The sequence below is a fragment of the Notamacropus eugenii genome, chromosome 4, assembly GCF_028372415.1.
Source record: "Notamacropus eugenii isolate mMacEug1 chromosome 4, mMacEug1.pri_v2, whole genome shotgun sequence".
Classification (NCBI taxonomy): domain Eukaryota; kingdom Metazoa; phylum Chordata; class Mammalia; order Diprotodontia; family Macropodidae; genus Notamacropus; species Notamacropus eugenii.
The window spans coordinates 71,188,696-71,303,295 of NC_092875.1; the positions used below are offsets into that span (position 1 = coordinate 71,188,696).

At 45.2% G+C, this 114,600-nt stretch overlaps 2 protein-coding genes across 8 annotated transcripts; one reads left to right on the forward strand and one right to left on the reverse strand.

Annotated features, from left to right (window-relative positions):
- Positions 1-2,582: 2,582 nt before the first annotated feature.
- On the forward strand, positions 2,583-53,499 carry PIAS4 (protein inhibitor of activated STAT 4). Of its 2 annotated transcripts, none has more exons than XM_072601794.1 (11): positions 2,583-2,687; positions 7,953-8,376; positions 20,265-20,349; positions 23,672-23,746; positions 24,119-24,209; positions 24,453-24,581; positions 24,662-24,767; positions 33,702-33,775; positions 34,354-34,514; positions 48,990-49,120; positions 50,243-53,499. In XM_072601794.1, exons 1-11 carry the CDS (start codon positions 2,661-2,663, stop codon positions 50,455-50,457), a joined length of 1,518 nt encoding a protein of 505 aa, XP_072457895.1. In that variant the 5' UTR covers positions 2,583-2,660; the 3' UTR covers positions 50,458-53,499. The 2 variants fall into 2 exon arrangements, with proteins under 2 accessions (XP_072457895.1, XP_072457896.1); XM_072601795.1 differs by having other exon boundaries at positions 23,705-23,746.
- A 7,024-nt stretch (positions 53,500-60,523) lies between these two features.
- Positions 60,524-90,100, reverse strand: ZBTB7A (zinc finger and BTB domain containing 7A). Of its 6 annotated transcripts, none has more exons than XM_072601792.1 (3): positions 90,010-90,100; positions 69,946-71,189; positions 60,524-66,138 (listed from the first exon to the last, which is right to left on the reverse strand). In XM_072601792.1, exons 2-3 carry the CDS (start codon positions 71,172-71,174, stop codon positions 65,697-65,699), a joined length of 1,671 nt encoding a protein of 556 aa, XP_072457893.1. In that variant the 5' UTR covers positions 71,175-71,189; positions 90,010-90,100; the 3' UTR covers positions 60,524-65,696. The 6 variants fall into 6 exon arrangements, with proteins under 6 accessions (XP_072457893.1, XP_072457890.1, XP_072457891.1 ...); XM_072601789.1 differs by lacking the exon at positions 90,010-90,100 and adding an exon at positions 89,710-89,759; XM_072601790.1 differs by lacking the exon at positions 90,010-90,100 and adding an exon at positions 89,145-89,430.
- Positions 90,101-114,600: the final 24,500 nt, after the last annotated feature.

Below are 114,600 nucleotides of genomic sequence, written 5' to 3' on the forward strand. Positions count from 1 at the left end.
TCATGTGGTTGTTAATCATTTATAATTCTTCTTTTGAGAACTGTTTGCTTTTATTCTTTAACTGCCAAGCTATTGAATTTTTAAACATTTCTATTATATACATATTGACCATTGATGGAAAAATAATCAAGGAATCAAATCTAACTAAAACTTCTAGTTTTAACAAAGTAGACCTAAACAAATTAATACACAATCATTCATTCTGTGCCCTCTTACAAGTCCATTGGAAGTTTTACTATCTTTGGCTTTACTGTATTCTTAGAAATTAGTTGGAGTCAAGGTGTATATAGCCAGAGTGACAACTAGACATTTTGGCACCTAGGGCAAGTGGAATAAAAAAAAAATCTCCTCAAACAACAAAAAAAATACTGATATATACATTAAATTTTACAATGCACTTTCCATGATCACTTTTGAATTTCACAACAATCTTGTAAACATTATAGGTATTATTAACTTTATATTACAGATGAGGAAGCAGGTTAAAAAAGGTTAAGTGACATTCATAGCATCCACTAGTTGGTACAGTAGATAGAGCACTGGGTCTGGACTCAGCAAGCCCTGAGTTCAAACCTAACTTTACTTATTAGCAGTGTGAATCAAACTGGGATTCAGGAGACCTAAATTTTAGTTCAAAATCTGCTATAACTAGGAGACCTGGAATGAATCATTTTCCCTCTCTGTGCCTCAGTCTCCCCAGCTCAACTCAAGGCAGTTGATTTCATGTCCCTTCTGGCTGCTCTCACTATATGATACCTTTCCGGGCATTGTGCTCAGATTTCCTCTAGGTGTTGTGGCAGTTACAGACTGTAAGACATGATCTCTATCCTCAAGAAACTTACTTAGGTGGGGAGATAAAATTAAAAACAAAAGAAAACACAGGCAGCTAGATAACAGTGGATAGATAATGGAGCGATGGACCTGAAGACAGGAAGAGTTTAATTCAAATTCTGCTTTCAGACCCTAGCTATTATTATGATCGTCTGAATTAGGATACTGTGTGACCTTGGGCTTGTACTTTCCCCTCTCTTGCCTCATTATTTTTCCTCTCACATTTCAGTAGTTTTCACTGTCTGCCCCCCATTAAGTCACCTCTCAATTTATCCTGTACGTAGCCTGTCTGTCCATGGTTGTTTGCATGTTGTCTCTCCCCATTATACAGGAAGCTTCTGGAGAGTAGGGGCTCTTTTATCTAGGTACTTAATACCGGCTGAACGGTTCTAGGTCCGAGCGTTGCCTCCTCTCTGTCTGTCTAGTCTTCCTGCATTTAAAATTTCGCCTTCTCCAAGAAGCCCTTCCTGATGCCCCTTAATGTGAGTGGTTACCCTCGATGGATGCTGTCTACACTTGCTTGTACAGAGGCGACCGCCAGTGGCGTTCCCGACAGCCGGTAAGCTCCTTTCGGGGCAAGGACTCCAAAGAACGAATGGTCGGTGTGCCTTTCTTTGTACCCCCCCGCTGCAGAGTCCCGGGCGCACAGCGCTCGCTCCTCGCCTAGCGTCGAGGACAGAACCTGGATCAGGTAGGGTCTCCTCCGGAGCCAACCACTATCGGACAGACTTTGAAGGACGCCTTTTCTTGGGGAAGGACTGCCGCCCCTCGGCTACCCAGGAGAGCACACGGGCTCGTCGGGCCCGAGGCACTCGGCGCTCCGCAAGCCCCGGCGGCTCGGAGCGGGCCTGGCAAAGTGGGGCCGCGTCGGAGCGTGCAGAGCCGGCTCGGCCGCCCCAGGCGCGGCGTCCCCGGCGGGGCCGGCGGAACAAAAGGCTCTCCCTCCCCGCGGCCCCGCCCCTTCGCCGTCGGGTTTCCTCCCCCTCTTCGGCTCCTCCTCCAGTTTGCTAGGACTGAGTTAAAGGGTGAGTCTCCAAGGAAGCGCTCCCTCCTCCGCGCTCCCTCCCGCCGGCCGTCTCCCCGGCTTTCCCCCGCCCCTTCCTCCGCTCCTCGCTCCCTCCCGCCTCTCCCATTCCCTCGTGGGTTTACGCCGAGCCAAACAACCTCCGGCATCTCGGCGGCATCTCCCTCTAAGTGACAACAAAGGCCACGACGCCGCGGGCCGCAGTCTCTGGGGCTTTCTCCCCGCGTTCTTGCCGGGCAGTATTGGCAGCGGCAGGCGCGGGAGCCCGGGGAGGCAGCGGCGGGCGGTCGCCCGGCGTTACCGATGCCGCGCCGCGCCGCCCCGCCTCGGGAGCTGCTCTCCTCCCCGAGCAGCGTTCCCCCGCCCACCCCGAAGGTGGCCGGCCGGGGCTCGGCTGCAGTGCGGTGCTGTACGCACCGCGTCGAGCCCTGGCAGCTTTTCGGGCTCGCTGGCCCAGGACGGCCCGAGATACATTGTTCCCTAGCCGTAGCCCAGCCACCCGTACTCCCCCTCATCGGGCTCCGGCTCGGTACCCCACCTCGCAGGCTCGGATGCTCCTTTAAGAAACCCAGCCGGGACCGGAGGAGGGCGAGTGGGCGGGGCCCGGAGAGAACTCCGGCTAAGGTGATTGGCTCGAGGGAGGGGCGGAGTTTCAGACCCTGCGAGGCCCAAGGAAGAAAGAGCTAAAACTGGCGTAGGGGGGGCCGGGGCGGCGGGCGCTGATTGGCTGCCGCGACCGCGAGCGGCGGGCAGTCACGTGACGCGACGGCTGGGGCTCCCGGCGCGGGGGACGCTGGTGGCCAAGATGGCGGCGGAGCTGGTGGAGGCCAAAGTAAGTAAGCGAGAGGCTCGGGGGGGGGGGGGGCGGGGGCGGGACGCGGGGCTGCCCGGAGGCAGGCTCGAAAGGGAGGCTGGTCGGGGGGGCGGCGGGGACGGCCGGGCCTCGGTCTCAGACTCTTCCTGAACCTCCTCCGCCCCCGACTCTGGGCGCCGGGGCGGTGGCCTGCCTAGGCCGTCCTGCCGTCTTGGAGCCCAGGACGCCACGACCGCTGACGCCCCCTCTCCCGCCACTGCCGGCTCGCAGCTTCCAGGGGCCGGCCTCGTCCCCTCCAGGGGACTGGGGCCACCCCCTTCCCCCCCACCCCCGCAGTCGCCGGCCCCTATCCCCGCCCTGACCCCAGTTCGCCCCTCCCCCGCCCCGAACAAGAACCCCCCTCCCCCTTCGGGGCTGGCAGCTCCCGCCCCTCCCCCACTCGCCCCTCCCCCACTTGCCCCCCCCAACTGCTACCCTCCCCCCCCACTCGGCTCAACCTCCGACCCGACACCTGCTTCTTCGTCCCTTAGTCGCCCTGATACCCCCAATTGCCCTCTTGGGATAGGTGTTTTTTATGTCCAGAATTTGACACCCCCCATCGTTTTCTGACTTCCCCCTCCCCTTCCACTTGGGGGTCAGAGAACCCTTATTCCCCGACCCGCGCTCTCCTGGGACTGGATGCATCCCATTCTCTAGTCTCCTTTCAATTCTGGTTCTTTCCTGGAAAAGGTTGCATCCCATGGGGGGTTGGGGAGGTTGCTCTTCTCTCCTAGACAGGTTCCCCCATTTCCGGGACTGATTTCTTCCTCTTAGTCCTTCTTTTCTTGGGCACGATGCTGACCATTTCTTGGACTATTTCTTGCAGCCAGTTATTGCAAGGTGTGTGGGGGAGGTTACCTTACCTACTTTCTCTCCCTAGGGCATCATCATTCCTGGTGTACCCCATAACTGCCTTCATCTTTTGGGAGAGAGTTGTTGGGGAAAACTGGGGTTTGATAAATTTTAATGTTCATTGTGAAGTTTAGAAGCTTATGCTTCTGACTCCTTCTCATCTCATCGAGATAATGTGTATTGGGCTTCTCTCACTTTTTACTAGATTATAAACTCTAGGGGGGGGGGCAGAAACTTTTAAATTTATGTTCATATCGCCCTTAGTTTTTGAGTGCTGGTCTACTACCTAGCTATCATTGTATTTCTTTTTTTGTCCCGTGAGTACCTTCAGTTTTATAGATTTGTGAAAACCAGAGCAGAACTGCTGTTATCTAAAATTTAGCAGAGGTGTCAAACAAGCACAAAACTAAAAAGTGTGTCCCTTACCAGACTAAAACATAATTGAGAAAGGTTTAAAAAAATTAATAAAAATAACAGTACAACATCAGTAATGTTAAATAGTGGTTTTCCAAGTCATTTGTAGCCTCCTGGGATACATTTCTATTTGAATTTAACAAAGCTGTCTTAAATATTTAAGAGAGTTTGCCTGAACATTTAGTTGGACCCAGCTCTCCCTATTTCAAAGTTAGCTCCCTATTCACTACACTGTTACTCTCATAGCTCATAATTGTATTGAATATTTTTACAGATCAAGATCAGACTTCTAAATTTTTCTTATATGGAGCACAAAAAATCATGTCATAATATTCAAAGAGGATTCAGGGTTACATTGAACTCCTTTTCTCTCTCCCCACCCTCCTTACCCCCCCTTCCCTCAAAAATAAGCCTAGGAGAGAATGCTTTTTTAAGTTCTGTTGGCCAGTGTGAGACTTGGCTTGCTATTGGACCAGTGGAGGCTGAAATTCAAGCTGTGGGAGGAGTATGTCAAGAAAGATAAACTTCTGATGAGGTAGGGTACTGGATTTTAAGATTTAGCCACTTCCCTGTGGTGCAGTGACAGTGTGCAGTTTTTTGATGCTTTTGCTGTGGACCAGCCAGAGCCAGAAATGGGGATGGAGGTGGGTTTTTTCCTCTTTGCAGGTGTTTTTGTTGTTGTTGGTGGTGGTGGTTATGTTTCTTTCCTCACTTTCTTCCTCCATCTCCCCTCTGTGTGGAGGAAAACTGGGTTGTAATAGCTATTCTGTAAAGAGCATGAAATAATCAACAGTTCAATTCAAGAAGTATTTATTAAGCACCTTCCGCTATATGTCTGGGACTGTCTCCATGCCTGGAACATACTCCTTCTTCAACTACTGCTTTCTTTAAGACTCAGCTCTAGCATTAGTACACTCTCTCTTCTTTCCCAGATACCTTGTATGTACTTATGTGTGTATATGTTGTTTCCCCAATAAAATTAAGCTCCATGAGGACCGCAACTGGCTTAGTTTTTGTATCCTCTGGTGCCTTATTCATTGCTTTGCACATTGTAGGTGGTTGATAAATCCTTGTTGATTGATTGACTGGTACTGTTAGGCAATGGGAATCCAGAAATTTGCTCTTAAGGAGTTTCTATTCTACTGAGAGAAATAAATGAGCACAGGGATAAATAAAGAGATACCAAATTATTTGGTGAAATCAGGAAATTCTTCCTGTGGGCCTTTAGTGGACCTAGGAATTTTAGGAGAGGAAGGTGAGAAGGGGAATGTTCTAGGCATGGAGAAGGGGCACTAATGGGACAGAATGTTGTTAGGAAACAGCAAAAAGGCCAGTTTGGCCGGAATATATAGGGCATAAAGGGGAATAATATGAAATGTCTAAAAAGGTAAATTGGAGGTAGATGGTACAGGCCTATTAAATGTTGAACAGTTGATATTTTATCCTAAAGGCAATGGAGAGCCACTGAGACTTCTTGAGCAAGGGAGATTTAAGATGTTCCAAGATCATCATTGGGAGCTCTTTTATCTTGGTTTAGGTTGACAGGTAGGCCCTTTTGAGAGTGTCTGGACAATATCAATAATAGATTATGTTTATATTATTCTTTAAGGCTTGCAGTTCATATAATTTCATTTGGAATCTTTTTTCATACTCTAAGCAAAGGGCCAATCTCCATTTCTTATTACTCTATCTTCAACATGACATCGCCCTTTCCCTCTAAGAGCTTGGGTCTATTTCAAAAGGCCTGTTCTTGCCTACAAGCAGTCTGGGGAAGGCATAAAGAGTTGAAAACCTTTCTGTTATATTATCCATCTACCCAGTATTATCGATGTTGTATTCTCCATATTCAGATGTGAGTAGCAACATACTTGAGTTGGTCTTTTCTTTGTGGCTACCTCCACAGATAACCACAGGATCGTTATTGCTAGTGGTCAGTTCTGCTTGTCCATAAAAGTGTCCTACCCATTTAAGGGATATGGGATTTCAGGTAACTGGACTGAGTATCTCAGCTGAAAATATGGGCTTTTAACCTTTTGTGTCATGACCTCCTTTGGTAGTCTGGTGAAACCTATGAGCCTTTGGAATAATGTTTAGTATTGTTCTTATTGTTTTTTGTTGGGTTTTGTTTTGGTTTTTTTTGGCGGGGGGGAGGCAAGTTGGTTGAGTTTAAGTCACTTGCCCAAGGTCACATAGCTAATAAGTGTCAAGTCTGAATTCAGATTTGAACTCAGATCCTCCTGACTCCAGGGCCAGTGCTGTATTCACTGCACCACCTAGCTGCCCCTACAATCATTCTTAGAACTGTGTTTTTAAATGTATAAAGTAAAATACATAGGATTACAAAAGAAGCCAGATATATTAAAATACAGTTATCAAAATGTAAAAAAAAAATAAAAAAGAAAAAAGACCACAGATCTCATAGAGAACTAGATCACAAAACCTATTTTTAATTTTCCCTTTTAATTTCACATCCCCAAAACTTCATTTATCTAGTGCTTTTAAGATTTACAAAGTATTTTCCCTCCTCATAACTCTGAAACTGAAGAGCTTTAGGCAATATCTTGAACATATCTTTTTGCATTGGTATTGATACTAGAGCACCATCTATAAGGGGTGGGGAACCTGTGGCTTCAAAGCCACATGTGGTCCTCTAGATCCTCAAGTATGACCCTTTGACTGAATCCAAACTTCACAGAATAAATTCCCTTAGTAAAAGGATTTGCTCTGTAAAACTTCGACTCAGTCAAAAAGCCATACCGAAGGACTTAGAAGACCACATATGGCCTTGAGGCCTCAGGTTCCTCACCCTAAGCCTATACTGTAATTTTAGGCTCTTGACTCCTGGTCCAGTCTTCTTTCTATTAATACTACAAAGCTGTGTATTGAAGGAGATGTAGAAATGTATTAATGCAGGCTTGTGCTTGTCTATTTGAATAGTCAGAAACTGGAAATAAATATTCTGGTGGAATTGACTTTATATGCCTGCGTTCCTAGCAAACCAAAATTGAGTCGGAATGGTAAAGTACGAGTAAAATGATATGTTTCTCTTGAGTTCTTGTGCTCATCTAGCTGAATTCCCACTTTCTTGACCCCTCTACCATGTGTTTTCAGTCTTTCTCTTAATTTCTATCACATTTCATTCCCCATGACTAACTTTGAATATTACAGAATCTTTGACTATCAGTATTTAATAACTCTTCTTAACCCCATTTTACCAAGAACTGGAAGGTGCTTCTGTGACAACATAAATTGTTACAATCTGATATTTATGTGTTTTTTCTTCTTTGAGTGATGTTGCCAGATAAATACAGTGGATAAATACTGTCACAGAGTTGTATATGCATTGTTCATAGCTAAAGATCTTTTCAGAAGGCAGCTACTGTGGTCTAATGAACAGTATTCATTAAGTATCTAGTAGTATCCTCATATGGTGCAGATTACATAAACGTAAGATGTATCTGGGATATAAGACAGTTATACACAAAGACAACTATTATTCGGGGGTGGAGAGAATAAGTGCTATAAGTTCAGAGTGTGTGTGTGGGAGGGAGGGATAGAGAGAGAGGAGAGAAGAGGAAATCACCGGGTGGGGAGGGAGTCAGGGACAGTTTAGTGGAAGATAGGGTTCTTGAGATGGGGCATGGAAGATAGGAAAAGAAATGGGGGATGTACTCAGGGTAGAGAAGATAGTCTGGGCAAAGTTATGGTTGTGGATTAGTGACTGGAGTAAAGGAATAGTAGAACGAAGGATGGAAAGATAGCTATTTGCCTTCTAAACAACTTCCTGTCACAAGTGGAGGGTGAAGACAGGACTAGGTGAGGGTGTCTGATGAATGCAGAAGAGTAGGTGTTGCATTGAGAGTGTTTTTCACTTCAACATTTTGAAACCTGGCCTACCAGATTACAGGAATGTTTTTAGGTTTCACTGGTTGTTCCTAATTTTAAGACTTTTTTCCCTCCATGGTTGCTCTTCTTTAGAATATGGTGATGAGTTTTAGAGTCTCCGATCTCCAGATGCTTCTTGGTTTTGTTGGCCGAAGTAAGAGTGGACTTAAACATGAACTTGTCACCAGGGCACTACAGCTTGTCCAGTTTGACTGCAGCCCTGAAGTCTTCAAGAAAATTAAAGAACTCTATGAGACTCGATATGCCAAGAAGAGCTCTGACTCTGTACAACCTCACCGGCCTTTGGACCCACTCTCCATACATTCTTCCTATGACCGGGGAAGTACTGTCCCCAGGACTTCTATTTCTACTCCCAACATTGACTATCCTGTGCTATATGGGAAATACCTAAATGGACTTGGACGATTACCCTCGAAAGTTGTCAAGCCAGAAGTCCGCCTGGTGAAACTGCCCTTCTTTAATATCTTGGATGAATTGCTGAAGCCAACAGAGTTAGGTGAGTCTTTTGAGTAAGGCAGGCTTTCAGCCTGTGATATGCAGAGAGAAAGAGTGTGTATGTATGTATCTTTGTGTGTCTGTGTTTAAAAACAAACATTAAGAGTTAAACTTTAAGGCCCTTTGTGTTCAAATTACCTTGTCCAGATCCTCTCTGTACTCATGAAGGCATCTTTGCCCTACAGTGAGGTGAAATCAGGGTAACAGCCTTAGATCTTCCTTTTCCAACTTTGGTCCAGAGGTTGGCAACCTTTGGCCCCATGAACCTATTTTCAGTAATATGTGGGTTGATTGCCTACACTATATGAGAACTGCCACTTGCCTGCAGAGTGGGCACAGTAGCAGTTGTTCTCACTTGCCAGATCTTGAGGGAAAAAAAGGGGAAAGGGATATCCAAATTTTGCCACTTCACTTTTTTAAGAAGTTGTCAGAACTACTCACCTTCTATAGTCTCTTCAAAATCAAGAACCTTCTTTTTTGTTGTTGTTCATTTGTTTGGTCTTGTTCGACTCTTCTTTTAGATACTATTTATTTTTGCTAATTTTTCACACTGTCTATATCATACATCGTATCTTATTAAGCACCCAGAAATCTAAAGGTAAAGAAAAAACCTCTAACAGTTGCCCTTGATTAATGTTGCTAGGTTTCCAACTCTTAGTTTCCCAACTACCAGTTGACTACCTGGTCTTTAGAGGCCAGCCTAGTATGTTAGAAATAAAAGGATAAATCATGAACACTTTTTTCTCACAAACTTTTAAGTGAAGAATGGATATTAAACAGAGTCTAGGACTTGGTCACTGAGAAAAATGTGTGTTTCCGTGTCCCCATGTTGGTTTTGAGTGAACGTGGAAGAAGGACATAATTGATTGACAATGGAGTGTTTGCTCTCATAAATGTTGGTGTGGTATGCTATGACGCAGCTGGCCTAAAACAGGTTGGCTTAAAATGCTAGTTTATTAACATAATTTAAACCAAAAGGATTCATCAAACCTTCTTTTTCTTAAGTTTTTCTTCTGCTTTTCATAATTTCTCCCATACTTTCCTAATTTTCAAACACACAGTTGTTGTATTGTAGAAGGCTTTTCCTTAGTAAGGCCTTCCCTGTCTCCCTACCTTATGCAAGGGACAAAATTTTACTTTTAAGAATGATTTGATTCAGAATTTGAGCACTTTCAAATTATAGGAAAGAGGGACTTTATCGTCCCTACTTCCCTTACTCAGTCTCAGGCCGGTGGAATTTGAAAGTAATACATATTTTTTAAAAAGGCTTGAGTTGATGAAAGAGCAAGATAATTTTGAAGGTAGGCTTACAGTAAAGAGAAATGACTAGATTGACTTAAACGTATTGGTGGTAAATTTGAATTTGGTACAGGCAAGGCTATCCAAATAGTACTTGGAAAAATGTTCAGCACCCTAGCACTAGAGCCTTCAAACTTGTGGACTTAGCCTCCTCCAGTGTATCCCTTTTTGCTACCTCTGAAGAGATCCCTACCCCATTATCTTTTGGAAGATAGAGTCTCTGGTCTATAGTAAGAATTACACTTCTGGTTAAAAAAAAAAATTCTTCTCTTCCTAAAATCTACACAACTTTGTTTTAACATTGATCAACAAGCAGGCATTTTTAAGTGCTTCCTATGCGCTAGGCTGTGTGGTGGGGATACAAGTATGAAAAATTAAACAGCTTAAATTCTAATGGAGAAGATAAGTACCTATAAAAGTATATATAGCATAAATGTAAAATGAATAAAAACAAATAAATGATTAAATACAGGGTAGTTCAGGAGGGAGGGCACCAGTGTGAGCAATTGGGGGGATCAGGAAAGGCTTCATACAGAAGATGGTACTTGAGCTACATCTTAAAGGAAGAGAAATCTTTGAGTCACATGTTAGAAAGGAGTGAATTCCAGGCATGGTGGTGAGTGATCAGTGCAGTGGAGATAGTGGCCTGCCATGAGGGCAGAAAAAGCAAGATCACAGTATTCAGGTGGAGGAGTCATGTCCAATGAGGTTGGAAATAATAGGTTTGGGCTGGGATATATAGATGGGGGCTAGGTTATAAAGTGCTTTGAATGCCAAACAGTATTTTGTATTTGATCTTGAAGTCAATAGGGAGCCAGTGGAGTGTATTGAGTAGTGGGGTGACATAGTCAGACTTGCACTTTAGTGACTGAATAGAGGATGGATTGGAGTGGAGACGAGTTGAGGCAGGAAGAGTCACCCAGGCTGTTTATTGTAATAGTCCAGGCATAAGGTGATGAAGGCCTGCACTAGTGGTGGCAGTGTCAAAGGAAAGAAGGGGCTACATTTGAGAGATATTGCAGAGGTGAAATGGACAGACCTTGGTCACAAATTAGATATGAGGGGTGAATAATAGTGAGGATTCCACATTGACTCCTAGGTTACAAACCTGAGGGGTTGGGAGGATGGTTATATACATCTACAGTAATAGGGAGGAGGTAGGATTTAAGGGAAAAGATAATAAATTCCATTTTGGACCTAATTGAGTTTAAGATGTCTAGTAGATAGCCAGTTTACGATATCTGAAAAACCAGTTTGGAGATTCAAGATTGGAATTTGGGGCAAAATAGATAGATTTGAGAATCTTCTTCATAGAGATAGTAAGTAAATCCATGGGAGCTAATAAGATCACCAAGTGAAGTAGTGTAGAAAAGAGATAGGATAAACTCTGAGGGATACCCACAGTTAGTGAGCAAGCTCTGGAAGAGGATCCAGCAAAGGAGACAGAGAAGGAGCAGTCACATGGGTAGGAAGAGAACCAGGAGAGAGGGGTGTCATGAAAACCCAGGGAGAGGAGGGAGGGTGTGATCAGCAGTGTCTGAGGCTGCAGAGAAGTCAGTGAGAACTGAGAAAAGGCCTTTAGATTTGGCAAATAAGAGATTATTAGTAACTTTGGAGAGAGGAGTTTTGCTGGATTGATAAGGTTGGAAGCCAGATTTTAAGAAATTAAGGAGAGAGGAGAGAGTGAGTGGAGGCACCTGCTAAAGAGATATAATTAGCAGGATGGAAGGATCAAGCAGAATTGAAAATTTCATAGGGGGGGAATACTGAGGATGTATTGTGCTAGAGAAGATGGGAAGAGCAATGGGATCACGTGTAGATGTAGAGGGATTGTGTGGAGAAAGCCCACTTCTTGTTTAGAAACTGAAGGAAAGGATTTTGTCTCAGACATCTTAGACCAAAACAGTCTAGAGCAGCAGTTAACTGCTATTCTCAAAGATGAAGTGAAATGAATCTGCCCTTCCAGCAGAGGCATCAGAGAAGGTTGAAGGGGGCTGAGAATTTTGCCTCATAGAATTGAGCTTGAGATGAGTCTTGAAGAGATAAAACCAATAGAAATCCCCTAGGGAGACAGTCAATGAAATGGGCAAGGAATACAGCATAGTATGGTACAGGGGCAGAGCTCAGTTTGGAATCAAGGTTTCATTCCTGTTTCTGCCATGTAATCTTTATCTGTAGAATGAGGGGGTTGGACTAAAATGCAACTGAGTCCTGTGCATTGTTGTGTTTCAAATTTTATTGCTATCTTTTACTTTTATATTATCTTCATGTCAAATATATCCTTCCTCATTCCGTTCTCCACAGAGTTGTATCAAAAAATAAATGGGGAGGGGAGAGAAACAGTTAAGTAGAACTAACAAAGCACATTAACGGAATGACAACGTATGTAGTGTTGGTAAAGGACTTTACCCTCAGCTCTGCCGAAAAAGGGGAAGAAGGTGCAAATACCTCATTTCTTCTACGAGGCTAAGCTTGGTCATTATATTTATACAGGAAGGCTAAGTGTTATTACCATTGGAGAAGAGAAGACATGTACCTTTCCTTTTTCCCTGGTGTAGAAGGTTACATGTGCTCTCAGCTATGATTGCTGAGGTTGATTTTGCTTAATAGTTTTCCTTTGTTACAAGGAAAGGCTCATTAAGTGATGCCTGGAGGGATTATATATGGAAATGACTGAGATTTTTATAAAGAAATCAAAACTTTTAAAAGGGTGGGAGGATATTGAACCTAGATATCTAAGGTCCCTTCCAGCTTTTAATCATAGGACTACCTGACACTCAGGGTACCTGTTTTTCCAAAACTAAAAAGCCATTTTTATCAGACATCTGAATAAGAAGCAGTATCCCTGCATGTCTCCCAGCACCATCTTTTGCCACCAGGTGTTGGAGCCACTATCCTGCATTGTTGGCACCTTATATGAGTTCTTTTGGAATAACAGAGGAGAAGAAGAGGCTTTGCCTTCCATTTGTCTCCTCTGCACTTGCCTGCTGCTAGCAATCTGGTGAAACATCAGTAATCCTGAGTGGTCGTGTTCTTCTGAAGGGCAGGCCGCCATAGATGGATCCCCAATGGAGAATGTCCTGGCAGAGAGGAGACATAAATCAAATAGAATGCAGTGCTTGATGCTGGGGGATGGGGAGACCACAAGAGAGAGATTCAAAAAACATCAGAACTGAAAGGGAACTTGGCTCATCTAGTTCAGCATCCTCCTTTAACTCCTTAAAAAACCGAGGCTTAAAGAAACAAAGGGACTTAACCAAGGTGTTCTAACCTATCAGTGACAAGAGCTCTGACCAGAACCTGGGTTACACAATTCAGTGTTTTCAGCAATACCATAGTGCTTTTAAATACTTAGTTGCTCATCCTTTGCATTTCTCATTGGCCTGCTTCCTTCTCTTCTCTCCCACCCCCCAGCCTCTTAAATTGCTAATCAGATTGAACAGTTTACTCTCAAATATGTGAAAAGAATCACTATTGAAGATAATTCATTTTGATTCATGGTTCTTACTGCCACAGAATAAGCATTTGGCCTGCTAGTTGGTCCCTCTAAATTAGTGCTCCTGTCTTAGCCCTCATCAAATACTCTGGAGAAACTTGTGCATTTCTCTCATTCCCACCCAAAATAGGTTCAGCCAGTTGGGTGGGGCTACAGAGTAAAGGGTATTTTCTTCTTGAGCTCAACATGTATTCAGGGCACATGGAATGCTTTCCAACTTTAGAGCTCCATCTTCTGGAGTCTTCAGTTTCTGACTTTAAAATTTGAACATATCCAACCAGTCTCTCTTCTTCTTAGTACTCCAGTCCCACATCAGAGTTTACATTCTAGTGTTCAGCACCTCTAAGGGCCTGACGTGAGAAAGAGATGCTAAGAGAATGGAGGATCTATGAACAAGATTAGGCCTCTGCAAATAGACCTTTTATTTTGTTTAGACTGAATTACACACATTGTAATTCATTCGTTAATTAAACAATCTTCGAGTAGCCTAAGACTAAGAGAGTTTAACACGTAGCACTCATACAGGGGATTTGAGCCCATATTTCCTTAACTCCTAGTCTATTATGTTCCATTAACTCTTATCAATAGAGTAATAGGAAGAATATTAAGAGACATTCAGTAAAAAGTTAATTATAAGGTGGAATCCTAGGTCTGTGAAGCTAAAGAAATCTGAGGTGAGAAGCCTGCCCTCAGGAAGAACCCTAGTTTAAAGAGAGAATATGTATATTAAGATCAGTTGTTTTTCAGTGGTGTCTGATTCTTTGTGACCCCAATAGGGTATCTCCAGCTCATTTTACAGATGAGGAAACTGAGGCAAACAGGGTTAAGTAATTTGCACAGAATTAGATTTGAATTCAGGAAGATGAGTCTTCAAGCCCAACTCTCTATCCACTGTGCCACCCAGCTGCCCATACATTAAGATAGGATAGTATTTAAAGCTGAACGATACCATAGGTCCCTTGTGTCCTGCTTTCTCATTTTATAAATGAGAACAAACAAAACCCATTTGAGCAGAATGAGAATTTGAGCCCTCTAGCCTTTGACTCTAAATGAAGTTTCCATTCTACTTTATCATGCTGCCTTTCATGTGCTACTCCCCAAGAGCAGTACCAGAAGCTGAAGTTGGAGAGGAGTGTGGTCAGAGAGGACTCCACATAGGCAATGAGACTTGCTGGACTTTGAGAATTCACAAGGTCCAGGTAAGTGAAGGCTAGGAAGACTGTTTAGAGGGAAAAGGAGGTTAAAGCCTTGTCCTTGAAGGCCCAGTTATCAGTTCCAGGAAGCCTCCTCCAGTGTATCCTTCCCCTCAAGTTGCAAGTATCCTCTCACTTTTTTGCTATCCAGGAGCCCTTTATTTTTGTCTTTCTAACACATTTTGAAATTCTACTTTTGTAAAATCTATCTTATCCTCTACTAAGTTCTTGGTCAAAAACTGTGTGCTGTTCTTTATATAGTCAACTCAGTAGATATGTTCAGTTAGGAATATGAGTTTGTATGTTCTCTCCAGACTATTGTAGTTCATCAAAAAATTCCTGGATTTTTAACCAACATTTTGTTAAAGGATCAGAATCTGAATATGAGTTCCAAGATGGGAAACTAGACGTTGATGTTTGCAGGCAAGTAAAAGTTTTGCCTCGTTAAAGTAGTGAGTTTGGGTTTGAGGAAGAGAGGAGGTCAAATAGAACCAAAGGAATAGGCATCTCAAAATTTGATTTCAGGAGTCCAGGGACCTTGTCCAATGGTGAGGAAGCCATAGGTAGTTGGAGGAGGGGATTGAAAAGACTGAAGAAGTATCCCAATAAAAACCTGTTTTAAATTGTATAAAAACGATTTATAGGGAGAGAAGCTGGTGGAGAAATCAGGAAGAAAATCACTGTATAAACAAGAGGTGACTAGGACCCAGCTAAGCATCTTGGCAATAGAAAGGCAGGCAGAATTTAAGACACAGAACCAAAAAAAAAAAAATCATAGGTGATGATCTAGAGTAACAGAATGGAAAAATTACTGATGCCTGGAAAACAGAGTTGGCAAGGACCCCAGAGAGCATCTATGCTGACCTGTGCCTGAGCAGGATCCTCTACAACATGCTCAACAAATCATCATCCAGCTTCTGTGAAAGACTTCCAAGCTTGCATAATTTAATACTTCTGAAGGAACCTGTTGTACTTTTGGACAGTTCTGATCATTAAGAATTGTTATTTAATTGTTACTCCCCTGTAAGAGCAGGGACTGTTTTGTTCATCTTTGTAGCCCTGATACCTAGTACTGTGCCTTGCCTATAGGTAGGTGCTTGATAAATGTTTGTTTAATTGTTAGGAAGTTTTTCTTTACGTGATGCCCAAACTTTCTTCTCTATGACTTCAGCTTATTGTCCGTATTTCTAAGTAGTTGAGCCTAGGGTGTTAATCAAAGGAAACTGAACAACTCTGGCTTTTTCATGCTGAGATCCAGTTAAAAATAGTCCCCCAGAATAGTAAGTATTGGAGGGGTAGAAAGACGGGTACACTAAATTTATTGTTGGTGGAGCTATGAATTGGGCCATCCTGGAAAAGTTTGGGATTATGCAAAGAAAGTGATTAAAGTGTCTATACCCTTTGACTCAGAGTTTTCACTACTAGACATATACCCCAGGGAGGTTAATGACAAAAAGAAACTCCCCACATACACTGAAATTTTTATAGTCTCTTTTTTGTAGTAGCAAAAAAAAAAAAACAAACCTAGAAAAAAATAGGTAATAGATTTTTCTTAAATTATGGTACCTGAATGTAATAGAATATTAGTTTGTTATCAACAACCATATGAAAAAAATACTTCATGTCACTGAGAAATACAAACTAAAACAATTCTGTGATTCTACCTCATACCCAAAATCTGATTGGCAAAAATAAAGGAGCTCTGGAATGATGGACATCCTAATACCTTGTTGAAGAAGCTGAGGATTGACCCAACCATTCAGCCATTTTGGAAAGAACATTGGAACCATATCCCAGAAGTCAATAAACTGTACATACCCTTTTACCCAGTGGTACCACTACAAGGTCTATACTTCCCCTCCTCCCCCCAAGAGAGAAAAGACTTGTAGGTACCAAAATCTTTCTAGCAGCCCTTTTTTGTTACAGCAAAACAGACTAACAAAAAAACAGCCTGGAAGCAGTGGGTATCCATCAGTTGGGGGAATAACTGAACAAATTATGGTATGTCATTGTATTGAAATATTATTACTGTACTGTAAGAAATGACCAAAGGAAAAAATTTGGAGAAAACTGAGAGGACAGAGTAAAATAAGCAGAACCAGGAAAACAATTTATACATTGATTGCAAGAATGTAAATAAAAGAGCATCAGTAGAATAAGAGAAATTTAATACTTTGAAATTAAAATGACCAAAATTGACCCCAGCGAAGAGATACAAGAAGACGTCTCCCTCTCCCTTGCAGTATGGAATACTATATATAATGTCGAAAGTTTTCAGTACATTGATTTGCTGAACTTTTTTTTTTCTTTTCTCCCCTCTCAAAATGGATGATCTCTGGGAAAGAATTAGGGGAAGTATAGGGTGAGAATTGTATATGATATAAAAGTTTAGAAGGATGGGAATGATGCCACTTTAAGCTTCTGCCCATATGGCCCTATTACCAATTTCTAACTCTTAACACCCTTAGCCCTACCCATTTCTGTGACCTGGTAGTGCCATCTCCTTTCCTCCCTTCCCCGTGTCTTCCTGACACCAATACTTTTACTTTTAGCACTGTGTACTGAGGCATCAAAAGCTGGGAAACAGTTTACTCCAGATTTTCAGAATTTGGCCTCCCATAGTTTGACTCTGAGTTACTTCTCTATTGGAGGTAACTGAAGTTTGCCACATTCATTTTTTTAAATAACGTATCATGCCATAACCCTGTTCATTTGTTCATTCAACAAATATTATTGAGCACCAGAAAAGATATGATTGCCTTTGGCCTCAGCAAGTTTATAATAAAAGAGAAGCCAAGTACAGCAAGGTTTGATGTGTAAAAGTATAATCAGAGAAATACAAAGCTCTGTTGGTTCAAGCCTTAACTCTTCACACTGATTTCAAGGCCTTCTGCAGTCTCTACCCTATTTTCCAGGCTTATCTCACACTATTCTGTCATACAACTTTTCTTGCTCTGTCTTTGTTCACCCTATTCTCCCTGCTAGAAATGCTGTCAGGGATAGACTAAATTATTTTTTTGGTCTTTTTCATCCCTAGATCCAGTCTGAGCCTGAACTGTCTTTTTAGGTCTGATGTCCATAATTCAGCTTTTCTTGACCATTCCATTCTGAAGTACTGTCTTCTTTCTCTGAATGCCTGTGATGTTTATTATCTGTACCACACCTTTTGTCAATTATATGATAAATCAAAGATATTCCTTTATGTCTTTGCTTCCATCTCCAAGTAGAATGCATTCCTAGAAACACATTAAAAAAAATTATCGTACCCTTTGTATCTCATCTGTTCCCCTCTTACTATCCCATATAACAAATAAAAAGACCAGGGGGAAGTACATTTTAGGAAGCAAACATTTTTTTAAATGTTCACATATTTGCAACACTGAGAATCCATCCTAGGCTTCTGGTTTCCTGCATGCTTTGTATATATTGGGTACTCTGGTAGTGAATTTATTGAACACTAGATCTAGAAAACAAATCTCCATTGATTTGATAACTAGATGGCAGCAGTATGGCCTGTGCACTTGGGGGATGTTGTGAAAGGCAGCAACAGCTACCTGCAAACCCCATATTTGATTTCTTTATCAATACCCCTTGAAGATCTTAAGGCTTCAGGGAAATACAAGTAGCTTCTTTCCTCAAAGATGTTTGGGATTTCAATCTAAAATAGTATCTATATGAGGTTGGGGACTGTTAGGAGATAAAAACAAATAACTTGGCTTTCTGGAACTTCTCACCTACGTTGTAGAAATTGTAGAAAGGTCATTGGTTTAGCTGCAAGACCTAACATCTGGCTCTTTCTTAGATTCAGAGATCTGCCCCAGACTTGCTGTGTGACTGCTAGCAAAGTCTTTCCACCTTTATTGGCCTTAATGTCATCTGTTATAAAATCAGATTGGTCTCAGGGGTGGGGATCTTAACCTGGGGTCTGTGAGCTGAAAAAGCAAAAAAACAAATTGATGGCTGTATTTCAGTATAATTAATTTCCTTTGTAATTCTACGTATTTTATGCATTTAAAAGTATTGTTTTGAAGAGGGATTGATAAGACTTACTGGACTGCCAGGTAGAAGGTCCATAATACAAAGGTTAAGAACCGCTGGTCTAGACGATGTCTGAGTGCTCTTCTGGCGCTCATGTTTCTTTCATCCTGAGATACCCTGTGAATAGATTTTATAACATCATATTTTACAGGAAATTCAAGGCAGTAGTTAACTCCATAGGTTGATGACACCTTGTTTTGGGGAGACTATAGGACCAGGCCTCAGATGGTGCTTCAGAGGAGTAAATTTCCAGGGAGACTTAGTGATTCAGATCTTTGAGTGGGAATAGCTAGCCATCTTGTTGCTTCCTTACATTCATACCCTTGTAGAAATTAGAAATATGAAATTCATAAACAGTTGCTAGCTGAGTGGGCTTATGGGTGAATGCTAGATATCTTCCCTTCTATTCTCAGCTGTTACCAAGAAACAAGAAGCTTTCAGAGGAGGAAATGAAGTTCCTTTACTCTTCACAATTTTCAGTACCTGACTGGCTTTCTACCCAGCCATTTCTTCTGACGCCATGTGTGCCACCTCCTTTCTTGCTTTCCCCAATGTCTTCCTGATAACCTCTGCAGAAGAAACTCAACTGGTTTTGGCCAGAGAATCACTTCGATCTTATAGTGCTGAAGGAAGATCAGAAGAATCCAAACCTTTGCTGTCCTCTTGTAGATGACTGCCTGATGTCCTACTAGATACAAAACACCTGACCTGCTAAGAATCCCTCTTGCTCCCTTTTAACTTCAAGCCAGTGTTTTTATTGCCTGTATCGTGGGATAATGAAAAAAGTTTAATTTAGAGTTAAAGACCCTTGAGTTCTCCATCTACTTACTGGTTGGGTGACCTTGAACATGTCACAACTTCTTGGCTTCAGTTTCCTCATCTATAAAATGAGGAGATTGGACCAAATGGTCCTTAAAATTCCTTCAAGCTTAAAATCCTGGGTATTTGAAGGAAAGGTTTAGTTGCTGCAGAGAAAGTTTTTTCTTCCCTCACTTGGCTTAGTAGTGCAGGAGTTTGCAATTGACTGAAGGCCAAACCTTGGTTTGGAGGGCGTAAAACCTCCTAGCCATATGTGTGGGTCCAGTGGCAAAATGAGGAGATTGAGAGAATATCAGTAGTCATACTGTCTAACCCCTGAAGCAAGAGGCCCTTGTATCGCAGTCCTGAGAGTTTAGTCATCTAAACTCTGCTTGACCTCTCTCTGCCTCTCCAGGTAGCCCATTGCATTGTTAGCCCTGTGTGTTAAGAAGGTTTCTCTTTTATGTTGACCTGAAATCTCTGGGTCTTCCACTTTGGGGTTCTAATTCAGCCCTTTGTGGGTAGGCAGAACAACAGCCAACAGATGTGTACAGTGCACTGGTAGGCAGGAGTTCCTCTTCTACATGACAGCATTCAGCAGCTCTTCTCCAAGAGAAGTCTCTCCATCTCCTTTCACTGGTTTTCAAGCAGTATGATTCCAAGGCCCACTTCAAAGTCCTGATCACCTTACTCTGCACTCACTACAATTTGTCAGGGTCCTTAAAATGTGACTTGTAGAACTGAGAAATTGTAGCTTTGGTCTAAACAGGCTGGAAATTGGCAGGACAAGCAAATTCTCTTTCTAGCACACCAGATTTCTGTTAATGTAATGAGTACCCATTGGTAAATAACTGTCCATCATGTATCTGGTTTGCCATAAGAAAGTGCTGGGGGGTTTTTTCCCCTTGATTTCTTCCCTGTTAGTCCTGAGAGTCTTCTCCATCTGATTCTCTAGTGCACAGCCTAGTCTGTTTCCTCTTTTAGGATCTAAAAGTTTTAGTACAGAGAAAATTACTTATCAACCTGCTTGCTGTTGAAAAATAAAACCTCTTCCTCTGTCTTCAGTCCCACAGAATAGTGAGAAGCTGCAGGAGAGCCCATGCATTTTTGCGTTGACGCCGAGACAAGTGGAACTGATCAGAAACTCCAGGTACATTTACCTTACTCATCTCTTTCCTGCCTACATTTAGGGTTGTCTTCCTGACTTCTACCTGAGTCTTTTAACTCCATAGGACCATGAGAAGTAAGTTAGAGAAAACTGGACTGTTTTATGTTGTTTCAGGCTTCTGTCTTACCTCCTAATGCAGTGACCTCTAGATGTTATTAAATATGACCCAGAGTGCTAGAGGAACTTCCTAGAGTATCTCTGTCTCATTTCATTACTGTTAGTAAAGCTCTACAGTTGATGTTGGAAAAGGAAAAAGTCATAGGTTTATGAAGCTGGAAGGGATGTCAGAATTAACCTAATCAAATTTCTGCCCATCTACCTTGTCCCACCCCCATACACATAATATTACAGAAGAGGGAACTGAGACCCAGAGAAGGTGAGCAGTTTTTGACAGGGTGGTGAGTAGTAGGGCCAGAAATTCAAGTGAAGTCTAGTGCTCTTTGCCCTGTGTGGTGTTGACCTCCTGGTCACTCTTACAAAAGCACAAGTGACATGTTTATGGCTTTAGCCTATAAGCACTTGCCTTACAGCTATCAGGTTAGTAATACAGGTATTACTATGCTCATTTACAGGTGAGGAAATTAAAACTCACTGTGGAAAAGTTACTTGCCCAGAGTCACAAAACTAGTAAGCCTCAGAGCCAAAACAGAAGCCCAGCTCTTATCTCCAATCCAGCACTCTTCTCTTTAGACTGTAAGAGCTAATTAAAGGGTAATCTTCACATTAGAGCTAATTGTTGTTAGTAGAATTATAGGATTCAAGCTGAAAAGCATGGGGATACTTAGTTCAGTCTTTAACCTATAAAAGAGGAAACTGAGGTCCATAGAAGGGGAAATCACATTGTTACTATAGCAGAGCTAGGATTTTAATCCAGTTTTTCTGATTAAAAATCCAACAGTCTTTTTACTACAACTTACTTCCTCTTGGGACCTAGTCACAAAAAGGATTGACTCTACCTGAGAGACAAGAGAGTAGCTAGATGTAAAGCCCAGAATGGTGAGCTCTTTAGACCCATTCCCAGGAAGATTTGGTATCTGAATGCAGTGTGCTGTAGCCCTAATACTTTTGAACTGCATCCTAAGCCTCACTGTAGCATCTCTCAGTGCTGTCTTTTTTTTTTTTTTTTTTTGACAAAGGTGTATTGACTGAGAAGGTACACCAAAAATAGAAGTACAAACAATTTCCCCCAACACCCAAAGGAACACTCTCCTCACAGTACATTCTAATAACTATCACCCTTCTGCATACTTTGTCTTCACCAAAACATGGCCTGGACTCTAGACTCTCATTTCCAGAACAGTGGTATTTCAGAAGTAAAGCTGAAATGACTGCTTTCATATACTACATATACAGGTTAAATTTTGTAGGCTAGTGTCTGCATTGTAAGCATATGGCTTTTTCTCCTGGACTTCTCCAAATGGTCTGGCCAGCTTCCCTGTGAGGCATGATGCTTTTTGGTATCAGATCAGTGCCCTGGCTGCTGTGCCCTGTGTGGTAAGAACTGGAGCCAGACTCAGGAGATCGTCCTGCTTGCATTGTTTGCTTTATGCTTGCCAAGACAGCTTTTGGGGACAGATTTAGATGGTTCCTTCACTGAATCCAAATTCTTTCCTTATCTCTCCATCCTAAAAGCTACTCATGCTACAGTAGGCTTAGTTTAATTTTTTTCTCTACTCCTGCCTCTGGTACTACATTAAACCCAACAGCGAAGGTTGAAATGGCCAAACAATGGCTGCAGGAAGATGCAGATTAGTCATGGAATGTAGAATTGGAACAGTCTTTAGAAACACCCTAATCTTAACACCATTTTAAAGGGGGGAGGGGAACTTATGTAACAGATATGCTATTTTCCTTGGTTGTCCAGTTGTTTGCCATACCATGTAGCTTTCCCTTGGTCATATGTTCACCCTTTTGGGGGAGTATACCACCTTCTTAGAGTAGGAGGGCCCCTCAGAGACTGACCAAATAGCCTCATGGACCTCATGCTTAAAGATTCTTTTAGCTCTTGCTTCAAATTTGGCCAATGTTGACCTAGGATGTTGTACCTTGAGTGTTTTTGAGAATTTTTCTTGTACAGTTGGAAACACCACCAGGAAAGAAGCAGAAAAACAAATAGACCAGACACTTAATACATTTTGAGTTAAGGGATACCCAGGAATCAGGCTGCAAAATCAAGGAAAGGAAAATAGGGAATTATGGTTTCTCAAGACCAAGATTCCCCAACTCTTAATCTTTGAGGTTGATTTCTCTCGTCTCCTTTTTACTTCTTTCAGGGATTGATAATCAAATCCATGTTTCTTTTGCTGCTTTGAAAGGCATGATAATTTACTGCCTTTTGACTCTACTCTGAATCCCTGTAATTCAAAGCCAAGGGCACTCTAGGCTGAAGCTTGCTTCTGTGACTACCACACTTGATACTCATCTATGTCCTCTCCATCCCTCCAATGTCCCTGCCCTAGTCTTCCCTACCCTTTCATTGGCCCCCCCTTGGAACTCTTCATGTTAATAAACTGTCCTTCCTGTTTGACCTGTTCTCTGCCACCCCACCCTCCCAAAAAATACTTTGTACAGGTTTTCTCTTTACTTATATGCTTACTTGTTTCTCCCCAATAGATTGTTAACTCCTTGAAGGCAGAGACTTTTATTTTGTATTGGGGATTGGACAGACTTGGTCTGGTTATAGCACAAAGAAAGGTTTGTGTGAAAGCCATTCACTAAAAGAGCTCTGTACATTTGACCAGTGAATGAAGGGTGGGATGCTGACCCTCAGTTCCTTCCCTGTTGGCAGTGTCCTGTCTCATTTGGGGGAAGGGAAAAGTAGATGCTGTTTTTGAAAAGATTTGGAGCCCCTGCCCTAGAGGAAGAGCTAGGCAAGAGAGAGCTTGGAGTATACAATTCTACATTGTATCATTATCTGGCTGACAAACTGCTTTACCACTTTGTGCTTTAGTTTCTTTATCTTTAAAATGGCCGTGACAGGCTAGTTGGGAAAGGAACCATGCTGTTACTCTGTGGTACCATTGGTGCTTTCTGACCCAGGTGGGCCAGAGATTTTATGCCCCTCAATAATGACTCCACATATTGTGGGTTTATTTAAACTGTTTACATCCACCTCATAGGTGGATTCTGGCATTGTAATATTGTAGTACGAGTTTTTTCATATTTTGGCTAAAGATTTTGTATCATCACTTTGAACCTTTGGAAGAAGGCTACTACCTAGATTACAAGATAAGATGAAAAGAAAAATAATATTGTCATTGTTGGATATAGTATTGACGTCCTGGAATGTTCTTTACCTTATTAGCTTCTTTCTTTTTCGTTGGATTTACTTTGCCAGGGAGTTGCAGCCTGGAGTGAAATCAGTTCAAGTGGTATTAAGGTAAGTGAGTTCTATGGGTCTGTTGAAGTCCAGAAGGTATACAAAGAGAAGAGAGTCTTAGGGAAATCGAGAAGGAACTTTGCAGCAACCCCAGAAAGTTCTTTTGAAAAGCAGCTCTTGTGCTAAAGCGTTGGAGGAGAGAAAGCTGTTAGCTATCTGCAGTGTGTCTGCATCTTGCCTACTAACAGTACATTACTGACTTGGCTCAGAATAGCTAGGTTTGCCTAAGCCTGTGTTTCAGGGGTAGATGAAGGCTTTGGGAAGTGGGGAGCAGGTAGTGTGTGTTGGATTCTGATCTCAGAACAGAACTGTAAGGGTGGGAGGGTATCTCCAGGGGAGTGAAGCATCACACAGTCCTTCCTTCTGTTGCAGAATCTGTTACACAGACACTAGCTGTCCCCAGGAGGATCAGTACCCTCCTAACATTGCAGTGAAAGTCAACCACAGCTACTGCTCAGTCCCGGTAAGTCAGCCCAGCCTCATAGTATCACTCAGATAGTTTGGTATTTGTTAAGGAGCCAAGCCTACTGCTGGAAAGGACTGTTAATAGAAATGGGCAGGAAGGGAGGGGAAAGAGTGTAGTAAATCTGATATTTAAAATTCATCATAAAATATTCCCAACTGGGTAATGGTTTGGATTTTTACAAAATGAACTACATTTTCTTTCCTTCTCCTGGGCAAAATAAAGAAAAATTTCTGATTTCAGGGCTACTATCCATCAAATAAACCTGGAGTAGAGCCAAAACGGCCCTGTCGTCCCATTAATCTCACGCACCTCATGTACCTATCTTCAGCAACAAACCGAATCACTGTCACCTGGGGGAATTATGGAAAGGTGAGTAATATGACCAGCGGCAAGGTTGGACTGCTGAAGATTTCTCGTTCTATTCACTGACTCCTTGTCTCTCTTTCCAGAGTTACTCAGTAGGTTTATACTTAGTACGGCAGCTGACCTCATCAGAACTGCTGCAAAGGTTGAAAACTATCGGCATCAAACATCCAGAGCTCTGCAAAGCACTTGGTAAGCAATTGAGCTCATTCTTGACAGGGAACTGGGAAGTGAGTGAGAAGTCTGATGTTACACGTGTCATTACATGGCTCCCCTGCATTTTCATTTGGTCTCCTAGCCTGGGAGCTCTAGGACATTCATACCTCCAGAGTCAGTCTTGTTGACGGTGAAACCAAGTAGATGAAGCATTGGAAATAAAATGGAAGAACTCTGGACTTGCAGTCAGGAGACCTTGCATGGGTCTTTCCCCTCTTTGGACCTCAGTTTTCTGATCTGTAAAATGAAGGGGTTAGACTATATTCTCTGCGGTCTTCATCTCCTCTCCCACTGTCCTCAGTGAGTCTAGGATTCTGTCCCCTTTTGCTGTTAGTTCACTGTGCCCATCACGAACAAGCAAGCATGTCTTCTTTGGAAGCTCTTTTTGATGGAGTGAACTAAGCAGTAGCATAGGACACTTGTTGCTGACCCTAGGACTGGAATTCTTTTTGAGTTTAAGTATGTGAACAGAATGAAGAGCCCTGCAGATATGGTTCCTAATCTGATGATTTTAAAATTAAAGTCAGGATTCGTACCTTCAGTTCTCATGAGGATTTCTTTGGAAATTCTTTCACAGACCAGGTCGGGGGAATGTTATAGGGAAAATGAAACTTTGTTACTTTAGAATTGTGGGAGGCTTAGATGACTTCTGAGATTCTTTTTAGCACGTTGAAACTATGAAATTGTGATCATTTTGACCGGGTAGAATTGAAGTTTATCTTTGTGCAATTGGGGGGAGGGGAGGGGAGTGCTGACAGATTTTTTTGTGGAAATAGTGTAAATGAAATTTCATAGTGGCTGTCTTACCTAAGGGGCAGCTAGATGGTGCAGGGGATAAAATGCTAGATCTGGAGTCAGGAAGATTCATCTTCCTGAGTTCAAATCTAGTCTCAGATATTTAATTAGCTATGTGACCCTGAGCAAGTCATTTAACCCTTTTTGCCTCAGTTTCCTCATCTATCAAATGAACTGGAGAAGGAAACTGAGGCAAACAGGGTTAAGTGACACTCTAGTATCTTTGCCAAAGGATCATAAAGAATAATACATGAATGAAAAACGACTGAATAACACATCTTTCCTAAAGAAGAAAATAAACCAGTTAAAGGCACATCAGTAGTATTCATTTGTAAAGAATGTGCTAGTTACACATCATTTTTCATTGAAGCAAACCCTAAGGGCCTCTCCTAGCATCTGTATAATTTAATATATTTACCATAAAATAATAAAACCTCTGTCTCTTCGCTAACATTTTACATAACTCAGGATGGCCCTTGCCATCCCTTCCACATTACTTCCTAGTTAATGAAGACTGTGACTCAATTTGTGAAAGCTTCTTAAGCTCCTTAGGGAGAAAGCACTCCATAAATAGTGGTCTTGGTCACTATGATACTAACCAGCTGTGTGACTTTGGACAAGTCACTTCTGCTCTCCCTCAGCTTCCTCGTTGACCTAAAGGTTTTGGACTAATTAATTGTAATGTCTAAAATTTGGCAATAGTCTTCCTAAAATTGTGCCTACTAAATAATATGGCTTATGGTAAACAAACATGGAACCTGTACATCCAAATGAGAATTGCTTCCAAGGGTGCTACCATTTTTCAGAACTTTGTGGAAACTTACCAGAAGAGTAAATTTAGAACTTGAAATAGAAACATAGAACTTGGCCTTGGCAATTCACTTCACTCAATCGTGGATTAGAGGATTTTAAAGCTGGATGGGATGTTAGAGGTCATTTAATTAACCCTGACGTTTTATAACTGAAGAAACTGAGGTGAAGTGAATTGCCATAGGTCACACAAGTGGCAAATGGCAAAACCAGGTTTAAAACCAGAGTCTCCTAATGCCAGAGCCAGCACTCCTCTGGGACACCTTGCTGCCTTTTGGGTTTGTTTTTTTTTTTTTCAGCTGATCCAGAAACTGAGAGACCTCCCTGAAAGCAGGGTCTGTGTCTCCTAACTTTATAAGCCAAATACATGGCCTGGGACCTTGTATATAGGTGCCTAATGTTTATATTTTGAATGAAGAGAAAGAAATTGAGTCACCGAGGAGCACACAAGTAGTGATAGACCCAAGACTAGAATCCAGGTCTCTTGACTCCTAGTAAAGTATTCTTTCTATTTCCAAAAAATAGCTGAGCAGCAGCAATAAATTCAAGTGAGCAGACCTTTGACCTTTGGATCAGATTGGAAGGCAAGCCAATGCCAAAGCCATCCCATGTCATTAAGGGTCAGTACTGTTCTTGAAGACTTCCTAGAATGGAAATTCCATAGCGTCCACTAAAACATGTCTCCTAAGTTAAACTACACTCATTTAGTACCTAAAACTAAGCTGTCAGCCTAGGGTAATGATCTAGATCTCAGAGGTGGCAGTGACACTCCCATATTTCTCTCTCACCTGTTTGTTTGCTCCCTCTCTTTCCTCTACCCCAAGCACTGACCATTTCTGTCTCAAGACTTGCTTCCACAAGCCCATGTTGTGGTGATGCCAGCACTGTTATGAGTTCTTCAACGTGAGGGAGATTAATCTATGTACTAGCCACAGTTTTGATAGGGCCTTTGTAGTTGGTTTCACATTAAAAAAGGCCTATGGGGGAAAATACATTATCTTCATTTCCCTGGCCTTGAGCATTATGTGATAAGCAGATGGCACAGATTGCTTGCTCTGTGAAATCTGCTATAGTAGTTGTAGGGCTTGGGGAAAGATGAAACCCATGGCTTCTTGAAGAACAGGAGGCAGCGTAATATGTGGAGGGAGGATTGCTGACCTCAGAGCTGCTTAATAATGATAACCCTGGAGTTGTAGCTCTGCCACAATGGTGGGACCTTATACAAGTAACTCCATCTCTGTGAGCCTCCGTTTCTCCATCTTCAACATGAGGAGTTAATCTTCAAGATCCTTTCCAGCTTTAACATGTTATCTCCATAAGCTCTTCCTGATCCGCTTCCTTGCAGCCTACCTCTCCATTCTACCCTGTTAGCAGCAAAGAAAGGGAACTTGCTGCCACCCAAATCAGGTTTTTTCTGCCCAATTAGCATTGGCCAAGAGAGTTAGGAGATACCACTTAGTCTGTCCTGTGGGATAAAAGGTAGACTGGGGAGGGTTCATTGACTCTGTAGTGACAAATGAGCTGAGGAGTTAGCTTGCTATACCCTAGAAAGATGACTACCTTTAGAATAAGGGAGTGTGGGTCTGAACCCCACCTCTTCTATCACTACCCCTATGATCTGGGACAATGCGTCTCACCTCTCAGGGCTTCCATTTCCTTAACTGTGTAAAATAAGAGGGTTGGGCTTTAGTGACCTCTGAATTAGGAAGGTCCTCTTTGGGAACTCAGTACTGCATCTTAAGTTGTAGTATACTAACTGTTACCTAGTAGTTTAAAGTTTACAGAGCTGTGAGGGCTCACAGCACATGCTATGTTATTTACTAGACTGAAGAAATGTAAGGACATTACAGGTTTCCTAAACCTTAATTAATTTCTTTTCACAAACCTCACCAAATTCTTATACCTGAATTCCAGTGTTGTTCCACACTAGCAAGCAGGATTTTTTTTTTCCTTTGGTATAACAGGAATTGTCTGGCCACAGTTACAGTGAATTCAGTTTTCTTATCTGTAAAAATAAGGAAATTAGACTAGACAATCCCTAGCGTCATTTTTAAGTCTCAAGCCTGTAACATGTTTTTCTTTATCTGTCCTTTGTCTTCAACCAGTCTTATATTGGGTGAGCTCAGGGTTACTTAGAAAATACTATCCCCATCTACATCCTCATTATTTACCATTCTTTTAATTTCCAGAGAGCCTTTCATTCCACAGTGAAATATCATCCAGAAAATGCAAATATTCTAGGGTAATGCAGCAAGACTTGAGTTAAATCTCAGTGTAAATTTGCATCAGAGCCCTTCCTGAAAACAGGCTTTGGCAGGGGAATAGAAGACATTGTTAAAACAGGTAAGGACACTAAGTGTCTGGGGAAGGCAGAGGGAGAAAAGCAGAAAGCAATAGTTTGCCCAGAGACCCAGCCTGGGTCTGGCCACAGTATAGTGGACTCCTGACTGAAGCCTAGCAAGTATTTAGTGAAAAATTTGAACTAGGAGGAACATTATAGAGCACACTCTACCCGTACAGGAATCCCTTCTATAGTATCCCTAGCAGGTAAACAGTTACAAAGATAGGTAGCTCATTACCCATCAAACACAGTCCTATTGTTAGACAGCTTTGATTGTTAGAAAGTTTTTGTACAGAGGCATTTTTTTTAAAGCTAAATTTTTTTTTCCACAGTGACCCACTTTCTTTTCCTTTCCCCTATTCCCTCCCTCTTCCCTCCATATTGAGAAAGCAAGAAAAAGAAAGCCCCCAGTTACAAATATGTATAGTCACAGAAAACCCTGCATTGACCAGAAATATATGTCTCCGTCTGCACTCAGTCCATCATCTCTCTTTCTGGAGATGTCTCATCATAAGCTCACTGGAATTGTTGGTCATTGGATTGATCAGAGTTCCTGAGTCTTCCCAAGATATTTGTCTTGATGTGGTTGTTATTGTATAGATTGTCCTCCATGTTCTGTCTCCTTCACCCTCCCATCAGTTCGTGCAAGTCTTTACAGCACAGTAGTATTCCATCATATTCATTCACCATGACTCATTCAGTCGTTACCCATTTGATGGGCACCCCCTCAATTTCCAGTTCTTTGGCCCTGAAAAAAGAGCTACTATAAATATTTTCATAGATATGGGTTCCCTTCTTTCTTTGATCTCTTTGAGGTATAGACTATTAGTGGTATCACTGGGCCAAAGGGTGTGCATAGTTTAATAGTTTTGGGGGCATAGTTCCAAAATTGTTTTCCGGAATGGTTGAACCAGTTCACAGTTTCACCAGTAGTGCATTAATAGACCTGTTTTTCTACAACATTTGTCATTTTCCTTTTTTGTCAGCTTTGATAATCTGAACAGTGTGAGGTGGAAACTCAGAATTGTTCAATTTTACATTTCTCTAATTAGTGATTTAGAGTATTTTTTTCACATATCTGTTGATATCTTGGATTCCTTCCTCTGCCTGTTCATTTCTTTTGACCAGTTGGGGAAAGGCTTTTATTCTTACATGTGAATCAGCTATATAGTTTAGAAATTAGATCTTTATCAGAGAAACTTGCTGCAAGATTTTTCCCCCATTTACCTCTTTCCTAATTTTAGATGCATTGGTTTTATTTTTGCAAAAACTTTTAAATTTTATGTAAGTTACTGTTTTACCTTCTATAGTCCTTTCTATTTCTTGTTTTGTTATGAACTCTTCCCCTATTCAGAGATCTGAAAGGTAATTTCTTCCTTAACTTCCTTACTCCTCTCATTGATTTATGATGTCTTCTGTGTCTAAGTTACATGCCCATTTTGAGCATATCCTGGTATATACCATGTAGGGTTGAGTCTATACCTAGTTTCTGTCAGACTGCTTTCCAGTTTTCCTAATGGTTTTTATCCAGTTTTCCTAAAAGTTTTTGTCATTTAGTGACCTCTTGCCTCAGTAGCTGAGATCTTTGGATTTATCAGACCCTAAAGCTACTGTGCTTATTTGATTCTCCATGTACTATCCCTGAACTTTTCTACTCACAACCAGAGAGGCACATGTGGACTCACTTTCCTCCCACTGATTCTCATTCCACCCTCTGAGATGGCACCGTATAAGTCTGTTTTTTCTTTCATATTGCAACCTTTTAGACAGTAATCATTTCTTGGCTAAATCTTCTCTTCAGGTTCATCTATTTTTGTCAGTATTTCTTATATGGAATTTTCTCATTCAGGAGTTTCAGAACTTAGTTTTTCCTCTATAATTAGTGTTTATGTAATCAACTTTCTAGCCTTCAGACAGCATAAAATGGTATGGCATTCTTCCCCAATTAGCTAAATTTAATACCTCCTCTACCAGGGTGGTATAATGGAAAGAGCATTGAGCTTGAAGTCAGAAGACCTAGGTTTCAGACAACAACTGTAGTAACAACTCACAAGCACCCATATAACACCCTTAGATATGTTACCTGTGAGGTAGGAGCTATTATCTTCATTGTACAGATGAGAAAACTGATACTGAGAGGTTCAGTGATTTGCCCCAGGTCATATAGCTGGTAAATGTCTCAGGATTTGAACTCTGGTACTTGTACCTCCAGGCTCAGCACTCTCATTCATATCTCTAAACTGGGGATAATAGTACTTTACCACCCACCTCACTCTGGTGGTTGTAAGGATTCAGTAAGATAACAGATAACAGAACCATAGCACACTCAGGCTCAGAAGTACGCTTCAGCCCAGTGGCTTGCAAGGTCCCCTTGACCTTGCTATGATTTCTGCAGATTCTGTAAATGGAGGCCTTGCTGAGCTCTGGAATGTTGGAGGTGGGAGGGGTCATGACCCCAAGCTGCCCTCCAGTGGACAGACTCTGAGCAACCCTGGGGTTTTGGTTTTTTTTCAGAATAACAGTAGTTACTGTGTATGTAAACAGTAGTTTACATTTATATGTACTCTTATTTGATTCCCACAACAGCTCTGTGGCCCACATAGCTCAAGAAATGGTGTTCTCATTGTATAGCTGAAGAAGGTGAGGTGATTTGCCAGAGTGCACGTAGCTAATAAGTGAGACAACCCATTTTTGAACTCAGGATTTTGACTCCTGCTGCATAGTACTGAAGTGGCAGGCTGTACAAATTGTGATGTGTTTATTATTAAAGTATACTTAGTACATAAGTCTATGAGCTATAAAATAAGGGTAATTGGTTATCTTACTGTTTGCATCTTATGCAAATAATACTAACGATGATTCTTAAAAATTAATGCTTTTGTCTGGTTGTCCTTTGACAGTCAGAGACAAGCATTTAAATAGTGTGCTGTGATGGAAACTTTGACTGTCTTTTATCATCTACCATTGACTCCTTGATGATCAGACACTTTGAGACTTCAGTCTTTTCTCCTTAATCAGATCTTCTACCAGAATTTCCCCCAAGTCATCTCTCCCTCTACCATCCTCTTCCTTAAGACAAAACAGAAAACAGTGGCACAGCTACCAGCCATTCATTCAGCTATGAGGGAAAACTGAGTAATTAGTTCCCAAAGCTCAGTGAATATACTTTTCTGAGATAAAAATATCAGAAACATAATTGGATCCCTTCCTTATTGTCCCTGCCCTTAAGAAGCTTAAAGTGTTTTATTTGCCTGTGTATTTCCCTTAACATGAAGTACAGTGGGTTGCATATGGTAGAGGCTAAATAATGAATGAATTGTAGCTCAGCTTTTAGAATGCCTCCAGAAATACACAGAATTTTTATAAGGAATTGGTAAGTTCATAAGTAGATGTTAGTTTGTTTCCCAACGATAAAGGTTTTGAAAAAGAAAACAAAAATTATATCAATTGAAAAATTGTTCAGACTCAGAAATGCAAAATGAAATATCCTTGAAGTATTGTCTGCCAATCTGGAATTACACAATGAGTTACAAAAGTCAATAATAGCCTTTGACCCAAACCTTTGACCCTGTCCTAAAGATGTTGGGGGAGGAAGGGAACTAGTCATAAAAATATTCATAACTTCTTTTCTGTATAATGGTAAAATATTATAAACCTCCTGTTTGTCCAACAGTGAACAGATTGTTAATGTTATTGTTATTGCATGACATGTTAAGAAATGAAGTATGAAAAGACTTGCATTGTGTCACAAAACGAAGAGAGTGGAATTAATAGAAAAAATAAACACATTTACTGCTATTAAAAACAACATTAGGAGGGAATACAGAGTTAAAGGGTGATAGTTTGTTTTTATTTTTTTCTATTGTCTTTATTTTTCAGGAAAATTTTTTAATGTATGTCTTTTTTGTTTAGTTACATAATTCAGACCAGTTACCTGAAGTATTCAGATACTTCATGATGTTAAATCTGTTTTTTGCTTAACTTCAGTAAATGTTTTAATTTTCTTCTCTTTTTTTGTGCATGCAAGTAATAAAAATATTTTAAAAGAGTACTTCTAAAAAATTATTTTCTTTTCACCTTAACTTTCCAGGCATTGTAGGCATGTTAGATTTTGACAATACCACAGCTTCTGAATGACTGAAGTATTTTCCTTTCCATATATCCTTTCTTTTCTTCCTACCTTCCACAAAGGTGAGACATCAAAGGCTATAGGAAGCTCACCTTCGCTTCCTCTCCTTAGGTGTTGTCATGTACTCCAGGCCTCTCTTGTGTGTCTTACTCATAATAGAGTTTTTTAAATTCTCATTTATGCTTAATTCTGCTTGGAGATCACCATTTGTATTAGATCTGAGCTGTCCACTGGCCACACTTGTGCCTAGGTATCTCTCAAAAGTCCTATGCAACTTAAGAGACTTGACAGAAGCCATTCTGAGACTTGTCTGAGTCTCACCTGACCTACCAGGTCTTCTGGAACCTGCTGTTTAGCATTTGATGGCATCATGGACTGTGAAGATCTGTCTATCAATAGCCCCTCTCTTTCCCTCCTCACCACCCTTATTTACAGTTTGTGGTCAGGTCATGTACACAGCTGGCCAGCAGCCTAGCCCTGAACTTTGAGACAGAAATGTGAACCCCTTTGACACTATTTTTTCTTGGGCTCTCTGTCTTATCTGGAGATAGTAGGCAGTGGTTGGGCCCTGTTGGAGAGCAAACAAATGGGAAGAGGTTATTAGAAGGTTCTCCTCTTTTTCCCCTACAGTCTTCCAAAGGGACTAGAGAAGGTGACTGCCCACAGTTCTCCATAATTTACATCTTCCATATTTTAAGACTTATAATGAGGGGTTATATGAAGATCACAGGCTAGAGGCATCACATTCTGCTCAGCTCATTTGATTTCCTTGAGTGGGTAAAAGGGGTCAGTGCCTAGCCTTTAAACCTTTGTTGGCCTCTTTTTGTCTCTTCAGTTAAAGAGAAGTTGCGTCTTGATCCTGACAGTGAAATCGCCACCACAGGTGTCCGAGTGTCTCTCATCTGTCCGGTAAGTCAGAGCAAAAACCCGTGTGTTGCTCTTGGCTAGAATCTAGTTTTCCCACCCCAGAGGAAACAAAGGAGGACAGTCTCCTAGTCTTTAGAGCTTCTCTCAGTTTATAGCCTGCCTCTTAGTAGGAACATTCCTAGCAGCCATTTCTGGACTTGTCTCCTAGCTTCAGTGCTGCTCTCATCCTCAGTCATTTGATTAACTCATTGGAATTGATTAAGTGTGAGACACTATAGGGTTTACAAGAAAAGACCTGGACCCTGCCCTCTGAGAACTTACAGTATAGCTGGGGGCAGGGGGTGTTGAGACAACACATGAAAGAAACAACTTGAAACAATTTAAGACTACAGTCAACTGTAAGGCTAGCTCAAGGAGTAAGTTTAGTGTTCAGAGGTTTAGAAGAGTTGGGGAAGAGGTAGGACTGAGGTTAGATACGCCTCCCCTTGAATGGTGCACTGAACCTCTATATGCTTTAGATTTCTACTGTGGTAGGAGAGGACTGGACTTCCATTCCAATTATTTCCTTCCTAACTGGTCCCTCATTTTGGGTATCTCCATGTCTGGTGTCTGGTTTATAGCTAGTAAAGATGCGACTCTCCATGCCTTGCCGGGCTGAGACTTGCGCCCACCTTCAATGCTTCGACGCAGTATTCTACCTCCAGATGAATGAGAAGAAACCTACTTGGATGTGTCCTGTGTGTGACAAACCAGCCCCCTATGACCAGCTGATAATAGATGGGTGAGTTTGGTTGGTGGGGTGTTAATGGCCTTAATTACATTGGGATTTTCTGTATTTGTACTAATAGCGCTAGTAGAGTTCCTCAGTTTTACATTTTAACTATCCTTGTTGGTTTTAGATGTGAAAGGATGTGCCAGGACCAGTTACTTCTTCTTCCTTCTTACCCACGTCACTAAAATCTTAATAGAACTGACCTTATTCCAGCCATATAAATGGTGTGGTGAGAATACATGATTCATGAGTCTAAGGACATCAGTTTGAATACTTAGTTTGATATTTCCAAACTTAACTGACCTTAAGCAAGTTTTACTATCTCCAAATTCCTCCTCCATTAAATAAAAGCTGAATTAGATGGTTGATTCTTTTAGTTCTAAATTCTGTGACCAGCCTTCACTGTGGCATTACAAGGGAACACATGGTCTATGGCCTAGAAACATAAGTTATAGTTCAATTCAGTTTTATGAACATTTATTAAGCACCTAATATGTGCAAGATCCTAGAGCTACAGAGACAAAAAGGAAGTGGTCTCTGTCCTCAAAGAACTAATATTATACTTGTGGAATGTACCCAGACAAGTTAACCCAGAGAGAGAGAGAGAGAAAGAGTGTGTGTGTGTGTGTGTGTGTGTGTGTGTGTGTGTGTGTGTGTGTGAATTTCAAGAGAGAATCAAAACAGGGATGGTGTAAAAGGTGAAGGTAGTATGAGAGCCAGATTTTTCAAGAAGTAAGAGGCCTCTTAAAATGTGAAGAAAAGCATTCCAGACATGGAGGATCACGCACATATTCAAGGGCCTAGTGATGGAAGATGGAAAATTGCAGATGGGAAAAAAGCAACAAAGAGGGAGCTCCTGTAGCTTCTTGAGCAGGGAATGGTGTGGTCAGATGTGCACTTTAGGAGGATTCTTTTGACAGCTCTGTGAAGGATTGATCAGAGATGGGAGAGACTGGAAGCAGATAAATTGAGGATAATGTTGTATTAATTTAGGCAGGAAGTGAAATTCTAAACTAGAGAGCACTGTATAGGAGTGGAGAGAAGTTGTATAGACGTAGAAGTTGTGGAGATAGAATCATAAAGAATTAGCAGGTGATTAAGTATATATGGCAGGGGTAGGACAGCTAGGTGGTGCAGTGGATAGAGCCCCAGTGAAGGAGTCAGGAGGATCTGAGTTCAAAATCTCACCTCAGACACTTGACACTCACTAGCTGCGTAACCTTGGGCAAGTCACTTAATTCTAATTGCCTCATCCTGGGTCATCTCCAGTCATCCTGATGAATATCTGGTCACAGGATTCAGATGGCTCTGGAGGAGAAGTGAGGCTAGTGACCTGCACAGCCCTCTGTCACTCGAAACAAAGTCAAGTGCAAGTCATGTCATAGTTTCTCTGATGGCATGGTCTTCTTCGGCAACGGAGGACAAATGCATGCACACATGCGCACACACATGCACACACATGCAGCGGGAGTGGGGTTAAGAGAAACTTGGATAAATAGAAGGATGGTGGTACCTTTAACAAAAATAAGGAAATTAAGAGGAGGTGTAAGGGCATGGCAGGGAAAGAACAATTTCTTTTTTGGACACATTGAGTTTGAAACTGCCTGCAGGGCATCCATCCAGGTAGAGATTTCCACTAGTCACTTGTTAACTTGGGAAAGTAATTAGGACTTGGTATAAAATTTGGCAATCCCTTGCACTAGAGATGATTGAGTCATGGGTTCTGATGATATTATCAGTAGACAGAGTGGAAAGAGAGGGAATAAGCCTCAGAGTCTATCTCTAAGGCATGCCTTTGTTCAGGGAGCTGAATGGATGGATACTGAGCTAGTACAGGTGATTTAGGAGGGGAGTGGTCAGGCAAATGGGAAGGAAAGCCAAGGAGAGCCTGTTATTCAGGCAGGGGGAGGGGGTTTAGGGGGAAGAGGGAGAAAGTGAGTGAAGGCAAGAAAGCATCCAGGAAGGGACATTGGTCTGACAGAGAGGTCAGATGGGGTGAGGCCTGAAGAAAGGCCATCAGATGTACCATTTGTAAAAACCTTGGAAATAAAAAGCATGGTTTTTGTCACAGGCTGTTGTCAGAAGCCATATTGCATGGGTTTGAGAAATTAATGGTAGAGAAAGAACTGAAGGCTGCCAGTGTAGTTCATTCTTTGTAGGACTTTCAGTGATAAGAGAGTGAAGGGTTAGAGAGACTGATAGGTTGAGGGACTGATGGGGATTGGGAAAAGGTATTTTCCTTTTATCTATTTTCAATATTCAGTGGTTTTTTTGGATCCATGTTCTCTTCCTCCTACCTCCTCCCCCTCTCCCCCTTTGAGAAAATAACAAAAACAAACCCCTGTTATAAATATTGATAGACAGAACACATTCCTACACTGGCCATGTTCCGCCCCTGATAGGTCTTAATCTGCATTCTGAGTCCATCACCTTTGTAATTGGAGTGGGTAGCACATTTCATCACAAGTCCTCTGGAATTGAGGTTAGTTATTGTGTCGTTCAAAGTTCCTAAGTCTTTGAAAGTTGTTTGTTTTTACAATACTGTTGTCATATACATTGCTTTCCTGATTCTACTCACCTCACATTGTATCAGTTCATACAAGTAGGCAAAGGTATTTAAAGGTAAATCGAGTCTTATTTTTAGGTAATAGGGCAAGAATTTATGATTAAGGAGAGATTGAAGATGGAAGAGAGGAGATGGACCCAAGAGCACAAATAAAGGGGTTTGCCTTAGGAGATAGCTAATTTCTCCACTTTTGTGGAGAAGCATCATTTTAACACCTTTTTTGGTGGTAGGAAGGCACAATAAGGGGCGTTTTTCATATTTTCATCTTTAAAACACATGTATTTATATTGCCTGAAAATTTTGTTCTTCATAACTTGACATGTTGTTGTTTCCTTGGTAAATTGTGTGACAATGAACACTCAAAGCCTCTAGACAGAAATGGTAATGATCTGTATATCTGTATCACCTTAAGGTCTATAAAATAGCTTATAACACTTCTGTGAGGTGGCTGCGTCAGGGATTATCCCTTTTGCAGGTGAGGAAACTGAGGTTGAAGGAGGTGAAGTGGCATTCCTGTGGTCACATCGTTACTGAGGTAATATACAAAGTGGCATGACTTTCATTCCTTGTCCTAGGGGACACATGTGCTTCTCTCTGCATACAGTGTGGAATATACAGTAAGTTTGAATAGAAGCTTCAAGAGGAAGGGGAGGCTTCCTAGATTGAGAAATGGAGGGCATCCAGGGCAGGAACCCACCATGAGCAAAAGCAAAAAGATAGGAAAAGTGTAGTTATTATGTGGTGAATGATGGCATTCTGTCTTTGACTCTAGGGAAAAAATGTGAACATGGGCCTGGTTCATACCAGTGTTGAAGAATACAATGATCAAGGCAGATGTCCCAGGACTCAGGAAGACATTGGGGAAAAAAGGTTGGCAATGTAGGCTAGGATCGTAATTATGAAGATTCTTTGAATTTGCACAGTGACTTAAGATCTACCAAACCTTTTTACACAGTAACTCTGCTAATATCATTATCCTCATTTTACAGATGAGGAAACTGAGGCTCAGTTACATAGTCAGTATGTAACTTAATGCATCTTAAAATTTTAAGGTGGGAGGCTCTTTGGAAATCCTAGAGTTCATCCTCTTTATTTTAGAAATAAGGAAGCTGAGATCTGAAGAGGGAAAGTGACTTGCTTCAGTTAACTCAGGGACCCAGAACAGAGGTGGGACTTCAACACAGGGCTTGTGACTCTCTCTACTGTGTGCCAAGTGCACGGAAGCACTTACCATAGAGAAGAAGTATGAGAAGGCAGGCCCTCAGTCAAGTGGAAAAGAGCCAGATGTCATAGGGCATACCTGCCATTACTGGAGGGTGGATTGCTTGAGCTCAGGAGTTCTGAGCTGCCTCAGGGGGAAGAAACTAGAGCAGGTCAGAAGTTTTGTGCCACTTAGTACCTAGGATCAGTCCTAGGAGCAGCTGCTATACTTCTGACTTGGGTGTGATAGGAAGACCATCTCAAAGAAACAAAAGTTGTGAACCATGGTACATAAAACTAAACAATATATGATGAAATGCTGGCTGGTAGAATATATAGGCTGTGATACAGGGGCCTAAGGTGGGAGAGGAGATAATTACATAGGGTGGAGCAGTCAGGTCAAGCTTCACAGAAGAGATGAGCCTTGATCTGAGTCTTGAAGGATAGGCAGAATTTGGGTAGAAAATGGGGGATGGAACACCCTGACTAGAGCTATGAGGATAGGAGCAAACCTGACCTGTGTGAGGATCAATGCTGGGATGTGACTGTTCCTTGCCAGCAAGCCAAGTGAGATGGTTCTTAGAATGAAGGAATTGATGACTGATCTTCCAGGCCACCTTGTTCTTTCTGGTCCAGCTACCATATTACCTTTGACTGTTGGCCATTTAAAGAATGCCACACTTCCTCTCTGCTTTGGCCTTCCCCTAAGGCCAGAATTTTGGACTGGAAGTTAGAAGACCAGGCCTCTGATCTTGTATCACTCTCTGTATGACCCAGAGGCATGTAAGACAATGGAATCTGTATCCAACAGACATTCTTCACAAAGTGGAATCTTCACAGATTCATTTTCTAAACAGATGAAAAATTAACCATGATAAATGTAAAGTCTTACTTTACATTTATCAGAATGTTCAGAAAATCAGCTCTATGAGTACAGGAATGATGACTAGATGTCAGTTCATGTCAAAAAAAAAATAAGAATTGGGGCTTGTGGTAGAGTTGAGATTCAACGTGACCTGGCAACTAAAAAGCTCATGTGATTTAGGCCACATTAATAGAAGTCCAGTGTCAAGGAAAGAAGACATGATCAAAAAGCATTGTCAATTTCTGAGTGCCATATTTTAAGGATATTTTGACCAGCTGGACTGCATCCATAGGAAGGTGGACTTGAAACTAGGCAACAAACTGGGCGTGCCTGGTCTAAACATAAAGACATGGGGTGGGCATGTTGATTTTCTTCAAGTACCTGAGTATTTGAGGCTATTAAGTACAAGGAAGAATTAACTTATTCTGCTCGGTCTCATAAGTCAGAAGTAGGAGCATTGGATGGACATGGCAGCTTTTCTCTCATTCTTAAGGGAAATCCCAGCTGTTGAAAAGTAGAATCAGCCAATCAGTCAGCAATTATGTATTAAGCCCACTTTGTGCCAGGCATTGTATGGAGATACAAATACAGAGTGAAATGGTCCCTGCTTGGGAAGGGCATGTGTCCAAATAGACATGTAAGATATATCTAGTACAAATACATGTAAAAACACATACAGTACAAGTTAACAAATATGCATATATAAAGTAGCCGTTTGGGATGGAGAACGGCAGCAGTTGGGGTTAGGAAAGTCTTTATGCAGAAGGTAGTGTTTGAGTTTCATTTTAATGGAAGAGAAGGATTCTGAAGCAGTGATTTCCCATTGAATGGAAATTTTCCAGTAGAATTTAGATAATGCCCATCAGGGATATTTTTTAAGCCTACCTCAACTACTTATTGTGGTGTGGAGATGACCTATCAACGTGTAAACTCTGGCAGGTTCTTTTCATGCTAGAAGTGCTTCAAGTCTATCATTCTAATGACCCACTGTTGAACCAGTCTAGCTAAGTACAGAAGGTTCATGACTAGTAAACCGGCCCTCAAATGATGAATTACTGGGCTCTGTCAGTACACAAACCAAAAATATGAAATGGCCCTTTGGCATTGTGACAGTGCTAGAGAGACAGCAAAGTGAACAAAGCTTGCTAAGATTTGAAGCTTTCATGAATTTAACTATTTTAAATGCAGTGTCCTTACCCAAGTAAGTCAACATACCATCAGAGGAACCAGATGAACTCAACCTCAATAGTCTTGCTACTAATAAAACCGGAAGGCAGGGTGTTTAGGGATTTTAGCTAAATGGAGGTACTACTTATGTATAGTATTCCTTAGAAAGGCAAATGAAGAATTTTACAAAGTTAATTTTATCTTGTGTCCAAAAGTAACAAGAAACATCATTTCATAGCTCATTTTGCAATGTTGATAATGAGGAAAAGCAGAAAGAAAATCTGTAGATTTTTGTGATAGATTTTTTTCTGTGTGTGATAGTTTGTGTGCCAGCATCTGTTGTAAAAGATGAAGAGATTGAGAAAATGTACAGAGAACACTGCAAAACTCTCCTGCCCTTCCTCAAAGTCAACTTATATTTTAATGTTCCAACATCAGTGCAAAAGTTAGCATAGGGGAAGATGGATGAAAAATAGGTTGTAGATCTCAGCAAAGAATTAGGAAAAAAAGGTAGGTACTCATCAACTAGGCAATAGTTACATTTCCTACATAAAAGTAATGAGTATTACTGCACCATAAAAGACAATGACTATGAAAAATTAAAAAGAAACATGGAAAGACTTAATTGAACTGTTCCAAAGTGAAGTAAGCAGGACCAGGAAAAAAACATATACAGTTATTATAATAAGGTAAATTTAACGAACAGTAAAACAAAATTCAGCATTATGTAATTATGAACAAGCTTTGACCCAGAGAAGAATTGAGAAAATGCAATTCTCTTCCTTTGTTGCTTCGCTGTGACTATGGTTGTGAAATAATGCACATGTTGTCAGATGTTTTGGTCCTTGTGTTGGTTTTGCCGAAGTAAATCATTGTCACAAAGGAGGGCGAGGTAGAAAGGGGAGGAATGTATTAAGAAATGTATGTGATATAAAAACAAAAAGCATAAGTTGAAGAAATTATTCCTCAGAGTTAAGAAATGCAAGAGGTCAAAGATTTGTAGGTAATTCAAACCTTGACTTCATGTCATGAATATAGACTATAGAATATATTGATTTCAAGAAGTCACAAAATACTGGACATGGTAAAGCACCTAGCCTAAATGTCAAAAAATGAAATTGATTGTATTTTAGCAGGAAAAAACTGATCACTGATGTGGAAATTGCTTCTAAAATAGGTATCTCTGTGCAGTCAGACTATTGTTAGAACAGATCAAAATCAATACCAAATTAGAAGGAATAAAGATAAGAAAATATGGCATACAATTAAAAGCTTCACCATGCTCTATTTAAATAAACCTTTAATGCCAAAAAGTAGGAAATAGATAAAAGACTAGGTGTCATTGTGGAGTTATCCCCATTTTCTTTGGTTAGTATTCTGACTGATATAATGCACCTGCCACAACAAGGAGGCCAAAAGAGCCCAGAAACCACCTCAGCCAGGCCCAAGAAAAGTGGGGATCACAGGCAGTGCACTTTTAGAATAAAAACTCATTTCCAAAGTCTTACGGAGGAGTATAGTAGATTTGTGAGAAGTATAATGTCATTGAAAAAGGGGAAGAAGTTTGTAGAAAGTTATCTGAAGAGCACTTAGAGTTGGAACTAGGAGGCCAAACAAATTAAAAATGAAAATCGTTTGTCAAGATTTCTAACTGTTTTTTTCATCAACAACATTGGAGACATAGCATTTGTTCTTTAGTAACCCAACCTCAGTGGTGCTGCTTGAGGAAGTAGAAATTGCCCCAAAGAGGACTAAGCTGAGAAAGAGCAGCTGGGTCAGACCAGAGATACACTGAGTAAGTAGGTCCATTCTGGAGGGGCATTGAAAGATTGATTTTTTGCAGATGTTTAAAAGAAAGATACTGAAGGTTTTCTTTTTTTTAATCTTATGATATTATTGGCAAAAGTGGTTATTGAGAGGACATAAGTAACTACCAGTCCATGTGCTTACTTTTTTTTTTGTGGGGAGAAAGAAAGGTACAGATTTATATTATATTGGTATGGAGCCTATCTCTACCAGTACCTCAGCGTTGCTTTGTAACTTACATTTTTAGAGAATTGCTTGTATTGAGTTGCAGTGATCTGCCTAGTCACATAGCCAGTATGTGTCAGAGGGGAGACTTAAACACAGATCTTGATGCAGAATGACTCTCTATCCACTGTGCTTTTTACTGTTTCTCCTTTACTTTCTTACCTTCACAAAAGTCTTTGATAATAATCAGCACACACACCAAGGGAACAAGTGAGTTTGCATGGATGATATTGTATAGTAGGTATCTTTAGTCACCAAACACTGGATTTAAAAATGCAAAGAATACAAGATGCCAGTGTTTTGGAGGTTTTTTTTAAGCTTTCAAGTCAGAGCAAAATTATCCATGAAAATTTTAATTTTAATCATTACCAACATCAAGGAAGGCAAAGAACAAGAAGATATATTTGCTATCATAATATGGAAGTTTTCTCCTAGTACAGAGTCACAGATTGGATCCCTATTCATAAATGACAGTGTGTTAGTTGTATCTTGTCCTGGAATGCTCCAGAGCCTCCTGAATGAAACTGATAACTCAAGTTCAGCCATACAAGGAAAAACCAAGTGGAAAAAGAATTCCTTTTATTCAGGCCTTCCTGACTCCCAGCTCCATAAGCCTAATGTAATTCTTGCCAGTTTTTTTACATTGCTCCTCATACTTATGGAGTCAAGCAGAACAAATCTCTTTCCAGTAGTTCTTCCAGATTATCATCATAGAGCAAGAACCTGAGATTCTTCACCATCCTGGTTGTCTTCCTCTAGATGACTTTCAGCCTTAAATCTTTTCAAAAATGTGCCTAGAAGTAAACACGTTTCCAGATGTATTATTAATTATTAGCTAGTCAGGATACAATGGAATTATTGCTTCTGTATTCCTAGACACTCTTCTTAATGAAACCAAAGTGGCATAAGCTATCAAGAGACAGAGGACTAGGCAAGGATTCTGTTCCACCTCATTGCAGGATGAGCCGGGGATCCTACATGTTGAACATCTCCTCTCCCTGAGATCCACGGAGAACCTGTTGGGTAGGGCTCTTAACAGAGAATCTAATGACAAGACATGGACAAGAATTGTTCAGAATGATGAATAAATGGATTACAGTCCATGTCATGGGATGGAGTACTGGCATCACTGAGGTCGCAAATCTGTTGTGATATGTTGACAATATGCTGCAGATACTTAAGTTTAGAACATTCTAGTGGGTTAGACTGAAAGCTGCCTCAGCGAGCAGATGCCAAAAGCAGAGACTTGACAGTCAAGGGCTACACCAGAGTTTGTCTTAGTAAGTTACTTTAGTCAGTTGACCATTTATTATGCATTGGAGTTAACAGATGAAAATGAAATAGTCTCTGCCCTGGAAGAGCTCACGTTTCTATTGAGGAGACATGTACAAATGCAAGTCTATACAAAATAAAATGTATTCTTTTGGTTCTGGGGAGGGAAACACTAGCCCCAGAGGACACCTGAGCAATTCCAAGAGTTAGAAGTGAGGAAGGAGAGAATCTTTCTTGCTTTAACACTAAACATATTACATTAGACCAGACAGATCATATATGAGGTCCTTTCCTGTTTTGAAATTATTATTTATGAAATCACGTTCCATATCTGGGGCTCAGGAGTTCAGCCTAAATGATCTCTTAGGGTGCCTTTCAGTCCTGAAATGATATGAGTTTGTGTGGCTCATTTAGTCACCTGGCACTAGGAGTTCAGTGCTTTGTACACATCATCCCCCCATTGCCATGTGTGGGAGACAGATTAGGAAAGCGTTGTTTCCAAAGGCACCCAACAAGCAAAGGGAGGAGCTGAGTTCAGAATACAGATCTCCTGACTTCCAGACTCATGGTCTAACCACAGGGTTTGATTACTTCATCCTGAAGCAGACAGTCTTCAAGTAATAACCTTTTCTAGCAACCAGAGCTTTCTAATAATAAGTATCTACATGGAGTAGTCATCTCTCAGTCACTGAAATTGTTCAGAAGCCGGTTGATCACTTGTCAGTTCTGCCATAGAATTCCTGCCCAGATCAGGAGCTTGGAAAGAGATACTTCTAACTGTGAGAGGACCAAGATCCATGTCATTTAATGTCTGGTTGGGGAATTAGAAATATTTACCCTGCAAAAGTAAGACCTTGGGAAATGCTAGTCTTTTCATATATCTGAAAGGGTATCAGGTGTAGAAGAAATTAGACTGGTTCAGCTTAGCCTCAGAGGGCAGAATGAGGCAAGGATAGTGTCTCAATGTAGGGGAAAACTACCTAACAAGATATAGTGTCCCAAAGTGGGATGAAATTATTCAGGAGAGAGAGTGAGATCCTGTGTTGGGGAGCAGTAGGAGCTGGGATGGCTAGCCAGAGAAGCAGATCACAGAGAGAATAATGGCTAGGCACATGAGTTTGGACTTGACATAGTGGGAAACAGAACTTTGAGAGTCTACCTGAGTTTCCCTTTGAAAAATGACTCCTTGCTTTATGTCCAGAGGCTATGTTGAACCTAGCCATTTCTCCTTATAGGCAAAAATCCTTGAGTAACAAGAAGGATGGGTCTAGCAATTAGCAATTTATTTGTTTTATCTGACAAATGACAAAATCTGAGGCCCAGATGGGACTGTTAGGCCAAGCCTTGGGGAATCCCAATAAAAACTCCCATTTCTTCAGCACTTTCGGTGACCTTCTAAGGGAGGTGGTGCCAGGGTTATTTTCTCTGTTCTACAAATAAGGAGGTCTGGGCAAACAGAAGTCAAGTGGCACTTGCCCAGAGCCATTCAGCCAGTGTGTGCTAGAGTCAGGGCCTTTTCCCACCCACCCTTCCAGACCTCTTAGCCAGGAGGCTTTTGCCCTAGAAGCACTCTGCTGAAGTCCCCTGGAGTTTCTGGGCCCTTGCTCCTGTCACTGCTTCAGACCAGAATTCTGGGCCTGCCCCTTTAGAACCATAACCAGTCTTTGTGGAGGCGGTCTCTGAGCTATGGGGGCTAGCACTGCCGGGCACGTGACATACTCTGAATGCCAGCACTGTGAGGGATGCCTGAGTAGCAGCCCTGGGGCAAGGAATCTCTGACACCCAGCCAGTGTCACTCCCTGGGCAGAAAGCACTTTGTACATATGGACTCCTGGGGCCTAAGGAGGGCTGGGGACAGCCCAGAGGAGAGGATGATGATGATGATGCTAAATTTCATTCCTATCCTCCTTTAATGTTTACAAAAAGTGCTTTTCCTTATAAACAGCCGTGGAGGGTAAGGAGTGGGAGAAGGCAGGAGGGATGTAATTAAAATCAAGAAAAGTAACTTGTTAACAAAGGTTGTTCAACAGTATTAAGATAAAGGGAGAGGTTCCTTTTGAAACTTGCAAGGAAGTTTTACAACTACTAACTTGTTTTCTATTGCTTTAAGATTTACTGAATACTCTTCCTCCATCCCCAAAGGCTTTGAACACAGAAGTGTTAGAGAAACATTTGATGAATCGTTTAAAGTCTTGGGACCCTATTGCTGTAAGGATATAAAAACCAAAAAAAAAAAGAAATTGCTCCTGCCTTCAAGGACCTTACCTTTCCAATAATGACGTTAAGATGTGTTCATAAATAAGCATAATACAAAATAGACTACTAAAGACCTACTGAGAGTACTGTGTGAAAGATGAAGAGGGAGAGTTCCCCTTTGGGCTGGGGCATCAGAGAAAGTTTCCTAGGAGGCTAACCCTGGAAGGAAAGGAATTGGGGGTGAGAGAGACATGGGAATTCTCTAAGTAAGCATGGACGGATGGGCTTCCTGAACTGAGGGCAGCCAGCTATCGGTTTGGCTGTACCACCAAGGACCTGAAGGAATAGAAAGAGTAAGAGTAGAAAATCAGATTTGAGCAAGGTGACAGAAGCCCTTGTATTTTATCTCCTAGGTAATGGGAAGCCATGAGAGTGTTTTGAGCTGGGAAATGATACAGGTTGTGTATTTGGAAGAGTATTTTGGCATGTTAAAGAGAGTAGGTTGAAAAAGGGACATTCTGGAGACAGGGAAATCAGAACCTTGGAAGTGGATGATCCCAGACAAAAGCTTGAACCCATTCCCTGAACCCAAATGGTGGCAGAAAGGGCTGATACAAGGGATGTTGCCAAGGTAGAATCAGCAGGAGAGCTGTACCTTGACCATTCCCTTCTTGGCATGACCAATATATGGTAAGCTTGTTTAGCTGTTCCCATGGTAACCTGATCTTTGGGAAATAGAACTGCCCTCAGGGGGAGGTAGCATCTCCAAATGGTTAAAGCTAGTTTGGGTTGGTAGTTATTGAAAGCTATTTTTAATGACATGTGAAAACTGAATTCATGGTCATAGAAGAGGAGTGGAGCTTTTGGTTAATAATGGTGAGGCAGCTGTGATCTAGTAAAAGAAAGCAGGGAACAGAAAATCCCATCTAACTCATGTAGTTTTGCACAGATCATTTTGTCACATGTAGGTCTCAGTTTATCTGTATTATTACCTAAGTCACAGGTACTGCTTTTGGCTGAAAGCCATTGCTGGATTTAACAAGAGCGCACAAGGCACATGATGAATAACTTTAACATAGGAGGTACAGAGGATACAGATACAAAGCCAGAACTGAAAACACTCCCTGTCAATATGTTTAACGTGATTGTACATGTATAACCTATATCAGATTGCTGTCTTGAGGGAGCGGGGAGCAAGGGAGGGAGAAAAATTTAGAACTCAAAATCTTATAAAAATGAATGTTGAAAACTATCTTTACATGTAATTGGGAAAAAATAAAATACTATTAAGTAAAAAAAAAAAACCCACACTTCCTGCCCTGGAGACACACAGATCTACTGAAGGGATACAAGATGCTTTGAGGAGGGCTAGAGAGAGCATTAATTAGAAAGGGCAGGAAGGGATCCCCTTAGGAGATGTGATTAAGAACTGCAGAGGTGAGGAAGCATTTGGAACACTTGTGGTCTTTGGAGTACGTTAAAGTATTAAGAGTGTCTGAACATTTAAATGTGACACTTTCAAGGTAATTTCCTAAAAGTAATCTCCATGTTGACTTAATTATAATGTCTAAAATAAGTTGATGCACAGACAGCGCCAAAAATGAGAACTAGACAGATTTTCAAAGTCACATTCCATATCTGCTTCAGTAACTAACTTCTCCAGAATTTATTTGGAAAGAATAGATTTTTCTATGGTGCTTTTTGCTCCCAACAGACCTGTGAGATGGGTAATGTAAGAATTGTCATTTTATGGGTTGAGGAAGTTGGAGTATCGAATAGAGCATGATTGTCCAAAGTCAGAGTGATTAAATCTAAGACTGAAATTTGACAATATCACTGCCACAAACACCATGCACTTTGGGCCAAACTTCTCTAAGTTGAAACTATCTTGCAAGGACCGTCTGGCAGAACAACCCAGGGTGATACTGTCTTTTGTTTGAGTCTTTAACAGTTATAGAATTTAAAGGGGATTTCACAAAATAATTAGGCCAGTTATGTGTAAAGAAATAGTACTTTGTTCAGGCAAGACCTGAGGGCTAACCAGAATACTGGAGGGCAGGGTCATGAAGAGAATGAAAGGGACAATGAGGGAAGAGAGGTTTTGTGCAGAAGCTATGCACGTGGGCCTCAGCTGAGCTTCAGAAACTTAAAATACAGTGGTTTTTAGGCCATGGCAGGAAGAGGAAAGGGCTGTTTTGTGATGGCCATTTAAAGAGGCTGCCCTTGGACTTGGCATACTCCTCTCCAGCATGCTCTGTCCCTCTTGATCTGTGTGTGCAGCACTTGACTCCATACAGCTCTGAGACCATGGGGAGCTGATGTAGTGGTGGGTTTCCCATCTCCATCACTGGCAGGGTGATGCTAGGGATTACCTTAGGAAGCTTGGCTCAATCAGAGAAAGCATCCCAGGTCATGGAATCTTCCAGGGAAGAGCAGGAGAAAGGCAGCCTGCTTATCGGTGAGCCCTAGAGCTCCATCCTGTCGTATCTAGCCAGGCAGCTAGGTGGCCCAGCAGAAAGAGCACTGGCCCTGGGGATCAGGAAGACCTGAGTTCAGATCCAGCTTTAGGCCTTTCATAGCTGGCTCATCCTGGGCAAGCCACTCGACATCGGTCTTACCTCATTTGCTCACCTGTAAAATGAGGGGGCACCTACCTCCCAGAGTTGTTGTGAGGACAGAATGAGATGACAGTTGTAAAGCACTGTGTAAGTGCCAGCTATTGTTACCTCCCAGATTAAAATCATTTTGTTAGATGATGTTTGATATAGCGCTCTTGCAGTTATTGCAGTGCTTGTGGTTTCACATCCACACCCTTTGTTACCTTATTGGATGTTCACAACCACCTTAGGAGATAGCATAGATGAGGTCACCGTTTTACCAGATGAGGATGTTGAGGACCTGAGAGTGGGGAAGTGACTTTGCTACAGTCAGCCAGCTTTCCTAAGTGCCAAAGCCAGAGTTTGAACACACATTGCCTGTTCCCAAATCCAGGACTTTTTCTGCTACATGACAAAATTTGAAATATGGATGTGAAAACACTTTTCAAAAGGGTCAGTAACTAGACAAGCAGTCGTCTGTATCCAAAAATTGCAGCCTTTAAGTTCCCATGTTTTGGCACCAATGCAGATAGACTGTGCCTTGTGCCTTTGTGTGGGTCTCACTCCCTCCCCTCCTTTCTGATCTGCAGCCTCCTATCCAAGATCCTAAGTGAGTGCGAGGATGCAGATGAGATCGAGTATCTGGTGGATGGTTCCTGGTGTCCTATCCGAGCTGAGAAGGAGAGGAGCTGCAGCCCCCAGTGCCCAATCCTCGTCCTTGGTGGGTGAAGTGGGAAACATGGTCTGGGAGAAGTTAGAGGGAGCAAAGAGTACTGTGAGTTACTTGACAGGAAAGAGTCAGACCAGTCACCTGGCCTTTTCCATTCCCACATGGGGAAGCTCTTGGCTCTGTATCCCAGCACAGGCTTTGTAGCCTTATGTTGTTGAGGAGAAACAGTTTGTCCATTCACACAGTATGTTTCTAGGGCACCTGTAATAAAAGCTCCTTCTCCCCAGAGAGCAGTGACCGGGGCCCTTGTACCTCCTCAGAAGCCTCCCCTCCTTTCTCAGAAACTGCCTGCTCTGTCCAGCAGTCTGAGGCAGAGTTGTGGAGGGAGGCACAGATGATCTTGTTTCTCTAACACTAGATTGAATGAACTGAGGAGGCCTTAGGGTTTACCTTGAAGTGACTGAGAGGTTGGGAAGAGGATTAGGATGTAAGAGATAGGAGAGGATATTTGGGGGGGGAGGGAGTAACCTAACTGGGGCAAGTCTCTTCTGCAGGTCTCACAAGGTATGATTTGTCTGGCCATCTATTCAAATCTGTATGTTTACTGATTCCTTAGTAACTGGAATGTTTCCTCCAGAAAGGGCAGGTTTTAGTTAACTGAGAAATAATTAGAAAACTTTTGTTTCAATGCTTTATGTGAATACTCTGCTTAAACTACTGTAGGGTTATGTTTCCAGACAGTGTCCTTGATTGTTCCTTTAAGGGGTTTTCATTATGAACATCTGCAGTCACTCTCCAAGCCTGAGAAGGTGCCTCAGGGCCCCATCTATAAAATGGGTGGATTAGATTAAATAATTCTGAAGACCCTTTCCAACTCTGCATTTCTGACTCATATTTGGGGGATACACCAGAACTTTTTAAAATATGAATAAATCCTTCCTATTAGCATACTTTCTTTTTTTTTTTTCCTCCCCCCCAAAAAATCTCATTTAGTTGAAAATTCTGCTTAATTGAAATTTTATAGTAATCATGAACTATGTCTTAATGGGAGGTTGAAGGCATTTGAAGGTTAGCTGGTAGGTAAAGCAAAGGAAAAATTAAGGAACTCAGCTTCTTGGTGCAGTCCTGTAGGTTCTCTTTGACACTTAAAACACCCTGGCTTTTTCTTTTCAGGATCCTCTGATGTGAATGGGCTGTTAGCCACCCCCAATGGGAACAGTGAAAATGGGAAGCCAAGTGCTGATGTAGTGGACCTCACACTGGACAGCTCCTCCTCAGAAGAGGAGGAGGAGGAGGAAGAGGAAGAAGAAGAAGAAGATGATGATGAAGATGGCCCCCAACCCAAACGCCGCTGCACGTATGAAAAGGGTCTAGTCTCCGCCTGCTGACTGCGGCCTGGAGCGAGCATTGTCCTCTGGGGACAGACTTGAATCCTCTGGTGCTTACAAAACTGGGAGGGAGGCAGGTTGGTTGGGGGCGAGGGGTGTGGAGGGAGGAGGGATTTTTTCCCCACCCCCTTACCCCATTCTTCCTCTTCAGTTTCTTTGGACTTTACAAAGCTAACAAAAAACAAGCAAACAAAACATACCACACACACACAAAGCAACAAAATTGAGCTGCTTCCCAGTTGGAAAAAAAATTTTGAGCCTGGAGGAAGGAGTGGGCACCCAGGTTGGTTTATTGGGTCCCATTTGAGTCCACCTTGCAGTCATCATGGGAGGAAGACTCTCAGCCCTGGCCAGCCATCCCTCCCTGCCTCCGAGCCCTCCCCCCCATCCCAATTGACCATGTCTCCATTCCAGACCATCTCCAAAGTTCCATGCATTTCTCTCTTGTTGAATAACCATTCCTGACTGTCTACACGCCTTGCTGGGTCTTTGGATGATTGGGGAGGGATGGGGCGGGGATGGGACTATGGCGGCTGATGGAACCTAGCGAGGTTTGGGGAGGGGCATTTGGTGGGGAGTTTGGGGAGGGCTTGGGGGGGAATGGAATGGGGATGGGGCAGGGAAGATATAGAATTCCTGAGACAAGCTGTTCCTTCTGAGGAACGCCCACGGCTCTGCACCTCATGGAAACAAACACCCATTTTTGAAACCTTTTAATCAAATCTGAAGATGATGTAGAATTTCTTCGTAGTGAATCATTTTAGTTGAGAAGAAGCCATGGTGAGGGGTCGGGGGAGGGAGGTTGGGAAGGGTGGGGGAGGGGAAGGGTTTAAGCCACAGAGCTGTTGTATTTCTGAAAGTGCAATAACTTGGCATTTTGAAGACAGAAGCACGTAGATAAGTTTCCCTTTGGAAGGAAGCTTCCATGGTCAGTGGGAGACTCCAGGGTGTCCCTACCTCTTTGGACCAACCCACTGGGATGGAGGAGAGCAGAGGGGGAGGGGTCAGGTGGGGGGCAAGGTAGGGAAATGAGGCCCTTCAAGAATGCCAGGTGTGGAAATTCTCAGTTTCTAGCCAGCTACCTCGGTAACTCCAATTCAGGTTTATTTCAGTACGAAAACAGTGCAGACACTCACCACCAACTCTGTCCCCATGTTGGTGACAGGACGAAGGGTGGGGATGTCGGGGAGGGAAGTAGCCACAAGTTCCTGGACTTCTCTGTGCATCTCTCTTTCTCTCTTTCTCTCTTGCTCTCACTCTCCCTCTCTCTCTTTCTCTCACTCACTCTTTCATTCTCTCTCTCTCTTTTTCTCTGTCTCTCTCACTCTCTCTCTTCCCCTCCCCCTCTCCCTCCCATTCTCTCTCCTGCTTAGTACTCTGTCCTAAAACAGAAGCCAACGACTTACTGTTGAAGGTGGAGAGAGGAGAAAGGGGGCAGAAGAGGTTTTTCTTAGTTTTTTTGTTTGGTTGGTTTTTTGTTTTTTGTTTTGTTTTGGGTTTTTTTTTGGTGTTTGGGGGGGAAGGTGGGTGGGATTTTGAGTCTACAAGCAGTTACAGGTTTCCCTCATGGTAGGAATGTTGTTGGAAACTCTTCTTGCTGAAATCTGGCTGACTTTGCTTTCCAGACCCTGTCCTGGAGGTGGGACTTTGATGGGGGAAGAAGGGGGGAGAGTCAGAGAGGAGGGAGATCTGGGGCTGCCCAATTCTTCCCTGCTTCTTACCACTCAGGTTGCCTGGAAACCAAATGCCATCAGGTATGGAAGGTTCTTGTCCCAGGCTGGCTTTCTCTGGGCACTCAGCAGCCGAACTCCTCTGTTCCAAGGCAGGCATTCTGCTTTCCAACCCCTGGCATGTTTCCTGAGCTGGAGTAACCAAGTCAGACACTGGTCTAGGGTCTTCCTTGTATGTCTTCCTCCTCTCTTCTCTTTCCCACTGGGAGGTGAGGAGCAGGTCTCCAGATGCCACTCCCCACTCCTCTAAAAACCCAATGCTTAAGTAGCACTTTCAGATGCCTGTGTTAGGAAGTTTAGGGGTGGGGAGAAGGGCAGGAAGGGAAGTGATGTGTCTAAAATGATTCCAGCAACCTAAAGCCATCCATCTACCTCCCCTTTTCCCTTTTCTCCTGCTGGAATCTTCATCAGAGTGGGTACAATGGGAACCCAAGACTGAGGTTCCTGGGGAAGGCCTGTCAGGAGTCCCAGTGCTACCAGAGCCATCCTCTGGCCTGATCTAATCCCATGTGATTGGGGGTGAGGGGAATAGGATTGGATGTGATCCACCCCCACCCACAGGCTGGGTGCTGCCAATAGGAGGGGCCTTTCCTCCCAATCCTCTGATGACTCACCCCGGAAATACAGATGGGGAGGGTAGAGGGGATGTGCTGGTTCCTGTTGGGATTTTACTCACCCCCACCCCCAAAGCTGGGCAGAGATCCCCACCCAGCAGCTGAACTGTCACAAAGGGCACTCTGGGGACCTTTGGAGTGGCACTGAAATGTCCAGGGTTTCCCAAGGTGGGAAGGGAGAGCCTTGGGCTTGATTTCCACCTATGTTCACGGTTTTCTTCATTTCCTTTTACCTCTAATCCTCCCTGCCTTTTTCCAAACCCAGAATAATTTTCCTTTATATAAACAACTCTCCTAGCAAGGAAGCAATATCATTTCAGGTAACAATGGGAAATGTGGTAGAGCTCCAATTAAGTTTTACTGTATAAAATAGGTTGCTCAGCTTGACTCCTCGGGAGCACTGGCAGCTCATGTCCAATTTTTTCTAATATTTGTATCCTAATTTAATTGTTTTTTAAAAATGAAAATAAAAAGGTCTAGGCCAAGCCACTTAGAAACATCATGATTCAGTTCCTGGTTTGGGTTGATTTTTTTGGCCAGCTGTTCTGTACATATGTTTTCTTATATCCTCATTTTGTTTTTGTAAAGAGAAAAAAAAAAAGAAAAAAAAACCCAAAATATTTTTCTTTCCCTTCCGTACACATTCTTCAGAATTCAAAAGTATAGTGTTTTGTTAAATAAAAAGATTTACATTTCGAGGCCTGTGCCCACTGTTTCCGGCTCAGAGGTGTGGGGTGTGTCTTCCACAGCAGGGTAGGGAGGGGACTTCTGGACCTTGCCCAGAAAAGGCTGGGCCACTCTGTTAGCAGTCCAGGTCCAGTGGCTGCAACAAATTGGAAGCTGAGAGGTCAGGAGGGTGGTGGAGCAAACCAGGTTTTGGTCTCCAGGACCTACGGTGGTCTCTGCACACAAACACTCTCTCACACTCCTATGGGTCACCTTAGGCATCAAAGACCAGCATCTGATGCTCCAGGCTTCTGCTCTCTTGCCCTTTTTCTCAGGTAGGAGAATGGAGTAACTGAAAGATAACCAGTCCTGCCTAAAGGCCTCCAGAGGCTTAGCACAGCTCCTTCCCATCAGGCTTGAGGGTCTCCCTTCCTTTGGATTCTGGATTCCTGGGTACCAGTGCTAACTAGCCATGTGTTCTTAGACAAGTCTGATTTCTGGTGTCTCCATAGACTTGTCTCTTGGTTGAACCAGATGTTCTTTTAGTTCTGAAGTTTTATGTTTTAAGGCCCTTTCTAATCTTTTATAGGTCAGATCTATTGGGCTAGACTAGAGGAAAATGTTACCAGTCTTAGGGGAGATTTGGAAAAACCAGATTCTTCAGAGAGCAGAATGCATTTAGCTCCTTTTGCTTCCAATCTCCTGTTCTTCCCATTTTCTCTCCAGAGGCAAGATAGTTCCTTGATTGAATTCCTGAACCTCGAGCTGATTTAATCATTTTACATATTAAGCTTAAGGGTCAGAGCCCCAGTCTAAAGCCAGATAAACACTACTTGGCAAAGACAGCTGGTTTGTCAGAACACAATTAGCAAGCTCTGTCTGTAACTGCACGCTCTATACCATGGGTTTTCCCTCCATCCCCATCTCCATGCGAGCCTTTCTGTGCTCTGGTAGAACTTGCTCTGGGCATCTTCTGTCATTGCCCCCCAACCTATGGACATGGAAGTCAGAAGGGGCAGGAGGCAACTGGGAGTTTCCTTCTTCATTGACCACTTGTTCTCTGACAAGGGGAAGCCATCACAGGTTGTCAACAGAAGGCCCTTCAGTTGGTGTTGGGGCACCTCCAGACTCCTGGACAAACCACAATCTTAAGTAACCTCATCTCTGCTACCATATTGGCTTCCCCGCGGCAAAAACCCTTACCTGATCTGTGTCAATGGATCAAGGACAGTGACCTTTCCTCAGAAAGCTGACCAGTTGTGTATGTCACCAACACCAGGGCTCAACTTGGGGAAGAAGACTGCCTTAGAGGAGTAAAGAAAGCATTTCTCTGTTGAGCTTTAGTTGAGCACCAATGGCCATCCACCAGCCAACAGAGTAGGTAGAGACATAAAGGGCTGTTCAGATATATCCTGTAACTCACCTTCTGCCACTGTCCTTGACTTGTTCATCTTTGGATGAAAAGATGAGGGTCCAAAAGTATCTTGGACCTCTCTCCCTCCAGGTCTAGTGTGGCAGAGTGGAAAGAACTGGGGTCTGAGAGTTGTAGGCCTGATTCTCAGCTCTTAATAGTTGTTTGACTCCTGACAAGTCACTTTTAATCTCTGGTCTTTAGTTTCCCCATTTGCAAAATGGAGACAGTACTTGTCTTCTGGATAAAATATCATTTCCTTTAGGGAAAGGGACTTTTTTTCCTTTGTATTTCCAAGTACCTAATGCAATGCTGGGCACATAGTAAATGCTTAATAAATGCTTGTTGCTTAACTGATTGATACTTGCACTACCTACCTCACAGGGTGGTTGTAAAGAAAGTATTTTGTAAATAGGAACAGGGCTTCCTTGGCTCCTCTCCACCCTTCCCATCCTGGGGAGAAGAGCTGGATGAAGAACATGACACAAGTCCCTAAAGAGGGCTTTTGTCAAGGCTAGAGGAAGCAACAGTGGAAAGGCCACTTCTGTACCATTCACCCTGCCACCCTGGAGGAGCCAAAAGCATCTTCCCAGGTCGGGGCTGGCTCTTTCAAAATAGTTGGATGTTCTTTGCCAACTCACTCTAATCTCAAATCTGAACCTCAGTTCAGAAAAATGAAGAGATTGGAAAAGATCTGTCTCTAAGGTCCTGGCCTAAGAACTGACTTCTCTTTCTAGTGACCTTTCCCTCTTAGCTTGTTTTCTCCTCTGTCAGTTTTGAATAATAATAACAATCCTTTGTTCAGTCGTTTTCAGTCTGATTCTTTGCGACTCCATTTCGAGTTTCTTGGCAGAGATACTGGAGTTTTCCTTCTCGGGCTCATTGTTCAGATGAGGAACTGAGGCAGATAGGGTGAAGTAACTGGCCCAGGGTCATAACCAGTAAGTGTCCGAGGTCAAATTTGAACTCAGGAACATAAGTCTAACCGACTCCAGGCCCAACACTCCACTGCACCACCTAGCTGCCCAGTAATAATCCTTATGCCACCTTAAAGCATGATATAGGTGGGTGGAAACTGGGCTGGGCACAGAAATGAGAGACCAAGCTCCTCAGTGGTTCCTGCCTTAATTCAAAGATGATCCCCCAGGCCAGAGAAACTGCCGAAATAAATTTCCTTAGCACTTAATGGTTTAAAAAACACTTTCTTTACAACAATCAGCGGGGCTGAGAAGCATCTCCATTTTACAGATGAGCCTCCAACAGGATATAGCTTGGACAGTAAATGGCAGAGAGAGGCTCTGAGCTCATCTTGCAACTCCAAGTACAAGATGTTACAATAAAAGTCTTAGTTCAGTTTTAAGATATTAGAGCTTAAAATCACCCCAAGTGCAGTATTCTTTCCACCATGTGAGACCCACTACTAACAAGTCTGTATGCAGTTGGTTAAGTGTGCCCACACTAAGGGAAGGGTCCAACAAGCCAAAACACCTGCCTCTTGCCCAGAAGGAACATTTCCTGGTGCGAACCATAAGGACTTAAAGCATCAGAAACTACTGGAGAATCAGAGCTGCTAGATAGCTGGAACGGCCTTGGATTGGATACACTTGCTGTATCTGTAAATTGAAGAGGTTGAACCGTATGGTCTTAAATCCTAGGAGTTTAGAAGGGCCCCTACATATCCTTTAGTGTACCCCCCTGTAAACTGTGCCATATGCACTGCTGGGGTCACTGGCCCTTCTAACGTGCCTCTAGGGTTGAAATTATCGGCATCACCTAGGCCATTTTCTTCTGTCATCACCTTCATCTTCTGTAGCCCAAAGGGGAACCCCTACCCCCACCTCTGATTCTGCCGGCGGTGTCCATCACCTGGAACTCAACGTGATGAGTGACTGGACTTGCCCTTCTATCCATAATGATTTCAGCTTGTCTATGAATTTTTTTTTTTTTTAGAATGTAGGCCAGTGTCAGAACTCCCATAATTGAGGCATGGGCTGTCATTAAGTGTAGACCCTGCCCTCAGCATGCAGGGCCTTATTCTTGGGGGAGAAGAGGACTGGTCCAGTTAAAAGTACTATGGTTTCATCCACTCCCTTTCCATTCATCTCATCCTATCCCCTTATTTGACCCTGGAGAATGACTAACTGGCAGCGCTAGAGGTTTGGGCAGAACGTTCTGCCCCCAACACTATCAGTCCTTGCAAACCATTATATAGCCTCATTCCTAAGGTGTCTGGGTAGACTTTTTGATCCACAAGAGTGCACATGAAAAAGCAAATGCTCTTAAGAGACAGTTCCCCTTTACGAGCCAAGGCTGCCTGTCTTGGAGAGGGGAAGCCTTGCATTGTTCAAATCAGAAGATTTGGGGCTGATGCATGGCCTGCTGCTTTCTAGTTAGGTGACCTCAGGAGTCCCTTTCTTCTGGGGTTCCTCAGTTTGCATATATGTAAAATAGGGCTGAACTAGATGGTGTACAAAAGTATCTTTGGTCTCTAAATTCTGTCAGTCTCGAGCTAGCCTTAGGCAAGGAATGACTGGCAGGGGCCCCAAGCAGGAGAGTTTTGCCTTATTGTTGTAAGAGATGGCTGTGATATAGGCAGAAGTGTGGAAATGTTAGGGCTGGAAGGTGGTCCACACTATTTTATACATTGATGCATTACAGCAGGTCAGAGGGTTTGGATGCCTCTGGGTTTATTCCCCAATTACACACACACACACACACACACACACACACACACACACACACACACACACACACACACACACACACACACACACACACACACACACACACACACACACACACACACACACACACACACACACACACACACACACACACACACGTTTCACAAAGGCTTTCAGCCTAGTCTCACTCCAATCTCCAGGACAGGCCCCATCACCAATCTTGACCCCTTCCAGAGCTTGGTAGCACAGATGGAAGCCAGGAATCAATGAAGTCAGTCTATAATTTGGAAGAAAGAGGTGAGGTGAAGTCCTCTAACTTCCGGAAGGCCCTATTGGTGGCTGCCAGTTCCTTTTAATCACCTGGCCAGTTCTCCCCTGGGAGTTTCCCAAAAGCCCATGGCCTAGTTTCCTTCTCTGCTAAGTACCGTGATGAAAGAGACAGCTCAGGACTCAGAAGGATGCATTAGGGTCCTCTCTCCCCCACCCAGAAACAACTGATCACCTAAGCTGCTAAGATGAGCCCCCAAATCTCCCTTCGGCCTTAAAAACTAGGAGGCTTATGACACAAGCTAATCTCATCGTGTGGTCCCTGTCCTTGGGAGTCAGGGCAGTTTAGCCAGTGAGGTGTCACCAATTAGCATTAGCTTAGGGAGGGCCTGGAGAGGGTGTTGCCTCCAAGGACCTGACCTTGCTTCCCCGCCTTTGCAGAGGAGCCTATTTGTGAGACTGGAAGAGAGAAACTGATGATAGATGGGCTTTGGGATGTAGATGAAAAAGTTGAGGTTCTAGTTCTATGTGCTCCATCCCCATCCCCAGCCCTCAACTCAGCATATTGTTGGGCAAGTCCCAGGACTCAATGTCCTGTAAGAGAACTTCCACCTTTTACCATTCTTTGACCATTCTTCATCAGCTTTTCCAGCCTTCACCCTCTACACTGACATCCCCTCCTCTATCAAATGGAGCATTTGGACTGGACGCTTTCCAGGATTCCTCTCAGCCCTGATGCTCTGTTTTAGTTTAGTGATTCTATGGAGGGAATTCTTTTATCCTGCTTCCTCTCTGCCCTGCCCCATGACTATTTTTATCCCTTGCTCTGAGGTGCCCACAGTGTGTAGCATTTGAGGACAGCTAGTTGGCATAGTGGCTAGACTGTGGGGTCTGGAGTCAGGAAGAGGAGTTCAAATCCAGTCTCAGATACTTAACTAGCTGTGTGACCCTGGGCAAGTCATGTGACCTGACTGCCTCAGCTTCCTCAACTGTAAAATGGGGATAATAATAGCACCTTTCCTTCCAAGGTTGTGACGATCGAAGTTCCTGGGACGTAATAGATGCCTAATAAATGCTTACTCCTTTCCCCTTTATAAAGTTCCATAGCTTCTGCTTTTTTGGAAAGCAAACTTAAGGTTGGAGAATCAGGGCCTACTGGTGACACTTGCATCCTCTCAAGATCTACCCAGTTTGGCTCTTGCATTATCTGGGCTCTGGAGAGAGGAGAAGAGAAGACTCCATTGTAAACCTGATTTCCACTCTCAGAGGAGGGCTAGGGAGAAATCTTTATTCCTACATCCACTTCCAAGATCAGTAATAGGTTGGGGGGAGAGGGGGAAGATGGGGTTGAGCAGCCAAGTGAAGAGACTGGGACTGAGCCTGGGGGGCCCCTCAGCTATCTTTTGCCCCTCCCCTTGCTCCTGTCCTATCATTTCTCAGGCCAGTGATGGTACCTCATGAGGTGGTGAAGGGTCAGACACAGCAGGATCGCCTTCTGGTGCCAGTGGGTGCCATCCATCTTTTTGAATACCGTTTTCCCCAGGGTCTGGTGAAGGGTCAAGAGGGAAAACTGAGCCCAAGGAACTCTAAAAGACCATCTTGTCTAGCCTCCGTCTTCAGTCATTTATCACCAACCTTAAGGTCAATGATAAAAAAGGTTTGATTCCCGGCTCAATTCAATAAGCATTTATTAATGCCTACTGTGTGCTAGGCAGCATGTTAGGCCTTCGAGATAAAAAGACTCAAGTGCTAGTTGTGACTGAGGAAATCACTTCTTAGCCTGTTTCCTCCTCTATAAAATGGTCATGACAGGAATACTTGCGGGCATGTTGCTAGGATGCCATTCTGTAAATGATAAAGTGGTCAGATAAACATGGGGGGGGCAGGGGCATGACTGAGCCAGAGGCCATCTTTTTCCACCCTCTTGCTCTGATTGTATGGGTCCAGCTCCCATGGTCTCACACAGCCATGTTTACTGAATGAAGGCTGGACAAACTGAGTGAAGCAGATGGGCATGAGGAAGTGGAGCCATCAAGGGAGATGCCCACCTTCCCACCTAGTTGTCCAACAGGACAACACAATATACGTGCTGTTGTTAGTAGAACTGATCCTGCTTTGTTCTCTGAGGCAACAACCAACCCTGCACCAAAGCAGAATAAGTACAATGTGGGGCTCTCCAGGGCCCCCCCACCCACCCACCCACCCACACTCCCAGTCCTCATGGGCTCAGCGCAGCTGTGGATAGACAAGGGAGCCGAGGAGTGGGAGCTGCCACCCCAGTGTTGTCCTGGAGCTGGAAGGAATCTCATGATGGTGGTGGGCCACTGTTCCAGGTTGCTCTCCATTGTACCCTACCACCTCCCCTTCCCAACCCCAGAATGAGTCTTAGCAAATCTGGGAGGGGGGGGGCACTAATGTGGGATTGTTTCAGAGACACAAAGGCCCAGAGAAGTTACCTTCCCGTCCAATAAAGGATCTCTTCCAGCAGATCCAATCCTGGTCCCCAAAACCTTGACCAATTGCCCTGGAATGTGAATGGTTCAGTGAAGAGAAGCAAGTTTTGCGCACTCCCTCCCCCCCCTACTTCCTCCCACAATGTTATAGAGTAGCGGAGTCCCCCGCACTCCAAAGCCATCCCAGTCCCCCCACACCCACAGGATAAAGCAGAATGAGACAAAGGAGGCAACCAACAGGGGTGTTTACAGCTGTTTTTAGTGGTCTTTATATACAAGAAAAATGAATGTTTTGCGTTTCATTTTTGTCCTTTTTTTGGGTTTTTAAAATTATTTTTAAAGCCCCCCTCCCCCAAAAGTGCATTTTAATCCATTTCTTTTTTTTCCCACACGTTATAAACACTCAGATACAGTCCATGGAATGTCTTCTCTGTGCTTGAATCTGCTGGCTGGGAACCCCACCAGACCCCAGGGCTCTGAAACCCATTGACCACCTTGTCAGCCCCGCTTCCTCCACCGTCAAGAGGAAGGGACTGGCTGGCAGCTCTTTTGCGCCTCTGCCCCCTCCACACAGCCACTCCCCCACACGCCCCAATAAAGTTTAAATCTGTATATATAAGATATAGAGAGAGCAAGACTTGGCTCTGGGGACTTGGTTGTCCTGCAGACACTCTGCTCCCCCAAGCTCAAGCCGGACTCAGCCGCACGCTTCCTCTGCTTAAATAACTCTTTAAAATAAACTGCAAATATAAATATCTTCTTTCTTAAAAAATAGTTTTCTATTCTCCAATCCGGCTGCCTGAACAATCTTAACTCCGGAGCTGGGGAGCTCACGGCTGGGCAAGGACATATCTGGCATGGGGGCAGGGAGGGAGGAGGAATGGATTCCCCAGAGTACAAAGACTCCTCCCCCTGCTCCCCACCTCCATCTCTGAGTGCTTCCTTCCTCCTCTCTCTTGCCCTCAAGTCCCTGGGTTGAACCCTTTCCTCCATGCTGACCTCCAGCCTTGGCCATGTGCAACAGAACCACACTCCCTTTGTGGTCAGTGGGTCTGATTAGTGCAAAGATCACCCCCCCAATCCTCAACCCCCCCCCCCCCCCCCCCCCCCACCAAGGTACCTCTGTCCCAGAAGCAGGTCTTTGCGCCCAGCTCTCATCCCACTCTAACCTCTGGGGGTAGAATGTGGGAGGCCCCCCCCAACAAAGGAGGGGAGTGAAAGGGACAGATATAAGAAGCTTGGTTACAAAGGTAATCGAGGGGGTTGGGGGGGGGATTAAGTTTGTGGAATGGCTGTGGGGACCCTAAACATGGAGGCAGGGACAGGTATCCCTGACGGGACCAGGTGTCAGGAAGCTTGTAGGCCTCCTGGGCCTGGCCCTTGGCTGTCCCCCATCCCTGCCCATCCTCAGGCATTCTGGCCCGATGAGGGGACAGCATACTTTGGTACTACTGCCTGACAGCCTGTGGCCTGCCAAGTCAGCCAGTGCAGACCCCCTTCTCTCCATCCTGCTCCTGCCCCTTGTCCATCACATTACATTCACTGGTTCCTGTTTTAAATAGTCTTTTTGCATGGTCTTGGTGAGTTTTTTTCTATTTTTTCATCTCAGAGGGAGAGAGGAGGGGAGAAGCAGCATCAGGAACATGGCCAAGCCCCTACCTCAGCTGTGAGCTCCCCTCTGGCTGACCCTGTCTAGAGACACCAGCAGCAGGGGATCGGGGGAGTTCCTTCGGACAGGGCCTCCTCCGAATCCCACTGAGGTTGGTCCCCTGAGACCCCTGGCTCCTGGGGACAACGTCTGATCCCCTGGGGCCCTCGCCTACATCGAGCCCTGGCCCAGTAGCGGACGCACAAACACGGCTTCACCACGATGGAAGGAAGGAACAATTCTGTCTTGTTGCTGGAGTTTAAAAACAAAACCATGGAACAAATCAATTTTGCTGTTTCTGTTGCCGCGCTGGCATGTTCCCCACCACCGCCACCACACACACACACTTTGCTTTTCTGTTTTTTTTTTCCTGAAATGCAATAATTCTTTGGCAACACTTTATCACAACCTTAATTTAAAAATAAAAATAAAATCAATCCAGGTTTATGTACACTATGTGAATGAGCAGGGAGAGCTGGGCAGCCTGTCTGAGGTCCCATGCACAGGGAAGGAGGTTAAGGCAGAAGGGGCCCAGGGACAGGAGGTTCACGGGAGGCAGCGGGCGGCGGGCGCGCAGGCAGGCAGCAGGAGAAGGGGAGCTGAGTTTTAGTGCAAACCTTTTTGAGGCTTGTGTTAAAGTGTTGCCTACATGTCCTATCCCCCTCCCCCTCTTCTAACTTAATGTTGTCAGCAGATGAAGGGGTGGTATCTGTCTTCCCCAAAGGCAGCTGCCCACCAGGTACTGCCAGGATGAGGCAGGCTTCAGCTGGGAAGTAGCTTTGACTGGTTTTATTGCTGAGGGGCCCCAGGAAGGGAGGAGGGGGAGGTCCTGAGGTCGCACCTGGGGAAATGTTCCCCAGAAATGCCCCCTCTGCTCCCCTCCCCCTTGCTGGGGAGCCTGTCTCTCCTCCCTCCCTGGAGCAGATGGTGATTCCAAAATAGCTCACCCTGTGATTTTTCAGGTGTGAAATAGGCCAGGCTGAGGCTGGGAGGGGCAAGAGTAGTCAGCCAAGGCTGGGCTCCAGCTCCTGCTTGGGGGTAGAAGAATGAAGTGGGGGTCCCTGCCCCACCTGCCCTGTCCCAGGGACCCTGAGACATCAGCGGGCGGGGCCAGGACTTTTTAAAGCCACCTTCTATGAAGACTTCCCTTTTTTATTTTTACTTCTTGAAGGTGTGCAGGGAAAGGGAAGGAGGGAGTCAGGAGATGGGACGCTGGTGGCTGGAGCTAAGGAAACAGATACCACCACTTGGGGGCTTTACCAGAAAGAACTCCAAAGTTGCGTCTATTTACAAGTCCGCACCGGGTTTTTGCATATGTGTGAGGGGGGGCCAGTGCTAAGCAGAGGTACCCTCTAGGAGTATAGGAGTTAAAGTGGCCAGGGATCGGGGTGGAGCAGAGCCAGGAGCCTTGGGGGGCCCCAAAAGCCTCTCCTCCCAGGGAACTGCAGAAGCCCCTGGGAGGGGGTGAATGGGGACCAGGGCGATGCTGACAGGTAAGAACTCAGACAGACCTGTCCATGGAGCCTGGTAAGGTCTGGTCTCTGGAAGATGTTGCCCCCAACACCATTTCCCCATTCTTAGCCTAAATGGGATGGGCATCCCAAGGAGAGGCCCTCATTTGACAGTCAGTGCCTTAGAATAAAAACAAGGGTGTCAGGAGCTCCCTGAAATTGGGGACCTCCCCGATCCTGGGACCCCACTGAATGGGAACAGGCCTTCTGAAATGGCCACTCCAGGCAGACTCACGTCAGCCATGTTTTTAGTCCACCATGTTGGAAGGAAGCCAAAAGGCAAGTCCTGAGGGAGTATGGGCAAGGAGTGGGAAATGAGGCGGAGGGGCCGAGGGCAACGGGTGGCAGGCATTTTAGAAAGACCATTCTGCTTGGCCTAGCTGGTTGTAAGGTACGTGATCTAGCCCTTTCTCAGAACTCCTTTCTCTCAGGAGACCCACTAGGGCCTGAAGCCATATCTCTGGCCAACAATGGCAAGTAAGACATGGAGGAAAATCAAGAGAGAATCAAAGAAGAGAGAACAAAATGGAGGGAAGGAGAAAAAAATGTCATCCCAACACAAAACCCCATATTCCTGCCTGAGATTCAAGCTTTGTTGCAATGGGCAAATGTTCTAGAAGGTTCTAATCCTATTGGAGAACCCCCCCAAGCCCAATTCCTGGTTCTACTGCGGGAAACAGAAGTGGATTCTGCATCAGTGGGTTTTTCTTTTTATTGTTTTTTACAAAAATAAATTGATTTTTTTAAAGGAATTTCTCTGCTTTTTTTCTTTTTTTTGTAATAATCACTTTTTTTGTCTTTTTAATTTTCCATAGAAGTTGGTTGCAACTTGTAAACATGTTTTTAAATTAAGAATTCAGATAAAGTGTAGTACCCGTTCCATCACAAAGTGCTAAGACTTCAAACGTGGTTGGTTTTTTTGTCTTTTTCTACTTTTTTTCTTCCATTTTATAAATTTTTTTTTTACTTATTGCTTTCACTGCATCAAACATCCACTCTCTCTCTCCTCCCCCTCCCCCACCTGCCTGGCCCTGGCCCTGGCACCAGCTGCCCTGACCACCTCAGGGGCAGCTCTCCCTACACCCTCCCTCTGACATTCACCCTGTGCTGCCTCTCTGGAAAGGTGTTTTGAAAATAATCTAAAAAGTGCTTTTTGAGGGAATGGGCTTTTAATCTCTGAACATCTCTTTCCCCAAGGGGGACTGGCAAGGCCACACAGGCTGTTAAGTGGCCCCCCCACCTCCCCTGGCAGGGTGAGATGACGGGGTCCCTGATACGGCTCACCCTGGCCAGGCGGGGGGCGGGTGGGGGTGTAGAGATGGAGAGGAAGCCCACAGAGCAGGGACTCACACTAAGTAGTTAAGTGCAGAGGCAAGAGGGAGGGAGGATCCCCTCAGTGTACCCCACTCTATTTCCCTAGTCCCCCCATCCCTGGGCCTCCTCTTCTCCTTTATTAGCCCAAGAAAATAAATATATTTGGGTTTCAAAGGCCAGGAGAGAGGGGGTCCAAGCAGGCATCTAGGAGCCATGACCCCCATTCTCAGCCTCCCCCACAGCCCAGGAGAGGAAAAGCAGGAGCGGGGGGAGGGAGGAAGGGTGGTTTTGGGGAATAGGAAAGTTGTGCGAGGGAGGGGGTGGGGACAACCCCCAATAAGTGCCCTGAGGAAAGGGGAGGGGTCAGCGGTGTGCAGAGCAAGGTCAAGGAGCAGGGGGGGAAGGGGCTATTTTAACGTCCACTAGCAGTGGACGGACATCTTTTAAGGTCTTGTCTGAAAGACTCAGGAAGAAGGACCCCCACCACTTCCCGCCACCCCTCATGACATTACTTGGGGGCAGGGGGTGTGGGAGGGAACCAACCAACCAGTGAAAAATAAAAACCCAACTGTCAATCACCCCCATCCCACCTTGAACCCTCCAGAGCCCAACCAGGCCCAAATCAAGTCCTGGAGTTGGGGCCTGGAGCCTGCCACCAATGCCACCATGAAAATGGCCTTGGACAGGCCAAAATCCAGATCCCTGGGTCCCCTCCCTGGTGGAGAGGGGGGATGGCAGGCCTTGAAATAGTCTTCTAAAAAATCATGGGGTCCTGGGAGGACAGGGCATTGGAAGAGGGAGGGAGAAAACATCATTAAAGAGAAAATCGGAGGGTAGAACTAACTAGATTTTGTGACGCTTCATATATATATATGTCTCTATATATATATATGTCTATAGAGAGATCTGTATATAGATAGCATTTCTCTGTGTTTTTGGTTTTAGGACAGTCCGGTTGTTAAGTTACCGTCAGCCGACCCTCCTGCTACATTCAGCCGGCCCGGGGCCTCAGGCTGGGGCTGCTCCTCCTCTTCATCCTCTTCCTCTTCCTCCTTAAAGTGCTTCTCGGGCCGCTGGCGCCGGCCGTCCTGGGCCGCTGGGGCAGGGGCTGGGGTGGCCCCCGCCCCCGCGTCGCGCACCCGGGGCTTGCGGCCTCGGCGGGAGGGGATTCCATTACAGCCATCCTTCTTGAGGTGCCTGTGCAAGTGGTCGGAGCGGACGAAAGTCTTGAAGCAGCTCTCACACTGGTAGGGCCGCAGGCCCGTGTGCACCCGCATGTGGTTCTTCAAGTCGTAGTTGTGGGCAAAGGCAGCCCCGCACTGCTGGCACAGATAGGGCTTCTCACCCGTGTGCTTCCGCATGTGAACTTTCAGCTTGTCCTGCCTGCAAGGGGTAACAACAAGGGCTTAGGGGTGCATGACAGCCCCAAACAGGCTCTGACTACAGCTCCTTCCCTGCCCAGAACTGCCTGGGCACCTCCGACCCCGCCTAGGACCCAGGAGGCTCAGGAGGGGAGGGGGCTCCCCCCACAATGGCCCCTTCCCTGCCTGGAGCTGCTCCAAATCTTCTCTCCCTGTTCAGAGCAGGAGATTCAATTCCAGGAGCACAGAGTTAGAGCTGAGACCACCCAGTCATTTTAGAGATAAGGAAATGGAGTCTTTGAACAGAGAAGAGCCTCACCCCGAGGTCACAGATAGTGAGAATAAGCCACTGAGGCAGATGTGAGCCCCGGACTCCACATCCAGGACTCTCTGACCTAAGCTGAGGCTCCAAGAGAGACCCTCCCTGCCCCTCTCTGCCCCTCCCACCCCCTCCAAGGCCTCCCCACAGAGGCAGAGGCTGGGGTTGGCAGTGGGTCAGGATATAGCCAGGCCCACCTGCCAGGACCAAACAATCTCTTCTTTCCTTCATACTACGCAAGGAAGGTCTGGGAAGCTTTTAGGGGTTCACCCCTTGAGCTGTCTGAGTGGAGGGGACTTCCCATCCCCAGCCCCATGAACCAGAAGCACGAGGAGGCCCTAGGATCTCCCCTGCACTGCCCCACTCAGGGCCTTTTTTCCCAGAAGGGCACCATCTGGCTTCTCTCTCTAGTGCCTGGCACCTGGCAGGTGCTCAAGGCCCGCTGACTGACTGACTGATTCTCAGGGATCTCAGCCCTCCTCCAGAGACAAGCAGCAGCAGCAGAGATGACGCTGCTTCTGCACAATCTAAGTAGACCAGTCACTTTCCCATTTATTGTCTCATTTCATCCTCACACCTTTGAGAGGGAAGCTGAGAAGGGACTAATATGATGGGGAAACTGAGGCTGAGACAGACCAAATAACTTGCCCATAGTTACCCCACCAGAACAAAAGTCTCAGGAGGAAGCTCCTGCCTCTCCCAAGTCAGTGGGCAGGTGGGGCCCTGGGTCCTTCCCACAGCTCCTCTCAACCAGAGGCTCCCAGCTGCCTTGCTTGGGAGGGGCAGGGTCTCTTCCTGGCCTCCTGAGTCGCCCTTGGTGAGCTGGAGCTGGAGGTGGGAGGCAGTGGGTTTCCTAACCCCTTGGTGACGACGGTATAATTATGGCCCAGTCTCTGCCACAGGCCCCTGTCTTACTCAATGTGCCTGGTGACTCACTAGGGGCCCCTGCTGACTCCTGGTCCTATGAAAGGGTGGGAAGGAGGGGCCTAGTAAGGGGGTTGACCAGGGGTGGGGTAGGGGGGAAGCCTCAAGCCCCTGGCCAGAGTAGGAACAAAATGGCTGCCCAGGATTGGGGAGGAGGGAAGCCCAGGGCAGTTTGAGCTCCAAATGCTAAAAAAGGTCTCAGAGCACCAGGGGCTGCTGGGAGCCCAAGCCTGAGGGGGCCATGTAGGGAGAAGACAAGGTTCCTGCTCTGCCTGGGGATGGAGAGAGCCCAAAAGCAGGGGACCAGAGTTCTCAGTAGAGAAGAAGTCTCCAGAGTCAGAGGTCCTGGGTCGGAATCCAAACCACACTTCTCCCCCATGTGATTAGGGACAAATGACCTCCCCTCGGGGGCTTCAGTTTCCCCATAACTGACATGTGGCTAATAATGATTCATGTTTTTCTAGTGCTTTCTTTTTATGTCTCACAAAGCTTTCTTCACAGCAAGCAGTACACAGATTGTCCCCATTCTACTGATGAGGAAATGAGGCCAAGGGGGATGTGAGCAGCTCCAGGTGACGGGCCTGTCTCCTGGCTCTGGGCCCACAGGCTTCATCCCTCCTTTTCCTCTCACGGGATAAGAAAGCTCCCCAGACACAGGGAGTGAGGGCACCAGGGACCCTCCTAGGAGAGCCACCCCTCACAAGCTCCCACCTGCAGCAGGGCCGCCTTTGATTCAAAGTGAAACTGAGCTTTGCGCTAGGGGAAGTCCCCAGTGGGCCCCCAGGGACACAGCAGGGCAGGGGGCACAGGACCCACAGCTCAGGGCCAGCTACGTTGGGGGAAATGGACTTGAAAGCAGAATGCCGGCCTGAGGCTGCATCACCTGGAAAGTCACCCTTGGACTTTGCTTGGCTGGGAGTTAAAGGGTCTGGTTTCAAATTCTGACTCTTATTTGCTGTATAGCCCTGAATAGTTGCTTCCCCTCCCTGGACCTCATGTATAAAAATGGGGAGAATAACACACACATATATACTACAGCTGCAGGTACATGACCGAATCATGGTAAAGACTATTTGGAGACCTTAGCTGAAATCTGAGTGGATTCCGAGTCCTGCCTTTGTGTCTTCCCTGCACGTCTGGGCCCTCTGAGGCAGCGCCCCCTCCCTAGCCCTAGCCTGCAGGGTTTGCTCCATTCACTTGGCATTTCCAGCCCTGACTGTCTGGACCTTGCTTTCCTCTGTATCTTCTGGGTGGGTCCTGACTCCTTCGGCATCTTGGAAACTCCCTGAGTCCGTTCTTTTCCTGGCAGGGTGATCTCTCAGCACAAACCTGAGCACCCAAGGAAGGCTCAGGAAAGACTTGGTCTTTCAGGCTTGGGCTACCCCACCCCCTACCCCTTGGGATGCTGGCTTCTGCTTCTTGGATGAAGGGCTTCTCGGTTTCCACTGGGTCTCAGACCCTGACAAATGTAGCACTTACCAGGCTGTTTTTCTCTCTAATTTTAGGAGTGGAAGAACCTCAGATATAATTTAGGTCAACCCCCTTACTGAACAGAAGGGGAAAGTGAGGGCCAAGGAAAGGCACTACTTTACTTGAGGTCACCCCATGACTAGTCCAACAAGGGCCAGACTAGAACCTGGGCTTTCAGCCTCTCTCCACCACCCTGAGCTGGCTCTTGGTGCAGAACTGACATTCCAGGCCTCTTGAGGGGAACACCCCTACTTGTCTACTCGAGTGTGAGGAGGGGGTTCTCTGGCACAGATGGAAAACAACCTTGCTCACCTCCTACCCTTCCCACACTTTCTGTGTTGGGAATGAACGTTCCTCCTACAGCTGGGTAAGGGGCCATTCAGGGGGACAGGGAGGGCCCGCAGAACCTGGGACAATGGCATTTTTCTTCAAAATTCTCACACTGGGTGGGGCTGGGGGAACCCCAGGCTGGGCCCAAGGGAGAGCTGAGTCACTGGCCCCAAAGTGTGAAGTGAGGGTAGGGGGGAAGGTTGGTGGGAGGAAGAGTTCTCAGGGAAAGAGAAAGGCCAGTAAGAGGTGCTGGCAGAACCCAGTTGGGCCTTCCTGAGGGAAAGCAAGAGAGAACAAGCTTCCCTTTGGCCCAGGAGACATCCTCTCCCTAGTCTGGCCTGGCCTATCTCTTCCCCTCTTCTCTTTCTCTCTTTCTGACTCTTCCCGACCAGAGCAGAGTACCCTGGCTGCCAGAGTTCTGCCTCCTTTCCAAGGCCCGGCTCCCCAGGGCACAAACCCATCCATTCTGCAGCTCCCCCAGATGCCCCACAGTCTAAGCCCTGCTCCATGCAGTAATCCAGAGAACCACATATAGAATATCAGAGCTGGAAGGCGGTTGTGAGACCAGCTCCCAGAGGAGAAAATAGACCCAAAGCCACTGAGCTAGGAGGAAGGAGAGCCAGGACTGGAAGCCCAAGAGCTTGGCTGTCAGGCTAGAGATCTTCTCTGCTCTTCCTCTTTTGCCCACCTAGAGCAGCCCTGACTGGTCACCATATATACCTCCAATGAAGAAACCCACCCAGATAGTCCCATTCCCCACCTAGGGAGCAGGCACCGCAACCTCACCTGGTGAATCGGACTTTACAGATGTTACACTCGTAGGGCTTTTCACCGGTGTGGGTGCGAATGTGGCGGGGCAGCTTGCCGGCCCCCTGGATCACCTTCTCACAGATGGGGCACTTCTGGAATGCTTTGGCCCTGATTTTCTTCTCCACTTTCTGGGACCATGACGGGTAGACATCGCCCTCATGGGAGCCACTGAAATACTTCAAGTAATAATCCATGACACCCTCGTCCTCCTTGCGCTGATCCTCCTCACTGCCCCCACCACCAGCCTGCCGCCCCACCGAGGTGATCATCTGCTGCAGTAGGGCACTGGCAGCCAGCCCATCCACCTCTGCCCCATCGCCATCCTCCCCATCAGCCGTCCCCGACACGAGGCCTGGGGAGTCCCCTGGCTCTGGCGCCTCTGAAAGGGAGGCAGCTTCCTCCTCACCCCCAGCACCACCACCACGGCCTCCATAGTGCCCATTCTGCGAGGGGGGAAAGAGGCTGGCCCCCGAGGTTGCCTCCTCATCACGGTCAGGCCACAAGCCCTGACTGTTGTCTGGGTCACCTTCGTTGGCCTTTGGTCGCTCACCCTGGGCATAGAAGTCCAGGCCATTGCATTCACTACCAGGGGCTCCTGTGGCTGCTGCGGCTGCAGCCGCCGCCACTGCCGCCGCTGCTGCCTCCTCATCCTCCTCGTCCTCTGGGCCGGCAAAGTTGGGGTTGGTCCACGGGAAGTTGTTAGGGAGGCTGTTGATGGGGTTGCTCTGGAAGAATTCAAGGTACTCCTTGGCTCTGAGGTGGTTCCGCTGATCAATTTGATCTACTAAATCCATCTGGTCATTCTTGGCCAGAATTTGGCGGTCCAGGAGGTCGGCACAAACGTCACTGACAGCCGGGATCTCCAGCAGGCGAGCAGCGTTGAGGATGTCACTGACATTGGATGTGCTGACGGTGAGGGTTGCTGTGTAGGCAAAGTCCACCAGGGCGGTGAGGGCTTCCGCACTCACAAAGTCGATCTCATAGACATTCTGCTGGTCCACCACAGCACCCGATGTGAAAAGCTTCTTGAAGTATTGGCTGCAGGCAGCCAGCACGGAGCGGTGTGTGGGGAACTCTCGGCCCTCTACCAGGATGACTACGTCACACAGTAGGCCATGGGTCCTCTGTTCATTCAGGCTACTCAGAATATCGCTGCTGTGGTCAGGGAAGGGGATCCCAATGGGGCCATCCACACCACCGGCCATCTTCCACGCCAAGATCTGGACAGGGCGGGGAAGAGGAGGAGAATGAAGCTGTGCCCATGGAGCAGGGTCTGCCACCACCTACCACCCCCAACCACCAGCTTCCCAGTTTTCCACCCTTCAGAAAGAGCACAATAGGGTGGCCAATTTTACTTGAGTCAAGTCTTGTTCCTCAGCGACCCCCCATATCCACTAGGCCCATGGCCATTCCCTCTGCCCACCTGCCCTGCCATTTCAGGCTTCTATTGCCCTCCTCAGCAAAGGAGCTCCTTCAAGAGCTCATCCAGGAAGCTTCCTCTGGTCCTCGGATCCCCTAGTTCCCTCCTCAGAACCCTCAGGGCCCTGACAAGTTTTTCTCTGTTAAGAGTCTGTCCAAGTAGACCAATAAAAATACTCTTTATCTACTCCTACCCCCAAGGCCTGAGCCCTAGGCTGAAGACATGATAGGCCTCTGTAAACACTGGCAGCTTGACAAAATACCTCCTTCAGTGAGAACAGAGCAAAAATGCAGGGGGTCCCCCCATTTAAGAGCAGAGGGTCTGGCTTAGGGAAAATAGAGGGAACTGCAGGGCCACGCCCCTTTAGAGATGAGTAGAGGGACAGGGAGGGGTTGAGTTGTGGCAGACCCAATGAGACTCAAACCCAGACCTCCAGCCAAGGGCACGCTGAGACGACGAAACCAACTGGAGGCCCAGGGAGGGGAAGTGACCTGACCAGGGGCACAAAGCAAGTCTGATGTGGAACTGAGACTAAAATAATAATCAAGCTAGGGGGCTTCTAGGTCTACAAATGCTTCCCTCATAAAAGCCCCAGGGGAGATAGGACAAGATTATTTTCCTCATTATAAAGGTGAACTTTGAACAAGGTGAATGTCAGTGAGGTTCACTGACTCACCCACAGTCCTAAAGTTAGAAAATGGTGGAGTAAAAACTTGAACCCAAGACTTCTGACTTCACTGTGGGGGCTCTCTTTCCACTGCCTCTAAGAGGCTGGTCAGGTGAGGAGGCATTAATGAAGATAACCTTCCCCTCTGTACCCCCTATCCCTCATGGGGAGTGCAGAGGTCAAAGCCCCAGCTGCCAGCAGAGGAAATGAAAGAAGACAAACCTGACTGGGAGCACAGGACAACTGAGTCCCAGAAGGCATTGCCATGGCTCATTCAGGAGACAGCCACAAACTGGACTCTGGTGCCCAGGGCCCATTCTTGAAAAACCCTGTTACTACTGACATGGGCCCCACAACAGAGATATCTATATATTGTCTCAGTCTGATGGGGTCTGGGGTGAGAAGCCAGGATAGGAAGGAAGTGGTGGGTATAAAGTCGTCATGATACTGAAGCAATGGTTCCTTCTCTGCCACCCAGAGGGCAGCCTCTTGCCTGGATCCCAATGTCTCCTATCAAATTTTCTCTTAAAACTGGGGCTTTCTACGACCTGTCAACACACACACACAGACACACAAACACACAGACACAGACACACAGACACACACTCCCCCCCGCCCCCCAGGTGACACTGCCTCAGTAACCATACAGGATAAACTTGCTGCTTTCTGGATGCAGAGCCCCCGAGGACACAGTGCTGGGCCCTCCCTGTGAGTAATCATGGGGAAATCAGGCTGTTTGCCATCTGGAACTCCCCGATAGGGCCCTTCCCACCACAAAAGGCTCCCCTAAAGAGAAGCAGGTTCTGCCCCTGCCCCCCATCCCCTCAAGCTCCACTTAGGGCCTCCGGAAAGTTCTTGAAGGGCCCGAACTGCATGGGTGGTAGGGCAGGAGGGTGGAAAGCAACCTAGCCAAGAAGTTCCATGTGGGTGCTAGAATTCTGCCGTAATCTCAGGTAAGGCCCTGCCCCTCTCTGGGCCTGTTCCTTCTCTTTAACATGAAGACACAGAACTAGATGATCCCTAAGGTTCCTGCAGTTTCTTTCCCATTTGGTTCCCTGGGCTCCCTCGAGTTTGGTCTTTTTCTCTCCCCCTCCCTCTCTTTCTTCCCTCTCTGCTGTTTCCAGCATGGTCATGACTCATCCACCCACCCACCCAGCTCCCTTCCCTATGGAATCTCACCCAGAGCGAGGGGAGAGTGAGAAGGCCCTGTCCCCTCCCGCCTCCCTCAGGGTCCTGCCAACTCTCCTCCCCTTAGCCAGCAAGAAAGGGCGGACACAGGCCTCACGAGAGGGGAACCATTTCTACTCTAGGGCTGTGAGGACCCCCAGTCTTCCTTTCAGGAGCCAGGACCAAAGAGGTTAGGCAGTTTTCCCCTGCATCAAGCCTGAGGGCTTGGGGCTGGGGATATGAGCTATTCTCTTCCCCAACACTGGGAAGAGCCAATGGGATCCTGGATGGTCCCTGGGCCCAGCCTAGCCCTGTCCAACTGTGGCAGTTCATCCTAGGGTCTAACTCAAGTAATAGCTCTCTAATCCTGCAGAGACAAGAAGCCTGGTACTAGGAACTCTCCGAAGGAAAACAAGACCCGAGGAGGGAGAGGTTGGGCAGGGGAGTTCCCTTCTCCATAAAAGTATTGGGGAGCTCAGGAGTTAATGTATGTGAACCAATTTGCAAACCTTAAAGCAGCAGATAAATGTCAGTTACTCTCATCTGCAGTCGCTAGCTCAGCTAAGGAGGGTAAGTGGAGGGCCAGCTAGCCAGCAGGTCACGAGGGCTCTGCCCTGCCCTGCCCTGCCCAGAAGCCCAGGCGGATGCACAGAGTGCCTTTTGTGCTGGCTGGCCTCCTGTGAGCTTCAGAAGAGTCAGGATGGCAGACTACACTTCCCAGGAGTCCTTGCCTCTGTCCCTGCTGTCTCATCCTGGCTGTTTATCAAGGCTGCCTGGTCCTTTCCACTCTCCTCCCATTGAGTTCCAGCTTCCCCCTCTCCCCACAAATATAATGGAGAAGGGAAAGGAGAGAAGTTGGCAATGTGCTGCAAGGCTGCTTGGGGGCAGGGGTGAGACAATCTGAGAGGGTAGAAGATAGTGGGGGGCAGGGTATGTGTGCTGGCTCAACCCCAGATTCCAGGCCAGGGAGAATCATAGGATCAAGCTGCTGGATCAGGACCTTAGAAGCCAGCAACTCCTTCATTTTATAGATGGGGAAACTGAGATAGAGAAGGGAAGAGCTTTGCAGGGTCATATGGCACACTAGTGGAGAGCAGCTGAGGGGGATCTGCAGCTGGTGCCACTTCCAATGATCCTAACAAGGCTGAGTTGTGCCCCTCCACTCCTTCCCAAGCCCGTACCCCTAGGTCAGAGTGATAGGCCCAACAACTTGCCACGAAAGGCCAGGAGCTCCATAAACCCTCTTTCCCAGGCTAAGCTCTCTACTAATCTCCTCAGCTGTGGGGTAGTGGGACAAATGCTGATCTTGGAGTCAGGAGACCTCAGCTCCCACTACAGCTGGGATAATGAACTTCATTCTGTAAAACAGGGACATTAGAACCCAAACCACTCACCTACCCCACCAGAGTTAGGAGCAAAGGGATTTGAAGGCCTAAGTACACCAGACAAATGTGGCTTCATCCTTGGTTTACCCACATTTTCTGGCCTGGGTCCAGTTCCTCCTTACTCTGCCCCTCCCGTCCTCAGTGCAGCCACTGCTGCACTAGCCCAGAGAGCAGGAACCAATCAGCGGATGAGCACAGCTGTCTGGAGCTGTGTTAAGTGGAGGGCCCCAGGAGCGAGGCCTCAAGCTCCGCCCTACATTCTGATGATGCTTATATTGATGAAGCATTTTCCCATCCATCATCCCACTTGGTCTTCCTCCCATCACTCCCTGGGATGAGAAGATAACAGCTATTATTCCTGTTTTACAGATGGGGAAAGCGAGACCAAGAGAAGGAAAAGGGATCTTCACCTAAGGGAGCACAGCTATCATTTCGGGACTCCTTCCCTTGCTCCAGGCTACTGTCTCCATTCAGTCACCCTCATTAGACTGGACACCCAGCAGGGCAAACTACAGACTTTCTGACTGATGAAAAATGGGGTATCTGCTAGTATTCAGAAAAGAAAGAAGGCAGGAACAGATAGTCCTCTCCTCCCTAGTCTACCACTCCATCAAATGTGGCAGGAGTAGGGCACACGAGTATCCTGTGGACACTCACCCCAAGGGGTGACCTCCATGGGCAACTAGAGTCAACAGCTGGCTATCCAGTGAGTGGCTGTTCAGCAGCAAATGCCTGATCATTGGCTTGGGCTTCCCCAGTGAGTGAGCTTGACTGCTATCCAGCCCAACCCCCAATCTGCCTGCCCAGCGTGGCCCAGGAGATCAGACTGGACTTCTGGCTCTGCCTCTTAAAAGCCATGCCACACTACACAAGGCAGCAACCCTCCCTGATTATTTCCCCATCTGCAAAACCAGAGACCAGACAGGACATCTCTCTATCTGTCTGTCTTTGTGTTTCAACTCTAAAGGTTTTTACAGACTTATAGAATGTGAGGGATTATCACGAGGACCACAGAATGATAGAGGCAGAAGGGACATCAGAGATATGTCTGACTCTCTCTTTTTACGAAGGAGGAAACTGAGGTCCGGAGAAGGGAGCTCATTTGCCCACAGTCATACTGATATTAAGCAGCAGAAGTGCAACTGAAGCTGGGTCCTCTGACTCTTTTTCTTTTCTGTCCCTTCAATACCTGTCTGGCTAGAGAGGGGCTCTTAGGCCACCCGTTCCTCCAGGAAGACCCCCCACTCACTGCCCTGTGCCCATGTACAAAGATGGGAGCGTAATGTGAGAAGCTGCCGGCCCTACCCAACAGTCCTGCTGTTTGCACTGCGGTATGAGCCTCCTCTCCTCTACTGTGTACATGCAAACGCCCGTCCTATTTGGTGTTTGCTCAATTAAGAAAATAAAAAAAAATTTTTACATACTTTTTGACCTTGACTCAATGTCTGCAGTAGTGCGGTCTCCTGTCTCCGTCCTCCCTAAATCCTTCCCCATTTCCAAGCCTAGTTGAAGGCCTGTCTCCTCCAGTACATCGGCCCTGGCAGTCCAGCTGCAGCCACAGGGCTCACTCCCTCTTCTGCATTCTAACTACCACGTCATCTGGACCACACTTTTTTTAGATACAAAATAATCTACAAGATGCAAGAGCAAATCAGAGTGGAAAGAGCACTGGATTTGGGACCCAAAGCCTCAGTGACTTCTGCTACTCTACCAGCTGTAGGCTCTGGGTAAGTATCTTTACCTCTCAACCTTAGTTCTTTATCTGTATGATGAATGGATAATAATCTTATTCATCTTATAACTCTATGTACCAAGGAAGGCTTTTACGAAAGTGTTTTGCAAACTTTAAGCAACTCAAATCCATGAGTTCTCATTAGACTAGCACTTAATTCGCCCCAAGTCTCTGATGGGCCTTCCCAAGTCAGAGCCCAGGCCTCCTCCTGTGTCTGTCTTCCCTGAAGCATATGGGCTCAGGCCCAAAGTAGATGTAGAAGTTGAGTCATTCTCTGATTACGGAAACTATCCCCAACCAAGAAGACCAGGTTAGTTACAGAGTGGTTGAAGCTGTGGACATGCATGCTGCCTACCTATGTAAAGCTCCCACTCTCATGAAGGGGTCAGCTAAGCCATCTCTGAAGGGAGGCCAAGCTGCTAACATAGCTCTAAAGGGCAGAACAAAATAGTCTCCCTTGGACCACTAATGGTGGAAGAAAAGAAATAGGAAGAGGGAGAGGGGGGAAAAGAGAAAAACCTCAACTTTCTCTCAACCATTCTGGGATATGAGAATGATCAGAAGCCTTCAAACTCCAGGGGCATAAACGCACCCAGAAACGGCCTCTTAGCAGGATGGTGCCCAACCCCAACCACTGGACAAAAATGCATCTCTCAGGGCTCCAAAGGGTCTGGGAACTCATGGATCTGCAGGTCCCATCCAACAATGAAGTTGGCAAATCCTCCAGGGCTGTGCAAGTCTTGTTCATCTGCTCCCATAAATTCACCACCAGGGGTCCCTTCCTCACCTTCTCCTGATGTGTGGACAAACACTAAGGCTTGCTGGCCACCTGTCATCTCCTAAACCCTGGTACACAAACCCTGTTCTTTCAAGTTCCTCCCCAGCCCCCTCCCACCTATCTTGTACCTTTCCAGCACCCTCCATGGTGGCACAGTGGAGAACAGTGCTGAACTGGGAGTCAGAAAGACTTGAGTTCAAATTCCACCTCAGACAGTGGCTATGTAGCCTCTGTTGGCCTCTGCTTCCCCAATGTAAAATGGAGATAATAACACAGCGCCTATTTCACAGGGTTCTTGTGAGGATCAAATGAGATCATATCTGTGAGGCATTTTGCAAACTTGAAAGCACTATATGAGAGCTATATGCTATTATTATATTCTCTAGGACCACTGTCCTAGAACATAGCACATACAATGTCTGAAAGGGCCTTTGGAGACCACGAAGCTCAAGCTGTTCATCTGTCAGATGGGGAAATGGAGGACCCCCAAGTGGCAAGACCTTACCCACGCAATCCTTTGACAACACCCACAAAGCAAATCACTGGTAGGGGGTGGAATGGGACAGCCTCATGACCCCTGGTTCAAAACTCCCATCCAAAGTCAACATCTACCCAAAGTGCCCCACCCTCAGGAAGCTTCAAGGGCCCAGACCTTGGGGCCTGGAACTCAGGCTCCTGGTTTCATTTCCCTGGTGACTGAGTGGTCTGCTGTGCTCATGGAGGAAAGATAGCTGGAATGTGCAGGGGGGTAGGGGTGGGGAGGCTCCTCTTGGCACAGGGGAAAGAGTGGGTCCAGGAGGGACTTCCAGAACTCTAGAAAAACTCTAGAAAAACTCTAAAAAAACTCTAGGATTAATTAAAGCCAGCGGCAGCCCCTGGCTCTGACCCACTCAGCTACCCTCTACCCTCCTCTTCCTAGAGATGACAGCTGATAATTGCATTCCCTCTCCTCCCCAAACCTCCCTGATGAAAGCTAGTCTTTCAGGCCCTCTGCCTAGGCTTAATGAAAGGTTACGGGGCCCAGAGCTGTCACTCAGCTACATCTCCTGATGGACAACTGAGAATTTAAACACTGAGTCCCATCCCTTGCCCCCTGGCTCTGAAGAACAAGTGGGCACAGAAAGGCGAAAAGGGTACCAGGGTGGGGGACAACTCCCAAAACAGAGGGAGAGAACTGAGTAGGGACAGTGAATAAAGCAGCCCTAACCTGGTAGAACGTACCCTTATAGGCAAGTACTGGTTCTGCCACTGATACATGTGAGACCTTGGTCCAGTCGTTTCCCTTCTGGGGAACTCAGTTTTTCCATTTGTCAAATGAGGATAACAACTCCCAGCCTGCCTCCCTTCTAGGGATGCTGTGAGGATTAAATGAGAAACTGGGATAGGCAAGTACTTCAGAATAACATCTTCCATTTCTACGGCCCTGGAAGGTTTCACAACAACCACGGGAGGTGAGTACTACCAATCTTATAGATGCAAAAAAAGTTAAAAAATGAGGAATTTCTTCAAGGTCCTAGTAATTATCACACCTGGGGGACTCAGAGTAAGATCTTCTAACTTCAAGTTCCCAGATCTTGCCACTGGACTTCTATAAGCCTGTGAAGACCACCTCCCAGAAAGAAGGTGAGCAGCTCCAGCAATGGGGTAAATGGGCTTCAGGAAGCTGAGAAAGTCCATCCCCCCTTCAGCCCCCTTCCAGGTATCCTCCAATCGGTGGATCCCGAAGCACTTGGTAGCAAAAGCTAGCGATATATCTGGATGTGGAACCAAGGGCAGCTGGGGACACAAATCTTGAGTTACTAGAATTACGAGGCAGAAGGGGTCACAGAGTTTGCTCTGGTCATTTGTTTCCCTCATTCTCTCTCCTACTCACCTACATCTTCCTAAGAAGCCCAGGCCTGAGAAGAATGGGAACCAGGGCAAAACAGCACTGACTGCTCTTTGGCCTCCAAGCCACACAATCCCTCCCAGCAAAATCAGAGGCAGGGATTCCTCCCACAAACAACTTAGAAGTGGGGCAAATCAAGATCCAGAATTTGGAGACCAGGGTCAAGGTAACCCAGTAAATGAGAAGCAGAGCACTGGGTAAGGGAAAAGGCACTGGATTTGGGCTTAAGGGACATGGAGCTAAGTTGTGGTTCTGCCACTTACCGGCTGTGTGACAGGAAAATGGACTCACAGTCAGTCAACAAGTACTTTCTTAAGCAAATACTATGTTAGTCAATAAATAGTTATTAAGCACCTACTATGTGCTAGGCCTCTACTTTCCATGGGGTGCTTCATAACCCTTGACACACAACATAACAGCAGTTCTTACTCTTTTAACATGGGGCTTCTTGGTCCAGATCTCTAATTGGCAGGCTGCATCACCTCACAGATCCTGGGATATAGACAGCTCGGTGGAGGAGAGAAGGCTGAAGGATCCACCCCACCCCCACAGTCCCAGGTTCAGTCTTTCCATCCTGTTCCCCTCTCCACCCCCCTTCATAATTAAGCTCTCCTATGTTGCAAGGTTCCTCCTAACTGGTTACTCCACCCTGACCTCCGAGCCAATTCCCAACTGTGTCATCAGGACTACATTTAATCACGAAGGAATGCCTCTCAATGAGTGGGGGGGTGGAGGTAGGGGTCCTGGAGGGTGGGGGTTTGAGGGCAGCAATCCCTTACCCTGCCCAGCCTGCCTGGCCTGGACTTCTAAGAAGGCCTCCGGCAAGGCCCAGAACAAACAGACCAGGGAGACATTTTATCTGCAGATTTATTGCAACCAAATGGGGAGGGGCTTCCTGCCCCAGGCCTTAAAGGGGCAGATCCGGTACTGGTGAGGAGAGGGGAGGGGTGAGAGAAAAGGGAACTTGCAGAACCCACCTGGAGTGGAAGGCTGGAGATGGGTGGGGACAGAGGGGTGGGGTGAGGCCCCTGGGTTTAATTCCACCTGTTCATATCACCTAGGTTGGTCTCAACCTCAGGGATGGGAGGGAGTCTGCAAGAAGCCAGGAAGATCGGGCAAAGGGCCCTTACTAGCCCTGCTTAATAGGGCTCCCAGAATGGCCCCACAGCAGGAGTCCCCAGCCTCCAATTCAGTAAGGCTTAAGGGCACAAAGTAAAAAGTCAGAAGTCCCCAAGGCAATGAGGGCAGGTTCCCACTGATGATTCCTGAAGTTGGCCAAATGTTGGTGGGTTCCCTAAGGGTTGGTGGGTTCCTCAAACTAATAACAGCCAGGCTCAGATGGGGTCTGGAAACCCAATAATTAGGAGGGTCTAGGCACATTCACCCTAGAGAAGCCTTAGGAAGAGCACAGCAAATATGTGAAGGCCTGGCAGACTTGTTCTTTGTGGTCCCAGAGGCCACACCAACGGCTACTAGAGGCAAATCAGAGGAAGGCAGGTTTCAGCTCATTAAAAAGAACTTTATAACAAGAGCTATCCAACAACAAACTTAGGCATCTCCAGAGGTCATGACCTCCCCATCCTTAAGAGTTAATCACAAAATCCAGAATCGGAAAGACTCCTGGAGAGCATCCAGTTTAACCCATAACCAATCTACAAGCCCTGCAACATCCCAACCCATGATTACCCAAACTTGCTCACAGGCCTCCAGGGACAGGGAGCTCAGTATCTCCTAGGGCAGTTAACTGCCCTATTGGAAGTTAGGAAGTTTTTACTTACATCAACCTGAAACATGCCTCCCTGTGGCTTCCCTACCTAGCTGGGGCCAGCAAGTTCTAGGGCCCAGCAGACCCAAGCAGATTTCTCTTCTGCATGACAGGCCTTCAGAAACCTGCCAACCACTCATGCTCCCCCCCCTCCCCAAATGTTGTTGAGGTGCTGCTGGACAACGACCTGCCTGATCAGCTGCAGAGGCCGAACTAGATGCCCTTAAAGGTCTCTTCCAGCCCTCTCTAAGTGGGCAATGGCTGATGTTGCCACTCAGCTAGTGTGTATGAGGGTACCAAAGTACTACAGATTGGGCGCCCGCCCCTCCACTCACCTCAGTGGGTCTGGGCCCCACCCTCTAAGAGCCTTTACTATGATCACTCCCCTTTCAATTCTTTTACTCCTTCAGGGTTCAGGTGTATCTTGCTATGCCAGCCCCATCTCTTAGCCCTGGGGGAAATACTGGTCCTGGGTAAAATTATCACAAAACACACACACACACACGCACGCACACACACACACACACGCACGCACACACACACTCACACTCTCTCTCTTTCTCTCTCTCTCTCACACACTGCCTTGAACACAGGTGCACAAATGAACACAGCAGGCTGGAACACGTCTCTTTTCCTCAGAGATAACCACTAGTCCTCCCAGGGGTGACTCAAACTAATGGCCAATTTGAGGGGCCTTCTCTTCCTCTACTCACAGTCTCCCCTTCCCCAGCTCTCTTCTCTTTCATCCTGGCAGTGAAAATGACAATATTTCAGGTTAGATTTTACTCTATTTGCTGTGAATAGCACCTCTCAGGGCAGAGAGCTTTTCCACTTTGGGAAATCGCGGGGGAGGTGAAGGGGAAGACAGAAAGATTAGGGTTTCTGGATAAAGCCCTGCATGCCTAGCACCTGGGTGAACTGAGAACCTCACTCAAGGACAGGGAGATAACAAGAAATTACTTCTTACTTTCCTTTCTCTAAATGTTAACAAGTCTGGAGAGAAGTAAGTTGGAGAGAAACAGGTTCACAAGCCTGCACCTGCCCCTCCTCCTGCCCCCCAGGAGTCTCCAAGCTCAGAAGCACAGATGAAGAGGGGAGGGCGGATCAGCTCCCCAACTCTCTTGGCCTGTTGGGGCAAGAGGCTTTAGAAGGGAGGCAGATGGTACCTGTAGCTACAAGTCTATGTTATAGGCCATTTCAAAGCTCCCAAGTCAGAGAAAGTCAGAGGTGGAAATGATCTCCGGGTTTCCAAGTTGAACCAGGAGAACAGAATTAGATAGATGGCTGGGGGGTGGGGAGGGGAAGGAAAGATAGGGGAGGAAGGGAGAGAAGGGAGTTAAGAGGAGGGAGAAGACTGTTTCAACTTGCATCTATCTGCACAAGAGAACTCCAAACAAGCAACGAGAGGGTCCTGGCCAAAACACCCTTGGAGCACCTGCCCCACCAAGGGCTCTGCTCAAGCTCAAGGACCCCTGCCACTCCCTTTCCTGGCATAGATTGATTCCAGCTTACTACCACCTCCCCCCCCCAACTCCTTATAGCAAAACTCCCTTTCTCTCCCCCTCCAACCCTCCTTCAAAGTCAGACCTACTTTTACTGAGCCTCCATTGGGCCTAGTCCTGTGCCAGGGACTGTTCAGAAGAGAAACTGAAAGATATAGTCCTTGCCCTCAAGAAGCCTCACATTTGTCTGGAGATGACTGTGGACCCCTTTCCTTCTATTTGACTGTGCTGTTTCCAACAGCTTAGCAGAGCAGAAAAGTTCTGGAGTTAGAGGCACCGGGTTTGAGTGTGTACTTTGCCAGCTGTATGACTCTAGGTGAGTCACTTTTCTCTGAAGTCTCATCTGTAACATGAGGGCACTGCACTAGACAGCAACTAGACCTGTTTGGAGTTTCTTCCTATACCTTCCTAGGTCAGCCCACGGAGGCCTCTCCCTCTCCCACCTTTTACTGTTCAGACAGTAGTAGACTAGGAGTCTGATGGCACTCAAGGCAGGGGTTTTTTCATAGCCTTCCTTGATCTCCCCTCTCACTCCACACAAAAGGTTATTTGCCCTTCTCTGAAACCCCACATAAACCTGCACCTGTCTTGTGGCCCTTATCATAACCTACCTTTTATAATATTTATTTGTATGCTTGTTTCACTACTCCTACTAAGGGATCAGCTAGAAGTGCAGTGCAAGTGGCTTTATACACAATAAAGGTTAGAGAAATGTCTTGTTAAATTATACTTCTTTGAAACTCCTGAAGTGCCAAATACAGTGCGCCTAGGATGGTTATAAACACTGGCTGACATCAGTAACTTCTAGATGAGCTCCAAGATCCACCCTAGTTCTGATGAATATTCTCTACACGGAATCCTACCAATTCTAAGATTCTGTCTCGAGGTTCCTCCTAGCCCTAACAATCTATATTCTAAGGGTCCTTACTCTCTGACATTCATATTCCCTGATAAAGAAGTCTGAACCCATCACTGGGCTCAGACCAGCCTCATTCTAATTTGAAGACTGTTGTCTATCCTTGCTCGAGTGGAACCATGAAGCCACACTAGGCTGCCCCACTGGGTAAGAACCAACCCAGACTCACTCACTATCAGAGTTTTCACTGACTGGTATTTTTCAGGAACCTCAATGGCGAGGCTGGAGAATTAAATATATCAGGCAACAGGGAAAAGACAACACACAAGCAGCATAACCTGTGTATGACTGCTGCCCCAAAGACATCATGGGAGTGACAGCAGCCAATTAAAAAGATAGACAGGGAGGAAGAAAGGTGCAGACTGTCACTGGTGATATTTGAGTTTGGGAAAAGTTCAGCCTTTGGTGCTGTTTATTATTTAACACATGCTTGGGGAGTATTAAATCAGATACCAGCTCAGGCTCTCTATTAAATTCACTATCTCTCTCTGGCTGTGACTGGCACCTGACACTCAAATAAAATATCCTTGATCACGTCTGGAACCAACCTGGCTACAGCCAAGGAAGATGCTGGTGCTTGTGTGGTGGGTGACAAGAGGCAGGAGGGAGGAATGACTTTAGCCTGTCGGTAGTTGAGTCTTGAACTGAGCCAAAGCCTTTATTATTTCAACTTGCGGGAGGAGGGGGGGATGTCTGCAAAAGAGGGAGGAAGCAACACTGAAGTTCTCATTAAAAAAAAAACCTAGTGGAAAAGAGCACTGGTGTCACCATTCCAGCTTTGTGAGGCTCTATTTCCTCATCTGTAAGATGGGGTCAGCAATTCCTTTGCTGCCAAACTCAGAGTTGTGAAGATCAAATAGAGAATAAGCTTATTTTACTACAAGTTCACAAATGGCTATACAAAGTTCAGGATTATGATCATCTTTATTTTGGCCATTGTGTTTGACTTTGGGATCTTTACCTGAGCTAAAATTCTGGGCCAAGAAAACAAGCTTATTTGTCTTTCATTGGGGAACAAGCTGATCTAACTAAGGACTAATGTGAGTTCACCCAGACTCCCATCACTAGCCCCATCTCCTCAGCATGGAATTAGCTTGAAAGGTAACAAAGAGCACTGTGAGTATGGACTTGACTCTTCTTTTGCTGTGTGCCTTTGGACTTTCTCTAAGCCTCAGTTTCCTCATCTGAGAAACAGGGGAAAAGTCTGTCTTTCTCAGGGATACCTGTGAGGATCAAATAAGAGAATGGAGGGAAAAGTACTTTGAAATACATGCAGCCTCCTCTAACTACAAGGCATCATTACTACCAACAGACTTTCTGTCAAGGCCTGGGGCCCTGTGGGCACTGAACTGTGGAAGCTGAGAGCAACTTGAACTTAATAGGCAAGTACTGACATGCTTACTGAATTGAATGGACAAGAGATTTGGGTTCGAGTCCCAGTTTTGCCACTTACTAACCAGCTTTGTGACCTTGAGCAAGTTACTCCTACTCTCTAGATCACTGGAGGAGCCACCATTACCTCATCTGAAAAATGGAGACAATAATCTCCCTGCCCTGACTACCTCATAGGCCAACATGAGGATTAACAGAAAAAAACAGTCAACACCAATAAACAACAATGAAACAATGCAGAAACATGAGCTTTTACTCTTCATCTTCTTAGCACTCCAAGGGAAGCCAATGACTTTCCCCAAGGTCTCAGTTTCCCCCAGCTGAAGTAAGGTCACAAAAAGTTTGCTGCAAACAAGCAGCATCTTTCTGCTTCCACAGAAGCATGGCTACTGGACTCCATCCAGCCTTAACTCAATCCTTCGGGCATAGGCAATGAACAACCTACTTCAGTGCTAAGTCACCAACATGCAGGCCAATCAGGACTGAATAATGAATACCCCCCAAAACAACCCACGAATTAAATTTCCACTGTCCCTGTTGGCTCTACTTCCTTTCATTAAGCATTCGGAGCTGCAGACCTCATTTATCCATCATCTAATTCACAGGTATTTCTTCCCCTAGGCTCCTGTTACCACAGAGATAGCTTTTAGTAAACACAAAACCAAGCCCCCAGTTCCAATTAAGCAATACCCCAAGCTGGTTTCAGAATCCTCAGACCTCCAGTTTCATTCTATCCTTGACCTCAGTTCTACTCTACTGTACTCATAGAATCACAAAATTTCAAAGTTGGAAGGAACTTCAGAGGTTATAGATATACATATACACAGAAATCCACTTGTCTCTAAAATGACAATATCCCACAGAAGTGACCACTTTCTAGTCTCTAGAAGACTTCTGTTATGGGAAACTTAACAGCATTTATATTAGTCTATTCTACTTTAATGATATTAAACGAGAAATTCACAACTTTGTAAGGAAGTCTTTCCCCATACCAAGGTGAAATTTACCTCTCCATAACTTCTAATCACTGGTCCTAGCTCTGCCCTATGGGTGATAAATTCTATTACCCTTTTCCTTTTGGAGTTGAAGTCCCTTGAGACCTCTTTCCTGAAAAAACCTTAACAGTGACAAGAGCAGAAGGTAGGACTTCCCTCTAGGCCCTAGACTAGGCCCAGAGTAGTATCTGGGGGTAAACTGTTCCAGGCCAACGTCTTCCTATCAACCTGCTTGCCAAGAGGAAGTGAATGGATGGGTCCCAGAGGGAGGGCCCCCTGGAGTGGGTGCGGTTCCTTAGGTGGGCTCCACCCAGGCCCTGCTGGGAGGAGGGGGGACAGGGAGGGGAGAGTGAGCGCAGGAGGCCCGACAAGCACTTTAAGACTTTCCTGTTTTCTACTGCTGTGGATACAGTTCACCCTGTAAGCTGTCAGGAGAGAAACAGTTTAAAAAATAGACAAATAAACAAAACAACTCCCTGTTCAGTGGAGGGGGAGGTCAAACTCCATTGTGGATGTCGCCAAGGGGCAGCCTCTCTACCACTCCCCACCCTTTCACCCCCAGCTCTCTTCCTGCCACTCCCCTCTCCTTAGTCCTACCTGGAGTCTCAGCTCCATGCTTAGGCCTAAGAGGCTGCAAAACTCTGGTTTAACATCAAAATTTCACAACCACAAAGACATCGTGGTAAACTGAAAAGAACATAAAGTGAGGAGTGGCGCAAAGTGCTTCTGCCATTTACAACCCACATGAGTGACACAAGTATGTAACTTCTTTGGGCCTCAGTTTCTTTGTCTGAAAAATGGGGGTGGGGTGTAAGCCAAAAGGATCTCTAAGATTTATAGCTTCAAGTCCTACAACCTAGATCTTCATGGGAAAGTCATAAAAAAAGCACAACGTTCATACTTCATTATCCTACCTGGTGAATCCCAGTAACCCGATTAGGGGAACAAACTGTTTTGGGCACTCATGAAACAGAGGATGTAGAATTCCTAACTGGAGTGCCTCAAGCCCACTTGGGCTGGGGAAAATGACATTCCCAAGTCTTTGAGAAGGGAGCTGAGTTGTTCTTGTCCTTTCTCTCCTAACTTATAACCTGCTAGCACTGGATCAGAGGAAGGGAAAGAGGAATGAATGCTGGTCTGTCTGACCCTTCCAAAACATCTAATGGATTCTTCAGGAGCTGCCTGTGATTGAGGAGAGAGAAACTGCCAGGCTCCAACCCCCTCACTCTTGAGTCACTAGGGGCTCAAGGTTCCCACACTGTAACGTCAAAGCATACAGGCCAGAATCAGGGCCACAGCTTGGGAGGTCAAGGGAAACTAGGGAGGGTGAAGTCCCCTCACCAGAGTCTGAATCTAAGAGGTCAAGAATGGAAAAGGAAGAGGTCACTACCACTATGGTCCTGGCCCTGAAGTTAGAGGGGTTAAAAACCAACGCACAATGACTGGGGGGAGGGGGGAAGGCGGCTGGAAGGGAAAGGAGGGAGGGAGGACAGTTGGCAAAGGTGGCAGTAAGTACCTCCACTAGAGTCAGAGTATAGAATGCCAGATGCCAGAGAGGTAAGGACCCACAGAACCCAGGAACAAGGGCTGGAGCTGGAAGGACCCACAGAACACAGAACCCAGGAGCAAGGAAGGGCCCTCGGAACACAGAACAAGCTGTAAACACTGACTGCAGGAGCTGGAAGAGACCTTGGGGTTCACCTAGTCCAGGCCTCTCATATGACAGAGGGGAAAACTGAGGTACGAGAGATGGTGTCCAGTAGGCCACGGATGCGCTGCCAGGGCCCTGGGAGCCCGGCTATCCCAACCAAGCCAGGGGCAAGGCCGGGGCGTCCCGGCCCAAGGCAGTCTGGCCCCAGGCCCCGGCCCCGTCCCCACCCCCACGCAGCAGGCCTGAGCCCAAGCCTCTGGGGCTGCGCTGATGGTCCCCCTTCCATCGGGTGCCCGGGCCCAGGGGCTGCCTGGCAGGGAGTGGCCTCCCCGTCAGCCGGCCTGGGAGGCCGGGGCCTCCGCCCTGGGGACCCCACCCCTGGCGTCCCCTCCCGCCCCTTCCCCGCGGAGGGGAGGGGGCGCCCGAAGAGGGGAGGCGCGGGGGGCTCCTACCTCCTTCCCTGGCGGCGGCGGCGGCGGCGGCGGCAGCTCTGCTCGGGCCCGCTCGGGGAGGCAGCGGCTGAGGACGGGGCCAGGGCCGGGGCCGGGGCCGGGCTGGGGCTGGCCCCGACCCCCCGCCCCCCGCTGCCGCCGCCGCCGGCGGCCAATCCCCGCCCAAGCTGAGGGGAGGGCGATGCAAATGAGCCCGGATCTGGGTCCGCCCCCCCCCCCCCCCCCGCCCCGCGCCCCGCGCCCCGCGCCCCGCTCCAGGCCGCGAAGCCCCGGCCTCGCGTGAGAGGCGTGACACGGGGGGCCCAAGGCCCTCCCCGAGGAGTGCCAGGGGACTGGCCCCCTCCCCCCGGGGTGGGGAGGACGTGGGGGGGGGCGGCTGAGGACGGTTACACAACCAGGCAGGAGGGGGGGGTGGCTGGGAGGGGCCCCGGGGGAGGGGGCAAAGGGGAGGGGGCCGGCCCGCGGCCGCACAGCCGGAAGTTAGGGACCGCCACCGGCCTCTGGTGAGAGGAACTCGGCCTGTGAGCTCCGCCCCCTCCCTTTCCCTTTCCCTTCCCCTTCCCCTTCCCCTTCCCCTCCTTCCTCTCTCCCTGGGACTTGTGACCCACCGTTTTTCCCGCCCTCTTCGGCTTATCATTGGCCGGTTGGCGAGTCCAGCCCTATGCTCCCATTGGTCGGCTTGTCCGTCGCTCACCGCCCCTCCTCCGCACCGCCCCTTCCCCCGAGCCCCGGTTGGCCTGGGCTTCGGCCGCCCCTGCGGGGTACCCTGGGACTGGTAGTCTGAACAACCCATTCCACCTGCTGGCGGGAGGCGGCGGAAGAACTACAACACCCAGAGACCCCCAGGCTCCAATCACCCACCCCCAACACTCCACCTCCTCCCTCCCTTCTTTGCAAAGCCCCCCTCCCTGTTTTTCTACCCCCCCCCTTCCCCCCTCGGCCCCCATGAAGCTTCAGTCCAGCCAACTACAACGTATGCACGCAGCACAGAATAAGCATTTGAGGGGCTCCTGCAGGCCACCCCCACTTTCCCCCTAAAAAATATACCAGTTGCAAACTTAACCCGCGCCCCCCTACTAACACTATCACCTCGATGCAAACACCCCTGTCCCTCTCAGGCGGCAGCCTCCGAAATGCAGCGAGCGCCCCTCTCCCGAGGAGGGGGCAGAGGAAGGAGCCGGGGTCCTAGCGACACCCCTCCCCCCCAAGCCTTCAACTCTCCTTGCGCCTAGACTTTAGAGCAGCACCCCCTCCCCCCCGCCAGCCGCGCAGCTGCTTATCTCCCCCTCTGCCTTCCCTCCAATAAAATCTTGGGATCAAACTTACTGGTACCCCCCCCCCCCACCTCCGGGCAAAGACTTTGCGACTCCCCTGCCCCCAGCGCCCGGAGGGAGGGGGGAGGGGGAGGGCATGGAGAAGTGGGGGCGATGCACCCCCCCAGCCGCCGCGCGCCCCCTGCTCTTACCTCGCGGGTCCCAGGAAGAGGAGGAGGACAGGAGGACAGGAGGAGCGCGGGGTCCGGCGGGGGAGGGGGCGGCCCTGGCGGCCTCCCCCCGGTCAGTGGGTGCCGGGCCGGGCCGTGCCGTCCCTCGCTGCGCCCGCGCCCTCCCGCTCTCCCTCTCGCGCTCCGGCGGCGCCGCGGCCCCTACTGTAACTGTACGGGGTGTGCGGAGCCCCGTATGATGCTCTCCGCTCCCTTCCTGGTTTCTCCGAGGGCAGAGGGGTCCTCCCTTCTCTTAAAGGTGCCGCAGCTCCGCTCCCGGCCCCCGCGCCTCCCCCCTCTCCGTGCCCCCCCCCCCGCCCGGCGGGGAGGCTGGAACTGGCTCTGCAGGTCCCTCGCCAAGGGCAGGACACCCCCCTCCTGCCACGTCTTAGCCCTCCCGCTTGGCGCCCGGTGGGGCTCCTGGTGCAGCGAGAACCGGGAAGGGAAGGGGAAAAGAAGCTGGGGGGGGGAGTCTGGGCTCTCCCCCCTCCCCACTCCCTCCAGCACCCCTCCTCCTCCCCTCCCCGGCCGCCTCCTCCTCCCTGACCTCCGGCTTCCCTCCGTGGCTCGGTTCCATGTTGCCATCTTATCTGCCCCCAGAGCGCGCGGGGGGGAGGGGAGGGGGGCAGATCTGGCTTCAGGGGAGGGGAAGGAGGGGGGGGCGCTCGGGGCGCTGCCGATAAACAGGCTGGGCAGAAAAGACACGGAGTTAGCGCGTCTGGGCTCGGGGCCCCTTCCAGCCCCCACCTCAGCCTTGACATCTACGCAGAGAGGGGTGCCGCGGGGACCTCCGCCCCCCACCCCACCCCCAAACTGGTCTCCAGCGATTATATAAATTATTTCCCACCTTTGCTTCGTCTGGAGGGTGGACGACAGGGGAGGGGGATGCGGCGGGCGAACCTCGTGGCTTTCCCTTTCGAAGTTTCCCCCACCCTACTCAACTACGGGTGGGTGGGGTGGGGGAGAAGGGGAGGGCCTTTCCAGGCCCCTGGTGCCCTGGGACAGAAACCAAGAACCTCAATGTTTCTGCTCGCCCAAAGACTCAGCAGTTTATCGGCTCCACAATATGTCAGAGTTGGAACGGCCCTTAGGGACTATCCTGTCCAACCCCTAACTTTACAGGTAGGGAAACTGAGGAGCACTGGGAGGACGTTAACTCATTGAAGGTCACAGTGAGTCAACGGCAGAGACTGGGACTCAGCCCAGACCTCGTATGTGATGTGGTGTAAAGGCACTGGATCTGTAGCAAGAAGTCCCAGAATAAAGAAATGGTCTGCAAACTTCCTTAAAGAACCTAAGAACTGAATTCAAGCTTTGTTTCATGCTACAAGTGTGACCTTGGGCAAGTCACTTCCCGGCTCTGGTCCCAAATTGCCTTAACTACGTAATGAAGGGGCCGGAGAGGATGATTAAGGCACCACTTGGCTCCCAATCCTATGTCCCTGAATGCCTTTATTATAGGTGATTTCACCTGCTTCCTTCCAGTGGTCAGCGATGTTGAAGTAGAGGCAGAGGCTCTCACCTCCCAAATGAGCTTTCTTTCCCCCTCGATATCCTCCCCCTTGCAAAAAACCCTCCCCCTAAACTACCTTCTGCCAGAAAGCGCAGAGAACCTTAAAATAATGAAATTTCTCAGATGTAAAGGACTTTAGGGGAAAAGGCAATAGGTACTTTTAGATTCTTAGAAATAGGGGCATGAGGAATGAGTCCCCTGGAAGAAGGCATATGGTAATACAGTGAGAATAAGAAGCTGAGAAAAGGGTCGATCTTTGCTAGTATTAACAAGTCCTTCCCCCTCCTGGGGCCTCAGTTTCTTCATCTGGAAAATGAAGAGGTTGAACTAAACAATCTCTGAAAAGCACTGTTCAGCCTTCAATTTGAGTCTAATATGAAAAGTAATGTGAAGTAGTAGAAAGACAGCCATCCTTGAGGCTAAGAAGACTTGGGTCTCCTCTGACACATGGTTGCTGAATGACTCTGGGTAAGTCCCCTCAGCTCTCTGGGATATCTGTGTAGGTGATTCTCCTAAGCCTAGAAACAATAGACAGAGAAACCGCAGACCTGCATTGGGAGACAGTTTTCTCAACCAGGAATTCTCTAGGTGAAAGAAATCGCAAGTCCAGTCCCTTAACTCTGTCCCTAACAATAATAACAATACCACTTTTCTGCAGTGCTTTAAAGTTTACAAAGTCCTCTCCTCACCCTGTGCAAGTATTGTCATCCCTCTTTCACAAATGAGGAAAATGAGGATGGAGGTAAAGTGACTTGTCCTCAGTAGCAAAGCTAATAAATAGGCTTGAACCCAAATCTCTGAAAAGTATGACATCAATAGCTAGCATTTATAGAATGCTTTAATGTTCTCAAAGAGTTTTACCCATAGCATCTTAGTTTAATCTTCCCAGCAGTCCTTCAAGGAAAGTGTTGTTCTTATCATCATTTTACAAATGAGGAAACTGAGGCTGTTATTGGTGGAATAACTGTGTCCACAGTCACGCAGTTAGTCAATATTTGAGGCAGGGTTTAATAGACTGAATGGAGAGGGCATCTTTCCAACTAAACCTGACTCATTTATTCCCCACATCAGACCTGGGAGGGAAAAGAAACCATTACCTCCATTTTTTGGATGGAGGAAAAAACCCCACAGATTCAGAGAAGGGGATGTAACTTGCTCCTAAAAGATCCACCCTGAAATGGTCAGAGCCAAGGAGAAGTAGACATCCCTAGTGCTATAATCCCTAGGCTCATGCTCTTATTCTGAGCTATACTTAGCTGAGGAACAGAGTCCAGCAAAGTCTCTCTGCACTGTGCCCAGTGGCACCCCCCAGGGGCTACTGCCATTTCAGGGTTCCTTGTCTTCTACCAAGACTATAGACTATTCTAAACTTGCCCAGCCCCACCTCTGCTGTGGGGAGCCTCTCCAGAGGATTGGCTGAACTCAACTCTCTGCTGTGGAAAACCAAATTTTGGTGGAAATGAAAACATTTTCCTCTAGGAACTGGGCTGATCAGAACAGAAGGTCTTATTTCTTTTTTTAAAAAAATAGCCTCAGGAATAGAAGGCTAAAGAGAAGAATGAGTGAGTTGTTCCTCCAATCAATCAATAAACATTAAGTGCCTGCTATGTGCCAGGCACGCTGCTAAGTTTTGGGGATACAAAAAGAGGCAAAAGATAGTTTTTGCCCTCAAGGAGCTGACGATCTAATGGAGAGGTTTTAATCCGTTTATGCAGACAATAACCAGAACTATCCTTGGCAGATGGTCTATATTTCTACCCTAGGAAGTGCCAATTTTGGATGTGCCTCTTACAGGAAAATTCCATTTAGTGCCTCAGTTTGCTCTTATATAGCACTATCACCCAGCTTCAAGATAGCAGGGCCACAAAAAAAAAACCCAAAAAAACAAAACCATGATGATGGAGGCAGGAAGGAAATATTTCTTTAAAATAGGAGAGAGGAAAAATTGGTCTGGGTTACCATCAGTATCACCATGGGGGAATGAGGGGTTTCAAAACAGTCAGGTAACCATTGCCTATGGGCAAAAAATGAACTCTTGGGCCAGTTTGTCCTTGCCCTTGTAAGTCACTCCTTTCCCCATCCACCTTTTCCAGATCAGGGAATGTGGACTCATTTTGAATAGGAAACAGAGGCAAAAGCAATTAGGGTGTTCAATTTATGTCCAATCAAAATAAGAGTCACACACTGCCTTCAAAAGCGAACTACGTGATGAGGGAGTTTTTGATCATCTAATATTTTGGAATAGCCATGCCCTGGCTTCTCTTCCACTAACGCAGAGGTAGGTATATCGCCAACGTACTCTAGCACAAGGGAGCTGATGTACTAAAGAGTCATTGGTCATAATGAAACCTTCCTTCAGCTCAATGGCGAGTCCTCCACATATCTGTCATAGGACCAGGAAATTTCCATGTCAGCAAAAGATTATAATGGAATTGGCTAATGTCTGTCTTATTAGACTATGTGTCAACCAACTTTGTTTTTGGTGTGCCAAAAACCTGTAGACAGATGCATCTTCCAAACCTTCAAAATTCTGAGGGGAGAAAAGTGGATTCTGGAAACCACAGACTGGCAGACATTGTGTTGATACCTGCCTAATTCCACAACATGTTAGTCACCGATGGGCTGGCCATCATTGAGTGATCACTAGGAACAAGCATGGGTTCACTAAGGCTAAGAATAACAATAGTTAATGCATGCATAGCCCCTACGATGTGCCAGGTGCTGTGCTAAATACAGTGATTCTTGCAACAACCTTTGATTCTCAAAACAACCCTGGGAGGGAGGTGCTATTGTTATCCCCAAGGAAACTGAGACAGACAGAGGTCAAGTAATTAATCCAAGTTCACACAGCTAGTAAGCATTTCAAGTCAGATTTGGACTCAGATCTTCCTGAATCCAGAATGAATCGTGCCAAGCCAACCTCATTTACTTTCTTTGCCTAGAACTACCAGCCTGTATTAGGAAAATAAGACAGATACAGCATTTCTTGATTTCAGCAAGGCATTTGACAGAAAGAAGTCATAAAACCATAGGATCATAGAATTAGAGCTGGAGAAGAATTTAGAGGTCATTTGGTCTAACTCTCATTTTTACAGATGAAGAAACTGAAGCATAGAGAGGTTAAAAGTGACTTTTTTGAGGAGATAGATAAATAAAGGAACAAGCATTTATTAAATATATATTATGTTCCATATGTTTTACAAATATTATATCATTTGATCTTCACAACAACCTTGAGAAGTGCCATTTTTATTCTTCTTTTACAGCTGAGGAAACTGAGGCAGAGAGATTAAGAAATTTGCCCAGGGTTACACAACTAGCAAGTATCTGACTTGAACTCAGGTCTTTCTGACTCCTGATCTATCAGTCTCTCCACCGTGGCAGCCAGCTACCTCTAAGCATAGTACAATTACATGGATTGTACACAGTACAATTACATGTTGGAGATTGAATAACTATACCTAGAAGGTACTGATTGATTAATGGATAAGTATCCACCTGGAGGGAAGTCTGTCCTTGACCCCAAGCTATTTCATACTTTCGTGAGGAATGTGGATGAAAACTTCCATTAAAGCCCTTTTTCCAATGCCCCATCAAATCTCGGACGTGGCCTTGAGTTCTCAGAGACTGTGCTAATGAAGCACACAGCTCTGGCAGGTTCTCCCAAGCCAGAAAGACTTCAAGTGTGGGCCCAGGGACGATCTGTGACTGCAGGCAGGGGGCCAGCCCATCACCAGCAGATGAGTCGCCAAGTCAGCCACAGTGAATCTCAAAAACCATCTGCAAAGGATGGGGCCTGTGTCAGTGGAGGAAAAGTCCTTATCTCCCCCCTCACCCCCCATCCCACATACACACACACACAAAAAACACAGATCCCTAAAATTCTAATGCAAGACATAAATGACATGATTATCCACTTTTCAGAAAGCAAGAATCTAGGACTGATCGCTAAATGTGTTGGGTAAGCAGAGTCCAGAAACAAGCCGATTAGGACAAGAGGCTGACATCAATGCACTGAAATTTATCAGAGATCAATGTTAAGTCTCTATTTAAGTTTTTAAAAAAATCAATTATACAAGTAAATGGTAAAGGTGATTGTAGGTGCCTATGAAGAGTACCTGGGAGTTTTAATAGACTGCAATTTTGATGTGCTGGGACAGCCAAAAAGACCCCCTTCTCCAGTATTGTGGTCAGTTATGGAAGAAATTGACCCACTAGACCATGTTCAGAAGAGGGTTTGTAAGACTGTGAGTAGACTGGAAACCATACTGTAGAAGGATCTTAACTGGGGATGCTGAGCCTGGAGAAGAGGAGATTTGTGGAGGGCCAAGATTTTTGTCTTCAAATGGCTTATGAGCTGTTACCAAAAAAAGGATGAGATCTGTTCTGTGTGGCCCCAGAGAAGAACTGGGACCAATGAGGGAAAGGTATAAGAGGGCAGCTTTTGGTTCAGTATAAGGAAGGACTTTCTAACAGCTTTCTAGCTGTCCAACAAGGGAATGGGCTACTTTGGGGTCCCTCTCATCAGAAGTGACCAAGCTTAAGTTTGATGACAGTCACCCTTCAGAAATGTGGGACAGATAGGGGAGGAGGTTAGATGATGTCTCAGGTACTTACCCCCAAGATTGTTTAAGACCTTGTCTCATAGTCTAGTGGGAGAGATAAGACAAACATAAAGAAAAGTCACATTAAGAAAATAAGTCTGGATATGTCAAGTGACAAATGAATAGAGAGAACCAAACTATGGAACCTACCTTCTAGGGCAAGAATTCTGAACTCAATGTCCATACATTTTTTAAATATTAGGATAACTGCATTTCAATATAATTGGCTCCCTTTATAATTGTTTTTATTTTGTGTATTTAAAAACATTTTTCTCAGAAGGGATCCGTAAGCTTCATCAAATGAACCAAAGGGGTCTGTGGCACAAAAAAATTTAAGAATCCCTGCTCAAAGCATCTCCAGTCTAAGATGAACAATGTTTCACTTATCAATTAAATAACACAACCAGAAGTTTTCCTTTATGTATAAAGAATCTGGTGGCTACTTCTCCCCATCAAAGAGAGAGGCTCAGAGTTGTTTCTCTGGTGCTAAGAATGACTTACACTGAACCAACCATCTTCATTCAATTCAGCAAACATGTCTTAAGCATCTTCTCCTGTGTATAATAGCCTACTGGTTACCCAGGAGAGAAAGAAGAATAAATTGGAAAATAGTTCCTCCTACCCTCAAGAAGCTAACATTCTGGCTTTAGAGTACCAAGTGTTTGCTGCCAAATAAGGGTAATGTTTACAGTGAGTGCAAAGTACATTGAGAGTTGTGTAAGAGGCATTGAGAATTCCCACCCATTCTTATGATGACCCAAGGAAGTTTGCCTTGGAAGAAATGGGATCTGGAGTGATGCGGGATAATGCTGAGAGGGTTGGATGGAGAATCACATTCTGCCTTTGCCTACATGTGTGACTCGTGGGCAAGTCAATTAACCTCTTTGTGGCTCAGTTTTCGCCTCTGTGGACTATAGGCAATAATAATCTACATGTATATAGAATTTTAAGTTATTTTTGTTATGATTCATTTTGTGCCCCCCTCAGTACTTCAAAATGAATTCCCCCAAATATGCAATCTTTCCAAATAATTCAATGAAACATCTTGAAATTGAGTCTAGGATCAATAGTACACTCAAATTACATTCTGCTAGTTATCCCTGCTATTTCAGTTAGCACCAACATTGTCTGTCATGTTCAGCCTGAGTTTTGTCGCTCCTTAAAGTTGTCTTCATGTACATAGTTGTAGTAATTGTGCACATTGTTTTCTTAGCTCTGCTTTGTTCGTCACTGCATTCCAGGCATGGGGGAGGGCTTGTCTGAAAGTACAGAAGCAGGAAGGAGTTGGGGAACAGCTAGCAAGTAGTCTAGTTAGTGTGCCTGGAATGTAGAATGCATGAAAGAAAATGATATGAAATAAGGTTGGGAAAGAAGGTTGGAACCAGATCATGGTGGGAGCCAAATTCCAGGTTAAGGAGTTTGTAGTGTATCCCAAGGGCAGTTGGGAGCCACCAAAGTTTTTGGAACAGATAGAAATGTGAGAGGAGGAAGAGAAGAGAAGGAGGCAGCAGGGAAAGGCAAGGACAGAGCCTTGGCATCCTCCACTAGAGACATCTTTGGATTGTGGTCTAGTGGAAAGAATGCTGGACCTGGGGTGAAATCCCACCTCTGCCACTTATTACCTGTGTGATATTGGACAAGTAGAAAAGCCTGGATAGCCTTATCTTACTTATCTGGGAAAGGTTGGTGGACCAGATGACCTCTAAAGCTACATCTACTTCAAAATGTATAATCCTATATGCATGGTCTCATATTTCCTCAAATTTTTCATATTCATCATTTCTCAGTGTTCCATTAAATTCCTGTGGTCTCTTCAGTCATTCCCCAATCAATGATTTGACAGCTTTTGAAGATTTACAAAGCTTGCCTCACACTCCCCAACTACCCAGGGTTATTGTGAAAACCAAGTAAGGTTGAGGAAAATGATATTCCTATAGTGCCTTATGGTTAGAAAGACTCATCACCAGGTGATTCTACAGGTTGGCCTATAGCCAACAGTGGCTAATTTTGGGGGGCTGTAAGAATTCTTGAAGACCATCTACCAAAAGGTGAAGGGTGTTGACATCTACGTTGATGGAGTAAGACCACAGTCGTCTTGGAGAAGTATGGTTACAAAGCTTCCTAAGTACATTATTATCTCACCCTGTGTAGCCTCCTGCTTCCTCCAGCTCTATCCTTAGAGGAGAGACAATATGATGCAAATAATATCAGTCCTATATTACAATCGACCCAGAGAGACTGAAGAACTTGCTCAAAGTCATACAACTAAGAAGTGAGAGGACCAGGGCTAGAAACAGGTTTTAGGGCTTTAATCCCAGGGCTCTTTCAAAGGTCCCCTAGTCCTTTTCATGATAGATAATTAGATAATTTATAAAGTTTAACTCTGAAGTACAGTGGGATTTTTAAATATCACCTAATTCACGTTTTGCCTAAAGTGAGCTTCTAGAAAGAATCGAGGAAGAGGTGAATTCACTGCCCCAGGATTCCCATCACTATTCCCACTGACTTCCCTGTCCAAAACCCTCCTCTTTGGCCACCGCTGGACTACGTGTATCACCTTCCCTCGTAGTAAGTTCCCTGAGGGTAGGGACTGTTTTGCTCGTTGATGTTTGTATTACCAGTATTTACCACAATGCCCCACACATGGTAAGCACTTGATGTATTTCCTTTCCCTTCTTTCCTTCCTTCATTCCTCCCACATCTCAAGATGTCAGAATCTGTCTAGTGTGGCAAGTTACCAAAGCTTGATAGGAACAGTGTAAGAAGTTTTCCAATGAGGAATATTGTCTGTTTTTCCTTACAGTGCTTGTCTCTTCCTTCCTCCTTTCCTTCCTTCCTCCCTTCCTTCCTTCTTCCCTTTCTTCCTCCCTCCCATCCTCCCTTCCTTTCTCCCCTTCTCACTCTCTTCCTTTTTTTCTTTATTTTCTTGTGTGGGGGGGGGGGAGGAAAGGAGAATAATGGCCCCCAAAACCCAAGAGATGGTGATGAGTTTGCTCCAGACCTGATTTAACTCATGTCATGAAGGAAGCAGGCTGCTGAGGTCTAAACCTGCTTCTTCTGCTGATTTACTGTAAGAGTTTGAGCAAATCCCTTTCCCTTTCCTAACCTCAGTTTCTCCATCTATAAAATGAAAGGTTGGACTTAATCACCTCTAAGGTCCCTCCCACCTCTAAATTTATGATCTGATGATCTCAAAGTTCTTTTCCAGTTCCAATCTTCTCTGTTGTAAAAAGCTTGAAAAGAACATCAAGCCCAGCCTCCCCCTATGCAGACAAGACTACACTGAGCCATTAACTTCAGGTTTCTTGTAAAGGAATACATCCCTCTTCATTCTCTTAACTGATCTTTCTGGCCCCTGCCACCCATATCTTTAGATGTCAGAATCTGTCTAGTGTGGCAAGTTACCAAAGTTAGGGAGTTGATAAGAACAGTATAAAAGACTTCCAAATGAGGAACCATGTCTCAGTGTCTCCTTACTGTCCTTATGTGTGCCATGCACAACGTTAGTTCATGACTATATGGCGACAGCCTTTGTCTTCTAGAGATTTCCTACTTTGTCAGTCTGTTCCCCCATCTCAATCACAGCTTCTGTCTCAGCTATACTGGTCTTGACCTACAGTTTTGTAGTTTTGACAGCCCACAGCCTAATGTGGCACCAAGGAACTTACTTAGATCCAACCTCCATCCTTCATGCTATAGGGACAGCTGGGGTGGGGGGGAAGGGTGGGGCAGACTCAGTGGATAGAGTGCCGGACCTGGAGGCAGGATGAGTTGAGTTCCATTACTAGGTCTATGTCCCTCACTTAAAACTTATTTCTTCATCCATAAAATGGAGATAATAATACCTCACAGGGTTGATGTGGGGATCAAATGAAATAATGTGCTAAGCATTTTGTAAACCTTAAGTGTCTATATAAATCCTAGCTATCATCTTCATCATCGAAATTCTTTTTCTTCTTCAATATCCTCCTCCTCTGTCCTCAATGGAAAGGATCCGAATACTGATGCCCCACTACACTCTCATCTCCTCTAAGTCCTCCCACTCCCACTTGAGTTACCCGTTTGCCCAGCTACTCTCTAATTAAATTCTACAAACTTTTGTTATAGTACACTGTTGGGCACTGAATATTCAAAGTTTAGAGTAAAATCAAGTACCTACTGTGTACAGAGGGCATTGTGCCAGGCGCTTGGGATGAAAGACAAAAATAAAATAATTTCTTCTTCAAAGAGCCTACATTCTACTGAACATAAGGAAGGGGGATTCAATTTGATCTGTTTTGCCCCAGAAGGCAGAACCAGTAACAAGAGGTCAATTTAGGCTTGGTATTAGAAAAAATTTTCTAAGAATGGGAGCTGTCCAAATGTAGTATGGCTTGCCTGGATAGACTGTGAGTTTCCCTCCTTAAAGGTCTTCAAGCAGAGTCTGGACAACCACTTGTCTGGAATGTTATTATGGATTATTTCATTAATGGAGAGGATAACATGGCGGCTGAGGTTTCTTCTACCTCTTAGATCCTCTGATTTTGTGAATTAGGCATAGAGTCTTTTCTCATGAAATTTAGTAGGCAGAAAGATACACAGGCCAATATCATGTAATTTTGTCGTTGGCTGGTTGGTTGGTTGTTTTGGGTTTTTTTTACCTATGATTCCATCAGTTCAGGGAGCTATTGGTGAGAACTTCCTCTCTCAATAAATATCTGCACTTTCTCTCAAATTTCTAGACTTAGATTTACTTAGATTACTGCCTTGGGGCAGTAAGAGGTCACGCAGCCAAGATAGGGAAGAGTCCCAGCTTGAGCCCAGGTCTTCATGACCCTGATGCCAACTTCTTACTCCCTATTCCAGATGCCTATAATTTGCCTATATTATAGTTAAATGGATAAGAGAGGAGTGAAACAAAGCATTATGGGAGGTGTGATTTATTGATAGAGAGAGGGAACTCAGGTAAGACTCCTTAGGGGAGGCAAAATTGTCAGCTTCTCTAGACCTTACAGGGTCTTTCTTCCAGAAGATGTTGCCCTATGAATCCTCATAACATACAATGTGGAATGAAAAAACAAGAAACCTGGCAAAAGACAGCAAAACCACGTGGGACCAGCATCTGTGTTGTGCTGTCTGTTATTAGTAAATTATCCCAAAGATGCTTTTAGTAAGCCTACAGAAACTTCTATGATGAAAATCAAGCATTTCATCCCCTACTCCATCGGACACTGAACTTTGAATATGAGAGAACAATAATAGGCCGGTGGCCTGTCCTAGAAACATTGCTATCCATACTCCATTGAATATAAGATGAGAATGAAAATAATGAGGATAAAAATAACAGCTGGCATTTACATAGTGTTTTAAGGTTTACAAAGAATTTTATATAAATCTACTTATCGGAGCAATACCACCACAGCCCTTAGACATAGGTGATGCAGGTACTCATCTCCATTTTACAGATGAGGAGACTGGGGTTCAGAGGGATTAAATGACTGGCTCCTTCCCAGTTCCACAACTAGTCGGGTGTCAGGTTTGAGATTTGAATTCAAGTCTTCTGACTCCATGTCCATGACCCACACCCCTTTTGAAAGTTAGGGATGGATCCTACCAAACAGTTCTCTGTGAGCATATGTCCCAGTTTCTCCTGGAGTTATCCCGGAACACAGGCTCATACCTTCAAAGAGAACTCTGAGGGGAGGAGAAGCCCGGGGTCTAGAAGGAAAGTCTGTGAGGGTCAGGACTCAGCTGAGCCAGCTATAGTATACATTATCATTATAAGTGATCATGAAGAAAACGTCAGCTTCTCTCTTCCTCCCTTCTTGCCTGCCTCCAGCAGCCGCCACGTGGGCCGGTCATGTTCAGCCTTGGGCTTGGCCAGGAGGCCATCCTCGGCTTTAGTTTCATTTTGGTATCATGCTAGTTTCACTTTCAGGAAGGAAGGAGTGTGTGTGTGTGCGCGCGCGCGTGGCGTGTGTGCATGTATGTTCAGAGCAGCAGTAGCAACAGCTTGATCCATACTGCCTTCCCTAGGAAAAGCTCCATCCTCCCCCTAGTATTTTCTTTCTTCTTCCCTCTCCATCTCCCCATTCACTCTACATCTTCCTCTGCTTTCCCTGTCCCTCTCCAACCCCTTCCTTCACCTTTTATTTATGAACCAAAACAAGATATCAATTGCTTTGGTCAAGCAAAAAGCCCTAATATGAACCCTGCTTCTTTGAAAACAAGAGCAAGTCAGCTTTCTCTGGGCTAATTTTCCTGAGAGTGATTGACAAGATGAGGTTCTATAGGCCCTTCCAGCTCTAATATTATATGTTCTAGGTACTTTCTAGCACTGATATTCTAGTTCTAAAGTCTCTCCTAGCACTGACACCCTGTGTTCTAAGGGTCCTCCTAGCTCTGACATTTTATGTTCTAAGGCTTCTCCCAGCTCTAACACCCTGTGTTGTAAGGGCCTTCCCAGCTCTGACACTTTGTGTTCTAAGGGCCCTCCCAGCTCTGACATTTTGTGTTCTAGGGGCCCTCCCAGCTCTACCATCCTATGTTCTAAGGGCCCTCCCAGCTCTGACATTCTATGTTGTAAGGACTCTCCCAGCTCTGACACCTGTGTTCTAAGGGCCCTCCCAGCTCTATCACTCAGGATTCTACATTCCAAGGTCCCTTCTAGTTCTAATATTCTGTGCTCTGTGTTCTTGAGGGCATGGGTGCAGGTGAGGTAGGGTGAATGACATGTCATATTCTGGAAATATTTTCAATTCAATTCGACATATGTTTGGAGTAGTCTTGGGGGAAGTTTTTTCATAATTTTTAAAATGGCCACAGGATATAGTGGAGATAGTTCCAGGTGTGGAGTCAAAAGGCCTGGAGTCCCTGCTCTCTCCCTTACTTTTTGCATGAGTATAAACATACCACTTCATCTTCCTGCAATGACTTGAGATGGTGCTGGTGCATGGACAACTCACCTCACACTGTCATGAAGAAAGTGCTTTGAAGTCATACAGAAATGAGATTATCATTATCATGAGACTGCCTTTGGAGATGCCATAAAGATTCAGGTAAGATCATTTACTCACCGCCTCCCTGTGAGTTATTCTACTGAATTGTCCTGTGTGTTCTCCTAATGCTGCTTGGAGTGGGATGTGGGGGAGAAAGAAGCATCTTTGAATGTCAGAACTGGAAGGGACTTTAGATATCATTCAATCACCTTTAGGTCAAACCTTGTGGGTTACAAGTAGTTTTCTTTACCCCAGTCCCATAAGGTGGCTAGTACAAATACTACGCTCACCATCTTATGGAGAAGTCAGGGGAGTTGTGACTTACTCAAGTCACATAGTCGACAAGTTGGGACTCAGCCCCAATTCAGAAGACCCAGGTCTCTTTTCCACAGTCCCACACCACTTGACTAAGCTACTTAGTGTGTAAGGTACTAAGGAAAATACGTTTAGATAAGAACAATTTTTACCATCATGGAACTCATAAACTACCAAGGGAATATGACATTTACAGATAACAACCCAATTAGACACAAGAGCAAAGCACAAAGTACTACGTGAGGTCAAAGGAGGAAGAGACAGTTACTGATGGGAAAATTAGGAAGATTTCATGTGCACTAAGAGAGGGTCAAGAATTCAAAAGGTAAGGAATTCCCTGTCCATTTTGCAGATGGGACAAGTAAGGCCCAGGTATAAATAGACGTTTTTCAGTTCTTTATTATAGTTTACATCAAGTTGCTTTGAAAGGTCGAAAGTATGAGTATTCTAGGCAATGATTCCAGAGAGCTGTCATACTACAATACAGAGTTACCCCAGGAACTGGAATCGAGTTGTGCCATTGATATATCTTAGCAATGTACATACTGCTTAGACACATGTAAACTGCTTAACCTCTTGGTGCCCCAGAAAACTCTTTATAGCTATAAGTTACAGAGATCTCCTGATCTATACTAGGGGAGGGAATTTCCACACCAGGATTTCCCTACACAGATGAAATCACAGGTTAAGACCAAAAAAATGAATATTTTAAAAATGAAACCAAAAAGTTTGCTAACTTTACATGTTTTACATATGTCACAGATATGTTTGCATTTTCCATATGTCACAGAATTTTCTACATTGGTCCCAGTGAAGGTTGTCCTCTGTCAGACCACATCAAGAGTACTGTGTTGTTGTGTGTATCATATTTTAGAATGGACATTAATAAAATAGACAGCTTCCAGGGAAGGGCAACTGAGATGATGAAGGGTCTCAAGATCATGTTATATGAGGACTGAAGTCAGCTACTAGGGGTGTGTAAGCCTGGAGAAGAGAGTACTCAGTGGCAGACATGACAGCTCTACTCAGATGTTGGAAGATATGTCCTATGAAAAAGCAGATAGAAAGAGGAAACAAGCGTAGATTAAACACTTACTGTATGCCAAGCACTGTGCTAAGCACTTTACAAATATTATTATCTCAATTGATCCTGATGATGATCCTAGGAGGTAGGTGCATCTTACAGTTGAGAAAACTGAGGCAGACAGAGGGCAAGTGACTTGCTTAGGGTCACACAGCCATCATGTGATCTGATCAGAGCAGAGGATATCAGAACTACCACCTTCCTCGTCTTGGATACCATGCTTCTTTTAATAGTGCCTACAGTAAAATTACATTAACATTTTTTGGGTTGCCATATCAATATTGACTCATTCTGAATTTGCAGTCCACTAAAATCTCCTTATCTTTTTCAAACAAACTGCCAGTTCCCTGTGTCTTCTCTATCTTGTACTTACAAAGTAATGTCTTGAACCCAAGTGTAAGATTTTATGTTCATCCCTTCCCATGCCTCAGTTTCCTCATCTATAAAATGGGGATGATCTTCTTTGTGATGCCTGAATTCACTTTTTAAGCTACTGAAGCCTCCACAAGAGTGAACTTTTAATAATTTTCTCATAGCCTCTAATAATGTCTATTACTCTGAACAGAGTGTTTTATAAACTCTAATTGATTAACTTTGCTATCCCAAAACCTGAAATCCTTTTAGAACTAAGCTACCCAAGGCTTATAACAAACAGTGGGTTGGAGATCAGATAACTGATTTTTGGAAGCAGAGTGGAATAAAAACAAAACAGTGGACTTGGGGTCAGAAAATCTGTGAATCCCAGCTCCACCCTTTCTTACCTACGTGACCATGAGCAAGTCACTTTTCTCAGAACTTGTTGCCTCATCTGTAAAATGTGGATTGTAATAACTTCAAGGCTACATCCAAGGTTTGTCAAGAGGAACAAATGAAGTGCTTAAAGGTACAGGGTCTCTTCAGTAAAATTCACAGGCATTTGAAAGATTAGTTTTGAAAATGACACATGTCAAAGAATATAAACAAACAACTCTCAAAAGAAGAATTACAAAATATTCACAGCGACATGAAAGAATGTTCAAATCACTAATAATAAGAGAAAAGAATATCAAAACAACCCTCAGGTTTCATTTTACACCCTATAAATTGGTAAATATGACAGAAAATGGCAATGTTCAATGTTGGAGGAATTGTGGAAGGATAGGCAGACCAATACGTTGTTGATGGAACTATAAAATGATACAATCACTTTGGAAAGCAATCTGAAATTAAGCAAATAAAATTACTAAGATATCCACACCCTTTAAACCATAGCTTCCCCTATTGGGTTTATACACCAAAGAAGGTAGCAATAAGAAGAAAGTCTCCATATATACCAAAATATTTATAGCAGCAATTTTTGTGATAGCAAAGAATTGGAAACCAAGTAGGTGCCCATGGATTGGGGAATAGCCAAACAAATTGTGGCACGTGAATGTAATGAAATATTACTGTGCTGTAAGAAAAGATGTATATGATTTTATAGAAGCATAAAAAGATCATATTAACTGATGCAGAGTGAAATGAGCAGAGCCAAGAAAATAATATACACAATAAAAAAACACACACACCAAAAAATCAAATGTCAATGTAGCAAAATTATAAAGATTAAGCATGACTTGAAGAGATCTGAGGAGATAGCCAAGATCACTCCTTTGTGGAGGTGGGAAGTTCACAAGTATTTTGATAAAAGAAACAGAAGACATAATTTAAAACTTATTTATTTTTAAAAGTAAAGGAAATGATCCATATGTAGAAAAATATTTATATCCACTATTTTTGTGATGACAATGAACTGGAAACTAAGGGAGTGCACATCAATTGGGGAATGACTGAACAAATTATAGTATGCTAATATAATGGAATACTATTATATTGTGAGAATATAATGTAATATACTGGAATAAGGGAGTTTCTAGGTCACAAATTCCTTGAGGGCAGGGTCTTCATTTTGCCTCCTTTTATATACTTAGCACTTAGCCAGGCACACAGTAGGTACTTAATAAATGTTTATTGATTGACTGATTAAATGAGCAACAAGATGGAGGACTAGACATTTTCTCTTATCCCTGGGACCTCTCAAATCTCTCTAAAACATAAATTTTGTGTCAAAGATAAAACAATTTCAGTTGTCTCCATGGTCTAGAATAACCAACGTTCAAAAAAGGTAAAAAAAACCCAACAAATCATGAACTGACATGCTCATTGACCCTGAGTTCACTCAGAACCCTCTCCTTCCTCCCACCATACTGGGAGCAAGACCACACTAGAAACACATGACAAAGTCTTACAACAAAACCCACCCCCACATCCCAGTCCCCAATCCCTCTTCCTGTGCCTGTGGCCACAGTAGCTAGGTAAGGGGTCAAAGCCCCTCAGGAGCAAAAGCCTGCCAGAACCCACAACCCTGTAGCACCAGAGCTTCAAATCTCTGAGTTTCTGATGACAGAATAGACAATCCAATAGAATCAGCAGAAACAGAGTTGGGGCAGCAACCCTGTAAAACTAGTTGAGCCAGTGTTAGGGTGGACAATCATGTAGCACCAGTGCTGCAAAGCTCCAAACTGCTGGTGCTAGCCCAAATAACTAAGGAAGAGAGGGAGTGGAACAGAACAATGAGACAAGACAATGGGGAGGGGCCAAGGGGAGGTGCTGTGCAGTACTCCACTAAGCCTGAGGGGAAAGAGCACAGCATCTAACTAGGCCAGTTCTGACCACCCAGAAGTCCATTGGGGCAGAGACCTAGTCTGGTGAAGTGCCCAGCATGGGAAGAAGCTGAGACACTTTGCAGTCCAGCCCCTAAGGAAAGCATAATAAGAGAGGAGGGAGTCAGAATGTGAGCAATAGAAGAAAATAAGGAAAAAAATTAAATGAAATTATCAAAGATTTCTGGAAGAATAAAATTCAAAGAACTTGAACGTAAGCATATAAATTAACAACAAAAACATTAATAACAGAAAAAATACTTAACATATGGCCTCTAGATCTAGTAAATGAGTTCATATTTATTATGAATAAATACTGGAAAGAAAGAAAGAGAGGAAGAAAGGAAGAAGGAAAGAAAGAAAGGGAGGAAAGAAGGAAGGGAAGAAAGAAAGGGAAGAAAGAAGAAAGAAAGAAAGGAAGAAAGGAAGAAAGGAAGGAAGGAAGGAAGAAAGAAAGAAAGAAAAAGAAAGAAAGAAAGAAAATGATCCAATACTTAAAGATGATCCTATGGAATTTGAAGAGAACATGGAACCACAAAATACTGTCCCTGAGTGGTTCAAAAAAAGAAGTGAGAATTATAAGAGCAGAATCTGTAGCAAAAATTAAGGGCAGAATAGAAAAACTGGAATCTCTCTGTAATGGCAAGCCTCACCAAAGAAACAACAGAGATAACAATAGATTGAGGATACAAATACACAGAAATGAAGGACAATCTAGAAGAAAAGAAACAAAAACAATAACATTAAAAGACTTATATGTTCACTATGCAAGGAGAACATACTGATCTTGAAGACAGGATGCATAGAGACAACTCCAAGATGCTAGGTTTCCAGAACACTGCAGGACAAAAAACCTTAACACCATAATGAAGGAACGGATAGAATAGAACTTCCCAGAACTTCTGAGCATAGAAAATAAAATACTAATTGAAAAAACTCACAGGTTGTTTCCAGAAAACAAGCAAAAATTTCTCAAAAAAACTCAAGGTTTCAAATTGCAGGACACACGGTGGTTAAATTTAACAATTCAATTCAGAAACAAGTTCTGCAATTGATCAGGAGAAAGAACTTCAGATACAAAGAAAAGGACATTCAAGTAACACAAAACTATTCTGTACCCACTAGAAAATGTAGGAGGGAGTGGAATAATGTGTTCTAAACAGCAATAGAGCTCAAGATGCAGCCCAGGGTCACCTCCCAGCAAATCTGAGCTTAATCATACATGAAAAAGATGGACATTCAATAATAAAGAGGAATTTAAAACATTTTTAGAAAGTAAAACAGACTGAAGAGATTATTTGCTTTTTGAACCAACCCAAACAACAGAAATGCTGGAGGAGACAATAAATGCAGCAGGCAAGGACAGCAACAGAGTGACAACAGAGAGATTAATAAGAGATTTCTTTCTAAATATACAAAAAAAGAGACAGAAGCGAAGGAGAAAATCTGACAGAAATAACAGTGAAGAGGTGATCAGGGGCCATTATGAACAGAACCTGGTGACACCTTGCCTTTAGGTAAATCAATGGGTTTTGTTTTATTTTGTTTTGTTTTGTGGGACTACATTGCAACATGGGAGGGTAAATGAAAGGGAAAGAGTGAATGAAGAAAAAGAGAAGAGTGTGTCGTGTGCTGAGGTAAAACCAAGGATAAGCAATAAAGGGAAGGTGATCTCTGGCCTCAGAAAGAAAATAACCTACAAGGCAGTGGGTGAGGAGGAAGGGAGGGGTCTTGCTTTGGTGCTGGGAAGGGGTTAGCATTGATGAAGGCTCTTATGGGCTATGAGAGACGGTCTGTGAAGGGAGTTGGGGATTTTATGCTGGATCTGATTTGGTGCTTGAAAAGTCTACTTGTTCTACTTCAGAATGGGGGAGTTAGAACCCTTGGGAGCAACTGACTTTTGGGAAAATGGTAGCACATGAAATCAGAGATTTTTAGGAAATATGGGCAACCAGAAAAGGGTACAAATCAGTAGTGGGCTGCTTAATCAATGGTGTGGTGAGGGAGGGGTCTTAACCGTGGGGCAGTACCCTCTCTGACACCTGCAATAACTGAAATTATTCTGAGTATGAGGCACAGTGGGAAAAGGAAAATCCATGGGTAAAGCCTTATAAGGAAGTGTCAAAAACTGCCTAGAGGGGAGAGCTTAGAATGGAAACCTTGGAAGCTTTGATTGCATGAGAGATACAGAAAAAAGAAAGAGACCCGATAATTATAGGGGTCATGAATCAGAGAATAAAGGTCTAGAATGGAGAGAGTATGGAGAATGAAAGTGAGAGGAATCCTTTGTGGAAAGAGGTATAAAAAGAAAGAAAAATTTAAAACTAATGAACAGCACTAGTTGAAGGAAGGGAGAAAAAGGGAGAATCTACTTGATCAACTAAGAGGGAAAAAAAGGGGGGGAAATTAAATAACCAGATAAAAGCAGGAGAAAAAAAAGAAACTAATAAATAGAACTCTAAAGGGAAATGGTAATAAACAAGAGGAGAGGAGAGGAGATCAAGGGTGAGGGAAGAAAGCCAGTGAGGACAGGGCCACCTTAAAAAAACTGAAGGAACATAATGCTGTGTTTACACTAGAATAAGGGGAAAAATCATAACATAAAAAAAGTCCAATATTAGAAACAGAGGAAAATATAAACCTAACTCATAATTTTAAATGTCCATGAATTAAAGGATCCAATAAAAAGAAAAAGAGTGACAGATGGAATAAGAAAATAAAACCCTATAATCATAGATACTTGAACCCATTTATTAGATCTGGAGATCATGTTAGTGTTTTTATTGTTGCTTATGTTCAAAGTCTTTGAGTTTTATTCTTCTTGAAACACATTTAAAAAAAAATAAAGACACAGAAATCTGAAAGGATGGAAAGAATGCATGAAGGGGACTGTTTCAGAGAAACTTTGGAAGACTTCTATGAACTAATGCAGTGAAGTAAGCAGAACCAAGAGAACAACATTATAAAGACAAACAACAACTCTGATCAAGGAAATGATCAACCATACTTCCAAAGGACTCATGAGAAAACATGTTACTCATCTCTTGACAGAAAGTCTATGGACTGACAGTACAGAATGAGACATAAATTTTTGGACTTGGCCAATGTGGGAATTTGTTTTACTTAACCATGGATATTTGTTAAAAAGGATTTTATTTCTCTTTGTTTTTCATTAGGGGAGGTACAAGGGAGAAAAGGTAAAATTTTTGTTCATTGAAAAAAAGTTATTTTTAAAAAGAAAAAGATTGTTTTTCTAGCATGGGTGATTCAACCAGAGTAAGTGAAGAATGAATATTGTCCAAATGGGGACCTTTGGTTGGAGGGGCAGGAAGTCTATTGAATTGGACTATCAGTACATATACTGACTTGTTTGAGAAGTAGGGTGTTGGGTATCTCCTCTATGTAGGATTTATTGAATGACAGAAATCTTAGCAGCTAATTTCTTTCACCTTTCAAATGACTTCCATCTACTACAGGAGTCCTTAATCTGGGACCTGTGAACTTGTTTATTTTATTTTTATTTAACCAGGTAACTGTGGGGAGCTAGGTGTTGCAGTGGATAGAGCACCAGCCCTGGAATCAGGACGACCTGAGTTAAAATCCAGCCTTAGATACTTGACATTTACTAGCTGCGTAACCCTGAGCAAGTCACTTAACCCCAGTTTGTCTCACAAAAGAAAGAAAGACAAGAAGCTTGGTGACTGTATTTTAACATAATGGATTTCTTTTGTAATCCTATGCATTTTATTTGGTGCATAGGTTTCAGAAGGCTGACAGAGGGGTCCATAAGACAAAAAGGTTAAGACCCCTTGATCTGCTCTGCATATATCTTCTTTGTATCCAATTATTTTCGTGTTATTTCCCAGAAGATGGTAATCCTCTTAAGGGCAGGGGCTGTTTTTTCTTTGTACTTCCAGCCCTCAGTACACTGCCTGGCACATAATAGGTGCTAACTGACCAGAATTCCATCAGATGGGAAAGTATTTCTAAAGCACCCACATTAATGTGGCTGCTGATTCATTGTCTAAAATGCTAAATTCAAATCAACAAACATGTCTGAAGCATTTTAATCTCAGATCTATCTCTGAACTTGGACAAAGAAGTGTTTCTTTCTGTGCCTTCATTCTCTTTCCATTGGACGGGGATGATAGTTTTTCCTACTTAATTATCAGAAATGCTTGATGATGAAATTTGGAATAGCAACACAAAAGCTCCAGGATATTTACAGAACATGGGGACGCTGACTAAGTGGCATGGATGAGGATGATTGGAAATTGGGACAGGAGAGGGGAAATCAGTCCTCAATAAGCATGTATTAAGTACCTACTATGTGCCAGGCTCTCTGCTAAGCACTGGGTATACAAAGAAAGGCAAAAGACCATTTTCACAGAGCTCATAGTCTAACAGGAGACAACATGCAAACAGTTCAAACAAATAAGGAAAGGAGAAATCAGAAACAATCAACAGAGGAAAGGCACTAGAATTAAGGGGGATCAGAAAAGGCTCACTGTAGATAATGGGTTTTCAGCTGGGACTTGAAAAAAGACAGGGAAGCCAAGAGATGGAGATGAGGAGGGAGAGCATGCCAGGCACGAGGGACAGTTAGAGAAAATGTCCAGAATCAGGAGATGAGTATCTTGGGTTAGTAGGAAGTAGCAGATTACAAAGGGCTTTAAATGCTGCTTAGCAAAAAATTAAGAATTTTCTATTTGATCTTAAGGTGACAGGGAGCCATAGAATTTACCGAGCAGGGGAGTGACATGGTTAGACCTTTGATTTAGGAAAATCAGTTTGGGGGCTGAATTGGAAAATGGAGAGAGACCTGAGGCAGGCAGGTACACCGGCAGGCTATTGTAGTAGTCTAGGCAGAAGATGGTGAGTGGCAGCAATGTCAGAGGAAAAGGGGGAGTGTAGAAGAGATGTCACAAAGGTGGAACTAACAGACCTTGGCAACAGATTGGATATGGCAGGTAAGAGAGTAAGAAAGGGAAGATGGAACCAAGGTATAGAGCCTGGTTGACTAGAATGGCATTATTTGTACATGTAAGGGATTTCCCTCAGTGAGAAGAAGGGCTACATCATAGAGATAGTAGCAGAAGACATCTGGAAAATAATTTGCCCAAGGTCAGAGAGACACAGGTAGCAGAATTAGGTTTCCCAGATTTCCTGACCCCCTAGCCCAGATACTGCTGGAGGCAGCTAGGTGACACATTGGATAGAGTGCTGGGCCTAGAGTGAGGAAGAACTAAGTTCTTGTCTGGCCTCAGCCACTTACTAGCTGCATAGCCTTGAGCTCTTAACCTCTATCTCTGCCTCAGTTTCTTCATTTATAAAATGGGGATCATAACAATAGAATTGTTGTGAGGATCACATGACAACTGTTAAGCGCTGAGCACAGTGCATGGCACATTTTTGTTGTTTAGTCATTTTGGTTGTATCTGAATCTTTGTAACTCCATTTGAGATTTTCTTGGCAAAGATACTGGAGTGGTTTGCCATTTCTTTCTCCAGCTCATTTGTCAGATGAGGAAACTGAGGCAAACAGGATGAAGTGATTTGCCAGGGTCACACAGCTGGTACATAGTAGGCCCTTAATAAAAGCTTCTATACTTCTTTCTTCCTGCTACTATCTCTTACAGTGAGTCACTCTAAAAGTTTTGGTTTAATGCTAAATGAATCTCTTTGTTCCATAACCTCAGTTTTCCAGGATCTTAGCTCATTTTTTCAGGGTACCTGGGTGCAGGTTAAAGGAAGTTAAACAGAATTGAGAAGTGTACAAGCATTTGTACATATCAAACAAAATGAGAAAACACATAAAGAGCTTTGAAAAATTTTAAGTGTTATCTAAGTGCCGGATATTATTATTTTGTTGAAAACACAATTAAAAAGGTAATTCAAAAGGTAGGACAACACATTCCCAAACCAAGGAGAAAGGCCTCCTGAATCAGTTGCTGCTTTGAGCTGTCCTTGCTCCTCCATTAGCCCAGACCTGACTGTTTATCACCCCTAGCCTCTGGAGAGCGGGGAAATGCCTTAATTTCTCAATGTTGTTGGCGTTCAGTTATTCAGTCATGTCTGACTCTTGGTAACCTCACATGCAGCCTTCTTGGCAAAGATACTGAAGTGGTTTCCCATTTCTTCCTCCAGTATATTAAGGCAAATAAAGGTTAAGTGACTTGTCCAGGGTCACACAACAAATCTTCCTGACTCCAGGGCCAGTGCTCTGCCCACTGAGCCATCTAGTTGCCTCCACAATTTTCTAGCATTAGGCAAATCACTTTATCTCTCAGACCTCAGTTTCTCCATCTGTAAAAGAAGGATAATGTCCTTTAAAGTCCTCCCCACCTCAGACATTGTGTTCTCAGGATTCTCTCCTAATTCTAATGTTCTATGTTCAGTTTCAATGAGTGTCCGTCACCTCTCTCATATTTCATGAGGCAGCACATTGGACTTGGGGGTCAAAGAACCTGGGTTCTACTGCCATCTTCACTAGCTGTGTGACCTCAGACAAGCCACTTCTCTCTAGGCCTGTTTTTGTACTTGCCAAATGAAAAATGAAGGGGATGCTTTCCCAGGCTCTCCCAGGTCTAAATCGCATAATGCTACAGAAATACATGGCTGCTGTTCTTTTGATCGGAAAGTCAGCCCCCCCCCCACCCCCAAGCCCTTGGGACTCTGGTCTCCCAGGGCCCCTCCCTCTGCCCCCGCTTCCCAAGCCCCTCCTTCCCCAGGGCCCAACCCTGCTGCCCTGGGGATGACAATTACAAAGCCGGAAGCTTCACCCTAGCAGCACCTTCCACCCACCAGGCCTGCTGCTCAAGTTAGACACCCATCAGCTCTTAAATCTAGCACAGCTCATCCCCAGTGGCACTCTCCCAGTGCCCTGAGAAACCAATGACGTTTCTTCCCCTAGGAGCTTGGCTGAATTCGAGGTAATGCCAGCAAAGGCCTAGGGTTTTGTTAGCGCACGCTGCCGCCGAACAAGGCCACCTTGGGCCACGTCAACCTGGAACTCTGGGCTGCCTGTGTGTCCTTGAACGAGTCATTTCTCTGCTGAACCTTAGCTCGTCGGTAGGAGGAGAGAAAAACTGATTTCTCAGTTCTCTGGCAGCCCAGGCATCGTCTGGCTCGGTCCTGTGGCTGGGTTAGTCATGTTTTCTATGGTTCTGAAGCTTCTGGTTCCGTGTTCAAGCCCTTAACAACACTGAAGTGGCCTCTCCCTGGCAGGGCCTCGGAGCCTCCATTGTGGGGCGGATTAGTTTCACTTTGACCCACGCGGCAGTTTAAACTCGCTTCCTCCTGGGCCCTCCCCCTCCCCACTCCACTAGCCAGGCTTCTGGGAAAGCCTACCACTTCTTCCCCAGGAACTTGATTAAACTTGGGCCCATGACTACTACTCACGTCCCTTGTGTGCAGCGCAGGCATTTGTGGGGCGTCTGCTGAGCACACCCTTTTCAGTCTCCATAGAATTCTGGCTGAAGTCCTTGAGCAAGTCACCTGTCTGAAGCGTCCTAGACAATTTACCCAAAGGCTGGAATGCTCTATCGTCCCCTCAGAATACCAGTCTCTGCACTCTTCTTCCTTTCTCCTCCCAGTCTCTCCCTCCTCCTTCTCTTCGTCTCTCTACCACTCCCTCTCCCCCCTTCCTCTCTCCTCTCCCCTTTCCTTTCTCCCTTCTTTCTCCAACCCCCTCCCCACCCCTTCCCCCAACCATTCTTTGTGAAAATAACAGAATTATCTATTCGCTGGGCCAGAATTCTTTACAGGAACCAGCTTGGTGCTAGGAGTCAGGAAATAAACAAGAACTTGTAGCTGAACAGCAGTGACTATAACTGTGAGTAAATTATTTCCGCCCCTGCCTCAGTTTCCCCACCTGTAAAATGTTAGGGGTAAAGTAGATTTCTAGCTCTACGAAATTGTTAGCTCCATTTCCAGTCCAGGTTCCCCCTTGCTCTTGACACTCACGAGTTTCACCCTGTGCTGTCATCAGTGGCAATGGCCATCTCCGTATACAGGGACCTTGTTCTTCTAAGGGGTAGTTACTTACGCTGCTGAGACTCCTCAGTCACTGATTCTCTCTGGGTACCTTCTCATTGTAGGGAAAGGGGCAGTCTTGAGTAGCTTCCATGCTGTGATGACAAGGCGCTGAAACAGATTTCTATCTAAAAACCTCAAAACATCCCACCGGTCTTGCTGATCTTTTTTTTTCCCTGCCCCACCCTAGTTTTCACGACAACCTTCTGTTCAGCCAATTCAGAGAGGAGA

Bases quoted from the DNA above. Each gene is read 5' to 3' on its own strand.
- ZBTB7A (XM_072601787.1), bottom strand. From the start codon at position 78,531: ATGGAAGATGTTATTCTGAAGTACTTGCCTATCCCAGTTTCTCATTTA. The intron at 71,190-78,339 runs GTACGTTCTACC...CGCCCTGTCCAG, and splicing joins ACCAGTACTTGCCTATAAGG to ATCTTGGCGTGGAAGATGGC. The intron at 66,139-69,945 runs GTGAGGTTGCGG...TACCCCTTGCAG, and splicing joins TGTAAAGTCCGATTCACCAG to GCAGGACAAGCTGAAAGTTC.
- PIAS4 (XM_072601794.1), top strand. From the start codon at position 2,661: ATGGCGGCGGAGCTGGTGGAGGCCAAA. The intron at 23,747-24,118 runs GTAAGTGAGTTC...CTTCTGTTGCAG, and splicing joins TCAGTTCAAGTGGTATTAAG to AATCTGTTACACAGACACTA. The intron at 24,210-24,452 runs GTAAGTCAGCCC...TTCTGATTTCAG, and splicing joins ACAGCTACTGCTCAGTCCCG to GGCTACTATCCATCAAATAA.